At 47.1% G+C, this 144,179-nt stretch overlaps 3 protein-coding genes across 3 annotated transcripts in view; 1 reads left to right on the top strand and 2 right to left on the bottom strand.

The window, feature by feature from the left end:
* Positions 1 to 6,303: 6,303 nt before the first annotated feature.
* POU2F3 (POU class 2 homeobox 3) lies at positions 6,304 to 68,994 on the bottom strand. Its single transcript, XM_050921959.1, has 14 exons — positions 68,883 to 68,994; positions 56,867 to 56,920; positions 56,022 to 56,090; positions 43,993 to 44,027; positions 24,919 to 25,023; positions 23,465 to 23,567; positions 19,712 to 19,794; positions 17,531 to 17,713; positions 16,903 to 17,044; positions 15,385 to 15,521; positions 13,021 to 13,182; positions 8,521 to 8,587; positions 7,368 to 7,500; positions 6,304 to 6,383 (listed from the first exon to the last, which is right to left on the bottom strand). The coding sequence occupies exons 1-14, from the start codon at positions 68,992 to 68,994 to the stop codon at positions 6,344 to 6,346; spliced, it is 1,425 nt and encodes a 474-aa protein (XP_050777916.1). The 3' UTR covers positions 6,304 to 6,343.
* Positions 68,995 to 71,420: 2,426 nt separating this feature from the next.
* Positions 71,421 to 92,587, bottom strand: OAF (out at first homolog). The gene is made up of 4 exons (XM_050921968.1): positions 92,348 to 92,587; positions 74,913 to 75,047; positions 74,095 to 74,275; positions 71,421 to 72,259 (listed from the first exon to the last, which is right to left on the bottom strand). Exons 1-4 carry the CDS (start codon positions 92,585 to 92,587, stop codon positions 71,985 to 71,987), a joined length of 831 nt encoding a protein of 276 aa, XP_050777925.1. The 3' UTR covers positions 71,421 to 71,984.
* A 44,611-nt stretch (positions 92,588 to 137,198) lies between these two features.
* Positions 137,199 to 144,179, top strand: part of TRIM29 (tripartite motif containing 29) — a 24,765-nt gene continuing 17,784 nt past the window's right edge. The window contains exon 1 of the mRNA XM_050921956.1: positions 137,199 to 138,323. Coding sequence (XP_050777913.1) covers positions 137,478 to 138,323 — 846 coding nt within the window. The 5' untranslated portion in view covers positions 137,199 to 137,477. The remainder of the gene's footprint in view (positions 138,324 to 144,179) is intronic.

Consider the following 144,179-nt stretch of genomic DNA (forward strand, 5'->3'; position numbering starts at 1 on the left):
ATTTGTCTGTCTTTATTACTTATTATTGATATTACTTTAGTGCCCAGGAGCCATAGTCATGGATCGGTACCCCATTGTGCTAGATTCTGTACAAACACAGGACAAAAAGATATCTGCCCCAAGGAGCTTCCAATGTGTCTTGTAAGTTCTCTAGGGCAGGGATTGTGTGGGTTTCCATGCTTTAAAGTGCTGAACACCTTGCTGTTATTAGAACTGAGTTTGTGGCTTCATTGTGCTACACATAGTAAGGGACAACTGGTGCCCTGAAGAGCTTGGAATCTGAATAGACAAGACAAACAAAGGGTGAATGAATAGAAGCATTATGGCCTCTGTGTTACAGGTGAGAAATTGAGGGCCCAAGAGATTAAGTGACTTGCCCAAGGTCACCTAGAAAGTGGCAGACCCACAACCTGAACCCAGCTCTCCTGAGCCACGGCCCAATAGTTTAAAGACAAGACCCTTCTTCCTGGCTGGTAGCCTTTAAATTATAACATCACTTTCATAACAGTAGTAACATTTTAAGTCTTTGTTTCTGTTACAGAAAAACACTCAAATCCCATTCCCATGACATAGCTGCTTCCATTGTGAAGTAAAATGAATTTTTAAAGGGCCATGCATCCTACAGTGGGAGGAGTTTATGCAGCTCCCTGTATATCAGCGGAGTGACTAACATCTGGTGCCTTTTTTGATATGATCAGAAAACGATCATCACCTTTGCAGACAGGAAGACTTGTTGGGTCAAGTCACCTCTTTCAAATTACAGAGCAATGTCTAGTCACATTTGCCACATTGTACATGGGCACAACTGCTGCTTGAAATCAATGGCAAACTTGGCCCAGGCCAGAGTGCTGTTGTCTTTACTCAGAGTCAGCAGCATATGCGGTGCAGATGGATGGCTGGAGATCATGTTTAGTTTTGTCATTAAAGAAATTACCTAGATGTTTCTACCTTTTATCATGCATTTGTGAAGAGCCTAAGAATTAAAGGCCATAATTCTTCCCTGTCCTTTGGGTGAGGGGGAGGAACCTTGTTCCCAAGTTCTGACATCCTTTTCATTTCTCCTGATGCAATTCCTCCTCTCCCAGGGCCTGAGCCTGTGAGGTGTGAACTACCTAGCAGGATCAGGCCTCCAGGACATATGGTAGGTGGATCATTGTAGTCACAGATCCATCAGCCCCATCTCTGGTCCTCTACTGGTCCATCACTTCTCTACCTCAGAACTCACCCCCAGACTACAGTGCCAGGAGTCCCGCAGAGCTGTAGTGACATGCAGGGGTGCAAACATTCTATAAATTGTATGGTTTGGTGAAATTTTTCCACTAACTTTCTTCCCTCTCGATGGAAAGCTGGGTTTTTGAACATTTTCATGGAAGGCGTGTGCTTTTAGATTTTCTTTTTAAGTTGACAACTCAAAACCCAAACATTTTTCAGTTTTCAGCCAAAAATTGTTGGCTTTCAAGCTGACCATTAACATTTGTTTGCTTGTCTGTTCTTTTTACGCAGCATCTCAATTTTCTGCTGGAATAAACGCCCATTTTCTGACCAGCTCTAGTGTTGCATCTGCTGGTCCTATCCTCCTAAACTCAGCAGACTCACTCCAGCTCTGCAGTAAGCAGGAATCAGATGAGATTTCCAATATTGCCTCATTCTCTCATTAACAGTGTGCAGCCATCCCATCCTCCCTAACGTTCCATCTCAGACAAGGCGTGTGATGTAAGATTTTTAGGGCTGTCATTTTCTACCTATTTGTACAGTGCCTAATGCAAGAAGCTGCTTGCCTATTAACCTCTAGGCACTACCATAATATAAGCGTTTAATAACTTTTGGATTTGTATTAACTCTCTTCCTCAGGATTGTTTTTGTTTTGAATTTGTACAACACTTAGAGTGGGGTCAAGGTCCATGTCTGGGACTCCTAGGTGCTATGATGATAAAAAAAATAATAATGATAAATAATTCTGCAGCCAAAGCAGCTATCGACTGCCTAGCTTGGATTGACTAAACTATTTATGTGAAGCCAATGGAAATGAATCAGGTTAACCACTTAATTATAATGTTGTATGTAATCTAATTATGTAGGAAAGAAAACAAAGATCCTGTATGTGAACAAAAGCAATGAGCATACTCTGATGGTGTATGTATGCACATTTAAAATTTTTATTAAAGTTAGTGTTTAAAATTAAATATACACAAGTTAAGAGGGAAGGTACTGTACATCTGGGGTCCAGCTTGAGTTAAGAGGGATTACAGGTATCAGTTACAAGGATCACGACATACAGACATATCACATAACCAGCAGAGACCCAGATTGGAGTGCGGGAGTTTTTAAGAGCATCAGTGGATAAGTGGGCTCAGGTACACCACCCATGGAATGTATTAAGAGTCCAAGTCAGTATCGGTGTTGCGAATAAGTACATGGGTGGGGTGCGTCTCTTGGTTCATCAGGGAAGGAAGTGGGTTATTTCCCTGGTTGGTGGTCTCCATTACTCAATGTGGTATTGACCGTGTCCTGTGATGTGTTCCGTATAAATGTGTCTGGACCACCTAATGGTGTCAGACACCATGAGCGGTCTCATGAGCTGGGTGTAGCATCACTCAACTCCACACGCTCTCATATATATATATATATATATATATATATATATATATATATATATATATATATATATCTTCCAAAACTAATCTCAGCTAGAGATTATGCGGACAAAGTCTCCATTGGGGGCAGCATTAGTACAGGATGGGTGTCGGTAAATCCCAGCAGATAAATGTGTATCAAAGAACTTCTGAACCAGGGTTCTAAGCTCCCTGGCACTGAATGGGAAGAGCAGGCACTAAGAATCCAGCAGGATCCAGCTCATAACTTCTGCATTATCTGTCCACGTAAACTTGACTCCTTTCTCAAAGTGGCGCCCCCACCCCAGGGTTGAAGGAGCATTTTAATGCTGGAGGTAAAAATACTCAGCTTTCCAGCTGCTATCTAAATGTACTTGGAGACACATTCAGATTAAAAAACATCTATTATAAGCCCACTAGCTAATCAGCCAGGTTACTAATAGGGTGATCAGACAGCAAATGTGAAAAATCAGAACAGGGGGTGGGGGGTAATAGGAGCCTATATAAGAAAAAGACCCCAAAATCAGGACTGTCCCTACAAAATCGGGAACATTTGGTCACCCGAGTTACTAATAATGCGTTAAAGGTGGAAATTTGAAAAGCGCCTGCATGATTTAGGAGCACAAGTCCCATTGATAAATGTACTCAAGTTGGCTTTTCAAGGTCAGTGCTGTTTGTTACCTTTTGCAGCTCCTTCATCTTGGACAGTGGAACTAGGTTAGTCGATTTCACTTTCACTTCTGGCCAGTTTCACTGTCAGATTCTCCTGAATTAGCAGAAGGCTGCCATATTCAGGTGGCAGATTCTTGCTAAGAGAACTATTTGAATACAAACAAAAAGCTGTTTTCATTGACGTTTTATAATAGACTGAAAGTATTTCTGTTCGTATTAGGTTTGCAATGAAAACAATCAAAATGCTAGGCCTAGAATACCTTAGAGTGTCTCTTTAACAGAGTCCCACATGCACAGCAGAGGGCTCATTTTTAATCAGTCATAGAACCAAGTTCCCCGTATAAAAATATACTGTGGCATTTTAGTTATGGCCTCAAAATACAGGAGTTGACAACAGTGTGTTCTGTAGAATTCTGTAGGATTTTAAATTGTTAGGTGTCACCTTTACAAGTACTTTTTGTCCACATTATAGTCTTAAATCCATAAACACTTATGCACCAATCCTGCACCATCAAGGAGGGCTTGGTGACTGCTGCACCTAGTGAAGGTCATGTGTTTCCACACAGGTGTTCTGTACTGCACACTTGGGGCCTTATGTTTAAGCCTAGAGCACGCTATTGCGAGAAATCCCATTGAAGCTACTGGGACAATTGACAGCAGTAAGGGTAAGGGAGTATTTGCAGGATAATCCTCTGAGGTTGAGCCACACAGGCCACAGCAGGGTTTAAATGCAATTGTTAGAGCATAGTTACAGTGCGGTTTCCTTGACCAGTGTAGAGTTTGTTTTTCCCTAGAGAATCCAGTGGTCAAATAAATGTCCCCTTTGTCTCGCACAGTCCATTTGTCTAGTACAGTTCTGGGGAAAAAAAATCTCTTTCCATACTGGCAAGGGAAACGATAAAAGGACTTGGCTAGCAAGAGCCACTAAGAAAATTCTAGCCATATCATGCAACGGGCCATAAGTAGAAAGTTTTCTGGACATATTGACCCGGATTTCTCTTCTGCCTTTTTATCAGTTGTATATAGGTCACTGAAATGAATGGAGTCATCTAGTTAGAAAGTAGTGGAGAATCAGCCCCAAAGCTTTGGGGCCATATCCCCATCTGATATAAATAAATGTAGCTCCATTCAAGTTAATGGATGAGATCTGGACTTTTATTAATTATTTTTATTATTATTATTATTATTGGAGTTGATTGAAAATTTTCCAGTGAAACTTTTTTGTCCCCTGAAAGAAAATGCCCTTTTGACCAAAATGAACAATTTTGCAAAAAAAAAAAAAAAAAAAAATTTATTTTATTTTTTTTGTTAAAAAATTACAAATAGATATTTTTCAATTTTTTTGAGGGAAAAATTTCATTGGAGGGAAAAAACTCTCCACTCCTTATCCCCTTTTTACTTCAAAATATTTTGTTGAAAAAAAATGAAACCACTCACAGGAAAGTTTGAATGAAACCATTTTTCAATCAGCTGTAGTTATTATTAGAGTTTCTGGTTTCAGGATAAAAACCCCAATGAAGCAGAAAATTACAGGATAAGGTTCTATAAAATATACACAGCTGAAATATACAACGTTTGCAGGATTGAGTTCTATGTGTGGAAGTGACTGAGAAACCCTAAAGATCCATTTATTCATTGTGGGGTACAACCCCAGAATGTAGAGCCTTTTGGGGGGCTTTTAAAAACAAGATTGAATCAAGGAAAACAATTGTTCAAACCACTAATAGAACAGGATTTTTACTCCTAAAAATGTAGCAAGAGTTCGCCTAAAAATAACCATCAGACATCAGAAAAAGAAATAGAATTAACATTGCAAACCAGAATGTCTATTTACACTTTAAGAACCAGCTCTTCACTGGTGTACATCGCTGATGCTCTACTGAAAGTCATTGGAATTATGACAATTGACACCAGCTGAAGATCTTGCTCATGACTTTGTAATATATTTCATGTCTTAATTCTACTCTACAAAATGAAATATCCACTCCTTTCAGATAGACGAGCTGTGAAATAAGCATGATTTCCCTGTTGATACTCTGTGAAAGTTGTTAGATTTTCTATAATTTGGTTTTTAATGAAATTAAACAAATTCACACACAGAAAAATAAAATCCTCAAAATTCACACCTGAGTTATACAAACTGTCCTCCCAGGAATGGAAGAACATACCACAAGGAATGGGAAAGCTATATACACGTTAATAATTCAGCAAGAATGATCGGCACGTACACACACAGACACAAACTTAGGCAGGTCTTCTTGTTTGGTAGCTGATGAAGCCCAATGGATATATAAGAGGGAAGCAAAATCAACACAAGATCAAATCCTTGGGCAAAACTCCTTTTGGCTTCAAAGGAGCCAGAATTTCACCCATGATGTCTAAGAGTGAAAGTCACCCACCCAGGGGTGAGGATTGGAACTGAGCAATGACTGGAGTGGTGTCTTTACAAATAAGGTGCATTTTTTTTAAAAAGAAAAACAAAAAGGTAAAGAGGCACCTGGCTCTAAACATTTAAAGAAAGCAAGAAAAGAGGCGAACCATTGAGTAGGGAATAAAGCACAACAACATTAACCTGGGAAGTCGATAGGATACCAAAGTTCACATCTAGATGCAGTTCTTTGGTGAAATGACCATGGTAACCTGGGTTCAGTTCAGGGGTTTCTGGGATGTGGGTGTGGATGGCACTGCAGACCCTTCTCATGGGAAGCTCTGAAATGAGCTAGGAGGAGGAGGACTGTGATATGGAAATCCTTCCAGATTAGCTATTGCCAGACAATACAGAGCATCGCGGAGATCCGCACGCGTTGGACAGTGTTTGGTGCTGCTATGGCTAAGTGAGGGATTGTTTTGGTTAACACCTGGAAGTGTGTTAAATTTCACTGCTGGAGTTGAGAATCTCCTAGGAGGCTCAGTAACAGCTTGAGTCTCTGAACAGTTCAGCTGTGCTGGGCTCCCATAAGCAAGACCTTCCTTCTGCTGCACTTCGAAGGCACCGTCGCTCCAAACTTTGGTCCATGGCTAGAAGTCAGGGCTCCCTTGTGCATGATGGAGCAATAGCCTCAATGGAGATAAGTGGGTTGATTCCATCGGTACCAAGATCTGGAAAAAAAAAAAAAAAAAAAAAGGAAACAACAAACACAAATGCACCGTTATTTTCCTTTCCCCGGAAATGGGAGCCCATCATTATTTCATCTGAAGCCCTATTTAGCCAGCAACTGATGCTCTAAACCCAACAGAGGGTTAGAGCAAAACTAAGGGTGGGTTGCACTATAACCAAGACAGTCTTCTCTGAATGACCAAGAAGCATCCACCATGCTCAGATTTCACACATGAGGAGGCACAGGGGCAATGTAAGACCAGATCCTGCCTCGTCGCAGGTGTATAGGATCAGAACAAGTTCCTCCATGATTCAGGAAGCACAGCAGCTGCTTCAACACCCAACATGCTCTGGGTTTGCTTTCTGCTAACTTGTCGCCAATGTCATGAGCAATGCTGGTTGGGAGCAGGAGCAGCAGTGGCCAGGGGAGGAGAGGGATGTCAACAGCAGCATTGAACTTAGTAGCGAGGCATGTGATAAGAAACAGCTAGAGGGGCTTCACCTCAGAGCACGGGGAATCTGCTGGGGACAGAAGAGACAGAGGAAATGTATCCCCTGTGCTTCATCTGTGAGTGGACACAGTGGGTCAGTTCCCAGGAGGGCAACTAGGATGCAAAGGAAGGGGTCTAAGTAGGAGCAACAGCAAAATAAATCTTCTCCTCTTCCTCTCTCCTTTCCCCCACTGTGCCTACCACATACAGAAGGAAAGCATCACAGCCCCTGTACCTGCTCACATGCCGAATTTTTGCTAGCAGGAGATTTCAAAGAAACATGGCCTTTTCTATGAGTTTGGAAGCAGAAAACAGCCATTCCCCATGGACCCTCAGAGTGAGCATGAAACCATCACAATGGAATGGCCTCATCTAACTTCATTTTTCTAAAGCCCATCACAATAGTATGCAGTGAGCCCTGAATGTTCTTCTCAAGGGTCCTGTTTGCTCCCCCACGCGCCGGGCATTAGTGCTAGGTGCTCCCCATCTCCTTACCCAGAAGGATTGAAGTTGGATGAGTTCATTGTGGCTTTAGAGTTGCTCTGGGATGCACTGGGACTGCTGGCATGGAGCCCTGTACTGGGGGACGAGGGCCTGCTGGTGTTCCCAGGGGAACATGATGATGTTACTGCACGAGAAGAGAGACAAGAATGAGGCTCACCTCTTCTTTCCTACTGGGGACCAGGTGCATCTGTCCCACTGCTCTCCTTATCCCTTGGCTTGCTGCAATAGCGAATGCATGTTAACCGTGCCCTGGTCTGACAAGCTAGACACCCCTACACAGGAGGTAAGGAGGGATTCTCCTTGCAGCAAAGCATCGCGACTGGAGCACATGGTTCCTCTAGTGTGAGATGTGCCAAGTCTCTGCTGACGAGATGCCAGAATCTTCCTCCAAGGACACACCCCATGGAGTGTGTTCCCAGTCCCAAACCCTCTGTCAGAACTTGGAGGCAGCAGCAAGGCGGGTGGAAGGGAGACAGTTGCTTTTGAGGATAGAATGGAAGGAAAGGATACAGCAAAAGGAAAGGGGAGAGATTGGGAGAGAGCAGGTGAAGGAGTTTAAAAAGATAGATACATTTCAGGCTGGGGAGTTTTGTTCCAAAGCCCTTCACATTAGCACAGATAGACTTCAGCCCCTATTATATTTAGCATCATCATGCCTAGGAGCCCTAGTCTTGGAACAGGACCCCTCTGCGCTAGGTGCTGCACAGACACAGAACAGACACACAGTCCCTGCCCCCAAAAGCTGATAACCTAAGAATAAGACAAGAAATAAATCGATCCAGAGCCAGCTCCTCTCAAAGTTCAGGAGTGTTTGGATCCAGGGTTTTGCTCTTGTCTCTTCCATCCCTAAATATCAGCATTTGCCAGCAGGCGACAGGAAATGTTCTGCCCCGGGGGAATTTCCTCTACTTGGCCAGAGTGAAGATGTGGATTCTACCACCTGCACCCCTCACTGCTGAACGGGTCATGTCAGGCAGCTAATTACAGTCAGTCCAGGAGCCCATCTAGGATGGGCTGCAAATGCCAGAAAGCAAGCAGCCTTTGGATCAAATGTAAGGTCCAAGTACTGATTGGCAGCAGAGCAAGAGGGATTTGCTATCAGTGAAGGAAAAGAGAGAGGCATCAATCTTTGAGCCAGGCTTACCTGTCCCAGGCATGGTGCTGTGGATCGGATTGACTGAGAGAGGGCCCAGGGACCCGGAGGTAGAGACCTGGAAGGGAACAGAAACCAACCATGAATTAGTGACAGACAGTTATTAATAAGAACATAGATCCCAGAGTGCCATTTCCTTAGTAGTACACAGAGTCACATACTAGCCTCCCATTCCCACAGGAATCCCTTAGTCTACTGTGCACACACCCACACAGATTTCTTATCCAGATACAGTTCAGATTCCCACACACGGTTCCATTAGTATTGCGAGAGAGGCACACCATTCCCTCCGGGCAGCATACTGGACTGTGCATGTGTAGACACCAATCCCTTCATCCCAAACACACACAAGCACAGGCTCACTCCAGGGCTTGAGGCTCACTCAAGCTATTTCACAGTGTGGAGCCGATCCTGGAAAAGAGGTTGTCTGACTGACATCTCCTCTCCAATTAGCCATCCCACGGGGTGGCTCCCCACTCACACAATGTTGTGGTGGTACTAGAGCAGTTGCTTGCATGGACATGTTATGTTTGGAAAACGTTTACTTATTTTAAGCCGCCTTTCGTGTGACAGATGTTCTGTTCTTTTCCAAAAGGCCTGAGTCTCCATCATTTACACTGGTGTAACAGCAACGTAGCTCCGTTGGCTTCACTGGAGTTACTCCGGAGTCAAACCCACATAAGTGAGAAGAGAATCGGGCCCACAATCCCCTCTGCTCTTTTGTTTCATCTCCCCCTCCCACTGCTTCTGTTTGTCTCAGCTGGAAACCAGAAAGAGAACCAGCACCATATAACCAGGCAGCTCGCTATGGATCTCTAGCAAGTGATCCTGGGACCCTTCGCCAACCACAGTTTGGGAACCTCTCATCTAAGGGAAAGACAGGCAGAGGGCAGCCTCCTTCACCAAGGGATGACAAGAGAACCCTATCTACTAAGCCACTGCTCTGCAGAATCTACACACACTGCCCCTGTACTAGGATTCCCACTCTCAGTCATAACAAATCAGACCAGAGGGGCATCTAGACTGTCTCCAATAGTGGCCAGCACCAGATGCCTTTGAGGAAGGTGCAAGAAACCCTGCAGTTATGGGATAATCTATCCAGGAAATGTTTTTTCCTAATCCCTAATATTTAAAAATTGGCTTATGCTCTGAAGCATGAGGGTGTTATAAGCTTTGGAATTGGGCTGTTTGCTTGTTTATTTTCAAACAAAAACCAATGTGCACAAATTTTTGCAAACCCTTGTTTTTATTTTATTTTGTTTTGGGCCATTCTCTGACTGGCTCTATAGCTCAGTGGAGAATTTTTTCATCAAAAATATCTTCCAATGAAAAACATTTTCAGGTAAAAATTGCCAACTTTTTTTCATGATTTTTGACCAGCTTTGCTACCCACCTCTCACTGGCAAAGCTAGACCCATTTTTCTGTTTGGGCAAAATCCACCCCAGTGTAGAGGGACTAGAAGTGCTGCTGAGGATTTCAACATGGGGCTTAGGTCTGGTCTACGCTACAGTTAGGCAGACACAAGGCAGCCTACATCAACCTAACTAAGGAAGCGTCTACACTAAAATTTCACTCTCGCCTATGTAACTTGCCCGCTACACCAGCTTAATAACTTCACTTCCATGAGAGGCATAGATTCGATGTAGTTAGGTCAACACAGAGTCAATGTAGACGCTGCATTGCTTACATTGACTGTTGCTGGCTTTCAGAAGCCATCCCACAATGCCCCAAACTGACAACTCAATTGGCGCAAGCGCTCCAGGTGAAGATGCGTGCTGCTGACACAAGGAACAAAGTGGAGACACACACACAAGCAATATAATTACTGCGGCAATTGTACGCAGACATAAGTTAGAACGACTACATTTTGTAGACATGCCCTTATGTTCAAATTCTGTTAATTATCTGTGAAAAGATTTGGAGGTTTACAAACCTAGACCAAGATTTTCAAAAGCACTGAGCACATCCTCTGAAAATCAGAGCCCTTCCAGCTGTCTCAAGTTGGACACAAAATCAGAGGCATCTTTAATCACTAGTCACTTTTGAAAATCGTGGCCTTGTGCTTAACAGCATCACTGAATTTTTTTCTTTTCAGGGAGCTGAGTTTTGTTGCCTGGTCTGCGGCTATCTGCCAATTAAGATTTTTGTGGCTGTAATTAGTTTCTGGGAGGGAGGGGAAATCTACACCTGTTGTTTTTATTTGTATAAATTTAACCAAACAAATATAACAAATTGTTTGGCATGATCAGTGAATAGCTCATGTGATCATACTTCAGCCAACAAGTGCATGGCAAATTTACTCACAAAACTATTGCTTTGAATATTTATTGCTTGCAAGTAGCTTGTCCTGCTTTGCAACTGATGTCCAAAAGTCACACGATATTTTGCTGCTCCCTGACGGGATGACTCCCAAACCCACTGAGATTTCAAGAGGAGACTATCCCTTGTGAATACATAATGACCACGCTACCCCCGTATGAATCCCCAGCAACCTTCAGCACTGCAGAACACAGACTCATTAACTGGTAGCAGTATTGGGCTGTTATCCACAACACCCACTCACTAGCAGATTACAGATATTGAACGAATATTTGTGATGCTCTCTCTTTACACGATAGCCCTTTCCAACAAAAATTCACTCATGAAAACAGTCATGGACAGTGAATAAAAGAGGCCACTAATACCGTCATAGCTAAGTCACTGAATGAGTGTTTGCAGACACTTCAGCATCCGGATTCACGTGATACTGTAACCAGGCCTATTGGACTGTCGACAAGCTACAGACCTGCCTTAATAAGAAACTCTGTGTGCTAAGTCAAAGCCTGCAGTTACTGAGGTGGGCGAAGAAACAGGGAGTGTCTTTTATATGCAGTGCCCCCCATACTTGAGAGCAGCTCGTGCTCTGTAGCGAGGCTACACAGGATTGTGCCACCTCCCCCTGGCACTGCTATGCACTCCGAAAAGCAGAGAGCCCTGTCTGCACTTCAGGCTGGGAGTGGTTATAATTCGGCACTGCCAAGCTTGGCGAGAGGCGAAAGAAGCTGCAGCGATCGATGCCTCCTTCTGGTCTCGGATGCCCTGACTCAGCAGCGCACTTACATACATGCTCAAGTGCCACTCAAGTTAAGCACATGCTTAAATGCTTTGCTGAACTGGTGCCAAAGGGGAGAAACATCACTCTAACCTGGTTCGTCATTTGTGGCTGAAGGCTTCACTTCCTGATTGGATGAGAACAGGTCCTGGAGCAGCTGTGTTAACTAACATGATGTTGAACTGACTTAGTAGGCAGTGTCACATAGGCAGGGATGAGCTTTGTTTAACATCCTGTGAGCCGGTCATGGTTAACCCTGTTTCATAGCTGGGTTTACCCAGTACCAGCGGGTGCCTTGAACAGGACTTGACTCTGTTTAAATTGACTGCAAAGTCACATTTAACATCATGTTGGTTAGCATGACTTCCTCAAGGCTGTGATCTAACACATCCTCATTTTTTCTTCTCTTGTGTCTTGCTTCTAGGTGGCCCCTTCCATTCTCCCATCCCTATAAATTCTCTAGCCGCCACCACCTAAACCCATGGCAGGAGGCGAAAAGGGCTAGACTGGTGGACTTGTACTCCACCCACTGTTCCAGAGCAGTTCAATGTTTCTTCTCCCATGTTGTGCATTGAGATGTAAACCATCATCAGTAGGCTTCAGAGTTAACAGCCCACTGAAATGAATGGAGGCAGTTCTCAACTCTCAGAGCTATTGTTGAAAACTCAGCCTCCACTAACATTTGAAAACTTTTCTTTGCAACTGTAAGGTCTAGAAATATAGGGCCAGATTTTTAGCTGGTGTAAATCAGCCTAGCACTTTACTGACTTAGACCAGCTGGTGATCTGGTCCTTATTTTAAAAAAGAGAACAAACAATTACATTCTAAGGAGAGGGATGAGGCCATCAGACAAGTGCAGCCTGGCATGCTGAATACCAGCTCAATCCTCCCCTGCACAGCAACATCTCCACACCTTTCCCCTGGAGGTGCTGGGGAAGCAGGTGGTGTTAATTCCATGAACAGTGCTCTTCCCACCGAGTCAGTGGTAACCAAAGCCCAGCTAGAGGGAACTGCACTGCAGGAAGTGAAGCTGATGATTCAGAAGATAGTGCTCCTCCCACTGAGTCAGTGCTGAGCCAATGCCCTCTAGGAGCCTCCAGGGCGCTGTTGAAAGTGCCGTATTTTTGGGTGCAACTTAAAACGAAAAAAGTCTTGCCCGCTTGTTGTCAGGGTACTAGCCCCAAAGCATTTGGATAATGGCATTCTGATTACCTAACCCTCTCGCTTTCTGTTTCATCTATAAAGAGTTTGGGGTAAGGCACACTTCCATGCCATACAAATGTACGAGATCATCTGTTGCTGCCTCCTTTTCCTGCAAGCCACGTGTTTCCCTAGTACCCTGCTACACTTGCTACCTTATGGAAAGTAATTGGTACTCCCTTGGTCCACCAGGTCTCACCAGTCTGGAATTGTAGATGGGTGATTTTATGGGGGATGGCACTGGACAGCTGATCCGCTTCTCCTTCTGGCGCCGATTACAAAACCAAACCCGAACCACTTCCTTTTCCATGGAGAGCTGCTCTGCTATCATGGAGATCTCTTCCGAGCTGGGCTTGGGGTTCTGGTAAGAGAGGACATTTGGTGAACAAAGAAAACTCTGCAGAACTTATTTTAAAGCATCAGTGGGCTGTATGATCTCCTGCTGTTTGAGTGGCAAGAGGAGAGGAATCTGGATGTGGCTTTTAACTGAGGAGGGGAGAAGATTTGGGTTTCTCAATGGGAAAGGGTAGAGATCTGATGGAAGGTCCACGTTTTGAGTGACACTAGTGAAAGTCTAGTGGAGTCAGTGAGGATGAACAGGTGTACCCTCTATGCATATAAAGCACTGAGCCTCAGATCAGTTTTTAAGGAGAAGCTGTCACATAAGGAGAAGCTAGGAAGGATAGTCTTGCGGTGAAGGCACTGAACAGGGACTCAAAAGATCTGGGTTCTACTCTTCAGATCTCCCTCAGACTTTCCAAATGCATCTTCCTTTCCACATGCAAAGGGGTGGACATCATACCAAATGGACTGAAGGTGAAAAATCCACTGCTATCTACATACTACACAGACCACAATGAGAGATTATGCCATACTCTGTCAAAGAAACCGAGGAACCACCTGATCAGCATCCTATACAGCAAACAGGAAAACATCAAAAATGAGCTCTCCAACCTGGAGACTCTCATAAATAACCAAACTTCCATAGAAACAGACTTCACTAGAATAAGACAGGAGATCTACATTACACACTTCACCTCTCTACAAAGGAAAAAGGACTGTAAGCTGTCTAAACTCCTACCTGCCACATGGGGCTGCAACAGTGGTACCCCTAACCCACCCAGCAATATCGTCAATCTATCCAACCATACACTCAGCCCAGCAGAAGAGTCTGTCCTATCTCGGGAACTCTCTTTCTGCCCTGCCACCCCCACAAACATGATACAGTTCTGTGGTGATCTGGAAGCCTACTTTTGCCATCTCTGACTCAAAGGATACTTTCAAGATAAAACTGAACAGCGCACTGATAGACAGATACCCTCTCACCAACAGCACAAGAAGAACTCCACAAGGACTCCTCCTGAGGGTCAAAATGACAGCTTGGACCTATACATAGAATGCTTCCATCGATGTGCACAGGCAAAAATTGTGGAAAAACAACATCACTGCATCTAACGAAGTGGGTATTCATCCACGAAAGCTCATGCTCCAATACGTCTGTTAGTCTATAAGGTGCCACAGGACTCTCTGCTGCTTTTACAGATCCAGGCTAACGTGGCTATCCCTCTGATACTCAGACTTTCCATGTGACCTTGGGTGAGTCACTTAATCCCTCTGATCCTCATTTAAAAAACACGGATCATGAAACCTCCTTTCTCTTTCCCCTCCCCCCACTTTGTGGAGGTTAAACACTTTGGTGCAGAGATGCTCTCTATATGTTTGGATAGCACCAAGCAAAAAGGGGCTCCAATCACAATTAGGACCTCTAAATAATAAAGAAAACAAGAGCTTAGGACTAGGATATTGAGAAAGTTTCCCCTTCCTAAGCAGCCCTAGAGCAGAAAACTCCATGCTGGCCAAAATGGGCAAGTTCCTGATAATTTGAGAGAGGCTGTCTATTGTTCTTTAACCAGCCTGGGAAGGAGAAGTTTGATACAATCAGATTTAAGGCTGGATGAGGGTAAAACCTGGAATCCGTTGAAAATTTTCCATCTAAATTGTTTTTTGGGAGGGAAATGGCATTTTTGACTGAATATGTTTGTTGGCAAGAAGTGTCTGCTACCTAGCTGACAAATAAGAGATTTTTTAGTTTGTTGGCAAGTTTAAAAAAGCGGAGAAAAAAATAATTTTGGGTCAAACCAAAACTGAATTTTTTTGAAATTTTTAATGAATCAAAGAAATTGAAACATTTCTTTCGATATGAAATGAAACGTTGCTTTTAGATGTTGAGCCTCTGACATTTTGAATTTTTTAAAATAAAATGAAAGGAAGTTTCTAAACAAAAAGTAATTTCTGATTGAAAAATTGAAAAACTTGGCATTTTAAAAAAAGTCAAAATGAAGCATTTATATTTTTTCATTTTTTTAAAACTCAAACAATCTGCTGAAATTGACATGCATTTGTGAAATATGTTGATGTTCCCAAACCTGCCTTTTTCATCAAGAAAAGTTTCTAAGAAAAAAAATCCTGAAAGAAAAAAGAAAATGGCTCTTAGCTTAAGAACTAGTAGGAATTTCTGGCTGGGAGATAGAGCTCACAACATGTGGTAAGATTTTCCCCTCACATCTTGAAATCTCTTCTCCAGAGTGGAACGAATGTTGGTCTCGATGCTGGTACGTTTCTTTCTCTTCCGCCCAAACATCTCGCTCACTGAAGGGTAGGAATTTGGGGTACTCACGGAGGAGTCCAAGGGAGTGGATTCTGGGGGGAAAGAAGGAACAAAAGGATTCAAGACCATTTGGCAGCAGATCTGTTCATGTTGTGAGATGTTTTTTTTCTGAAGCTGACCACCTGTGACAACCTGCTGTTCTTGAAACGGAAAATGCCAAGAGTTTGTCCATGCCCCTGAGACAAAAATAACTAAAGTCTGCGAAAGGGCTATCCCAGAATCCTGAGTGTTGGAAGCAAATGTACTGAACATACGCTGGATGGTCTTGAGGACCTAACTAGAAATCACTCCACGTGGTGCTAGGTTCCCTTGGGGTTTGCCACAATAGTCATGAAGATTTACTCATGATTTATTGATTAAGTTGTGCTGTTGAAAGCTGGCTGGGAACCACTGCCCCTCCTTAAACATGTAAAAGGTCCTGGCTCAGAATACTGTATAGGAACCCCTCCTTCCCCAGTGGTAACACCTTTAACATTGCCCAAAATAGCTTCAAATCCCAGCTTCGATTAAGGCTGGTCAGAAAAGGTAGAGTCAACGTTTCCCCCAAATATTGTTTTCCATCTTTTTGATGATGTTACCCAACCAGCCACCTTGAGTGCTAAGTTTTCAACTGTCAGAAACTGATGTAATTCCAGTGACTTCAGTGGTACTATGCTGATTGACACCAGCTGGGGATCAGGTTGGGCTTTTCGCCTCATGTTGCGGACACATTCCCTGTTGCAATAAAATCGGCTGAAGGTGTCCAGGTCACCACTGGATGGAATGTCACAGTCGCTCAAGTGTATGTGGCTACAATGCCCCATAGTGGCTTTGCAGTCTATAAAGGATACATACCTTAGGACTGCAGTGCTACAGGTAATAGGGTGTCTCTCGATAATATATATCTAGCTGTCATAATCCTGGTTCATCAGCAGATCTCAGGGCACTTTATAAAGGAGGTAAGTCTCAATATCCCCCATTTAGAGATGGGGAAACTGAAGCATAAAGTAGCAAAGTGACTTGCTCAAGGTTACCCAGCAGAGTAGCCAGGAAAAGAACTGAAAATCTCTTGAGTCTGAGGGCTACACGCGGACCAAAAGAGCGCACTACCTCTCAAGTGGCTGAGGCACGTGTTTCTGGAATAATGGGATGCCCCCTCTCTGTGGCTTAGCTTGCAACACCATGATAACCGGCAAAGGGTTCATGACATTGTCTGTGACCCCGTCCTTCTCCCTGAAAGTGTATCCCATTGGTGAGTGTGTGTTACAAGTCCCCCTCGGTGCCCAATTCCCAGAGGATAGTAGCCTCTGACTGCCCCAGTCTGGGACCTTGAGCTGTAGCAGCTTGGGCTTTTAGCTCTGGAGGTGCCTGGTTCGATTCCCGCTTTGTTGGCTAAGATGGCAGCCTTCACTCAGGCACGGCGCTGTGCCCTACCTGCATCGCTCAGCCACTTCTCCAGCAGGGGCTTGAGCTTGCACATGTTTTTAAAGCTCAGGTTGAGGGCCTCGAAGCGGGAGATGGTGGTCTGGCTGAAATCGTTGCCGTACAGCTTACCCATGGCCAGCCCTACGTCGCCCTGCCGGGGGAATCAGAGTGAAAAGATGAGCTGAGAAAACCCACTCGCAGCTCCCCGCCATGTTGTTAATTCACTCCCAGGTCACTTCTACTGTAACAACAAACCAGCTTCCTCACCCAGTCTCTTCCACCACTAGGGATAGACTCCCAGAGCTTTCCTGAGTCCTTCCTACACCCCAGTACGCACCAAAGAGGCCGACGGTAATTGTTACGCTTGGCTTGAAGTTTCAGGTAATGCATCTTTGGGAGGGGTTAGGTTCATCCGTTGTTCATCTGTGATTTCAAGGTGGTGTTCCCATAAAGCGCACATCTGTACAACTCCCCTCCCCTCAATGCCCACATCTGCATCAAGCCCTCCCTTCCATACCCACATCTGCACCAAACCCTGCCCCGCCTCTCCATGCCCACATCCATACCCAATCCCCCCCCCACCTTGTGCATCTCACTATTCAACCACTCATCATGGGACTGCCTTTTTGCCCCTCACCTGGGTGAACCCCAGTTTGATTCGCCTCTGCTTAAAAGTCTTGGCAAACTTCTCCAGCTCCTCCAGGTCGCTGGGTTCATCTGATACGGCTGAAGACGGCATGTGTTTTGCAACTTGCAAGTGCTGTGGCACCTCCAGATGGGGCTCTAAAGATGGCCCAGGGAGCCCTGAACGTCCCACTGCCTGTTAAAAACAAAACCAGAGTCACAACAACAGAAAAGCCACAGGATTTTCTGCACTGTCCTACCATAACAAATGTTGCTTAGTGTGGCTGTGTGCAGTTAAACAGCTCCCACATTCCACTGCTGAGGAGGTTGCATGTCAATGATGGGCAAAATGATCCTTCCAGAAAAGTGTGGGATGAGAAGGGTAAGTTGTTTTAGGGGAGGTAGGATCAAAGTTCAGGATGTAGGTTGGGCTGCTATAATACAAAACTTAGGTCAGTAATGGGGAGCTGGCATTCATTGGGGTAACGGCTATAAAATAACAGCAAATACCTGGAGAGAAGGGTGGGTATTTAAAAATGAAAGAATGGACCCTTGACTCATCTGATCAGCTGCAAAAATCAAGGGAGCAGCTGTTTCAGTTACTAAGAAGGGCAAAGCCTTGTGGGTTGGGTTGTGACTTTCCAAACCCTGGCTGGGCTGACTTTGCGTCCCATCCGAGCCCCCCTGGCAAGCCTGGCGTGGCCTGGGAAAAAGAAAGATAAAAAGGTTTCTATGTCAGGGTTCTGCTTGATGCCTGTGGGACGCAGGCCTGGGGAGTATTCGATTTGCTGGATGAACAGAGGAAGGTTTTTGGCACCCCACGTAGAGTCACCCATGGCATTCCATTGCCCGCATAGAGAAGTGACCAACCAGAACCCGCACCTCATCGTGAGCACTGCCTTGGCATGATCCCACGGAAGGCTACAGGGACTTGAAGGATCTGAAAGAGCAGCTGGGAGGGGCAAATAACTCTCTCCAAATGGTGCCAGAAACTCAGGGCACAGGTGCCAAGAGCCCACAAGCGGGAATGAACAGAGGGCACCGCAAAGGCAAACAAGTCATCAAAAGCAGATGCAGACCAGACCGGAAAGGCTTCAGAGGTTACGACTATTGTTTACATAGCATTTGCATCAGGCCAGGTGCTTTACGAGGCTGTAAAAGACACTGGCCTTGCCCTGAGAAGCTTTATGATCTAAGCAGGAAGCAAACACATGCAGGGGCAAAGAAGGGAGGCAACCTGATGCACTGGGAAGGAGCGATGAAGTGCCCTGAAGCTGGAATTGTGATTGTACGGGGGCGTTACAAGCGGTGTGGTTTGGGGGTGGGGAATAGGAACTTGTTGGCTTCTTTGAAGAATGACATCTCACTGAGGCAAAGGCAAGCCAAGGCCTTCTCGGCCTAGGGAGCGGTTTGGAAGGGATCGGAGAAGGAGATGGAAAGACGGGATGCTTGGGTGGAGAAATATGTCCCCAATCAGAAACCAGCACCCACCAAGTGGCATGGATCGCCCACCTTGCTAGCAGCCTCAGCCAAGGCTGGAATGAGCTATGGAGATGGAATCCCCCTCTCGCCTCTCCTCTCTCGCAGGGTGCGGGGGTGGGGGGAGGCAGGGCCAGTGCTACCATTAAGACAAAGTAGGCGGTTGCCTAGGGTGCCAAGATTTGGGGGGGACAAAAAGCAGTGCCCCCAATTTTTTTTTTACAGCATTCCTGGGCTGGGCTGCCGGAGGCACGCTGACATGTGCAGCTCAGACTCCCTCTCTCAGTGCAGTGGCCGCTCCACTTCTCCCACCTCCCAGGCTTGCAGTGCCAATCAGCTGTTTGGTGCCACAAGCCTGGGAGGGGAGGAGAATTAGAGTGGGGGTGGCGTGCTCGCGGAAGAGGAGGAGCAGAGGTGAGCTGGGGTGGGGAGCTGCCACGGGGGGGAGGGGCGCCTCAGGGAGGAGGGGGGACAGGGAGCGGCCGCAGGCCTGGGGGGCCGGGGTGCAAGGTGGAAGTTTCGTGCCCTAGGCGAAACTTCCTTTCACCAGCCCTGCAGGGAGGGGGATGTTCACAGATGAGTGTGAATCCCCACAGCCTGGGCTGCAATCCACTTCCCTGGCGCAAATCGGCAGCAGATCCCGGCTAGCTGTTAACGTGATGCCCATAATCAGTTTGATCCCGCTTCCAGCTGAGGCAGCCAGAAGGTAGTTTACCTGTGATGCTAGGCTGGGTCCGGGCTGCGAGAGGATGAGGCTGCTCTGTTGCTGGGGAAAGGAGAGAATATTTGGCTGCAAAGCTGATGAGAGAGGGAGAGAGAGATTCGATTAGGCTGGCCTCTCCTTAAATATCTAGACACCTCTGTATCACACAGCACTGTCTCCATAGAGCTCAAAGGTAAACATCATCTTCTCCATTTTACAGATGGGAGACCTGCATAGCATCATAGGTGTGCATAGCTTTTTGGTACCTGTGCTTAGGTACTATGGGGATGGGAAATCTAGTACTGTTAGTTCGTAGATTTCTGTGCTTTGGTGCTGAAAGTCCTTGCATTCAAATCTTGGGGTATGTGCTGGGGGGTTGTTACATGAGCATACCACAGTTGAATCATTGCTAGATCTTGGTACTTTAACCTACCAGGCCCATCTCCCTCCTGTTAATTATTCTGACTCATCACATCACATCTAAAATCTGACCGAGCTCTGCTGTAGTTATTGTGCCTAAATATTTACCCTAACTGTAAGTTCAATTGTAAAAAGTTTACAAGGTGTCACAATAACTTATCATTTTTCACCTACTTGGGAATTAACCATGGAAAGTAGGTCAAGAAAGATTGTTTTGAACAGGTGCAAGGAAACCAGACACAGAGACTGAATTAGTCCAGACAGAAACAGGTCTACTGATAAGATTCAAGGTTGAGGTTGGACTTAATAAACAAGATGACGTGGGTCTCGAAATCAATGGATCAAAATTGGAGTGGCAGACATTAGGCCTAATAGGTGGACACAGTAATGAGCAGATGAATTATGCCTCCCACTTTCCCCACTTTTGGGGGTTCTTCAAAGGAGACTTTGGAAATTTGTTTTTGTCCCAACACATCTTCACTTCCTAGCTCACATCTCGCCCGGGCGCATTTTAACTCATCTCATGTGCCCCAATCACAACACAGAGGGAGTGGACCAGTCAGATGGATTTTCTCCCTGAGAGGAAGACCATCAGGCCTTGATCTTGTTCAAACAACCTTGTTTTTCACCTGAGAGTCCTGAAAGCCATTGCATCATCATGACACCCAGTCCTCAGACAGTCAGTGGGGATATATAATTGCCAGTGCCACAGAGGTACATAAGATCCTGTTCTAGCTCCCTTCCCTTTTGCATTACTCTCTGTCCCACTATTTCTTTTCTCCTATCCTATCTAGGGTTGCTAATTTTGGCTAGATGGATTCCTGGAGGATTCATCACATGACAGAATCTTTAAGATTAATTTTTAATTCCTGGGGGGCTGGCAACTCTAATCCTCTCTCTCATTTTCTTGGCTTTTCATTGAATACAGAAATCAACTGTACTGCATCAGCGCAGTGAGATAAGATGGCTGCAACCCTGCTCTGTCTAAGGGGAAAGGACCCAATTAGATGACTTCCCTGACTGGAATGTGAACCAGAGTCTAAGCAACAGGTGTCCTGGTCAACCTGCCAGCCAAAGCATCTCTTAGTAATTGAGCAACTGTCCAGTGCTCCAAAAACTTCAACCAAAGCCTTAGTTCCCTCATCTTTTCTATCCTCTTTCTTCTCCACCTTGTGTCAGCCTGTCTGCTACAAAGAGGAGATGTGAATACCCTTCACACAACAGGACGGAGAGCAAAATTAACCCTTTCTTTTTCATCAAAGGTCGTTAATAAAAATGAGAGACACTGCCTCCCAAAGCACAGCGACAAGCACGATTTGATTAAGTTTGTTTCAAATAATGACTTAATTTCAATGTCAGTATAAATGTTTGTTTTGATTTCCTGTTCTTTCTTGTGTTTAGTCAATAAACTTTCAAAAGAATCTTTCAGGAGGAAAGCTTTTGGGTGCTTGCCAAGAGATGAAGTAAACCAGGGTCTCTGTAGAAAATCCCCCGAACCTTTGTATCAATCTTTTAAATGTCTGACAGTGAAAGAGTTTAGGACACTTAATTCTTTTGACCCTTGAGATTAATACAATAGCTCCTTTGGAAAGAGACCTGGTCCTTTTCCTTGACCATTAAAGCACCTTGCTCATTTTGGCCTCTGCATAAATCATAATACTGTCTTGCAGAAATCAGATGATGAGGATAGCAGTACTTAGCTCTTTTACCATGCTTATTACCTCCATGGTGCTTTAACAACCTTAACTAATTCATAAGACAAAGCTCCATGGCTTCCGGAAACTGGAGAAGACTCATTGTATTGACTGTCTTCCTGGAATTTAAATCAGGTGCTTAACATTTAGATTTATAAAATGACACCATAGAAAGAATAATCTGTTTGGCTCTGATTGTGCATGTCTCCAGGTTTATTCATGGGTCAAGGTTTATTCACTATTGTTGCAAAAGCAAAACACATCCCTTCCCCCAACAACCTCAGAAAAATAAAAGCTTGTAATGAGGAGGGAAATTGTACCAGAGATGCAGACTTGTCAGGGAGTTAAAGTTACGGCCTTGATTCAGAAATCACTGGGCGAAATCCTCCATCCTGTATTATGGAGGGGGTCCGAATAGATAATCATAATGGCCCCTTCTGGCCTTCAGTTGTATGAACCTATGAGTCCAACATATCATGACCCAAGAAATCTTCCATACTTTTCTCAGATTTACACTCAGTGCTGCTTTCCAGCACGATGCGTTTCCTGTCCCACATGAGTGCGTTGGTACTGAGAGCAATCGGTTCAGTGATAGATTATTCCGATCCTACCCGCTCAGGATAATTAGTTTAGTAGATTATTGTTACATGTACAGCAAGTGGTTTTTTGAGATATTACTCAGTAGCACTTGGCAGCGACAACGGCTTAAGAGCCATCAGCACTAGACAGATTGTCCACTCAGTCTAGGCAAATTGAAATAATTTTCATCCCGAGTTTATACACTGTCACACTCTAGGATCATGTGTTTTAATGTATCTGTGGCTCAAATCCTGCAGTCGGTTCATGTAAGGGGGCCTTTATGATCACTGAAGTCAAAAGTTACTCAGCGTGGGTATGAGGCTCCATCTACGTAGATCAGATCGAAGTCTCGGGACCTATGTTTGTCCTTCCATGACCAACACTGGCCCAAGCCATTGTAATGCACATCAATTTTTGAAAAGCTTACCTCTAAAAAGGAATATATCAAAGTTAGAAGCTAGAGCAGGTTCCCCGTAAAGATGGGGCTCCTGGGTGTTTCCATGTCATCCTGACTGAGACTAACCCAACCAGATGCAGTGCTGAATTTCAATGAAGAGATGCATTTCTCTGAAGCATGCCTGAGATCAGTGCACACAGCCCCTTGGTGGCGCTACTGTTACATGGAAGTGCAGCTGTGGGAGCATCTCCCCAGCTGTGTAGCCGAGAGAGGAGAATTCCATCACCGAGTGGTTTAATATAGTTTGCATTTTGGTTAGAGCAGCTGCCTGGTGTCAGGACTTTGGGGTGACTTCAGGTGCAACAGGGGAGGGAGCTGCCATGCAGGAGAGAGGGCGAAGGGAAAAGCTTTGGCATTACAGAAAGGCATGGTCAGTAACAAAGGGAGCAAGACAGTGAACCAGTTTCCACTCTTGGTCACCATTGCCTAGATCTGGAGTGACTCTCCTGACATCAGTGGATTGATGCCACTGAGAGATCAGTGCCTGGCCCTGGATATCACCAGCCCATCTAGTCAAGGGTTGGGGCAGGGGGGTTGGCTCTTGAATCACTCCTGTGACTCCACCTGTATCAAGAGCACTGTATTAATGATTCTAGTGAGCACTAGGGCTATTACCTTGTTGCCCAGCCTGGGCCTGAGAGAGCAGGAACTGAGGAACTGATTGCATAGGACTGGGAACCAGCACAAGCTGCTGCAGGGTGTGAAGAGAACTCATATCCTAACGAAGAAACAATGCAGATCAGATGCATCTGCCCTGCACACAGCACTCACCCTTTCCCCAGTTCCCTCCCTGCTGTAAGTAGCACTTAAACACCCCCTCTATCCTCCCTAACCCCGTTTCTGCCTTTAACCATGATAGACTGCAACTCAGGCAACCTCCCCCCCACCCGAGCGCCACAGAACTAGAGCTGCTCCCAAATTTTTCACCCAAAGCTTTTCCAACACTGGCTTTTTGCTTAAATGGAATTTTTCCTTTTTTTGTCAAAAAAGCAAACTCCCAAACTGTCAATTTCTCTCTTTTTTGTCTATTGACATTTTTCAATTTAAAAGTGAAACATTTTGGTTTTCAGTTGCCATAAAAAAATAAAACAATTAAAAAAATCATTGAGGCAGAGGGAGTGTTTCATGTTTTTGACAACAACTCAGAAAATGTCAGAAAAAACTTAAGTAAAAACAAACAAACAAAAACTTCAGTTTTGCATGGAAACCAAATCCTCATTTCCCGACTAGCTCTCTAGAGAATCTGGGAATGAGTGAGGCCCAGGACTGTGTTAAGTACGTCCACCTGATCCTAAGAAATGTTCTTGCTTGATGCTGCCTGGCAGGTGAGAACTCCCAGCCCTGCATCCAGGGCTCTGACTGTGGAAAGAGGAGGCAAAAATCTTTGTTGTTCCTACAAACTCCTCAGTTGCAACATTTCCCAATTATACCACCCTGGGTCCCAGCTCTGACTCTTTGTCCGACTTTACAGACAGGAGACTGGACTTCGGGTGGAATTCACAAGGTCTATTCACCAGCTAAGCCCATAGGGTCAGATAACCAAGTCCTTGGCACCCACAGTTGGGGTCAGAATTTCCAGGGAGCTCAGCAGCCAACAAGTACCCAGTGTGATGAGCTCTAAAACCTGGCCTCTGTTTTCAAGCATTGTGGGACCAAAAGTGGTGCCTACACCTTGGGCAAGGGCTCTCCTCAGGGGTGAATTTCACCCTTTCATCTTAGGTGCAAATATAAGGGAAGAGATTTTAAAAGGCACAAATAGCATTTGGGCATCTAACTCCCATTAGAAGTTAATGGGAGTTAGGTGCCTAACTGCTATTTGGGCCTTTGAAAAATCTCCTCCAAGGAATACATTTTGTCTCTGGTGTAACTCGACCAAAGTCAGTTGAGTGACCCTAGGGATGAACCTGACCTTCGCAAAGCAAATTGAATCAGGATTCACAGTGTCTGACTCTGGAAGCCTTCTCCATAGCCATATGAGCACCTCTTTAAAGTGGCTTTCAAGCAATGAGTGCTCCAGAACCAGTGCCACAAAGGACTCCTGGAATTCTTGAGGCTGCTAAGCCACTTACCCCGGTGATTTGGCTTCCAGGCATCATTGATGATCCTTGTCCTAGATGGCCTGATCTGGGCTGTACCGGAGATTGCAAGGAATCACTGAGATCTTCTGTTTTAATCTGCAGGGGAGAGGACAGCAGTTGTATCAGCAGGAAGCCTGCACAGATGACATGGAGTCAGAGGAAGGTGGAAGAGTCAGGAAGTTAGCAAGCTTGGAGTTTGGGGCACCTGGGAAAGATCCTCTCTAGTGTACCTGTGCTTGTCATCAGACCAAGAGTGAAGTCTAGTAATGAGAGTCAGAACTCCTGGGTTCCATCCCTGGCTTTGCAGCAACGTCTGTGCATTTGGACAAGTCACTTCCCCACTCTCCTTCAGTGTCACCACCTGCAAAGTGGGCATAAGTCTACTGACCCACTTCGCCAAGGGGAGGGGTGAGATGTCCTTAATTAAAAGGCCTCTAATTAAAGCATTTAAGTCCTGCTGACTTCAGTGCTGCTTTGAGTCAAGCATGTGCTTAAGTGGTCTGCTGAACCAAGGCCCTGAAACATTTTGTGGCTCTTGGAAGAAAAGCACCAGAAAGCAAAGTATTATAACAACAGGTAATACATAGAAATTGGTGGGCTGGCTAAGTCGCTACTGCCCTTTTTAGAGGCTGCTTCAGCTGCACTCCACTGCATTTCTGGCTATAGAGCATCTTCCTGCAGAGGTGGCCATGAGGGTGCAAGGAATGGAGAAGAGAAGAACAGATTTAAGTACATGAAAGCCAGCATCATTTAGGAGTGGCTCCCAGCCTTGAAAGTTCACCAGTCCCAGCACTAAATCTACTTGCCCATACTTCACCACTGGTGATAATGGGCAAACAAATGCTATTTGACTTGCCTAGTAAAGGAAAATAGTCATTTGCCCAGAGCCAAACAGGTGAGTAGCAGTTTGCACACCGCATTGGAGTCAGCCCTGGAACCACTTGCCCTACTTTAAACTCCAGGCAAGACAAATCCAGATTTCTAAGACAGGAAAAATTCACCAAGGATCAGAACGGGAGCTTGGAGTTTGTTCGTTTCTTTGGTCTCCAAGTTACTGTTTATTCTTTCTGCTCCAAAACAAGGCAAAACCCATTGCTGCTTGTTGCATTGGGTATAATTTGTCACTGGGACCTGGCGTCCCCATGGGATGGACAATAGGATTTTGGAGAACAAAGGAATGCTCACACATCACTGTGACAGTCTGAGTGGAATAGGTGCAACATCAAGTCAGGGCCTTGCTCATCCTCTGGAATGGGAGGACTGTATCCTGCATTTGTAGGGAGCAGAAAGAACTTTTTGGTTCATCAGATAGGTCTTTTCTTGAAATGGATCCAAGTGGCAAAATTCTGAACCAAAGCCAAACCTTCCCCAAGTCTGAGGGTGCTTGGTTCTGGGGTGTGATGGGGCAAGACCATATGGCTACAGTAAAGTAGTGAGGAACAGGAATGTTAGCCCCAGGCTAAACAAATCTCTGGTACCATGGTAACCAAATGGCAGTTGCTTCAGGTTAATCAAGACATCTGGGGCCAATTATGATCTTTCTAGAAGGCAGTGGAGATAGCTAGATTGATTGGGACACCTGAAGCCAATCAAGGGCTGGCTGGAACTAGTAAAAAGCCTCCCAGTTAGTCAGTGAGATGTGCGTGTGAGGAGCTGGGAGCAAGAGGCGCAAGGAGCTGAGAGTGAGAGGCTGTGCTGCTGGAGGACTAAGGGGTACAAGCGTTATCAGACACCGGGAGGAAGGTCCTGTGGTGGGATAAAGACGGTGTTTGGAGGAGGCCATGGGGAAGTAGCCCAGGGAGTTGTAGCTGTCATGCAGCTGTTATAGGAGGCTCTATAGACAGCTGCGATCCACAGGGCACTGGGCTGGAACCCGGAGTACAGGGCAGGCCCGGGTACCCCGCAAACAGGGGCGGCTCCAGGCCCCAGCACGCCAAGCGCGTGCTTGGGGCGGCATGCTGCGGGGGGCGCTCTGCCGGTCACCGGGAGGGCAGCAGGCAGGGTGCCTTCGGCGGCATGCCTGCGGAGGGTCCTCTGGTCCCGCGGCTCCGGTGGACCTCCCGCAGGCGCCCCCCGCAGCATGATGCCGTGCTTGGGGTGGTGAAATGTCTAGAGCCGCCCCTGCTCCCAAACCTCCCAACTCCTGATCAGACACAGGAGGAGATGACCCAGACCATGGGTTCCACCAGAGGGGAAGATCTCAGAGATGAGCAATCCACCAATAAGCGCAGGACCCACCAAGATTGAGGAGGAACTTTGTCATACGTGTTCTAGTTTGGGTCTTTTCAAGCAACAGTCCTGATCCAGGTCTAATTTTTCCCCAATGCCATGAAAACCCTGTGCTTTGGCTCAGGGTTGTGGACTCTCTCTTAGAATCTGGAATGGATCTTGCTACCAGCGGTAGTTAATGACACAATCGAAGATCATTGAAGAAACACAACTTTTTCATTCTCCAGTATCCTGAGATGCTAGTGCAGAGAGTGAGTAATATAGCCTCCTACCAGCAGAGAGAGACAAGCAACGTAGGTTTTCCCACAAACCATGAGCAAAGCATGCATTTTTCAATCGAGATGGCTTTTGTTACAGATTGAGGAAAAATAACTAAGAAAGAACAAATATAAGAGTCTCCATATGAGAGAGAGAGAGAACACAATCTCTCTCTCTCTCTCTCTCTCTCTCTCTCATACACACTGTGAATTGAAGCAGAGAAAGGAAGCTCCCCCACGCCCCCTCCATAAAGATTAATTTACACATTTAAAGATGTAGTACACAAAACCCAGAATGATGTCATCTCTTTTCGGTAACATGCTGTAGCTATATACATTGCATAAAGCTTACTGCGCAATATTAACCCTTCCAAAGAGAGCTGAGAATTCTACACCTCTCAGGAGGGAGTGATCTTCTACTAGACAGATGGTAAAAACTTTTGATCACTACTAATCTGGGCAGTGTTTGAGTTGGTGACCATTACATGAAAGGCCCTATGAATACATTATCTCCTCTCCTCTGAGCCCATCACTCCACTTCAACCCTTTCACCATTTCCAAGTTCTTTCCCTCCTGAAGACAGATTTACCAGAAACCACCACATTTAAGAAAAATATTACCCATACTTGCAATTGTTATAATTAAAGATCCAGCAAATTGCCAAGGGTTCATGTATCTATGGCTCACATGACTCAGGAATCCGAATCCAAACAGCCACCGAGAGAAAAGTGACCATGCTCACACGAAGACCAAGGTGCTTTCTCCTGCCTGATCCTGATCGGAGCTGAGCATTTAAGAACCACAAGCCATTTCCAAACTGAAATCAATTTTTACAGCTGCCAAATGGAATGATTTGGAAGCGTTCCAGGAAGAAAAGGGTGTGTAGCTGCATCCCAAGATCACGTAACGTGAGATAAAGAGGTGGGTTTGGAAACAAAAAACAAAAACAAACCAAAAAAAAAAAACCCAAAAAACAAACCAGCAACTGGTTCCCAATTTAGAAAACAACATTGCCAACACTTGTCCCTCACTTCCTAGAATTCGCCAGCTTTCTCCAGAGAAGATAGGAGGGACCCTGGGGGTAATTAACTAACTCTTCTCTATTGCATCTTATTTTGTTAGTGTTCGACTCAAATTTACTCCAGCCCTCCCCTGCATACTGGCTGCTTCCTATCTGTTTACTACTGTATGTTTGGGATGTAATCAAGTCACAAAGTTCGGGGTGTTTATGCAGATCTTCTATCTTTGGTTCATCCAGAGAAAGCTTTACAGGATTTCTAATCCCAAGCATTCAACAACTGCGAGTCAGGCTGCTATCATGAGATTTTTTTTAAATCATATTTTTTTTCCCTTCTGGTTTCTGAGTGCACCCAGGTCATGTTTTCAAGCCTTTTCACCAGACCAAGAGGGTCAGAATTTTACCTTTTGAAAAAAGAAAGCAGAGATTCTCACATAATCACCTGACTCCAGAAGCTAAGACTTTCTGAAAAACCAGCAACTATAAGGAGACCCGTGATAAAAGTCAGTGTCTCAGCTCTTGTGATTTTAAGCTAGAGAGTAAAATAAAGGTCAGATTGTGCTGAGTTTCTCTGGGGTCTTTGTATGGAGGTCAAGTTAGACTGGGACCAGTAAACAGAAAGGTGGCAGGGAGATGGGAGGTTTCCTCCTCTCCTGTGTAAAATGATGCAATCTGCCTCGGTAAAAATGCAATTTCAGACTGCACAGCAAACTATTAGGAATATACTCACTGTGCCCCGACCCAGGGAGAGACCCCTGTAGGGGAATGAAACAAAATGACATGCCACAAACAACAGCTATTATTGATATATAGATCATTCATACCAGGAGGAGGGACTAGAACTCTAGACCTTCATCTACAAAACCACTGGTATCTACCAATTGAGCTAAAGGGGATTGCCTAAAGCTAGTAAAATGGTAATTATCCTCTTGGTGATCCACTAGAGGGTGACAAATACACCACATGAAGCTACTGCATTAAAGGATTACTAGGGTGCAGGAAAGGAATTGCTCCTGCAAATCTAATCTAGATGTTCTTCCTATCTTGACATAGTTTGTTTTGGGGCCTCTGACCCCAGGTGAAAAACAAATGGAGAGCAAGATGGTTTAAAGCAAGTCCCTTCCCTCACTGGCTGATTGGTCCCTTCACTAGTTGGCTGGTGGGTCTGCTCACTCTGACAGCCCACTGATGGGTTTCTTACTCAATCCTGGTGGACCCCCGCTCACCAAACAAAACAAAAATCTAATTGTGGGTGATGAAAAATGATCAAAGCTGTTCGGCTCACTTGCGTAATCCATTGGTGGAAGATATTACATAAACATTTCACAAGACAGAATTATGGAAAGAACATCTCCCAACCTGCCTGCAATTACTGCACAAACTCTTCCTTACCAGTAGAGGGAAGATTAAAAAAAAAAAAAAAAAAAAAAGAAAGAGAGCACATCTGTTTTGTAACAGATCTATAAACATTTGGCAAAGGCTTACCTCATGAAAACATCCTGGAGACATCCTGCAAGCTGGGAAGTCCAAGCTCACGCAAGGCGGTTAGAAAAAAGTATGCTAGCAGCTCAGATGTTACAGTGATGAAGGCCATGTCAGTAATAGGTAGATGGAGAGATTGCTAGGCAGGCAGACCGGCCCCACATTTGGTCTTATAAACTGCATGTTGCATTTCCATGGGGTGAACTCAACACCCCTTGTCCTCCTCCTTGTAAAACACAAAGTCACCTCCTCTTCCTCAACATTTGGGATGCAACATGATTGCCCTCCCACCCCCCTGTTGGCAATGTGGGTTTATATTTACCAATAGAGAGGAACCCTTTAAGGGGTGGGTTTGACAGAGCACCCTCCTCAATCTGGATGCTTCTTCTAACCACACAGACTAGAGTTTCACCCTAGATTGCATGTGTGTAGCCAATCACACTGCATATTACATACACTGCACATTAGGCAAAATGGTACTCAGGTAGCTGAGAATGTTATGGGAGGATTCACCTCAGGGTGCTGTGAGTGATCACACATTTATTATGTAGCTTAAATTTAGACTGTAAGCTCTCTGAGACACAGACCTCTCCTAGTTATCTAGCCCACAAGGCTGTTGCATCTCAGCAACTCACAATCATTAATAAATTTATCCTCACAACACCCTAGTTGAGGAAAAGTTGCGTTATTATTCCCATTTAACAGATGGTGAACTGAGGCACAAAGAACTGAAGGGGCAGATTTTAATTCCCTCACTCACACTGAGTAGTACCTCCCTCCACAGATGGTCTCACTGAAATCACTCCCAGAGTAAAGTGCTACTGAACCCGAGTAAGGGTATGAGAACCTGACCTTGAGTGAGTTGGCTATGGTCACTCAGGGAGTTTGTTACAGAGATAGGAATCAAACCACACAACGCCCCAGGTGCTGCTTTAACAACAAGACCAACCTTCATGCCTTGTCTGTTATGTGTTTGTCTGTGAAGTACCTACCACCCTTATGGGCACTATGAAGTAAAAATAATATAAATAATAGGAATAATATTAATATTTTTGCAATTACCATATCCCCATATACTATCCTCAATTAACAGATGTCAAGAGTCAGGAACATAACCTACATTCAATGCAAATCCCCCACTCAAACTCTACATGTGGCCATGTTATGGGTTGGTAGGAGGTTTAGGAGCAGGATTTGCAAAGGCTTTCAGCACAACGCACATTCAGAGTTAGGCCATTACTGAATGCTTTGGGAAAATCCATCCTGAAAGTCAGGACGTTTATGAGTTATAGTTTGCTTCTCAACCATAATGCACCCACATTGCACCTCTGCGTTATTTTTGTTTTATTAAACTGGGCCTAATCTAATATTGTTTACAGTGCAAGCTCAAACCTATGCTGTTAATAGTTATGCCTTAATATGTAGCTAGCTTATGGGGCTGTGGGAATCAAAACTTTAAATACACAAAAGTTATATCTTAAAATGTGTTACCCCTAACTTTTCATTAACACACATTTTTGTATGGAATTTCCTTAGTGTTGGTTTGTTTTTGAATAGGGAAAAAAATAAGGAAAAGAAGTAGTCCCCTCAAAGCAATGACTTACACACATCAAACAAACATGTAGCACAGGCCAATACAAATGGGGGAAGAGGGGGAACGAAGGAAAGGAAAAAAACACAAAAAGGAAGAGGAAAAATAAACAAAAAAGAGCAAATGAAAAATGAACAGTTTGAATGACTGTGTTGACTTCAGAAGCTGCTCAGGCAGATGTGTTCTGATAAATTGTAATTGTGCACAATCACTACATTAAAGGGTATTGTGTTTATTTCAATATACCATATCCCCAAACACACAGAGGCTTGTGAGTGCCTTTATCTGGAGATGTGTATTGGAGAGCACAGATTTGGCAAAGGATGAACTGTGCATAGCCAGGATATTTTACATCTTGGCCAATATTGCTTGGAGTTAGCCAAGCTGCTTTCTCCACCAACATCCACAGACATGCTAAGCTAGTGGTTTATAAAATGAGGCCAGTTGAGTTGACTGAGCAGCAGGAGACTCAGATGTGTAGAAAACTGTCCGCTGAAGTATTACATTTTGATTTATACCATTTTCTCCTCATGGAACCCTGGCAACCCATTCCTTCCTGGCTTTCCCCTCTCCCCATTCATTCAAAATCCAGCCACCCATAGCCAAGCTTATCTTCATTTCTTGCCCTGCTGCCTGAGTCTCTTTCCACAACGCAGCAGTGACATCCCGCCTCCACTCCCTGTCCTCTCTCAAATTCAGACTTTCCATCTTCAAAGCTCTCCAAAACTCCACCCCTGCCCACACCTTTGCTTTTCTCTCCTCTGCCCCCTTCCTAAGCAGTGTCCCTGACTCTCTCCTCATGAATTCCTTTGATCTATTTCACCCACTACAGACCTCTTCCATGCTACGCTGCACACTTGAAAGGACTCCTCTGGATCCAATCCTGCTCCCACTGAAGTCAGAGGCAAAACTCCACCATTGTTCTCAATGGGGCCAGGCTTGGTGCTTTAACATTTCCCGAGAGATTCCTCATTCCAGGGACCATTCTGACTGGGATGACCCTCTTCTGTTTGTTCTGTATAATGCCTCCTTGGCCCTAGGGCTGCCAGTCAGGGTAGGGACCATCTAAAGTGTCACCCGCTGTGCAGCACTGATGTTCCCAGATCAATCATCCAGGCCATGGGCAGAACGGCGCCGGCTTGGCATCTATGTAATGAGCTGTGAGAACCAGGTTTAGCCACCTCCACTGCCGCAAGGAGCCTCGCGCCATGTCCCGCATGAGAAGGAGATGATCTTGGCATCAGCAAGAACCTGTGACTGCAGATGGCCTAGTCCCGGTTCGACAGTGTTCCGTGATTGGCTCAGGCTAGTTTTGACATCGCTGGGAGGAATCCTGTCCCAACGCCAGAAGGAATGGGGACATGGGAACAGCAGCCAAAGGGACTGTTTTAAATACATACAAGCAAGATAATTAAAGCAAGATCAGCTCTACTGTACAATGCCATTTCTCTTTGCATTTCAGGGGTGAGGAGTGCAGACTAATGATCAGGGTGAAATCTGATTAGAGGAGGAGGCTTGGAGCCAGTGCTCCTGGGATCTACTTCCAAATTGGCCACTAAATTCGCTTGGCTAAATCACCGTGCAACAAATGTTCCATGGAAGCTTGTTGCTTTCATTGGTTTGGGTGCCCAACAGGAGCCAATCCCTGGGCCTGATTTCCAAAGGTGCCAGACATGTGCAGCTCCCACTGATTTCACAGGGAGTTCCGGCTGCCTGGCACCTCTGAAATATCAGGTCCGTCATCGGGCACCCCAAATTAGAGGCCTTGTATGAAAACTGGCACCTACCCCCTTTGTGCCTCGACTTGCCTTCTGAAAAATGGGTGTAGCACCCCTCCTTTCCAGGGTGCTGAGAGGCCTTTAATTAATTAAACACTTGCCGATGTGTCGAGATCTTCAGATAAAAGTCCCCAGAGAAATGCAAAGCTGTGTTATTACTGGTGACGATTGTTTTAGAAACCAGCAGAGCTATTTCTGTGCATTTTGGTTCATCCAACTAAGAGCCTGGCAATCTAAATAGCCCCTAGACAAGTGTCCTCTGTGCCTCTGAGCTTAGCTTTTACTGTGCAAACAACTGGTATGTCCCCGCAAACGGCTTTCTAAAGCCAGGCCAGCCCACTACAAGCTTGGAAAATATTTACTCAAGGATTACAGGAGTCCACTTGGAGAAAGGAATTTGCATGCACTCTGCAAATCCACCTGCTGGTGAATGGACAGTGATTGGACTCTTGCTTATGTGTTTCTGTGTGTAGCAGTAGCTCCTGAAAAGCTGGGTCCTGCTCAGAGTACCTGGGATAGGAGTGGCCGTATAGAAAATACCCAGACGGAGCCTTCCTTGGGGTAGCCTGAGACTGGAGACTAGGTGCCACTGAATGGGTTTAGATAGAGTAAGAAGTGACTGGAAGCTTTCTGAAGATTCAAGGGTTTGGGATACTGGGTCTTTGGGTAACTGGTTTAGATCCAGCTCAAGTCAAAAAGGACCATAAGTTGTTACCAGCGGTTTTGGTGGGTCTCATTCCAGCCACAAGTGGACAATGTGTCCACGTCCCTCAAACCACTTCCACAGGGAACGTCCTTCTTGGCTGTCTCAGCAGAGGCACCAAGAAGAAAAAGCGGCCACCTAGACCAATATCCTGTCTCACTGTTGGTGGTGATGGGGTCCCCCTAGGACAGGGCTGCATCAAATTAGCAGGTAGCAGTTATGGGGCCAGCAAATGGGGTTGTGGTTGCACTGCCATGGCCTATGCTGCAGCTGCCAACTGAGGCAAAGTCTATACTACAGGTGCCACAGCGACACAGCTATTGTGCCATTATAATGGCTATCCTGGGTCAGACCCATGGGCCATCTAGGCCAGTATCCTGTCTCTGAAAGTGGCCAGTGCCAGGTGCCCCAGAGGGAATGAACAACACCTGATGTTCACCAGCTCTACAGTTCTGCCTCTTACATGCCAATGATGTTATACATTAGATTCAGGTTGCAAAAGAGCATTTGACATTTGCTTTGGCGCCTCTTGTTCTGGCCAAGGGACCAAATCAGAGACTAAGAGTAACTACCATCAGCTTCAGCAGACAGCTTGCACCCTGAAGGCACAGACTTGGTGACTATGCTGGGAACAAGTACAGTGAGAAAAGGCTATTCTCTTGGGAATTCTGGCCAGGCTAAAAACCCTGCACCTATGGCATGAATGGCCCAATTTTGAAGACTTGTTTGTGGCATGGGGAGTTTCAACAACTTAAATTTTAGGGGCTGATACAGCTCATTGGAAGTTCACCATAAAGGACACCTTCTGCACAAGAGGATCAGCACTTTATTCCATCCTGGAGGTTGAGCCTGGGCCAGAATCACTCCTAGGCAAGGATGAGCCATGTGATGACACCTGGTGGCTCGTTCTCCTGCTCTTCCTCCCCAGGCAAAACACCCACAGACGCGTATGGGAGTGGTGGCAAGAAAGAATACGGAAGGAGTGAGCAGTAGGCACCTCATAGACAGCCAGAAGGAGAAGTGAAACCCCCTTGAGGGAGTAAATGGGTTGAGAAAGAAGCATTTCCTCTACCAACATGAAAGACCAACAGTGGTTTGGGAAAGAGGTCCCTCTACACGTGACCTACACCAAACCCTGTCATGTATAGAAATGCAAGAAGACAGTACCTAAAGCCAGATCTTTCTCTGGATCCTTTCCCCAATGGGTTGCATTTTGTAGGAGAACAAGAAAACAGATACAGGTCAGTGCTAGAAGCACAAGTGCAGGGAAAGTTGGGGAAACTTCAAAGGGGAAGGAACAGCCCGGCGTTCAGCTCATATCCTTTCTGTTGATACAGATGTGGAGAGTACAGCTGGTTTCGAGCCAATGAAGTTGTTTTCCAAAGTGGTCTCAAGGGAGGCAATGCAAAACTGAGTCCGGGGGTGACACTTCAGGGCAAGGAGAGAGAAGAGAAAGTGTAATCTGAACCGACACCTGGAGGGAAGAGGGAAGCTGGATGTGAACTGACACCAGATAGGAGGGCAAATCGGGGAGGGGATGGAAATCTCAAGGGCATAGTGAAACCTGAGCTCAGCTGATACCTGCAGGGGAAAGCAAAGGAGGAACTGAAATGGCATGTGGGGAATACATGGTATTGGGTGGTGGAGAGGGAGAGAGATAAAGTGAAATGAAACAAGATGAGAACTGCTTCCTAAGGGAGGGAAGCGCAGGTCTAGCAAAATTATTATTATTAATAATAAAATGTTTAGCACCTTGCTCCTTCAAAGAGATTTATGGGAAGAAGGAGATTAATCTGGTTAAATAGCAGGGCTCTGGGTCACAAGATCTAAGTTCATTACCCAGCTTTGCCACAGACTCTCTGTATAACCTTCGGCCTGATATTCATGCCACTAGTTTCAACAGCACCTCTGGAAAAAAAAAAATCAGTCTCTGTGCCTCAGTTGCCTCATCTGTGAAATGGGGGTAAGACTCCCTTCTATCTCTCAGGAGTGTCCTGGGGCTACACTACCCAGCAAAGTGCTGTCAGGTCTTTGGATGGAAGGTACTATGCAAGGGCAAAGAGTTATTAGTGATTTTTTTTTTAAAAGGCCACCAGGAATTTTAGGTCTCAGGTGGAATTAGTCCAGCCTGCCATGTCAATGTTATTCGCAGTGTTCCTCAGGATATTAGACAGATAAGGTGGGTGAGGTCAGATCTTTTATTGGACCAACTTTTATTAATGAAGTTTTTTGTCTTTTACCAACAGAAGCTGGCCCAATAAAAGACATGATCTCACCCACCTTGAGTATCTAATGTCAATAACAAGGAACATCACATGTTGCAGAACATCAGCTCCGAAATCCTTCCCGTTAGAAAAATCAGTGTCAGACCCACCCGTTTCCCTCAATGGCACCTGATGGGAGACTCACTAAAATCTCTAAAATCTAAGTTCCCCTGACAGGGCTGGTGTGTGAAATGTCCATTCCAGCAACTCTCCCCCACCAAATATGAAGCATCTCTCCCAGATCAAGCTGCCATCTGAAAGACTGGAACTTTGATGCTGGTGAAATTCACCCCTGTGCAGAGAGTTTGCCCTGGTTTGAGGGGTTAAGTAGGATTTAAGTAGCACACAGGCCCTCTGCACAAGGGTCAATTTCACACTAGAGGAGCCTTTGCTTTAGAAACGATAGGAGGGCTTTTCAAAAGCCCTCTGTGCTAGCCTCTCTCTGCTCCAGCAGATGTCATGGGATGTTTTACCATTATCTTCCATTGGGAACTCAGTTAGGCCAATCCTGAGTGTTTTGGAAAATGCAACCCATCATCATAATGGCCTCAGTCAGCCTAGCCTAGTGGACAAGAGGACGGGACTGGGATTTAGGAGACTTGAGATCTATTCTCAGCCCTACCACTGGCCTGCTTGGTGACTTTGGGCAAGTCTCTTCCCTTCCTGTGCCTCAGTTTCCCCATCTGTAAAATAGGGTGACACTGACCTCCTTTTGTAAAATGCTTTGATATCTACTAATGAAAAGTGCTAGGTGTGAGCTAATTATTATTGTTAGATATTATTACCCTTTGGTCACATCTCTTTAGCTGTCAGTGGCTGCTACCCTCCCAATGCTACTGCTCCAAGCTATCCCCTCTCTCCGGGCTCATCCTTCCTCAAATCAGGAGTGTATCATCAGTGCTACAGGGGAGAACATAAACCAACAGCACAGCTCTCAGTTATTCCCAGCCCTGGATTTTCAGTGCATTCTGGTGCCCGCTGCATGTCTGTCATCTACACTGCAATCTCCTTGGGCAGCGATAGTCTTTATATTTGTACAGAGTCAAACCCATCATTAGTGCTAAACATGTGACATCTTATCTGCAGGAATTGCCTACTCAGATGAGAGGAAACCAACATCACACTCCCTGATACTTCTATACCGTCTCCACACTGCTGTATCAATAGACTTTCCAATCCTAGCTCCATTCAGTCTCCTGCCACCCCATCAATAGACCCTAAACTTGCCTTGAAAGATCCCTCGGCTCCCTCTGCTGGGAGAAGGGGGAAACTCAGTCTCCTCTCTGTTCAAGGACCTGTGTGTCACCCCTCTGCCAAGCAGATATTGGGGGCCTGCAGGTCAGCTTCCCAGTGAATGAGAAATCAGTGACATGGAGTCTGGTACATTCCTGGTGTAACATAATATCTACCACGTGTATTACATATTTATATAGCCTAACACTATATACTACATTTACACGATACATACCAGTCCTTGAACAGAGGTGGGTCAAAGTGGCATGCAGGCAATCCCCAGTCTCAGCCCACACCCCCTTGCCACACCCCATAAAGCAATTTTTTCCCAAGAATTGACTATAGGTCAGAAAGATTAAGTCAAAGAGAAAATTCTCTTGCTGTTTGCAACAGCTCCCCCGCAAAGTCTCTATCACAAAATTAACAATACAGCATTTATTTAAAGATTGAATATTGCCCACACTAAGAGCTTGCGAGACTATGCGTAACAGCACTATCTGGGGAATCCCACCACAACATACGCATGGAAAAACTCTCCCAAGGGTTCATGGGGTTTGGCTCAGACCCTTTGCAGGCATATCTGTTTGGCTTTGTGCCAAGCAAATTGAGTCCAAACCCTGTTAATTTGAGAAAGAAGCCTTGTTTGCTGAATCACCCAGTTCCCTCACTGACACAGTTTTGGAGACATCCCACACCCCGGGGAGAAAGTTTATTGTTGCGTGTTTCCCTGGATGTAAACAGGAAGCAACCAGCATTAGACTCTTCAACTAAAATGCCAAGCCAGACAGGCAAAGCAGAGGCTGCCTGTCTCTCTTTCTCTCCTCACACCATATATAAACACACATGAAAAACTATGTTGAAAAGATGTGATTCAGGTTGGGAAGTCAAGGGCTCAAAAGTCAGGAGAGGCCAGAATTAAGGCTGCCCAAGAGAGGAGATCAGAAGTTTTAGATGATGTGAGATTTGTCATCTCCAGAGAAAGACTGGAGCACAACAGCTGCTAAAGTCAGTCCCAAGATGTGTTTAGATCCAGATTTCTTCAGCTCCAATTTGAAATCCTGAACAATGGACTAAGAGCTTAAGTAAAAACAAAATCAAAACCAACTATCCCCCTCCCCCTAAAAAACCACCATCTGATTTTTCATGGATACTGGCAACAGAGACATCATTTTAGAGGCTGATCAAATGCCCATTGAAGTCAATGGAAAGACTCCCACTGACTTCAGCAGCCATTGAGCCATAGAATATCAGGGTTGGAAGGGACCTCAGGAGGTCATCTAGTCCAACCCCCTTCTCAAAGCAAGACCAATTCCCAGACAGATTTTTACCCCAATTCCCTAAATGGCCCCCTCAAGGACTGAACTCACAACTCTGGCTTTAGCAGGCCAATGTTCAAACCACTGAGCTATCCCTCCCCCACACCTAACATCTAGGTGGGACTGGACAAACATGTCACATAACCTTGGCCCTCCATTTCCAAACTGGAGTAAATTATGGATGGAGCCTGAACAGAGAGACTCACAGAAGTTACAGATGAAGCAACAGTTGCCCTTGCTCTCATTGGGTTCGCCTGCACCAGACAGATATTTCAACTGTATATAACAACTGTGGCTATCACAAATCAGCATGTAAAATGCTGTTGGCTGGGCTGTCACTGGGATTGAATTCAGGTTCTAAAAGCACATGTGAGATAAAGGACTTAAAAATTCTGCACATATATAGAGAGCTGGTTGTTACCACATTGGACTCTACCATGTTAGCAGATGTGACTAATGTCAACACCTATCGTAGGTGCTGGAATTAGGGGTACTACCACATCCCCTGGCTTGAAGTGGTTTCCATCATATCCAGGGTTTACAGTTTGGTTCAACAGCTCTCAGCACCCCTACTATCCAAATTGTTCCAGCACCCCTGTTTGCAACTGACTTCTGTTGGGGAAGGACCAAACCTATGTCAGACACTTTGCTGTTGTGGGCTTGTTTCCCACCATATATTATTCTGGCAAGTGTTTGTGCTTCTCTGAGAGATGAAGAAGACAACCAACTATTCCACAATAAAACGGGACAGAGAGATTAATGGAAGCATTGATCATGCATAGCTGTCTGACATTCTGATAAATGTCCATCATATTGGAAGGAGTATATATGGAATGTGATGACTTGATGTTTAATTCCCCCAATCGCAAGTCATTACAAAGAAATCCTGTCTAGATGGCTTGGCCAGCACTGGGAAGTCTATGGGGAAATAGCCCATTGCTGTGTCTGCACTTCTGATGTAAATCATTCAACGCAGTAGGGCCCAATCCTGTGAGGTCCAGAGCAGGCTCTGGGTCTGATCCAAAGTCTGATGAAATCAATGACAGTCTTTCCATTGACTTCAAGTGGCTTTAGATCTGGCACAATGTACTTTCGCTGCTTATTTCTATCTCGATGGAATTTTCCCTTACGACTAGTTCTGAGCCACTCAGATGATCCCTTTGGCTCACGGAATTTCCCTGCTGTCAGTTCTGGAGTCACAAGGCTTTTTGTGGAATGGAAGACAACTGAGCATGTTAAGACACCTTTGGTGGGGAGGGATTGATCCACCCAAGCCCAGATGAGCCAAAGCAAACAAACAGATAAATGGCCCTCTCACACCTTCTCAGATGGAAACCACCAGGGCAAACCCTGAGGGGCAGAGAGTGAAGTGGGAAAGAGGAAGGACCAGAACAGCCTGTCCATCACCAAGGTGATGAATTTTTACATATGCAACATCTGCTCAGATCCCTAATGACAGCCCTGAGATAGCCACAGCCTCTTATGGCTTTCCCCTCCCCAACTCTATGGCTAGAGGCAAGAGCTAACCCACAAATCTGCCACCTCCCACATCTGTCTCTAGGCTTCCTCCTCCTTTGGGCTCTGAGGATCTGATCCAGAGTCCACAGAAGTCAGTGGAGTAGTCTTTCCCATTGACTTCAATGAGCTTTGGAGAAGGCCCTATAGCATTTTAGGAGCTGGGATCTACGGTTTAAGAACTGCTGACTCTACCTGCCTCACCTGAGGGTTTTGACCTGGGACTCAAAATTCCAGGGGATTTCTCAACATCGTCTTCAAAAATCTCCAGACAACCAGAGATGCCATGGCAGCAGATGCTAGGGCTGTCGATTAATCACAGTTAACTCACGTGATTAACTCAAAAAAAGTAATCGTGATTAATCACACTGTTAAACAATAGAATGCCAATTGAAATTTATTTAATATTTTTGATGTTTTTCTACATTTTCAAATATATTGATTTCTATTACAACACAGAATTCAAAGTGTACAGTGCTCACTTTATATTATTTTTTATTGTAAGTATTTGCACTGTAAAAATGATAAACAGAATAGTATTTTTCAATTCACCTCATACAAGTACTGTAATGCAATCTCTTTATCATGAAAGCGTAGCTTACAAATGTAGATGTTTTTGTTACATGACTGCACTCAAAAACAAAACCATGTAAAATTTTAGACTCTAAAGTCCACTCAGTCCTACTTCTTGTTCAGCCAATCGCTAAGACAAACAACTTTGTTTACATTTATGGGAGATACTGCTGTCCGCTTCTTGTTTACAATGTCACCTGAAAGTGAGAACAGGCATTTGCATGGCACTTTTGTAGTTGGCAGTGCAAGGTATTTACGTGCCACACATGCTAAACATTCGTATGCCCCTTCATGCTTCAGCCACCATTCCAGAGGACATGCTTCCATGCTGATGATATTCATTAAAAAAGTAGTGTATTAATCATGGACGGTGGGTGAAGGCCTGGGGGAGGCAAGCACCTTGTCCTGCCTCTTCTGTCCATGGCCCCGCCCATGCTCCATCCCTTCTCCGCCCCAGGCCCTGCCCCTTCCCCCTCCCATTGCTGACTTGCTGCTCACCTCTTCACCCCCCAGTAAAGTCCCCTCTCCACTGACCTCCTCCCCCACCTGCCTGCTGCTCACCCACCTGCTGATCTCCCTCCCCGCCGTGAGACCCTGCCCCCTTTTCACCTTAAAGCACTAACAACATTCCCTAAGGGAACTGAACAGGCAACAGCTACAGATCGATTGCCAGATGGATTCTCCTCTGCATGGCAGGGAGTTTGATTGGTGCATCCTGTATATAGAGAGACATGGCTTTTCACACTACCTGCGCCAAACTGAAGCCTAATCTCTCCTTTTGAAAAAGTCTTTGTCACTGACAGCCTGCATTAGGGCAGTAGTTTAATCACCTTTCTTACACAGAATTCCCTGCCAGACTCCTTTATTTAAACTGGGTTTGAATAAAACGCCTAGCTCAAGAATTTGGGAATGGTTTTTAACCCCAAACAACACATTTTCCGAAAATATAAAAGCCAGCTGAATGTGGCCGAAGGGAAAGGCTTCCCAGCTGTTGGCAAATGCCTGTTAAATGGCTTCATTACCACTTTAATGGCCCTTTAATAGTTTTAGTGATCTGCTACAAGGTCTCTGGAAGGCTTTTTCACCCGTGTAAAAGTTATTCAGGGATCCCATCCCTACGCCTCCTCACTCCCCTGCCTGCCACTTGCATCCTCTCTCTCTCTCTCTCTCTCTCTCTCACACACACACACACACACCCCACCCCCACCATGCCCCACGGGGAGTGGGAGTGAGGAGGAGAGACGCAGCCTGCAGCTGCGAGGACCTCCAAAAGGGGAGTGGGGTAGGGTGGAGGAGGAGGAAGGAAGAAGATTGATCAGGTAGCAGCAGCACTCCCTGGGAGCCTCAGGGAAGGGTCAGAGCAGGGAAGGGAAGAGGTGGGAGGGGGGTCACCACAGCCCTGGTGTCAGGCAGCAAAGACGGCTGCACTAGGAGAGGCATCATCTCCCCTTGCCTATTTTATCAGCCACACATGGCGTTAATTAAATTAGTGACTGAGCTGCTTGGGGGAGAATTCTATGTCCCCTGCTCTGTTTTACCTGCATTCTGCCACATATTTCATGTTATAGCAGTCTCGGATGATGACCCAGCACATATTGTTTGTTTTAAGAGCACTTGCACTGCAGATTTGACAAAATGGAAAGAAAGGACCAATGTGAGATTTCTCAGGATAGCTATGGAACTCAACCCAAGGTTTAAGAATTTGAAGTGCCTTCCAAAATCTGAGAGGGACGAGGTGTGGCGCGTGCTTTCAGAAGTCTTAAAAAGTAACACTCTGATGTGGAAACTATAGAATCCGAACCACCAAAAAAGAAAATCAACCTTCCGCTGACGACATCTGACTCCGATGATGAAAATGAACATGTCAGTCCGCTCTCCTTGGATCGTTATCCAGCAGAAGCCGTCATCAGCTTGGACGCATGTCCTCTGGAATGGTGGTTGGAGCATAAAGGGACATATGATTCTTCAGTGCATCTGACACGGAAATATCTTGTGATGCCAGCTACAACAGCGCCATGTGAAGAACACCTGTTCTCACTTTCAGGTGATATTTGAAACAAGAAGTGGGCAGAATTATCTCCTGCAAATTGTAACCAAACTTATTTGTCTAAATGATTGGCTGAAGTAGGACTAAGTGGACTTGTAGGCTCTAAAGTTTGACATTTTTAGTTTTGAATGCAGTTTTTTGTGTGTACATAATTCTACATTTGTAAGTTCAATTTTCATGAACTACCGTGCTTGTATTAGGTGAATTGAAAAATACTATTTCTTTTGTTTTTTTACAGTGCAAATATTAGTAAAAAAATAAATATAAAGTGAGCACTGTACACTTTGTATTCTGTGTTGTAACTAAAATCTATACATTTGAAAAGGCAGAAAACACCCAAAAATATTTAAATGAATGGTATTTTATTACTAACCGTGTGATTAATCGTGATTAATTTTTTTAATAGCTTGACAGCCCTTGCAGATACCATAACCAGAAACCTAATATTGATTACTACACAGTGGCAGGGAAGAGTCCAGGAGAGTCTGCAAAGGAGACAGTTTGTGAGACCCACTCATATACAGAATAATTCACTTCTATCTGGAAATAGATCTTTTAAAATGTAAGGGCAGTCCATGTTTGTCTGATGTTCCTGTCCCATTATCTTGTAAAGGGATATCTGCAGGAGAATCAGTGGCTTTTCAGCTCCCCATCCCAGGAAAATAATAATGTTGACCCAGGAATCGCCAGAACTCAAACCACCCTCACCATGCCTGTCCCTCACACTTAGGTGCATCAGCCCCGTGCACCCAGACACGTATGCTCTGGGGGGAGGGTGACAATGTCAGACACAATAGAATGTCTGTGGCACCCTGGAGCTGAGGCTGGATTCTCCCCCAATGGAACAAAAATCCCTTTCATAGTGTGATTTAAAAAAAAAAAGAAGTTCATGTGGATTTAAACAAAATCTTAAATCAACAAATGGACTATGGACTAGAATGGCTAGAGAAGCAGCATCGGTCATCCTGACCCACGAGGGACAGTTCCTGGGGACTCAACAAGATCAGCAAATGCAATGACCTGCCTTGCAAAAGGAGAGGAATGTTTGGTAGATCTTACCTGTCTGTTAAAGTCCAGCCCATTTCGTTCATTCCCTACAACAAGAAGAACAAAAATGAATCTTGGTGTTGCTATAGCGCCTAGATCCCCCACCGGGCCTCATTGTGCTCTGCCCTGTACAAACATACATGAAGATCCGCTCCTTTCCCCGACGAGCACACAGTTCAGTGCAGGACAAGATGCACCAAGTGAGCGTGACAAACAAAGGCAGGGAGATGGGGCGGCAGAATGGAGGCAATGAAAATAAGATCAGGCGGTTACAAAGATGGCTGGTGCGCAACTCAATGGTTTCTAAAGGTACCAAATCTTTACTAAAAAAAATAGAACCAGCTCTCCCTGGGTGATGCCCCTACTGTGCTGTCACGGGGAAGCTCAACAGAGCAAGCAGCATCCTCAGAGGTTACCAAGGGAGAGTGTTCCCTAATCCCTGGCTATCCAACAACTAGGAAGCAAGCGCAGAGAAGCTGTGGGAGAGGCTGGCAAACAGGTGATGAGGCTGTTGACCTGTGATTCTTGAGGGAATTTGTGGCTCTGATTACAGGAGATCTGAGGGAATGGGAAGTGTTGTGTGATTGTGCTAAAAAAGGCGACTCCTTCATTCAAAGGCAGCTATGCAAAAGCAAGGGGAATCAGACAGGATCCAACCTGGAGATACAGCACAGGCCTTCTCTAATTTCCCTTGGATGATCAGCATTTTACCTCCTCCCCCTTCATCCCTGAGTTCATTGGAATTTGGACTCCAAACCTGGACGTGAATTTTCAGCCACTCTCTACAGTGGCTTGAGTCAAACCTCCCAGAGTAGAATCCCAAACTTTAGAGAGACTTCAGATCCTGGATCCAAATTTTTCCAATGAAGGCTCATGTCTAATCCATAGGTGCCACCATGCTCAGCTTCCCACCTTCCTCCTTCTGCTCTTCTCCTCCAAACACAGGCAGCTGTGTCTGCCTGACCACTACCTGTCCCTTTCTGTTCTGCTCCTTCAAGGTCTTTACAGGCTCTTAGACTTAGTTATCTCATTATAAAAGACACTAGCTGGGAGGTGTGTGGTTAGGTTTTACAAAACATCTGGGCTGGGATTTTTAAAAGGAGCCTAAGGGGATTAGGCACCCAATGAGAATGCCAATGGGCATTAGGTGCCTAACTCCTTTTGGCTCCTTTGAAAATAAGTTTGAGGTTAGGCAAAAAAAAAAAGTCTTTCCTCCATTTATTTAAGGCAATGATTTCCCAAGAACTAATCATATAACTCCATGTTTCCATCTAGTTTTGATCTATACAGGCTTGCACGATTGTAGTATCCTCTTTAATCTTACGAGAGGAACACACTACACGAGCAATAAAGATCCTTGTTTGAAATCTAGTCTTGCCCAGCATCAGGCAACCAGAAAGAAAAGCACATGAACAAATCAGATCCTCAACTGCTGTCAAACACCCACCACTCCATCAGCTTCAGTGGTGCTCCCCTGGCTTAGATCAGCTCAGAGCCTGGGTCTTGGTTAGGGTGACCAGACAGCAAATGTGAAAAATCAGGACAGGGGTGGGAGTAGGGGGGTAATAGGAGCTTATATAAGAAAAAGCCCCAAATATCAGGATATCTGATTGCCCTACTCTTGGTCCTTTGCCAGATTCTGAAGGAACCTAAACCTCCCAAGCCTGGAGTTCTGCTCTAAAGCTGGAAACCTCCGTTTCTAAGCAAGGTCTGAACTGGCAGAGTGAGACCGGCCCTATTTAATAACGAGGGTGTGTGCCAGGCTGGGAAAGCGCCCAGTACTGAAACGAGGGGCTATCATGCTTTGAGAACATCTCCTCCCAACCTCAGAGTACTTCCCCCAACTCCCACTTTGAGGGTGCTCAGGTTGGAAGGAATAATCATGGTTGGCTATCAGTAACACTTCAGGCAAACAGTCAACTCCTCTCCCTGGTTCACCTGGCAGCCAACAGGTATGTGGCTGCTTTGCATAGTGCTGGCACCAGCTCTGGTGCGAGTTTGCCTGGGGAGGTTTCTCTAGGGATGGGAGGGGAGAGCCGCAGCAGGGTTCCGGACGGATTTTTTGCTAGGAGTGTTTTGTTTACAACCGAAAAGGCAAACAAACAGCGTGGTCAGTTCACAACCAACGCAACCCCTGTTTGAATCCCCGCTGTAACCAGCACAAGCCCCGTTTGGATCCCTGGTGTCACCATCACAACCAGTGCAAAAATATGTAGGAAAGACACAGGAGATTATGCTGGTAGGGGAGTGGCACTGTATGTGAAAGAAAGCACAGAGTCAAATATAGTAAAAATCTTAAATGAATCAAACAGTACCACAGAATCTCTAGGGACAGAAATTTCATGCTTGAATAATAAGAGTGTAGCAGTAGGAATATACAGTGGTGACAGTGACTGTGAAATACTGAAGGAAATGAGAGAGGCTACGAAAACAGAAAACCCAATTATAAGCATGGCACCTCAGGACGTGATAAAGAGATAATATTTCCAGACATCAATAATGGCTGCTTCTTGGAACAGCTTTCCCTGGAACCTGTAAGAGGAGAGGTAATTCTTGATTTAATCCTAAGTGACGCACAGTATCTGATCCAAGAGGTGAATATAGCTGAACTGCTTGGTAATAAGCACCATGATGTAACTAAATTTAACATCTTTGTAGGGGGGAAATACAGAAGAAACCAACCACAGTAGCATTTGACTTATTTTTAATTTACATGGTATTAGCCTCCTCACTTTTGTGTAGTTCAAAAAAAGGGAACAGTAACAAGAGTGAAATGCCTGAAAGCCGTATGGAAACTTAAAAATAATATGATAATACAGACTATACGTACACCCCAAATAGTAATTTTCTTAAAAAAAACTAAGAGGACAAAAAAATGCCACTACGGCTAAACAACAGAGTAAAGGAAGCAGAGACAAAAAGGCATCCCTCAAAACAGCAATTTTGTTAAGTATATCAGAAGCAGGAAGCCTGCCAAACAGTCGGTGAGGCCACTGGACAACTGAGGTGCTGAAGGAGCAGTCAAGGAAGACAAGGTCATTGTGGAGAAGCTAAATGAATTCTTTGCATAGGTCTTTATGGCTGAGGATGTGAGGGAGATTCCCACACCTGAGACATTAGTTTTTGGTAACAAATCTGAGGAACTGTCCCAGACTGAGGTGTCAGTAGAGGAAGTTTTGGAACAAATTGATACATTAAACAGAAATAAGTCATCAGGACCAGATGGTATTCACCCAAGAGTTCTGAAGGAACTCAAATATGAAATTGCAGAATTACCAACTGTGGTAGGTAACCTATTGCTTTAATTAATCTTTGTACCAGATGATTTGTGGATAGCTAATGCGACATCAATTTTTTAAAAAAGGGTTCCAGAGGCAATTCTGAAAATTACAGGATGGTAAGGGTAACTCCAGTACCAGGCAAATTAGTTAAAACTACATTAAAGAACAGAATTTCCAGAACACATAGATACCCTGGGGAAGAATCAGCATGGCTTTTGTAAAGGGAAACCACGCCTCACCAATCTACTAAAATTCTTTGGGGGTGTCAATAAGCATAGGACAAGGGTGAGCCATTGGATATAGTGGCACTGGCCACTGACAGAATACAGGATACTGGGCTTCTCTTGGAGTGGCTGGGTTGCATCCCTTTGCATTTTAGCATCTCATGTGAGGCAGTGGGCTTGCTGGGGGACATTCTGTTGCTATTTCCCTGTTAAAACATAAGACTGATTACTGCTAACTCCTTGGGTTAGTTTGTCTTCTCTTCCTTTTCCCTTCACGATGAACAAGCTGGGTCAGGTCTACGATATGGCTAATGGGCAGAGATGTTTCATTTGCAGAATTTCTCTGTCTCTTAAACTTCCCGTTTGTGACAAATAGAGAAGTACAGGAGGCAACCAGCTCTTGCGGCAATGGAGAGAAAAGAAATCAAGAGTCAAGAAAACACAAGCTATAATTACCTCATGACACAACAATTGGTCTTACAACATCTTCTGAGACCATGCGCTAGCCACCTACAGGGGGCATCAATTTGCCAAGAAAGCAACCTGTTGGCAACATACTGATTACACGACCAGGGTTGTAGACAGAACCCATGCCCCAAAACCTAAATTAATTCACCCTACATTTTGAGTGAGCTGTACAGAATGGAAGGAGATTTGGTCACTAGGAAATTTTGGATTTGGATTGCACACTAATGGCAAGTTAAATCTTTATAAGGAGGGTCTGGGGAATTCACAGGGGGAACAGATTTTCAATGTGCTGCTTTGGAGAATTATATTCTGTGCAGTTGAACAATGAAAGAGGAACAATGTCAAGGAAGGAACAATGCCAGATACACATTAAGTGTACTAGCTGCAATTATTTATACAGTAAAATGTCATTACAGGATCACACGGGGCAGTAGGAAGAAAATTATTGCAATGGGATGATTTATATATTGAAAACAAATTGTTAGGAAATTGGCTTGCTCAAATTAATTGACTGTCTATTGACATGATTGGTGCTCCCATCAGCTCCATCATGTCGACTATCATATGATATTCAATGCTCACTCAGCAGTGGGGAAGGAAAAGCCCGCAGCAACAATCATTAGAGCTATAAATGGCATTTGAGTCAGATGTTATAAAGGAGCAAAACCTCTTAGCTGCACTGAAATGGACTCTTATATTAAGCATCAAGTTAAAAGTAATTGAACAGATAAAATGTTCCTACTAATGGTTACAAATGAATTTGATCGTCAAAATGAAAAGAATGGTAAAAGTCCAATAAGCTCCTGGGTATTTACATTGGTTTGTTTTTGCATCTCACTCAGCTTGGACAATTCATAGAGTTTAAGGCCAGAAGTGACCATCATCTAATCTGAATAGGCAGCAGATTTTACTCGGTGATTCCTGCATCCAGACCATCCACTTGTGGCTGAGCTAATACCATCACCTAGCTGTCACACAGCCTGTTCATCTGTAGATCTCAAAGCACTATACCGTGGAGGACGTCAGCATCATTATCCCTATTTTATAGATAGGATACTGAGGCACCAGGCGGTGACAGGATTTGCCCAGCCAGCAATCCAGTGGCAGGGCTGGGACAGACCCAGATCTGCTGCATTGCAGCCCATTACACTATACATTAAGCCAAATTGCCTCCCCTAGAGCATAGCTCTAAATCAGCAAAGTACTGACACAGTCTCCCAGGTCACTCCCTGCTGCTAGTCATTTTCACTTTCCTGTTCTCATGCATTCGAACAAAGAGGCTATGTTTGAATGGCATATACACAAGGGAATGGCTAATTTAAACAAACAAAAATGCAGGAGAACATTTCTATACATATTCCATTTTTGTAAAAGTTCATTAATTTATGAATAATAAATGAATAATAATCTACATATAGGGCCAAATTTGAGCCAACCATCCCTTGAATATACATGGTAAGCTCACTGGGGAAGACACGACCCATTATTACACCTTTGTACAGTGCCTGGCACAATGGAGCCCAGATCTTGATGTCCGTGGATGACAGCAGTGTCCAAATAAGTAACAGTACTAATAAATGGTTGGAAATGGATGTCATACAGTACAGCTGCATCAGTGATAATGTCAATCAGGAATGTTACATTATTTTATTGTTGTTTATTAGGTGTACTGTGGCAATGCCTAGGGCCCTGGTCCTGGATCAGGAGCCCCTTGTACTAGGTGCTGTACAATCACAGAGCAAAACAATTTACTATTCTGTTGCTAAACATAAAGGAACAGATCCTCAATTGTAAATCACCTTACCTCCAGTTACTTCAATTAATAGCCCAGATTTTCTCCTTCTGTGCTGGCTGCTGTGCACCACCCAGGTATTGCTAAGTGGCAGAACCTGGCCCTAAATGGCCAACAGGGAGCATCCTCAGTGTAGGGGAGAAATCAGCTGGCAGCAAGTGGTATCATTAGCTCCTACACCAACTGTCCCCCACACATCAGGGTGACATGCTGGATGGCGTTTGCCTGTGCTTTACAATTTACAGCTGGCATATGATCCCCTAGAGATCATACCCAGTTGGTGTAAGTTAGAGCAGCGTCTAAGCTGCTATAATTTAAGATGAGGGGTGGGGCTGGAGCAAACGTTCCAGAAAGAGCAGGGAGGCATAAGTTGCTGCCTGACAGCCCCCTTTCAACTCCTGTCTGTGCCAAGCATATCTCTCTGTGCAAAAGACAACCTGGGCCACTGTTTCCAGAGGCAGCAAGATTAGTGGTTGGTGCACAGAGTAGCTAGCTCTCAAAAAGGGCACTACAGTCAGGAAAGAAATACCTCCTCGCTCCTCTCTCCTGCTGTCGGGAACGTGGCTGCCTTGCTGATGAATAATCTTATTGACTGGAGTGTTGGCAGACTGGCACCTGCCACTCCCCATTTATGGTCTGTCTCTTGGAGTGCCTTTAAAGCTTCTTCCTTTACATGTCCAGTCAACCCAATGCAGGGAGATGCGCTCAGGAGCAAGGCCGGAGGGTGGCAAACTGAAGGAGAGACAGATGCTTCCCTCCCACATTATCCAGGCTGAAGGAGTTCCCCAGGGTAGAACGGCAGGGCAGAGGGGTGAGCAGATAGTGGGTACGGATAGGCTATGGGAGAAGAAGAGAAAGAAGACAGTGAGTGAAGTAACAGAAGAGGCAGCATACATCTGAGCAAGGGGAGTGAGACATCAGAGAGAGGTAGGTACATTCGATACTGCAGCCACTACTACAGGGGGGAGGCGGGGCCCATGCTGCGCTTACATCACCGCATCCCTGGTTGCAATCTCCCCCTCTTCAAGGTTAGATTTAAGAAACATTTCTGGGGGCATCCATAGGATTCTTGAGGAAGCTGGGCAGGGCTTCGGATGTCAATTAACAAGTGACCTAAAGGACAAACCTGGGGTCTGGCTGGTCTACATGGAAGAGGTGCTACAGGTGTGAATTCCAATCGATTGATGTAACTGGTGCAACACCCCCCTGGGCTTTTCCCAGGTCTGAGAGTGGCCTGTTTTGGTGGAGCTGAACCCATTTAGGCTAAAAACTGGTTTAAGTTAAACCTGTGCACCTCTCCTGTGTAGAAAAACGCCTTGGAGAACACCTGTCTCCACGTCCCTCTCCTGCCAGATAGACCCACAATCTCCACACGACAGGAGGAGGCAGGGAGATGCGGGGGGGAAGTGACACAGGCAGGTTCCAGGAGGAAACCCCCCAGAGCAGGACTTGTCCCCATGGGCAGTGTTTCGCTTTGCAGGGGTGGGGACAGGGGTCTGGAGGAAGAGGCAAGCAGGCCCTGCCCTTCCAAAACGCACCGAGTACAAGGTGCACTCATCCCCCTCTGATAATGTCCTGATTGGAATAAAAGCAGCCTTTGTCCCCCCTCCTTTTGTCCTCTCCCCTCCTGAGGATGTAAAACCCCCTAATCACCTTCATTTGAATTTCAAATAACTCCCCTCCTATGCCTCTTCCCCACACCCCAACTGCCTCTGAGCAAGGCATATGGAAATTTCTCCTGCCTCAGACCCAGCTGCGCTATGGAAATCAGCAGCCGTATGCAAATCCCGAGCAGGCCCCTGTGCCGTAGCAACCAGCTGTTTCACTGCTGGCTGTGGCTGCTTTTATTATCTGGGCCCCGCCCTGGAGCTGATCCCTCTGCGGTGCAGGGTGGGAGAGGCAGAGGAACTCATTGGGGTGCTGAGGGGAGTTGCACGGGATAGTGGGATGTGCGCCCCTTTGCACTACTCGGTGGACTGAAAACCCACCAACTCACTTCACAGAAGTAGCTGTACTGCCACCTGGGATTAACAGTATGAGAGGACTGTTCCCTGGGCTTGCATTTGAAGCACTGACCTAGAGGTGAAAGACTCCCTACCCCATTGAGTCTTGAGCCAATTAGCTTTACATTATTATGAACAGCAGCACCTTAGGCCCCCAACAGCGATCAGGGCCCCTTTATTCTAAGTGCTGCACAGACCTTAAGGGGGTGCCTGCACTGGGTCTGTATAGACGTACCTTCCCTACCTTTGATTGAGCCAGCTGGGTAAAAATAACAGTGTAGCCATGGCTGTATGGCTGGTTGCCTGAGTACGTACCTAGGGTCAGGGGGCAGGATTGTACGTGGGAAGCTAGCAGGGGATACACTGCTATTTTTAGTGCACCAGCTTGATCAAAGTTAGCACACGTACATCTTCCAGAGCAGGAAATTCCACCTTCAGCTCAAGCGTAGGTGTAGCCATAGGGAGACTCAGAGAGTTTACAATCTAACTAGACAAAAGGAGGGAGAATGGTTTATTGCCCCAGTTTGCAGATGGGAAAACAGAGGTACTGAGAATACGTGCCTTGCCAAAGAGAGTCTGTGGCAGAGCTAGGTACTGAACCAAGCTGCCCTGCGCTCTTTGCAAGATCATCCATCCCCTAAGCACCCAGCAGAGTTAATAGAGATTAATGCATTTAGGACTTCCAAAAGCAATTGACTTTGGACCGTAGAGAAGGGGAGAGCTTTTGGCTTGTGAAGTTTTTGCCTGGTGTGGTGGGTTTGGTAGTAGAGTTTGTTTCCCATCTCAGGAACTGCCTCCAGTCTCTTGAGTCTCCTGCCAGTAAAGTTTGGGCAATAGCCACTCTTTTGGCCAACAGCCTGGAGACCACCTGAGCTGAAGCTCCCTAGCTGACACTGTGACAATTCACATCTTCTGCAGATGGGCACAGAGGAGGACATGTAACCCACACTGAGCAGTGGGAGGATGTTGGTATGAGGCCAGGATAGGATTCAAGAGGGAGAACAGTGGTTCCCAAATCAAGGGAAACAGGCTCCTCATGCTCCCCTGGAGTTGATGTTCAGAGATGTCGGGCACCTGCAATTCATTTGCCTTGGATGCAAGCTGAGGTGCTCAGTTGGCCAGATCTTTGCTTGGGCTCTTCGAAAAGCTTCATGGGGAAAACAGACACACAGGTTAAATAACTCAGCATGTGGTCTAAGTCAAGCCATCAGCAGAGTGAGCCAGAGAAGCCAGGACCCGTCACTCCCAGTCCAGTGTTCTAACCGGGCCACTGTGCTCCCAAAGGCGGGGCCTCTGCATTTCACAAATCTGGACAATTTTTTTTTTCCTGGAACCCAGCTTCAGCACAGCGGCACAAAGCCATCCTGTGAGCCAGGGACTGTCCAGGAGGGCCCTACGGGGTGCACCCGAAGCACTAGCAGCACAGGCAAAGCTGGGCTGCAGAGGGCTCTGCTGCTTTGTCTTCCTTGTCCTCCGATGCCCACCTGTTGTGCTCGCCCTGGTCTCCTGTGAGGCTGTGCAGCTCCCCACTTGCCAGGTGGGGCAGGGTGGGGATGGAAGATGTTCCCAGTGCCTGCAGCCATTCAGTTGCTGACAGTTGTGTTTGAAGTGCTTCCCTGTTGCACGTTTGTTTAAACTTTGGCTTTCCCCACCCCACAATCCCGACTGAACTCCAGTGAAATCAAAGTAGCAGCTCTGTTTGGTGCGACCCGCAGTTCTGATCAGAGCAGATAGTGCACAGCAAAGGCCTGAACAAAGGGAGGAGAGGCTCACCTAGTTGTTTCATTCCACTGTATAGTGGTGGTTTAGACAACCACAGGACAGGGCAGACCTCTGCTTGCTGGCTTGGAGAGCAGGGGCGACGCTGATTAGTGCCGAGCCCCCTCCACTGCCTTTGAAATCAACCCAATATTTGCTGGCATGGCCTGTGTCAATTTCCCCTGTACGAACTGGGCTCAAGACACACCAAGGGGCAGGCAGGAAAAGGAGACAAGAGAGAGAAAGACGCACACAGAAGCTCCACTCCCTCATGCTGTCTTCTTTCTCCCAGAGCAAACACACGCTGTCTCAGCCCAGACAAACAGATCGAGCACACCAGAGGCATCTGTCCCCTAAGCTAACCCCCATCTTTTCGTTTGCAGCTATCTATCCGCCCTGCTCATTTCAGGATTATGATGATCTCACTTAGTATTTCCACAGCCCCACAACGGAGAGCAGTACCTCACAGAAAAAGACAAGGGAAGTCCCCCGCCCCGCCGGGCGATGCTGCGCACGCTGACTCCATTAGAGGCCCCAAAGGAGGGGCTCCGTCGCAGCAGCTGCTGCACAGACACACAGTGAGAGGCAGTCCCAGCCCCGATGAGTTACCATGTAGCACAGCCCTTATCAGCATAGGGCACTCCACTGGAGACAGAGGGATTCCTCCTGGTAGCAAGCGTTGCAGGATTGTCCAGTGGTTAGGGCACTAGCCCAGGTCTTGGAAGCCCCAGGCTTAATTCTTGGCTCCATCACAGACTTCTTGAGTGAGCTCAGGTAAGTCACCGAGGGTACATCTACACTGCAGCTGGAGCTGTAATTTACAGCTCAAGGACACATCAATGTATGACCTTTAGTTGAGGTAGTGCACTGAGGGTAGGTCTGCACTGCAATAAAACCCCCCACTGCTGTCAGGTGCTGAGCACACTCACCTCCTGTTAGCACTAAGGGGAGCTGAAGATGCACCCGAGTGGCTGGGGGGTAATACTGAGCGGATTGAAACTCATCACTATTTTGCTGTTTAAAGTACAGCCAGTTACTAAGCTAAATCAAAATGAACGTACTTTATCTAGTGAGCTCAATTCTGATCTCAGCTATACAAATTTCATATCAATTCAACTCCACTGATTTCAGCAGAAATTACTCTACAATTAACCAAGTGCAACAAAGCAAAATCAGGACCAATCACTGTGTAAAGAACTGATACTAGAAAGAGAGCTTGACTCATGTAATGAGCTAAAATTCCCCGGGCTTAAAACAATTAAAAAGAGATTGCTGCTATCTTCCAGGAAATATAGGGCCAGAATTTCACAAGAGTTCAACACCTATGTAGACACCGTAACAACGGGCCAGATTGGCTGCACATTGTGTGCAGGGCTGTTTTGAATAACTGGCCCACATTGTGAGCACGGAACATTTAAAAATCTGGGGTGAAATCCTGGCATCACTGAAATGAGACTTTTGACATTGACTTCGGTGGAGTGAGGATTCTAACCCTGCCCTTCCATGTAGAAATTTGCACTAACTAAAGGAGGCGTTCCTGGCTAACCCCATAGAACTTTTCCACTTCTGAATAAAGGGCTAGTTCACGTCATATTATAATGCAATTATTTTGTTGTTCGCATTTAAAACTCTGTTTTGTTGTACTGCAGACAGAGATTCTTCACTGCCTTCTGCACAAGAGCCCTGCACATTGGATAGGTGACGTCGTACCGAGATCTTTGGACTATCTGGCTGTGTCACAATGGGTGCGGCTGGGTTCTCAGTGCATTTTGAAATTTCGGTGCACATTTTGATGCCTAAGTGGAAGTGGACCCCTTTTGAAAACCTGGCCCCAGCTGTGAATGCCAACCACTTGTAACTCTGACCTGGAGCTCTTTGGAATCTTTGTCTCAGTCAAAACCCATTATGGTCAATGGGAGCCTACTTGAATATTGTAAAATACGAAAGTAACACATCTGGGTATATTGTACACTCTCCTCCAGTGGGACTGGAGGATTCAGTGCAAATTTGTGCTAAATTTGCATTAAAAAAAAATCAAGCTAAAGGCCCCGTACATCAATAATCCATATTCAGGGAGCACTGGAGTAAAATGACTGCCAGAGTAATCCCTGTTGTAACTTTACTGATTCCAGTGGCATATACACCAAGGAGGAATGTGACCCTGGGAGTTTTGTCTGCGTAAAGACTTCTGAATAGGCCCTGAAATACAATAAAGAGCTATCTGTGCAAAGTTGGGTACTTCAAGACTATATTAAAATTATTAACCCATTCGACTGCCCATTGGATCTTTTTCAGTGCTTAATCATGATGAACATTACTCAGCTTTGAACTGGTTAACAGCTATTAAGAAAAGATCTTTCATTTCCAGTTGGATGTGAGCTCAAATCTACTCCAGTGTGAATTATTGACCAACACACAAGCTGGTTTGAGGAGTCAGATGCAAAGCACAGAATGCATCGTTCATCAATGCATGCCTCCCGCTTCAAGCACCGTATGTCCTGGGATAGTCTCTTACCTGGTTCCACTTGGTCTGATTCGTTCCGGGCTTCTGTGGAGTCTGCCACATCGCCACTCATCTTGAGTGCTGAAAAGAAGGCACAACTGATTTTAATAACAGACTCAGGCACATGTGGCTTCCACTGAACAACACAAATCAATGTATAATTACAATAAGCCATCAGACTTTCAAATTCTTGCTTCCTCAACATAGAATATTCATCAGCTCCGAGGATGCCTTTTCCCTCCTGTTGCTCTCTGCATTTCTCTCATTCCTTTCCCCCTCCTCAATATACCACTGTGCTTCTCACCTTTTGCATCATTCGTTTCTGGCATCAGAGTGGCAATCAGAGTGCGAGATCCCTTTTCCTTATTGGTCTCTCCCCAGAGTTTATTACACCAGTTTCTTGACTGAGCTAACCAAGGAGAAAGGGCGCCACTGTTTCTCCTCAGTTTAGGGCCCAACCACTGACTCTCCTAACCTCTTCCCCCCCCTCTCGTTGTTCATTCAGCAATGACAATGTGTCTGATGCTGTACAAAACATACAGTAAAGATGGTCCCTAAAGAGGCACGCACAGTGATGATGAGATGGTGCAGGAGATGGAATACTTTAGAGGGGAGTCTCTCTTTCTCTTGCCAGTTACCTCCCCAATTCAATTTGCCTTTCTCCGTCCCACCCTCACCTGGTTCACAGCTCCCTCCAACGCTCCCCCGCACCCACCCCATGTTTGTTCTTTAACTTCTAAAAACAGAGCGGGCCACTTCATGTCATAGTGACACCCCAAAGACAATCAGAGCAATCTGCCACCTAACTCCAGCATTTCTGCAGGAGCCCTTTTTATCTCAATAAATCAAACATTTACCCTTAAAGTGACAGCTGCCACCACGCCTGGGGTCAGAACCTTCTTCAGGGACAGCTGAAAGAAAGGGAAGGGGAGAAATGGTCAACTTTGCCCTAACTTGCCGTATAGGTTGTATCCTTATTAAAGAGCTGAAGCACAGAATCAGTTGAAGAAGGAAGAATGCTATAGTCAAATTCACATGGACTCCCCCTTTTCCCAAGAATTTTAACTCTTTCCAACCTAGCTGGACAAATAAAAAAAAAGAACAAACTGATTAATTTGCATAGGCTTCCAGCAGCCAATCCCCATTGAGGAGATAGGCCGATTTGCATGAGGTATTAATACCACCATGTGCAAGCTACATGTGTGCACTAATGATTTGGCCTGGATAAAAGAAGCAGGTGGAAATCTTCCCCTTAAAGAGACATTGCCTGAATCAGGCAAACTTTAAAAAACAAAACAAAACATAAACCGATTATTTTCATGCAGCAAGGAGAGAGAAGAAATTAATACTGTTTTCATATTCACTCCCCTGTGTTACTAATGCTAACACTGCTTGACAATATTCCAATGAAGTTTTTAGTTTCTCAATAGAAAATGCCTTTTTTTGACAAAACTTAAATTTTCTTACTGTATTCAACATTTTTCATGGCCAACAAAAGGTTTCAAAATGGAAAATTAGATTTTATTTTGGTGGTGGAGAAAAGTAACACACACTTTTTAAGCTGTTTTCTACTGGAATAAAGGCTAAAAAGTGGGTGGAAGGGGTTTCTTTTTTTTACCAAAACTCCATTTGGGCCTGGATTTTGGTTGGGGTCTTTAGGGAATCAGAATATAGCCAATTGTACTGCCGTCCTGCCCAGAGTCCCAGGCTGAGATTGAGGTAACAGCTGGTTGAGGTGTTTTTTACTCCCATGTAACTTATTGACAAAAAACAAAACAAATACATTTTTGTTTTGTCAAAAAAAAATTCAAAAGTTTTTGGGGTTTCATCAAAACAAAAATAAAAACAAAAAAGCTCCCAAAACTAAAAATGAGCAAGCAAAAAATGGGTTTTGTAACAACCTCTCCCCATCACCCAAAAAATTAATCCAAAACTAACATGGAAATGTCCATTTGGACAAAAAAACCATTAAAAAAAAGTAGTTTAAAAAACCCTTAAAAATGCCCAGTATTTCTTGAACATCCAGGACAGTGGTTTTCAACCTTTTTGCAGACCCGTAAAAAGTTTCCAGTGGCGATATGGACTCCTTTGGAACTCTTAGACATAGTCTGTGGACCCCCAGGGGTCCGTGGACCACAGGTTGAAAACCACTGGTCTAGGATGTGGATTTGGATTTTGTTTGCAGCAATGTAACTCCATTGGTTTTAGGAGAGTTACTCCCTATTTACACCAGCGGGAGAGAAGATCCAGGCCCTCTTGTAATTTTTTGGGCTAGGATGGTAGGTTCCAGCTGCAGTGCTGCCAACTCTCATGATTTTCTTGCCAGCTTTGTGATATTTGCTGCTTCTGTTAAAGCCCCAGCTCCTGGAGTCAGGTAGTTTTCTGAGACTAAAGTACATTTCTAGCCCTTGTGGTTGAGAAGCAGAAAATGTGACACCCCCCACCCCTTTATAGGCTCAAATAGCAAAAAGCAAATAATCCCCCTCCCCCAAACACTTTTTAAAAATCTTATGATTTTTAAGACAATCTCATGATTGTTGGGGGAAGCTGGCTCCTGATTTTTGGAAATGCTACAGCTGACATCCTCCGAGGATTCCTCAAAAGCTGGTGAGAAATAAACCCAGGTGTAGATGGCTAATGAGATGCCAGTCTGCTCTGTGCAAAAGGAAATACCTATTTATTTACAACTTAAGAGCCCTCCCAATAAACATGTGACATTTAGTCTGCATGATAAAACAGACACATCAATGAACTTGCAGCAAATCAATTCCTCCAGATAAAGTATGCTGCTAGACTAGAAGCCAATTTAAATTCATAATCTTCCTGTGGCTTCGGGTCTCCACTCCAGCTTTCCTAGGTAGGACATTTCACAATGAATAAGCAGGGTAATAAAAATAAATGGGGAAAATAATGATGTGGATCCATTTCAAAGCCCTCAGCTGCTGGGATGTCCTGAGTTAAAGGCAGTCACTGTGGTCTACTCTACTCTAGAAAAGATTTGCTGGTGTAGCAAAATGGATATAGATCTCACAGCAAATCCTCTTAGTGGAAATGCAGCTTGTATGCACAGTGCTTTTGCCAGTATAGTTTATATTAGTTCTACAAATAAAACAAGCTATACTGGCAAACGGTCCTTTTTGCTGGCATGACTGTGTCCACTTGGAACTGCATGCTAATAAAGACCAGCAAGATGTGTAGCTAACAGGAACAAATAAGCCAGGGGGAGAAGTGTCTTTTCTGAGGGTGCACTTCAAAGGTTCACCGGGCTAGAACTAGGGGACAAGCAACCCATTTTGGGATCCAGGCATTGGGGAAACCTCTTGATGGGCCTGGGATGTTCATGAATGCTTGGATCCTGGTGTTGACTGAAAACTAGCAGCTCTTCCAAAGAAGGACTCCCGGGGAGAAAAATCTACTTTATTGTATAGGAAAAGAAACCACTGGTAAGCATAGACCTTGGATTGCAGTTTGCCTGTGCAACTGTTTCTATTTCCACTTATAATCCTTACTCACTAGAACTCTTAAATCTTAACTTTTAGTAATAAATTTATGATTATTTCACTATAAATATATGCCAGTGCTGAGACATTATAAAGGACCTGATCCTGAGTTGTGCCAGTCACGCTGCGTGTACACTGGTCCTTCAGGAACAGCTTACCTGGTAATTTCTGTGAGTGGCCAGTGACAGGGGCTGGCCACTGCAGGGAGGGCTTTGAGCACTCAGGGGATGGGATGCTCCTATCATTAGCCTGTACGGAGAGGGGTTGGCCTGTGGGGATCTGGAAGTGCTTGTGTGGCCAGAGGCTGCTGGCTTCAGGGAGCTTAAGCTACAGTGGGCAAAGATAAGACTGCTTCATGTTAGAGGCAGGTAGTGGTGAGGGGCCGGACAACTCTGGTGCCCCTGGGGAGCATGACAGGTGCTGAGCACCCACAACTTGCTCTAAAATCAATGGGATTTGCATAGGTTCAGTACCACTGAGACTCGGCCCAACCTTATCTAGTGAGGTGCCTATATATGGATTTAAAGCCGCCTTTATACATATCCTCCCCCCCCAAATAGAAAACATTGGCTGTGGATGACAAAACAAATTTTAAAACATTGAACATACTTCCTATCATAAATGGTAAAGACATTTCTCAGCTGGTGGAAGTCTGCTGATTTCAAGGCAGTTACACCAGCAGGGAATTTGGTCCAGACCTCCGTTTGGACAGTGGAACTAGCCTCATCAGTATAACTGGTGGGGAATTTTCTGACAAAACGTTTTGGTGGAAAGGCTCATGTCTGATGAATTTTTCAATTAAATTTTTTTTTTGCAAAGAGTTTTGAAGTTGTCCAAGCATTTGAAATGAAATAAGTCCAGTTTTATGGTTCTTTCCATTTTGAAATTTAAGCTAATCATTTTAATTACTTTTTTTAATGGTTGAAATCAAACCAAAATGTTTTGAAACCTACATTTCAGTTAACTGAAACCAAAACATTTCTCAACATCGGGATTTTTTTGAGATTTCAGCTTTTTTGTCCTGATTCTGGATGGGCAAATTTTTCAAAATCAGAAAAATTGTTGAGAGATGGGAAAGCAGTTTCCTGCCTAGCTCAATTAGTGAGTTTTACTTCTGTATGTAGCCACTTTCACCAGCTGTCTTTCCTGCCTTACATTTCTGCAGAGTTTGTGCTGCAAACCATACCAGGGAAGGCTTCCATACAGACAAAAACAAACAGTTTTCATTGGAATTTAACAAGCCATTGAAACAATATGAACTATAGATCATAAATTAAAAAAAACAACAACACACAAGTCTTACAAAAACCTAACTATATGGCTTAAATGAGACTGGCTGGGGATTGCTTTTAAAATCAATATGATATTTTTAAAAGATCTTTAAATCACCCACAGATTGAGGGTCAGATCGTCAGCAGGTATAAATCAGTGAAGTCACTAAGTAATGCTGATTTACACCAGCTGAGGCTCTGGCCCAGTGTATTTAGCCTGAATGTCAATTCTCTTGTTATTTGGAAAAAATCAGTTCCTCCCTGACTTACTTGCTGACATGTGAGTCTGGATCTGGGCTTTTTAACTGCAACTTTCAAATCGTTCAAGGACCAGTGCAGCATATAAGGACAACAGGGGCCCCTGCTTTATTTCAGGTCCCTGAATCTTCATCAATTGCTCTGGAGAAACAAAGAACCTCAAACTGAGTTCTTGGTAGGTGAAATGTCAGACACTGGCTCAAAGTCCATTGAAACGAATGGGAGTCTTTCTAGTGTCTTAAATGGGCTTTGGGGCAGACCCTTAATTTGCTTTTAACTTCCTTCATCAAGGCTTTTGATCGAGCAGGGCCATCTGAGCAACCAGCAGCATCCACGACACCACAGCACTCCTGAGTCAAAAGCTGAGTGTGATGTAATGGAGTCAGCAGTCCCTTCTACTCCCAGGACTTAGGGAACTCCTAAGAAGTAATGCTAAGCCACTCAGACTTCAGTTAGTTTGTCTGGGAGCCCGAGAGAACCACAGGGTCAGGTCTGCATCCAGCCACCTCAATAAAGAATCCATCTTCTATTGACTGCAACCAAATCCTCCCTGCTCTCTGTGATGAGAGACATGAGCAGTCTCCTGCTACACTCTGAAGGCTGGGGATCCTGACTGGTGAGGGAGAAGGTGCATGCAACATTTCATTACAGTTCTGGCACAGGGCATGTGGGACATTCACAATGTAAAGAAAAATTGCATCTAATCATAGCACAGAGAAGGCACGTGTGTGTGTGTGTGTGTAGAAGGGCCACTGATTTTTGAGGGCCTTCAGTTTTGGGTGTATGTTAAACACCTTGGGCCTGATTTTCAGGGCACTGCTGAGCACATCTGCTCCTACTGACACCAGTCTGGGAAGCCGCTAGTGCTCAGCTCTTTTGAAAATCAGGCCCAACTTGGGAGCCCAAAAATCCCTGGCCACCTTGTAAACATTTGGCCCTGATGACTGGGCAGGGTGCTCAGCCCGACCCCAAGAGCATGAGAGGGTTTGGAGGGGGAGAAGCCTACCCCGATCAAACATATCAGGCCCAATCCAGCCTGGGAGCAACAGCATGGACTTCAATGGAGCTGCTCCCACTTCTACCACGGCAGAATCTGGCCCCTCTGGGCTGAGCTGGTTCACTGAACTCTGTTTCTCTTCTGCTCTCATAAATCCCTGTGTTTAAGATGACACCCCCAGCCCAGAGACTCTCATAGCTGTGTCACAGTGCACAACAGTGGCCTTAGCCATCTCCTGTGATGGAGGGGCCACGTTTACATGCACAGAGATACACACACTGAAGTGCCCCATGCCGATAGCTGCAGAATGGACTGACCCAAAGATGCCTGGGCTCGCATGTAGACACTAGCCTAGGCCCGGATGCACACAACACTCCACATCAGCAAAGAAGTGCACCCCCAGATTATATACGCCGGCACACACATAGCCACGGACATATGCCTGCATGGACTCCAACATGCATATGTCCTGCTCGGTCTCTGGGGGCTTGTCAGGGCTTGTCTTCACTGTAGAGTTAACTTGAGCTTTGCCCCTAACTTGAGTCCTGTTCACACACACAACCCCTAAACTCGAGTACAACGGCGCTTCTAACGTGAGCTGGCTGGCCTGTTGGTGGGGGGAAAGGCTGCAGCTCAAGTGAGCACAATGCCTCAGCTGCTAACAGCCACGCTGTGTGGCTTGAGGGTTATTTCCCAGGTCTACACTGAAAAGTTAAGCTGAGCCAGCTATGGCTGAAAAACACACGCTCCTGAGTGATCCAATCCCTGGCACAGATACAGGGCCAACAAGAGGTGGGGGAAGCTGGTACAAATTACCAGGGCCCAGCGGTCCGTAAGGGAGCCCGGGGCCTGGCTTCCCCGGCCCTGTTTAGTCAGTCCACCTTTGCTGGGGGGTCCGAAATTTTTTTTTCACCAGGGCCTGAACCCACTGTTGGCGGCCCTGTACAGACAGCGTTAACCATGGCAACGGAAGAACCCCTCCTGTCGCCGTAGTGGCTGTCTACACACTGAGGTGCGAGGGTAGCACCGCTGTAGTGTTTCAAGTGTAGACAACCCCTCAGAGCAGCCATCCTCTCTGTAGCTAGGTTAACTGGAGAGGAGCTCTGCAGTGGAGATACGCACGTGAGCCTCAGCACGCCCATCTCAGCCAGTCAGGCTGCTAGTTCCCTGCTAGTTCCTTTCCCCCTCAATGACCCTCGTCATAATTTCCCCCAGCCCCATCCACCCAAACGCCCCCCTCTTCCCCAGTCCCCCACATTCCTTCTGTCTTCTCTGTTCCCTTTTCTCTCTTCAACTCTCAGCAACCAAACCTGAATCTGATGGGCCTCTCATGTATATCCCCTAGGAGCTGCTAACTCATGGCATCCTCAGTGTCACCACCTGCCTCAACATGGCAAGGGACCTGATTCATGGAATCGTGTCCCAGACCCCCTCCACCCCCCCAACTTGACTCCAAAACCTCTGCAGCCTGCTGGGTTACACCGGAGACCATCCTCCCTCCCTCTTACCTGTGTGCACAGACTCCAGATTCACCATCCTGCTGGTGGGACAGAATCCACAGCGCGCCCAGCCTCCTGCAGCCAGCCCCACATTGGCCTGTGGGGCTGCCAGTTTGCCCCCACCTCTGGAGCTGGGCTCAAGGCAGCTCCGAAGCACCTACACCTGCATTGCCCGGCGACACACTGGGCCAGGTGAGCATGCTGTGCACTTGTGGCCACGCCCCCCTCCTCCCTGCTTGGCAGCATGCTGATGTTCTGAGAGCATGGCACGCAGCCCATGCAAAACGCCAGGATTTGCATATTAGTAACTCTGGGACTGTTGAGTCCCTGCAGCACTAAACAGGGGGTGGGGTGCTCGGAAGAAGGAGGCAGCTGTCTCCATATGCTCAGCGCCATGTACACACCTCGGAGCACCTGCCTCCCCTCCCACTGCCAAGCCTGCAAAAGAAGGGGCTTTGCTGAGACTCAGTCATCAGAGAGCCCTAGAGCCCCACAGGAAATGAAGTGGGCTCCCTCATACTTCAGTGCCGACAAGAAAGGCCAAGACACCTGCCTGGGCATGCTGGATGGAAGCCATCAAAGGACCGAGCCAGGATTCTACCTACACTGCTGCTCAGTCCTTAGATAAGGCTTTTAATCTTCTAAGCCCTGAACAGACATTGGTCTCCACTCCCACCATCAGATTCAAGGACGTGCACTCTTGTGCCCCACAGGCATCCATGTGGGTGTAGGGTCTACAGGTGAATCCAGTTGCCAGGCTAGGGTAATTAAATTAACCCCACAGAACCGGGGTAATTAACTCACGAACTCTCATGATATGCATCTGTACAATGGGGAAAAGGGGGACACAGAGAGACAAGGTGACTTTCCCGAAGAGCTGAAGCAGAAGCATGGTGAGAACTCAGGAATTCCTGTCTGTCAGATCTGAGCTCTGTCCACTAGGCCATGCTGCCTCTCTATGAGGCCGTTACCCTTCTTCACACCCCTGCCCATCCACTGAGGTACTTACACCAGGAGAGTGGAAAGATAGAACCACATTTGTTAGGTGACCTCGCAAGGCCCAGATCCTTCTCTCGCTGACACAAGATCCTCGCTGATGTGACACCATTGACTCAATGGGAGTCACTCCACATTTCAGTCGGATAACAGAGAGCTGAATCAGGACCCCGATGGGTGCCAGCCCACACAGAACTGGGCCCATAACACTCACAGAGTTCACACACTCCCCTCAGTGTATGTGAAAAGCCCACAGCAGGCTTAGAGGGTCATCTGCCCAGCTCTCTAATCTGGAATATCAGGGAGCTGGGAGTCCCGCCATGAAGCCATCCTGAACGCCACTTTCGGGCAAGCCTATGCTACAAAATTAAGTCAACCTAAATTAGGTCAATATACAGCCACTGCCATCATTGAATTGGTTTCACATGTCCACACTATGCTCCTTGTGTCGGCAGTGTGTCCTCTCATCAGGAGCGCTCCACAGATTTAACTGCCAGTGCAGGGCATTGTGGGATGGTTTCTAAAAGGCAGCAACAGTTGATGTAAGCAACATAGTGTCTACACGGACACTGCATTGACCTCACCACATTAACCTAAGTACCCTGCCTCTCGCAGAGATGGAGTTATTAAGTCGGTGTAGTGGGCGCGTGACATCGGCGGGAGCGACATTTTAGAGTAGACCCTTACTGAGTTAGGCTGACGTAAAGTGCCGGATGGCGATCTCACTCGGGACTGTAGAGAGCCCTCAGAGCGTATATTTGCTCCCAGAATTGTCTGTGGTCTCCTTTCCTCTCCAGCCCCGTCCGCACCACTCCCTAACCCAGGTCTTCTGATCTAAGTGCTCTCACTCTTTGTAGGTGAATGTCTGAGCTCAGATCTGCCCAGGCCTCTCTGCCGGGAATCCATCCTGAAAAGTGTTTACAAGCTCTCAGGAGCTGCCAGGTGCAAGCTATCACACATCCATTTCTCTCTCCCTAGCCCACATTCTGAGGCACTCAGCTTTCCCACATGCCGCACTTCCTGCTCCCTGGAAATACAGGTTTCTTCTGGGGATAGGCAGGATTGTTTTGCCTAACAGCCAAACCCCCTGGGTTTGAGAGCCTGAGTCAGATTCTGCAGCCAGGAGAGACCAGGGAAAAGATGGGATGGTGCAGGAATCCCCAGCATGGAGGAAACAGCCAAGTGTGTGAACGAACAAAGAGAAAAACGGGGCAGAGAGATGGCAGGTGAAAAGCAGAGGGGATATTGGGGTCGGGGAGGATGGAACAATTCTGAGGAAAGTCTATGAACATTTTTCAAAGCTGGGGGGGCTGAAGGGAGGCTCAGATCCATATTTAGGTACTCATGGGCTGATTTAAAAGGAGGGGAACCCTTCTTGCTCCCATTAGCCCACATCAGAGAGGGCAAGATAGGGCTGCCCAATTGATATCTGTGATGCCAATACAACGTGTGTGACTCACCCCCATATCTCGGCCGACACCAGGGACTTCAGGAACTAAAAGCATCAGTTTCTGCTGCTGGGAGCTGCTCCCAACTTGTATCCTGTGTGGATTGGGCACAGAGGGGGACACTGCACATGCTGACCAACGGAATACACATGCAGCCTTCCCCTGCTAGATACCAAGAGTTTTTGTCAGGAGCTCCCGGCTACTGGACACCCAGCCATCAGCTCCTAGGGGGTGGCCTCAGTTCTGATGCTCTCTTCCTTGATCCTTTGCTCCATAAGCATGCAGCCACCTCTGGGGCTGAACGCAGCACCAGAACACAGTCTAACTCGAGTGTTAACACCACGTGCTTCTAGCTGGACAGAGGGCCTGGCCTGGGTGACAAATCTACTTCTGTGACCCTAGTCTGTATCTCAGGTGCATCTGACTAGCTAGCTCCCTCCTCTCCACCTTTCTGAGCTGCGGCATAGATGCACAGCACTTCCTTATGGTCCATTAGGAGACATTTGATCCTTATTCTGCAAGGGATGAAATAAACGTATTTGAAAGGGATTGGAAATTCCACAATCTGCAAGCTCAATCTTGGAGTTTGTATGCAGCTTTGGAGGTCAGAAAAGACAGGCACTCCTGGCCTTTGGTAGGAGACACCCCACTGGCTCCTCTGATCCACTTGGGAGACATTTTTGGTCAACTGAATTACAGTGAATTGCTCTGACTGGAATACAGGAGGAGGTAACCAGCTTCAACTACTATTCTCACTGACTGAAGAAAAATCCAGTGTTCCTACACTGGCTCAGTATTTAGCTAGATCCAGTCATGGAAATAAATGACTTGCTCAATATGAGACACGTTACAAATCCTCAGATACTGGGACATCCTGCTATTTAGACTGAAGGGAAAAAGCCCTTTTCTACTGAAATTTTTTCCTTACTCCACTTTCATTGTTCATCATTGTCTTGCTTCCATTCCTTCATCTTATCCCTTATGGAAAAACTCCATTTTCTACCAGCAAATGATAACTTTTCTATAGTGTTTCATAGCTATTCTATACCATTAAATGAAGAATTATATCCCTGCTATAGAATTCTACGGGATAATTACAAAAATACTCAGACTAGATGGTCATAATTGTTCCCTCTGACTTTAAAAACATATGATTCTATGAAGAAGAGCATGGATATAATTCTTTTTCCTTATTCAGGCAGTTAGAATGATTTCTAGTTGGTTTCACCCTTAGTGAAGTCCATGGCCAACATTGTCACAAGTAGCCACTGATATTTGGTGCCTCAGTTTCCCAGAGCCCAAACTTGAGGTGCTGGTCTTAAGAGATGCTGAGCACCAGCATTTCTTATTGATTTCTATTGGAGTTGTGATGCGTAGCACTGCTGAAAGTCAAGATGCAAGCTAGGCCCTCAACTCTCTACGCCAGGGACAGCATGTGAGGGCAATAGCCACTTTGGAAAGTCTGGCTGCATAAGTCATTTAAGAACATTCTTGAACTTGTCTGCATGAACATTTAGTTTGTGGTAAGCTAAGTGTAAACCTAACCCACCCTGTGTGGACCCTGCTTTAACCTACTCCTATTTCAATGTGGGATGGGATTAGTTTAACCCATTGCAATCTAACCTTTGCTATGTAATGTGCTTAATAGTTTATAGGATCCGCTCATGACCCTAATAAAAAGCATTCTTTAAAAGAACATGATTGTTGATTTGGGGTAAAACAGGGCAGGGGAAAGCACTGGGTGAATTACATTTGCATTAGATTAAGATCATCTTTCCAGGGTAAGAGGATTTGCTTTCACACTGTCCATTCTGAATTCTAGTGCTGATACTGTTGCCAGAAATCAGTAGCCCTTCTGTGGCCTCTGTGAATGACCTATCCACACTCATCATTGCTTGTGCTTCTTTCTCTTCACCCACCAACATCTATTCCTCCTTTGGATAAACCTCCTGGGATGATGCTTGGTTTACAGAGCATGGCCTTTCACACAGGACCTTAAACCCAAGCCCCAGGTCAGATTTGCATGAGCGTTAAAGATATCCTGATGCTTTTCCAGAGATCATGGATTTATCCTATTATTCTGAGCCATAATGTCCTTCCACAGCTTGCGATGTGACAGTTTGCTCTTGCCAACAGCTGCCTTTCAGTAATGTTGACTGTACAGGTGGATTGTGCAGTACTTTGGAAAGAAAATATTTGTGCCAAATGACATTTATTTCTCTACTGGATGCATTATTCCCATTCTTATGGGGACTGGGAAGTAGCAAGAGATCTTGCAAAGACTGGTGAGTGTCTTTTTAATTTGGAAAGTGAAGGGGGAAAAAGGTCTTTAGTGCATGGGGTTTAGCTTCAGGTTGCACTGATTAAATTCTCTTAACTGGGAAATGTATTGCCACAAACATCCTCCCCAGCTGAAAAAGATTCTTCCTGCACAGATGTTTTCCTAATTCTCAATGCACAAAGCAATTGAAGTGCTGGGGAAATTCAGGCCAGCAGCACACTCTTGTGGAGACTTCCAAAACCACAGTGCAAGCCCCTTGCTCCACTTGTCTAACTAAGGGAGACAGCAAAAACCTTTAGGTAAACCATGGGAGTCAGCTTTCCCAGCTCTGAGGCTAACAGATTTCAGCGGAGCTACGCTAATTTACCAGAGCTGAGGATCTGGCCCCTGCTAGTCTCCGCCCCTGGGAGCATAACAGTGCAGGACCACTTCCAAGCAGCTCTTTTGGAAGATCTAATGATCTCTGGGTACATAGCCCCACCCCAGGGGACAGCCCAAACTTCTGTTAACAGAGGAGATAGCATAGATTCCTGAAACCCCATCGATTCCAGATCAGAACACACTGCAAACAAATATATTGTAGAAACCAAAGTGGTTTAAAGTCAGTTTCCTTCTTCACTTACCTACCAAGCCCCAGCACTGGGTTTCCTCTGCTGCAGGTAATGGAATCTCGAAAGCCCACCACAAGGTGGTGAAAGCAGCTGTCTCCCTTGCTGCAGGAATTGAGAATGTCATTAACTGTTGCACTGCAGCCGGAGGGTCTGAACCCCAGCCTCAGGCCGCTACAGGCTTTCAGAAGGCAGAGTGGATGAGGTGTCCCTGTTTTTGGTCAGGGAGCTGTGATCTCACACAGTTATAGGGGAAGAGCTCACCTGCAAGTGTAGCCCACTGATCTCTCACATTCAATCAGTAGCACAGCTTGGCGCTTTGCAGCTCTGGATCATCAGTCTAAACCTGGGCCACTGGTCTGGAGAGGGAAAGACTGAGCAGCACAGGGGTCTCCAACAGGTTGGAGAATTTCCTTTCAGCAAGATCAGAGAGTGAGCCCATTAGCCAATGACAGCCAGGCAGCACCTCCCTCCCCCCGCCCCCGATGGGCATTACCCTCCAGGGCAATGAGGGGCAAGATGGTGGGAGAGATTGCAGCAGAGGGGCCACAATGCCCCCATGAGGAAATGTTTGCTTAGATACCTCTGGTGATAGGTCTTCTAGGGACACCTGAGAGAAACAACCTCAGTGCTGCAGAGCGGTATGGTGCCCACTGATGGGAAGGTAGTGCCCAGGAGGGGCATAACTGCAGAGACTGTGCCAGTGCCCCTGTGCAGCATGGCTCTATAGAAGCATGGCTGAAAATCCACCGGTGTCCCCGTGGGATGGAACAGCAGAGCCATGTAGGTTTCCTGGCCCAATCATGGTAGGTGAGGAACTGGCAGCCCCAGCCAAGGGCATGGTTTAAACTCCCTTCAGAATGGAGGGAGGCAATCCTTGGATGACCCCTTAGAACAAAGGGCAGGAGTCAGGAAGCAGAGAATGGAAGCCCAAAGGTGGAAGAGGGACAGGGCCATTCAGATGGTCTGTGGCAGAAGACAAGGGACAGGGGCAGACACACCGAGTGATTTGCCCTGAGGCCTCAGATGCCAGGCAGCTGAGCTATCGTGCAGCCTCTCTGAGAAGATAAAGGATTGTTCTTAGCCTGCCTTCCTCCAGAGGGAAGCAGCAGCCCAAACTTCTCCCTGCACCAGTCTTGGGATAGTGGTGCTTTGAGATGGGAAAAGCCTATTAAGCCAGAACTTTCACCCCACACTGGGCACATCAACAATAGACAGGACTCAGCTGTAATGAATATAAAGGATTCTTTATTGAGGCTGCTGGACCCAGGCAGACCCTGGGGTTCCTCTCTAGCACCCAGACAGCTGCCTAGCGTCATCACAGCAGGTCTCCCTGAATCCTGGCCTGGATTTAGCAATCATGGAAGGGACTGCTGACTGCACTGATGGAAAGAGGCTCTAATTCCACCTCTGATACCACTGGAGTTTCACCATAAGGAAGCAGCCCTAAATCCAATGGAACCAGACAACAGAAAGAGGCTGAGAGTAAGTTGTGGAGATGGTTGATGCTACACTTACATCTAAAAATCCATTTCTCTATCTTACAAACGATAAATAATTTGCTTTAAGAATCTTTTCAAGTTTTCTCTTTTGTCTTTTTTTTTGGTTTTAATTCATGTGGCAATATTTTTTTTTAAAAAAACCTTTCCCATTAAGAGATTGATACAAAAATAGTTCTATGAGCAAATTAAAAAGAAAAAAAAATCTCAAAATAGCTTTTTTTTTTTTGGTCTGAAATGCCTGGATTATAGGCAAAAAGGCACATGGTGGAGGGTGCAGAGCAGGAGGGGTTAGGGTTAAAAACTGCAGCTGCTCTAAAGTACGTGCAAACCCTATGACTATTTCCCCCTCATGCTCCAGCCCTAGGGAAGGCAGAATACAGTACAAATACTTAGCGAGCAGGGAGTGCCTTTCACCTGAAGATCTCCAAGCACATTACATAGGAGCCAGTCTCATCATCCTCCCCACTCTTACAGCGAGGGGAACAAAGGCAGTGCTGTGGCGTGACTCACCCCAAGCTCACACAGTGGTTGCGCAGCAGAGGTGGGAACAGAATCCAAGAGTCTCTCCATCCCCAGAGATAAACGCCTCCCGCAAAGTGAGGGAGCAAACCCAGCCAGGGATCTTCTCTCCCCGTCACAATCCCAGTCTTGCAGGGGTGGGTAGAAATGTGTGGATGGGTCTCTCTTAATAGGAAGCAAGTGGGACTCAGGAACCTAATCCCCAGCAGGGATGGGTCATGAAAACAAGCCAAACCAGAGACCACTAAGAACCCTTCTATTTTTAGGGGCTGAGGTGGGATTTACAGCAACTCCTGCTCCATACGATTCCCTCCTCCATCCAGGGGGTGGAGGAAACATCCAATGTGACACTAGGACTAACCACAGCAGGGCTCCTGATTTGTGGGCCTCGGACCGTCCCTTGCTTGGGAAAGCAGCAAAGAATCCTGTGGCACCTTATAGACTAACAGACGTCTGTTAGTCTATAAGGTGCCACAGGATTCTTTGCTGCTTTTACAGATCCAGACTAACACGGCTACCCTCTGATCCTTGCTTGGGAGTGACCCCACAAACCATCTGGCCCCACTTTGGTGGCCAACACTGCTCTGGTTTAGCTGGAAGGTCCAAGAGGCAGGGAAGAGGTCAGAGCTCCACCTCGTCTAGTGGCTTTAAGACAAAGCACCAGGGTCACATTTTGGTGGTGGAGAGGCTACAGTTAAAATGGGTCCCCCCTTGAAGAGGCTCTATCCTGGCACCGACACCTCAGCTCATCCGTCTCTTCCCCAGAGCTGGGCAAACCTGCTAGATCAAAACGAACCCCTTCCACCCCATGAAAACTCCTCCCCCAACCTCCTTCCGGTCCCAGATTGCCATAGGTGAGTGATGCCCATAGGAGGTGGGCAGGGCACTCTTAATACATGGCAAGCTGAGCCAGTTTTCACAATGTGAGGCAGCATTAGGGCGCCCAGGGGAGTGGGAAGGAAAGAGGCATACACAAATCCTTCATGGCACAAGGCATCTCCACGGCCCATCTCCCCCTCCAGGCAGCCAGCTCCACCCAGAGCGTCACAGCGGGAGGCAGAAGAGATGCCGCTTGGAAAGGCCTGGCCAGGGCCTGCTAGGTCTCCTCGTCCCATAGGCACAGCTGCTTCTGTGGCACGTAATAATCAAAACTGTAGCCCTTTTGGCAGCTGCGGATGCCGCACTTGTAAGAGGAGACCTTGCCACTGGCATCACGGCTCTTGCAGTACTTGAGCATGCACGGGTACCACTCGATGCTCAGCGAGTAGCTGCAGATGCAGGGCTTCCAGTGGTCCAAGCACAGCTTGCAGCGCTGCAAGTCGGGCAGGTCGGCCGACTGCGGCAAGACCTCGAACATGGAGCCATCCACCCCTGTGGGAGGAAAGGGAGAGACAGACGCATGACTTAGGATGCTGCCTCCTGCAGGCTAGGTTGCGCAGGGGGCTGGGCGATAGGACTTCTCCCCTCTAAGGCACCAATTCAAATCTGGCCCAGATTATAGGTAGTGACGGAAAGTGACAGGCACCAGACGGCTGTTCAGTAAGCCCCTCTATGAAATGAGGTTTGTGGGGACTCAACCCAGTTCCCATTGGATAGGTGTCCACATCACAGAAGCCACCACTTTAATTAGCACTAATTGCCTTCCCTGCACTTGGCTTACGGCCTTGGCATAAGTCACCAAATGTTCTTCTCATGCCCAGGGGACAGGATCTGGTAATTGTGCCTAGGCAGGTCTAGGATGTGGAACTAGGTGGGGTTGTGGGAGGAGCAGGGTCTCACCCTAGGGAGATGTGGCCCCAGAAAATAACATGCTCAGCTTGGATTCATTAGAAGAGCAGCATGTGAAACACAGATGTGTAGCAAGTTAACCACTAGTCCACCCCCAGGCAGTGTGCAAGGGACCTGTGTGCACCCACCTATCCACCGGCGTGCAAAGGATCTGCGTGCACCAATACTCCAGCTGCACATGCAAGAGACTGACGTGAACCAGATTATAGACTCATAGACTCCAGGACTGGAAGGGACCTCGAGAGGTCATCGAGTCCAGTCCCCTGCCCTCATGGCAGGACCAAATATTGTCTAGACCATCCCTGATAGCCATTTATCTAACCTACTCTTAAATATCTCCAGAGATGGAGATTCCACAACTTCCCTAGGCAATCTATTCCAGTGTTTAACTACCCTGACAGTTAGGAACTTTTTCCTGATGTCCAACCTAAATCTCCCTTGCTGCAGTTTAAGCCCATTGCTTCTTGTTCTATCATTGGAGGCTAAGGTGAACAAGTTTTCTCCCTCCTCCTGATGACACCCTTTTAGATACCTGAAAACTGCTATCATATCCCCTCTCAGTCTTCTCTTTTCCAAACTAAACAAACACAATTCCTTCAGCCTTCCTTCATAGGTCATGTTCTCAAGACCTTTAATCATTCTTGTTGCTCTTCTCTGGACCCTCTCCAATTTCTCCACATCTTTCTTGAAATGCAGTGCCCAGAACTGGACACAATACTCCAGCTGAGGCCTAACCAGCGCAGAGTAAAGCGGAAGAATGACTTCTCGTGTCGTTTACAACACACCTGTTAATGCATCCCAGAATCACGTTTGCTTTTTTTGCAACAGTATCACACTGTTGACTCATATTAAGCTTGTGGTCTACTATGACCCCTAGATCTCTTTCTGCCATACTCCTTCCTAGACTGTCTCTTCCCATTCTGTATGTGTGAAACTGATTGTTCCTTCCTAAGTGGAGCACTTTGCATTTATCTTTATTGAACTTCATCCTGTTTACTTCAGACCATTTCTCCAATTTGTCCAGATCATTTTGAATTTTGACCCTGTCCTCCAAAGCAGTTGCAATCCCTCCCAGTTTGGTATCGTCCGCAAATTTAATAAGCGTACTTTCTATGCCAACATCTAAATCGTTGATGAAGATATTGAACAGAACCGGTCCCAAAACAGACCCCTGCGGAACCCCACTTGTTATACCTTTCCAGCAGGATTGGGAGCCATTAACAACTACTCTGAGTACGGTTATCCAGCCAGTTATGCACCCATCTTATAGTAGCCCCATCTAAATTGTACTTTCCTAGTTTATCTATAAGAATTTTTTTTTTTTATCTCCCAACAATGCAGAGGAGGAGATTGTAGTGGCTTGCTGACTGGGTCGCACTTTTTGCGCTAGAGAGCCCAGTGCGGAAGGAGATTCTTACCTTTCTCCAGCCAAAATTTAACGTCTTCTTCTCGGGTGTAAATAGCCTCTTTGGCCTCTGAGCAGACGTTGTGAATGTGGGGGCTCAGCTGGGCCCCTTTGCTGAAGTTGACCGCTACGTCCATGTTGAGATGTTCCAGCCCACGCACCTCCTCCGCCTGCCGTACCGTCTTGGGGTTTTTCTGGTGAGGAGAAAGTTACATTGACTCTAACTCCTGCTGCATTATGGGTAACAAGTATGGTCAGCGTCTTCCTCCCCTCCTCCCAAATTAGCTCTTTTGGGACATCAGTATTTTATGCAAACCTAAGAAATAAGCATGTAGCTGGCCTGTCTTGTGCTGGGATTCTCAGCTGACCTCCAAGCTACGCCAGAGCTGAGCCTGCCCGGCACTTGAATGAGACTCCAGAGAAATTCCAGGGACTGCTGGACATGCTGGCAATTCAGTAGGTGGCACTCTTCTCCATGAGATGGCATTGAATAGACACCTCAGTAAGGAGTGCGGTGGGTGCTGCCTATTTAGAGGAGGGGCAAAGGAGGTCTTGGCCACTCCTGGCCACGGTTGCTATCCTCCTCCCCGTGGATGGAATGGGGGCTGCGCTAGCCTAGGGTTAAGGGAAGCCATTGCTGGTTAGAGCATGCACTGGAAAGTGGTGGCCATTGGCTGGGCCAGTGATCTGAGGCTACTAAATTGGGATCGGTACCTGAAAAGGTTAGGGGTTCTGACTGACTTTTATCCCTACTGGAAAGCACATAGCCCCAAGAGACCAGGGATCACATGTGGGGGAGGCACCAGGCCATCTGGTGGGGCTGCCCCTCACCTGCCGCAGCTTTGCCATGGACTCGCTGGGGATGATCTCGTTGCGGTGAAGCCGTGTGACAAAGCAGAGCGCCTGGAACTGGCTTTGGCCCCTCTCCAGCTCCCCCAGGATCAGAGCATGGAAAATCTTCACCTCCTGACAAAAAAAACAAAAACAAACCACAAGGGTTTACCAGCGTCCCCCAGCCCGAATCCTCAGGAGCTGGCAGCGGGAGTTCAAAGCTCCAGCAGGGTAGAAGGGGCATAATGGTGCTTCACTAGGGGAGAGACATGCATGCCCAAACCATCCTGTTCCTTTTCCTCCTTCCATTGCACATCTGTGAGAACATCCCTGGTGCTACACAAAGAAGGAGCAGAGAGAAATGGGCTTCCTTCCCTGAACCACTCAACCACCCGCAATCCATTCAGTGGGAACCTGTCCCCCTTTAGCAGTGGTGGAGCCACAGATAGAGGTCGACAAGCATGTTGCAGCCCTGAGTAATAGCGCTGGCTCTTTTTGCATTAGAGGCTCATGCCTTTAGCTCCAGAGGTCACAGGTTCAATCCCACTACCGACAACCCACCCAGCAATGCAGGGAATTGAACTGGGTTAAAAAAAAACTTTCAGCCAAGGCGGTAGCGGGTTTATCAACCGCTATCTATGTCCCAGCCACCATTAGAGGCAGACAGAGCCCCTAGTCAAGCGTGTTACACATACATCTATCTCATAGTATGCCTTTTGCATATCAGGGAGTGACACCCACTCTCTAGAGATTGCCAATTTCTCCTATGAATCAATGATCCTCAGCTTCCCCCACCCATAGGGGGTGCAAGTGCCCTATTCTTTCCTGTTCCGTTTGGGCCCAGAATGCTGTGTTTTGGCCCTTAGATAGGGGAAGCTCTCCCTGTGGATTCATCTCCTTCCAGGAGGGGGTGCTGTCCTGAAGAGTACCCAACCCTAGTGCTGTGTGCAGCAGCACGGCTTTGACTCGGAGAAGCAGCAGTGGTCTGGAAGGGAAGGAGAGGGTTAAAGACAAGACACGGCTCCCCAGAGGGGGTAAATGCCAGCAGCTGCTTCTCCTTCCACTGCCTGTAAAGAAAATGTCAGTGAGGTGGCAAGAGATTACAGATTCCCTTCTCCCCTCCCACCCTTCCCTTCTCCATTGAGACAGAGTTATTGATGGCCTTAACAGCAGGTTTCATACTTCCTCCTGTTAGTGACACGCAGCCGGTCCTGGCAGCAGCCAGTGAAGTGTGACCAGAAGGAAGTGAGTAAGACACTACAGCGAAATGAAGGGGGAGTGAGAGAGAGAAAAGACAAGGAGTGAAAGGAAGAGAGACAATGGGGATTATATACACCCCACTATTGTATAGAGGGCATCCCACACCTGCACCTATGGGGATGGGATGCCTCATTCCTCCCCATCTCTTCCAGAAACAGACACCTCACTGGTACACCCCAGATCTGCACCATGTGGGAGAACACCCTATTTCCCACCCATCACTGCTCATGTTGCACCTCAATATCCCATAGATTATATCCCACTCCTGCACCCCCAAATTCCCCACCCATATCTACTAGGAAAGGACGCCCTCACTTCCTACTGTCCAGATAAGTAGATCCTCCACCTGCATCCCATCGCAGAAGAGAGCAAGGAGAGCGGGCTGTGGGAAAACCTATGGATAGCAGCAGGGGGCGACACAGGTTCCCTCTGGAGAGCAGCGAGCAAGTGGGTGTGGAGGGAGGTGGGTCCTGAGTCATCCAGAGGAAACTGGAAAGCAGAACTGCTGGATGCACGTCCAGTGGAATCGATGTTGCTAGGGTAGAAACGGCTCACAGGAAAGCATCCGGCTCAGTGTCCCTTGGGACATCACCAGAGAACCATGAGAGGGATGAGTCACCTGGTCACGTCTCAGCAGCATCAGCGAAGGGGAAACATTTATACAGATTCCATGACCTTCTAAATCTGCTATTCCAGCAGCATCCATTAGTTACAGCAATAGACACGAACCTCTGCTGGGCATCAAAGATTATTTGTTCGATGGATGGAGCAAAGGCACAAAGGTGGGAAAAATCTCCTTGCTAGGAAGGACCAAACTAAAAAGTCATATTTCACTCTCGTGATGCAAATCATGTCCCAGCCAGGGAAATGGGATTCTTAAAGTGTTACAAAAACAAAAATAAAGAAGCCAGCCAACCCAACGCCAGTGTCCAGGCTGAGAGATGTTTCCAATGTCATCACTTTAACTTAATACAAAACTCAAAGAATTTACAACACTCATCCAATAGGATTACAGTATGCAAATTAAACCGGCTTTGCTAGATGGTATCAAGCCTGTAGGTCACAAATCATCCTTGTCAGCTAAACCATTCAGGAGTGGTCATAGGGATAGAAACTGGGGTATCTGCCCCAGGCTCTCAGGCATAGAACACAAGCTGAAGGAAAATCTTCATTAGTTGGCAGGGCAAATCAAAGATAGCTCCACAAGTTTGCTACTCTGGCCGACTAGGAGAGCAATGCTCACACATTCATGGAGCAGCCAACTGATCTCTGGAGTCACCACCTCACTGTTTTGCAATGAGGGCTCAGATTGCTTTGCAGCATTGTCCACAGCCCCTCCACCCCCCAAACCTGACGAGATCTTTTCCCAGACCTGTGGAAGGGGCAGAGAGCAGGTGGGCTGCGGAAGGACTTTTTGGGCACATGGTCCATCTTCTGGACCTTTATGAATCCTTGGGGCTTTCCCTGGGGGCAGCTACAGCCAGGGGAAGACTAATGGCAGTGTAGCTCAAGCAGAGTTGTGCTACTGAGGAACACTGGAGATGTGGGGAGTTTGCCACTTAGTCTCCCAGTGAGTTTTGAGCATCCAGAATCTTCACCCCTCTGAGCTGGATGGCACATTGAATTAGGACTGGAAAATGTGATCCCTGCAGTAAAGGCCTGATCCAAAGGTCAGGAAAATCAATTGAAAGATTCCTTCCCCCCTGCTCCCCCAGCCGTCCATTGGTTTCAAAGAGCAGCCATTTCTTGCAGAAGGGACAAAACACCTGACACCACATCCCGCTTCTTCACACTATGTACAAACTGAGAGGTACAATTTTCCTCCAAGCTGCTATCTTTGAATTGTAATAGCAGCCCTGTGAGGGCAGCTGGTCACAGCTCCCAGCCATCAACAACTAAAAATACCATGGGCCCTCTTTGCAGCATAAGTCCTCACCTCATCAGCAAGCTGCTAAACAAGGTAAATCCCCCTCCCTCTCGGCTCTCGGTGCACAAGAAAAACTTTTGACACACTCTTCCCAGCATGACAGAGCCACACTCTATCTACCATGGATTCAACTATCTGGGTGCTACTCAGGCTCCTCCCCACCCACTCCTTCGCTATCAGCATCAGGGCTTGTGGGGCTATAGACCTAGGGTGACCAGATCCTGATTTTATAGGGATAGTCCTGATTTTTGGGTTTTTTTCTTATATGGGCTCCTATTACCCCCTACCCCCGTCCTGATTTTTCACACTTGCTGTCTGGTCACCCTATATGGGCCAGCTAACAGGAGGCTCATCTCTGGACCCAACGAATGGCAGAGGAGAGACAAAATTCATAGATTTTAAGGCTAGAAAATTCATAGATTTTAAGGCATAAGACCCATTATGACAAATCTCATCTGACCTCCCTCATAGTCCAGGCCAGAGAATTCCAGCCCGTGATTCCTGCAGCTAGGGCCTGCATCTGGTTAAGAAGTCATCTGTGTGTCAAAGTTCAGCTCAGGACACCGGCACTTAGCTACTTCTCCGAGGACTCACAAAAGTTTTGTTCTATAAGAAAAAGCTCTCCAGGCCAGAGCCACATCTGGTGTAAGTCAGAACAGGCTCCATTGACTTTATGAAGCTATGCCAATTTATGCCATAGGAGGAGCTGGCTCTTTGCTTTGAGGGCATTCAAATCCTTGGCAGGAGGGAAAGGTAAAGGGGACTCATTCCTTTGGAACATGACTGGTAAGAAAGTACTGGATGGAGACAGAAAAACACCAGCTCCTGAGAAGCAGGAGGAAAGAGGCAGGATACTCTCCATAACAAAGGCTCTTTTTCATGTTTTGGCATCACAGGGAGATTGGTAATGGGAGAAGCAGGAGCATTTCACTGCAGGAGCAGCCGCATAAATCCAGCTCAGGCTGATAGAGACCACCTGACAATTGTTTGGTGGCCTGTGTGAAATGATCGCAGTCCAGTTCCTAGGGGACGGATGTCTGTATCACAAAAAACCCTGTCACACTGGAAACTAAATTAACACCCACGCTGGGCACTTCAGCAGTGAGGCCAAGGACTGAATGGATCATGGATACTGAATTCTCTTCCATAGAGGAGGCTTTCCCAGGTCAAGAAGGAGGTACATTAACAGGCCAGTGTGTGGGTGGGCTGAGGTGGAAAGCTTGTTTTCTTTGCTCTATCTGTTCTATGGACAGAGATTCTGTGTGTCCTGGCTGTTAATCTGGCACCATTCTCCAGAGCTAAATTCACTTACAAAATGAATTATGTCACAGCGGCAGCATTTCCCTAGCAGAGGAGCGGAACACTGTTCACTTCCTTTGGAATCCACCGAAGAACATGGTGGTTAAGATCAACCTCCATGGGAGTGTGGGAAGAAGCCACATTAACCAGGAAGAGGGACGCCAAGTGCTGAGAAGACCTTTCCCCCTTAGGAGCTCTGGGGCGTTCCTGTTACCTGGCTCACAAGGTTTGAGAGGAGACCTCCTTTTATCCAGAGCAGGAATCAAAGCTCTGAGCAATGTCCTGTCTGGGGCTACCGTCTGGGCTAGTTCATACATTCCTCAACTTACTCACTGTCTCCTCTCCCATGTACAGAAAACAAAAGGATGTGGAATTCCGGGCACATCTGGACAGCTGAAAGACCAGCTGCAGATTGAGATGTGGCTCCCTTCCAATGGCCAGAACAGGGATTTTTGCTTGGTGTATTTATTAAATGGATACTGAACAAGAGAAGCAGGAAATAGAAAGAATTTAAAAGAAAAAAAAAATCCAATTAGTCCACAAACTTGATCTTTTTTTAATCACTGCCTCCAGTCCTCGGGCTTGACTGGCAACCCGCCATGCACAGGGAATACCCCTGAAATGACTCACAGTAGCTTTAAAGGCATCACTCAGAGCTAGAGGCTGCTGTGGTCTTTTGGGTCTTCAAGAGCAAGATTTGAAAGTATCTTTTCCAAAATAAAAGTCAGAGCGCGATGATCTTTCCTGAGATCTGGAATTACAAGCCTAAGGCAATGGATGAAGCAGCAAAAAAGCGGGGCGGAGAGTGGGGAGGGAAAAAAGGGGAGAGGGAAATGGCCAACATTTCCAATTTTAACCCAGAAAAAAAAAAGGATGAAATTTGCACAAAAATGTTTGTAGGGGAAAAAAATTCATCCCATTTTTCAATTACTCTAATGGGAAGGGTCTTGTCTAAACCTGGCCCCAGTGGTGCAGCCTAGATTCACTGCAGAGTCTTCTAAATTTAGGCCAAGTCGTTTTGATTTGAGCTCTTCCTCTTTGATCTCCCACAACATGCAAGGCTGAGCGAGGCTCCAGCAAATAAAAATGAAAAACCCAACAGTCCCAAATAGAATGATATTTCATTTTAATTTATTTGAGAAAAATGAGACCCAAGGCTGACAGCAAGCCAGGCACATTTTTTTTCGCCAGACAATGAAATCTGAAAATTTAGCTGCCCATGGGCAAAGGATTAGAAAAAAATTATATCTCCAGGTTGAAGGTGAGCTTTGCAGACTGAAATGGAGATCTCGCAGAACTGCAGAATTCTTTTTGATCTACCTACCCAAAGGTGCGTGTGCCTCAATAACTGGGTCTTTGTCTCTCTAATGGCTGGTCCATGAGTCTACTGCTGCTTCTAATAGCTGTAAGCCATTAGCAGAAGTGGATGAAGCTCATGATTTTAACACCGATGGTCCCAGGTTCAAACCCTGCCATTAAACCAAAGCAGGAGAAGTTACACAAATGCACCTGGCAATCTGTGCACCTGGGTGAGATGGAGCTGGTAGAAGCAGGCACAACGTCACCCGACCCAGTGATATAGGGTTAAGGTCAGTAGCATGAGCCTGTTTACACCTCAGACAAATTTAGCCCTGATGCCCAGGAAGGAAAATGTGAGATTATGCTTTAATACGTAGGACTGGATTCTGAATAAATCTACCCGCCTGTGATGCCAGGAGTTTTAACGGGATTGCATGGGGGGTAAATCAGTGCAGCTGGAATGCCAGGTACAGTTGCAGGAGAGTGGGGGCCACAAATAAACAAAGCCCCTGTCTCATCCTGCCTTGCCAGCATCATCCTCAGACACACACTCCCGGGTCCTCTCCCATTGCTATTTGGCCTTTTTGTGTGCATCTTCAATCTATTTCCCCTCCTCCTTCCCCTGCGAGCTTGTTCTCATCACACCAGAGAGCCTGTGACCCAGCCCCGCCGCCAGAGCCAACCTAAATATTTATCTACTCGGCTGTGTGCGCTCAGTGATTTATAGACCGTGGTCTCCATATGGCCAGAGCCAAGGGAACTGGAGGGCCTCTTGTCTGGATTGCTGCAAGCATCTTCGTTAAAGGGGCTCACAGGGGGACAAAAGGCTAGAGACAAAGCAGAGAAATAGAAAAGTGGGGGCAGAGAGAAAGAAAATACAGGAGGGCCAGGGAGATCCTGCAGCAGAAAAAGGAGGAAGAAAAGGGATAGAGCAGTAGGGAGTAACAGGGCAGGGAAATGGGGCAGAGAGGGATTGGGAGGGGAAAGCAGTGGGAAAGGAGATCACACAAGAGGGGAAGCAGATGCAGGCAGGATATCAGAACGGGTCTTCACAGATTAACTGCCCCTTCCATTGTACTGTCCATGAGAAAACAGCACTGCCCCCGCCCCCCCGACCTGGATTATTTCCCTTCCAGAGTTCTCCCTGTCAAGTCTACATGCCAGGCTCGGCGAGAGCCCTGTGCTCCTCTGCCAGCCCTTCCCTCTCCCAACACTCCATCAGTGGAATCAGAAAGGTGTTAGCCTGGCCACCTGAGATGGATCTAAATAAACCACATCCCACCCACCGCCCCCGGCTTCACTGTGTCAGAGACAACAGGATGTCGGCCCTGCATGCCCTCACCTGCCACCATCCAACTCCCATCCCGGAAGTCTCAGGGTCTAGAACGAGGATCCTTGCGCTGCACTGGTGACCAATTTTCTCAGAGCTGTGGCTGCCTCCCACTGGGCTCAGGCCTCTCGGCTATAGTTGCCAAGTCTTCACAGTGAGCCAGCAGGGAGAGCCGCGCAGAATCCAGGGCAGACAGGTGGTTAGAGGATTAATGCTCCGAGGGTCTGTCTACACTGCAGCTGGAGGCAAGCCTCTCAGCCTGCGTAGACAGACTCACGATAGCTGGACTCAATCTTGAGCATGAAAAATAGCAGCGTGGATGTCGTGGCTCTAGTGGACACTCAGGCTAGCCACCTGAGCTCAGACCGAGGGGGTTGGGTGGGCCCAAGTTGCAATGTTTGCACTGCCAGTCTTCGTGCACTAGCTAGAGCCCTCCTCATGCCTGTCCATCTACGTGGGTTGGGAGGCTTGACCCCAGCTGCAGTGTAGGCAGACCCCATGAGAGCAGACTCTAGGTCCTAAGCGCAGCCAGGGTCACTGCCTCGGACCTCCCTTCTCAGAGCAACGCCACAGACCATGTGTTCAGCCTAGCAGAGAAACCACAGCTGACCTGCGAGGTCACACCGATGGCGACCACGCCGGCTTTTTGCCCATGGCAGCCATGGTGAAACAGCTCATATGGGTTCTGGGCTTCATGATTTGCTGAGCAGGGATGGGTCACATGCTGGGTGGTCCTCTAAAAACAGTGGTTGCCAGAATCTCATCACTCTTCCTCAAGGGATGCCAATCGCCGCAATGAGACCCAATTGATAAAAGGCGGCAGAGCCCTGGGTGCAAATATACCCCAGTAAGAGTTACTGGGAAACATTACTGTAGTATTACAGAAGTGCAGAGAGTGGTGATGGTAATTGCTCCTCCTTCTGACTGCAACCCCAGCCCCCTCACTGCCGGTCCTGCCAGAAGAGTGAGGTGACTCAGTGCTGAGTGAGTTCCTGGCCAAGTCAACGGAGGGCACAGTACGGTTACCAGCCGGGGATTTCTGTAAAACTTCCCAGCATGGGAACAAGTTCCAACAGGACACCTGAACCTCCCCAGATACGTTCCCTGAAGGACTCTTCACGTTAACCCTTTCAGGAGGTTCTGGCAACCCCTGACCCGTGTGTCTGAACCTAGGTGTGGTTAGTACAGTTACTACCATTGTTTAGATTCTGGCTTCACACTGCTTGGTGGAGCTAAAGAACAGGCAGCCCAAGAGCTCCTCCTAACTGCTATACCTCAGCCACATCCTTGCCCTGGGGGGAAGCCCTTTTACCCAATGAGAAAGGTATAGCAGGTCCCCCAGGCCCAGCTTGGTGGGGCATGTAGACCACCAGGCCAAGAATGGGTTAATGTGGGCCTGTGAGGCCAGTTATGCCACCTGGCGGGACAGCCATGCTCAGCTGACCATGAAATCCAGCTGGGCAAGGGCAGGCTGGTTCTGATAAAGAAGGAAGTTTGTCTCAGAAGCGGGCTCCAGGGAGGGAGTCTGCAGTCACTCTCTGGGAGCAGAGACGTTGGGAGGAGGAAACCCAGGGGGAGAATAAGCTCAGGGATCCTAGCCCTGAAAGAAAATTGCACAGAAGTTGCAGGGAAGAAAGCCTGAGAAGGCTGGGTAGAAAGAAGCCCAGGGAAACTGCAGGAAGGGGAGAAATGTGCAGACTTTGGCTGTTGGTTACAGGATTACTGGGCTGGAACCTAGAGCAGAGGGAGGGCCTGGGTTCCTCTACCAGCCCCTGGGAAGATGGTATAAAGCCCCCTGACATAAGGAAATATGGATAATTCAGAGCCTGGAGGATTGCGGTGATCACTGGGCCCAGAGACAGGGGCTGCAGACCTGATATAAGGTTTAGGAATCTTTTGGGGGACTTGTGTTTGTTACCCCAAAATGGGTGGACGTTAATATGGTGACAAAGCCAGAGAGCCAAGTTACAGAAGAGACCATCCCAGTGATGGACAGCATGGGGCACCAGAGGGAAAGAGAGCTGCCACACCTGGCCACGAGGTGCTCCTGCAGTGACCGAACCCTGTTACACTCCACTAGAGGACTTCCAGTTTTGAGAAGCCCACTTGTCCTCCATTTATTCTTTCCTCATTGCATCTCCTTGCTCCTCAAACCTGGCCTCATTCCTCTCCTACAAGGACCCATCTTCTGGGATGAGAGGGCAATTCAGGCTGCTTTTAGGCCTTTCCCTACAGGGACTAAGGGCCAAGCATGGCTAGATCTGAGCTGAGTTTAGGGTGACCAGACAGCAAGTGTGAAAAATCAGGACAGGGGTCTGTGTGTGTGTGTGGAGGGGGGGTGGTAATAGGTGCCTATATAAGAAAAAGCCCCCAAAATCGGGACTGTCCCTATAAAATGGGGACATCTGGTCACCCTATCTCAGTTCCACGTTGAGTGGAGCAAACCAGTCCTCAAGAAACAAAAGCTTTTAGGACAGTGATTCACATGCTTGACTCCTACTGAGCACAAAGGGGGACTGTGTACATCCATACAGAGGAAGGAAGGTGATTAGGGTGCTATGCAGGGACATGGGACACCTGAGTTCAATCCCTGCTCTAACTTGTTTGACCATGGGCAAGGGACCTAGCCTCTCTGTGTCTCAGTTGCCCATCTGCAACGTGGAGATAACAGCACTGCTCTGCCTCACAGCAGAGTTATGAGGATAAATATACCAAGGGTTGTGAGATGCTGAGATACCAAGGTAACAGGTTCCAGGTAAGGACCTAAGACAGACAGATGCAAAAGCAGAATTTGGCTGGTGTAGTGATAGTGGGTGTTACTCTTCTATCACATTCTCCAAATAAAAACAGTCTAACTGGGTTGTGTGGGTAAAACTCAAAGCAACCAGAGTCCCTTGTTTGTGATGGAAAGTTGGATCAGTTACTGCAAAACTGAAATAAATAACGCTCAGCACGTGCACAGTGCTTTAGGTTTCCAAAACACTTCACAAGCATTAATCCATGTGAGGTACTCTAGATAAGAACAATGCTTTACAAATAGAGACTTTGTGGTTGAGAGGTTAAGGCCACCTTTGCAAGTGTGGTAATTTCAGATACCTCCATTTCTGGTACCCAATAATGGGTCTGATCTGGTAAGTAGTGACCAGCTGGAACTCCAAGTGAAGTCAATGGGAGCTGTGGGGGCTCAGCACCTCTCTCTCTCTCAAAAAAAACAAGCTCTAAACAGCTCATGCTAGACACCTAAAAAATGAGAAATTCACAAATCAGGGGCCCATGGCCAGGCAGTCAATCATTGGCAAAAGCGGAACTAGAACTCAGGAGTTGTGGCCTTCCAGTCCTGTGCTCAGCTTATCAGACCAATATACAGTATCAGATAAAAGAGAAAGATTCTTGCTGTTCAAACGATCAGCTTGATTATAATACAGTGTTTTCAGACTGCAGCACTACCCCCCAGGATAACCACCAACTCAGAATCCGAGTGAACTGCCCCCCCTCCAATACCAAATCCCTAGAAAATCCATATTTTAATAATGCAACATTAAACTCTTTAATGTTTAACGTCACAGAGGGAGACCTGTGGAGAGCTTGAATCGTTGTTTCTAGTCTGCCTGATTACAACTCCTAAATTGCTCCATCCCTCCTATGGAGAGAGTTAAAAAGCGTCCTATTATCTCACAGTAGCTTGCAGGGAATTGGTCTCATCTGTTCTTTGATGGAGTCCCAGGGCACCGTTAGGAAGCCTTTGAAAAGTGCACCCCGGAACAGCACTGTTCTGCATCTTGGGTTCTGCTGATGAAAATCTTGCCTCTGAAGGTTTCGACTGCAGAGATTCTAGCAACCCAAGAGCAGGATTTATAACACTGCTATGGTTTCTCCCTCTCCAAATGGAATTAGGGAGGCTCAGGGTAAGGCAGTGCCCCTTGGCTTGAAGTAATAATAGAAAACCAAACGCATGGCTTCCATCATATGCAGGGTCTATGGTTTTGTTCAATGGCTTTCAGCAGCCTCACTATAAAAATCGTTCCAGCACCCTGCCTATGCCTGCTGGTCACAGTGTACACACACAAGCAAGGAAGTGAGCACACCCCAAAGTAACCAACAGCCTCCTGCCCCAATCCTTAGCTGTTTGAACATCTTATATCCCCCAAATTCAACACCTGACTACAGGTGACAAATTTCCTAGGGGAATACAGGAATCACCAGGCTGGATCAGACCCAAGGACCATCCAAGGCCAGTCTTCTGTCAGTGGGCAGCGCCAGCCGCTTCAGAGGCAGGTGCAACAACCCTGCAGTAGCAGATGTAGGATGAACTGCCCCCCACACCCCTCCACATAAGGTCTTATCCTCATCTCTAAAGTCAGAGGCTAGCTTAAGCCCTGAAGCAAGAGGTTTAATATCCCTTCCACGATTTTATCAGTATTAATTAGGATATTCCTGATATCCAGGGGGGAGGAAATTCGGGAAGAGCGAGTTTCCCAAACTGAATGCATAAACGTTTTGGGGCAGAGGCTGTCGTCTACTCCATGTTTGTACAGAACCTGGTACAATGGAGCCCGAATGCGGAAGCGGCCTTAAGCACAGACAACAACAGTAGAGTCAATCTTCTCGTCTCATGTAACAAGAGGCAATTCAGCATTTCCACTGTCTGTCTAATGCCACATTTCTTGCTCCGGTGTTGTCTGCTTCCATGACAGCAGGATCTTTCTCAATGGGCTTTTTCCTTAGGTCATCTGTTGTCCTTCTCTTTTCCGTCTTCCACCACCTGGTATCAAGGCAAGGGCTTGTCTAGGAATATGGTTTTTTCCTGACATCTGTACAGCATGCCCACACCACTTCAGCCTCCTTTCTCAAACCATTGCTTCTACTGTTTGTTGGCCACTCCTCTGTAATACAGCAGCATTAATTACCTTATCCCATTAGACAACACCAAGTGTTCTCTGCAAGCATCGCTGATGGAATGCGTTAAATTTCCTGCTGTAGACTCCTAGCATTTGCCACGTGTCAGAAGCATATAAATATAGGTACCATTCTGACACCGCATAATTTTTGTCTTGGTTCTTGTGTTAATCTTATTATTTTTATCAAATTATTACTCATTTTGAATACAACAGCAGCAGCCTGTTGGCAACCTGAAGTTCCTGGAATCGCAAGGGTTAAAATCTCCTGCCCTCTCCACATGCAGCTCCATGCACTAATTTATGAGTCATTATAAGGAGAAAGAATTACCTGCATCCTTGTGCTGACTCCACCGTAAGCCACCCACCCCATTCCCAGGCTGCAGTGTGAAAACCCAAACACTTTTGCAAAGATGCTGCCAGGTTGCTGGTTTTTTTAAATAACCATTAGCCATAAAATAGAAACAGAAATGCTTCATTCCTTCAAAAATGCAATGAAATGAGGCATTTATTGTTACTTCAGCAATTCCCCTGCAGTGCTAAAAACCCAGACATCTCAGGCACTGGTGCCTGGTAATAAATACCAATACACACTTAGGATTTACAGCACTTTTCACCCATCGCTCTCAAAGCAGTTGATAAAGGTGGGTAACACATTATTGTCCTCATTTTACAGAAAGGGAAACAGAGAGGAGAAGTGACTTGCTCAAGGTCACCCAGCAGCTCAGTGGCAGAGCCGGGATCAGAATCCATGTGTCCAGAGTTGCAGTCTAATGCCTTATCAACCAGAGCCCACCTCCTTGGAGAACCAGAACATGAAATTAATCACACTCAGAAAGTCTGCTTTAATGCCGTGTATTTATCTCCCAGATTCTGTGCTGCTCTAATGGCCAGTAAATTCCTGAGCAGCCCCAGGGCTTCTCTAACTCACTGCTGCCTAAAGACTGCTCCACAGGACAGAATTGCTTGAGCCCAGAGCATTGCAGCTACTATCCTTCCAATCCCTGATATGCCTCTCAGTGGGGGTGGGCAGCAAGGTAGCACTGGGTGCTACTGTGGCAAAGAGTCACAGTGGGTGGGAATCGGATCATGGGTTTCATTTGGCAGGATAAATGAAGTGCAAGAAGTAAACTGAAGTTGCAAAAAGTCAACTGGATTTATAAAATACTTTCAGTTTCAATCCTGTATGGGAGAAAAATTCCCCGCATGCAGAGGCTGTCGGCAAGCACCACTGAAGGTCCATGTCCGGCCTCAGGACAGGGCATAAATGCAATTAAGTACTGCATAAGCCTTGAACATCTCTGCATCAGGGTGAACATCACGCAATTAACACAGAGAAAGAGATGGCTGAACAAATTGTTTTCATGTTGATAGTCATATCACAGCAGATACCAACAGATTAGATTGTGCAATAACTTCCCCGGGGACAGCACAGGCTTGTTCCCGCCAATACAATGCACAGGTCCAGTCTAGTTTTGAAAGTCCCAAGGGATCACGCTCACACTGTATCCCTAAGGAGATTATTCTAGATATGGTGCTTAAGGACTTATATGGCTTCTCATTAGCACGGTATCCATGTGTCTTGCAATCTTTATCAGGAAGTATCTCCATTTTACAGATGAGGAACTGGGACACACAGAGTCAGTGGCAGAACCAGGTCCCCCAAATCCCAGGTTGGCACCCTAACCAGTGGCCATCCTTCCTCTTGATTTCACAATCTACCATTTTCCATCAACAGATGGGTGGAGAGAAGGGAAGCAGGATTCTTCCCCCGCACAAGACAGGGAACTGGAAAAATCATTTGTGTGAAAAGCCAGCATTTTGGCCGCATTGTAACCACAAAACTAGACTGAGAAACCCAGATCAACACCCTATCTGCATTTCCAGAGGAGAACAACGCAAGGGCTTCTCACTGGCAAAGGGAAGTTGTGAAACACCATGGAGCAGGGCACCAGAGCAGAACAGAGTTAAATGTGGTAATGGCTGTGAGAGACCAGGAGAACAGGTCTGGATGGGATCCCCAGCAGGCAGGCAGCTCTCGTGGTTACTCACGGTATTTTAAATTCTATTTCTCAGGTCGTTACATCTGGCTGTTCCTTGCCCCTCCTTTAACCATTTTCTAGCGAAGCCATTGGAAAAAAAAATACATTCCAGCTCTGAGCTGATGTCAGATTAAGAACTGTCCCCTGAGTGCTTTGAGTATGGGGAGAGGTTTTCTTGCAGGTTTCAGATTTGCAGACAAGTCTCATGTGCAAATCTTCAGGAGAGACGAAGGGGTGGGGAGGGATGCCGGAATGAACAGCAGCATCAGCACTTCACCATGTGGCATCCAAAGCTCCCATGGGGGTATCCACAGCCCCCGTATTCTGTCTAGAGGATCTGGAAAGTGCATGACACACAATTTGGACTGATTATGGATTTTAATTTCAGTCTCTGAGCTTCCCAGGGCATCCCATCTTCTACGTCTCTTTTACAGTATAAGTTCCTCGGGGCAGGGGCTGTTTACTTCTGTGTGTTGTACAGCACCCAGGACACTGATACTTAAATAAGTGAAATTTATTAGTGCTGAAGAAAGGTGCTGGCTTGGCAGCATTGCTGAGTGAAGATCTTTCCCCATAGCATGAACAGCAAACTTCCCTCCTACCACCATCCCCTGCCCATTTGACTTATCCCTGCTATGGAGAAACCATTGTTAGAATAGGATGTGATTTCAGATTCCCCCGTCCATTTAGTCCTTGCAGAGAAGAAGGTTTAACTTGTAACAACTGAGGAAGGAGGTGGGTTGAGATACAGACATGTGCTCCAAGGAACTGGGCTGAGACCCTCCAACTCTCGAGCTGGGAACATTTGATAGTCTGGGAAAGAGGCTAAGAAGGGACTTGTGACCAAATGTCGTATTGGGGATGGGTGTGTGTGTGAGAAAATCATATACATCGCTGAGCATGGAGGTTTGGGGGTCATGCAGCTATCTATATGGGCAGTCAAGGCTTCAAGGCTCTCAGCAGATCTGGGCATGATACCCATTACAGTTTAGATTTTTGTTTCCTTTCACTTGAAACCAGAGGAAACAGTCCTGAAATAAGGGCTGGGAAAAACAAAACACTAACCACCCCAACTGATCACTACACAAAGCAGTCAAGAGAATGCCGTTTCCGGTGCACCAGTTAGTGGAACGGAAAATCCATAACATCTGCTCATGCTTGACACAGACTCCAGAGAAGTCCATCTAGCACAGACACTCCCTTCTGCTGCAATGAGCTATGGGCTCTCACTCATCTCAGAGAGAATGGCAGCTCCTCTGCATAGACTCCCTCTCATACCAAGATGGAGGGGGGTAGGGGGGCAGGGGAAAGTCACCCTTTCCTTCAACCAATGTCAGAGTATGTCCCCTCACCCTCACTGCCGCTGCAATCCTGGTGAGCACTCCTCTGCCCCCAGCTCACTGGCCAGTCCTCCAACACACCCCAATGATCCACCCCATGCAGAGACAGAAATTGCTCATCCAATTCCACAGAAGGATGGAAACACCCCAAAGTGCTGTTCTACCCAGAGACGTCCCAACCTATAAAGGCTACCCGACAAAATATAAGGAAGGGTGTATCCTACTGAGATAGAACCACCACCACCCTCCAAAAGATAGAAGGGATCCCATCTCACGGACTGAAATACCCCCAGCTCCTTAACGCAGGGGAGATTCCATCACTCCTAATCACAGATAAACACACCTGCCAGCTGAGCTATCAAAAGGACAGATTCAGGGAAAGACAGGGCATTGACCTAGGTTCCATCCCTGGCCCTGCTGCTGTCCTGCCTCAGTGTCAAGTTCCTTCCCTGCTCTGTGCCTCAGTTTCCCCCACGATAAAGTGAGGGAATGACATTCATCTGCCTTTAAAAAGAGCATTCCAATTTACAAATGAGAACCACACTGGGACCTACCCTGGCACAGAACTTGTTACAGAGCAGGCAGGCCTTTCCACACAAACACTACCCCACTCCACCTCCCCCAGCTAAAGCAGACTCCTGACTTCCTGAGAGTCTCTCTAAACACAGAACTGCTCAGCCCACTCCACTGATCTCCCATGAGAAGTCGTGTCCAGCGTTCCCAGGCTGTAGCCCTTTGATCTGCTCCACCCCAGCGGGGAGGCCAGATAAACAAAATATACTCTGGATTATCCCATAGCTCCTCTCCACAGGGATGGTGGAAGAGGCAAAGGGGGAGGACCATTAGCAGCATGTTCTCCCACGCTGATGGGATGGGGGCAGTGTCCCCTGCAGGAGATCTGGCCTCCATCCCTTCCTCCACGGTGCTAGGGAAGGAGGAAGGGTCAAGTCCATGGGTCAGATCCTCAAGAGCTTAGGATCTCCATCTTTCATACTGGTGACCCCTTTCACATATCAAGCCTCTGAGTGTGGCCCCCCTCCTTATAAATAAAAAACATTTTAACATATTTAATACCATTATAAATGCTGGAGCGGGCCCGGTTTGGGGTGGAGGGTGACAGCTCGTGACCCCTCATGTAATAACCTTGCGACTTGCTGAGGGGTCCCGCCCCCCAGTTTGAGAACCCCTGCCCAAGAGGTAATGCAGATCTGGTGGTACCAGAAGGGAAGAGGACAGTTTGTCAGCAGTGAGACCCTTACCCAGCTCAATTCCCTACTGGGCTAGTGGAAAGGAAGGGATGCAGCCTCAGCAGGGGGCTTTCTCCCCAAGCCCTTGGAAGGGAACAAAACTCTGCACCTCTATCCCTGGTTTGGTAACGGGGACAGGACCAGCTCCTCAGCCCTACAGAGGAAAAAGGTCCATGCACGCCCCCCCCCTCCCAGCGCCAAACTCCCATCCCTCTACTACAACTACTGAGGGCTCCAAAGGCAGCCCAGCCCCATGTGGGGCTCAGCTCAGATTCCCCAGCCAAGGAGGATTCCCGCTGGGGGGTGGGAGAAAGCTCAGAGGTCACCAAATCCCTTCCCATTGGGACACGCCCTGGGGAGTTTAAGACCCACTCCAGCTTCCTGATCCATCATTTTCCGGGAGCAGGGAGAGGCTGAACCCCCCCATCTCGGGTCCTGTCCCCCAGTGTATGGTCCAACCCCCCCAATTCTGGGGTCCTGCCCCCCTCTGTGGGGTCCGAGCCCCCCGCCCCCCCATGCCGGGTCCTGCCCCCCTCTGTGGGGTCCGAGCCCCCCGCCCCCCATGCCGGGTCCTGCCCCCCTCTGTGGGGTCCGAGCCCCCCGCCCCCCCATGCCGGGTCCTGCCCCCCTCTGTGGGGTCCGAGCCCCCCGCCCCCCATGCCGGGTCCTGCCCCCTTCTGTGGGGTCCGAGCCCCCCGCCCCCCCATGCCGGGTCCTGCCCCCCTCTGTGGGGTCCGAGCCCCCCGCCCCCCATGCCGGGTCCTGCCCCCCTCTGTGGGGTCCGAGCCCCCCGCACCTGTCGGAAGTCAGCGGTGAGGGTGATGAGGGTCCCGTCCCCTTTGCGCAGCTCCAGGCTGATGCAGTCGGCGCCGCTGTCCGCCTGCAGACTCTCCTCCGTCACCTGCCCATCGGGCAGCCGCACCCGGACCCGCAGCTCGGACAACGCTCCGGGGCCAGCCCGGCCGGGCAGCGGCCCCGGGAGCAGCCGCAGCAGCAGCAGCAACAGCGCAGAGAGCCCACAGCCCTGAGAGCGCATCCCCGGCAGCAGGAGCCAGAGAGGGCGATGGCTAAGCGCCCCCTGCCCCAGCCCCCCGCTTCGTCCCCTATACTTCCCCCACCGACCCCCCCCAATCCGCCTGAGCTCCTCCAGCCAGGCACCCCCTCACCTCGAGCTCACCCCCGCCCCCCGCAAGCGGCTCCCGAGATAACACTCCCCAAGAAGTTTCCAAACTTTGCCTGAAAGTTTGGCGGAGCTAAGACAGCCCCCGAATCTGGGAGCTCCCCGCGGGTCACCCTCTGCCTTCTCCTCCTCCTCCTCCTCCACTCCCTAGAGCCCTCTCCGCCTCTCTCCCTGGACTCTGGACAGCACATGGGCTGCTGCTTGCCCTTTACACCTCCCAGTGCACCGGTGGAGTGGCTGGCTGGTGCCCAGATCCTTGGCAACCACCTCTCCTCCTCGTGCCCTGCTACCCCACCATGTCCAGCCTGTCTTTTCCCTCTCCCCCCAGCAGCCCTGCCTCAGCTCCCTCTGTCCCTTACTTGGGACTCTTTGATTCTGTTTTTCTCTTTTCATTCAATCTCCCCCCGTCACTTCCTTCACCGAACACAACCCACAAGAGACCTGGCTTAAAGAGACAGTGCACCTCCGCCTTTAAAGGGCCAGTGCAAGCCCACAGCTGCTCCCCAGCTGGGATCCCAAGCTGCTCATGCAGCCAAAGTGGGGCGGGGGGGAGGTTGGAAGGGAAAGAGAATAAAACAGCTTTGTGGAACATTTCTTTCCTAATTACTATCTCCTCCAAACACCCCCACTCACCCTGTCATCTGGTTTCATGCTGGTGTCATGATGATTTACACTGACTGGGAAAATTTCCCCTTGTTCTCAAGTCAGGGTCCATCCTGCAAGTTTCTTTTCTTTCCTGCAGCCAGAAATTGGTTCCCCCTTTAATTCTGAAATGAATGCTATTGAGAAGCTGCAGTTAAAAACAAATCCAGCAGAGAAACCGAGAAAAAAAAAGTTATTTCTAAATGTGCAGTTGTCAATTGACAAAATTACTATGATGTACTGAACACGCTAACCCTTACTGTAGACAAGGTGCCAAATTCAGAGGTCTGTGCTGATACAAATTTCATATATTCTGGCCCCTGCAGTGTGCATCTTATACCAATATAGATTTTCTCTAGAGTCCCTTTCTTACATTCACTCCCACTTACCAGAATGTGTAACCCACAAGCCTGCACATTGCTTTTGAATCTCCCATGGATTCATGCCCTAAATTGGTTACAGTGTAAGCCTCCAATTTGGTACTTGGTTACACTCAGTTTTTCAATCGATTCCAGATGGGCAGACTTTTGAGCCCATGCACAGCCCCATTGATTTTCAGGAGGATCTGACTGCAGGATCAGGGCCTAAACTCAGATGAACAACATTCCAAACAGAAGGCAGGGAGCTACAGCTAGAAATGGGAGGTTTAAATGTCAAACCAGAACAAAACTCCAGGGTAAAGATCCTGTTTTGCCTTACTGTGGCCTCCTTGCAGTCAATGAGACAAAGATTGCCCTCAGAGGATGACAGCCTACTACTGCTACCATTTACTCTGTTAGTTCAAGTGGTAGATGTCTTCAACATGGATCTAATGGCCCAAACCTTGCTGACAACTAAAAGTGGGGGTTAGTAATGACAGAATTTCTGAAAAGGTAGCATGTGATCATGTAATGTAAGGGTGCATTATTATGTATATACACAAGGGATCTGTATTAAGGGTGCACAGGCAACCTTAAGTCTGGCATTTCCTGACTTTTGAACACTTGACTTCCCAACCTTAATTTCCTAACATTAGATTTGTAAAAATATATAGGTCTTAAACTGTATTCCAGTAGCATGCAGGAACCCAATGAGGGATCATGGCCCCATTGTCCTGGGTGCTGTACAAACACAAAAAAATTGTGGCCCTACCTTGAAGAGCTTAAATAGACGAGACAAACACAAATAGAGGCCCAAGAAATAAGCAATCGAGCAGTGCAGAGCTTGTAAGTTACGGTTCCTCTCCCATTCTCAAGCTGCCACAGCCAGTCTTTTACCCAATCCATGCTCCAAATGGTGCCCTTTCCCCCACAGGAAAACAGGAGTTTCTCTGATTTACGCTGGTTTATGAGAGATCAGAATCAGGCCTTTTCGCTCTTTTTTAATCTCATCTTGAAGTAAGCGATCAATCAATATTCCAGAAACCACTGGAGTCTGACGTTTATCCCATCCATCGATAGAAGGGATAGCCATCACTTCCTATTCACGCACAGTAAGACACGATGGTTTCCCACAGTGATCATAAAACCAAAGTCTTTTCAAAGACAGAGGTAACCACAAACTAGGCAACCGTCAGAGTGAGGCTCTTTGTGGTGACTGAGTTGCTTATTCTAAGAAAAGGTTCCTGTGAAGATTCCTGCTCTGTGGAAGGCTATCAAAGAGCTGGGTAGTGCAGAAAAGTTTTCTGCTGCCTACTTCAGAAGTCACAAACTAAAGCCAACTTTGCTCCCGAGCGAGCGTGTCCAGATGGGGATTTTATGCACTTGAATTTATAGACATTAATTTCACACCTTAAATTGATTAATCTTAACTTTCCTAAGGCAAGGTAGACAAGCCCTTTAACAGTCCTAGCCAGCCACTCTCATTTGCGTAACAGTCCGTATCTCTCATTATCGTAACTGCAAGGAGTGGTTCACTGCAGCAACTCGGCTGCAGATAGGCAACTAGAAAATGAGCTGGTCCTGTGTGAATGGGCTCCTAGTGCTGCAGGGGGTTTGCTCCACGCCTCTCTTTCATGGCCAGGCTGCCATCTTTCATGCACTTGCCGTCCCTTGCCTTTACAGCGATCAGCTTATTTGCCTCCGAAATGCTCGATCACACCACTCAGGGTTATGAGAAAATGCTACTTAGGTCCAAGAAATGATCTCCCAGCATTTTAAGTCTATTATGTCCTTCATTGAGGGGTCTGGTCCCCATTTTGGGCCTTAGCAGACAGTTAAATATCCATCTCTGAATCACTTCTTTCTTTTAGTGGCTGCATAGCTCTATGTATATTCTCCCCCCTTCCCCATGAGTTAAATAAACAAACAACAAGAAATAACGACACCTAGCTCTTCTATAGAGCTCTTCAGAGATTTCAAAGCACTTTACAAAGGCAGTCAGAATCATCATCCCCATTTGATGATGGGGACGCTCAAGCACAGAGAGCATAAGTGACATGCCCAAGGTTACCCAGGAGGTCTGTGGCAAAGCTAAGAAAAGAATCCAGGTCTTCTGAGTCCCAATCCAGAGTGCTATCCACTAGTCCAGTAGCATGAGTCATGTGGATTGGGAATTGCATGCAGCAGCAATACAGCAGCTAGGAAGCCTAGAGTGTCTAGATAAAAGTCGCTCCCGTGCAGATAGCCAGCCTCAGGTCTATGCGACAATGAAGTCTCATTCAAAACAGAGCTTGAGTGTGCACACTTCTCATGCTGGCCCTCTGCAGAAGGGTGATTTCCTTCCCTTACTAAGGAGGGACTAACTGGCATAGATCACACCTGTCCCTGGTTCTACACCTTCTCCAACTTCCAAACATAATCTGAAATAGTGGCTGACCTTTGGAATTGGGTGTGAACAGAGGCATCTGCCAATGCCACTGCACTTCTTTACTTCTGCTCTCAGTCCTGGTCACACCCATGCAATCACACTGAGTGCTGGGGAACCATTGACCTGTGAATCTTGGCCTGGATCTCCAGGGAGGCTCCATTTGAAGCCAGGCTTTCGGTTGTACCCAGGTTACCAGGTTCATCACTACCCCGAACTGAAGTTAAAGAGCAATGAAAAGAGCCCAGTTCCATGTCACTAGACAACAACAGGGGGCGTCTTCCTTTCCAATCATTGTTCTGGAGAGCAGGGAAACAGCACATTTCAAGGCAAGGAGGTTATAATGAGGGCACTGATAAGAACTGCTCTCCCAGGAGACACAAGGCACAAATACCAACAGCTTTTGCTTTATTCTCTAGATTTGATTTACTGGTCTTCACATGCTCCAATACACACCAGTAACCTAGCCTTTGCTCCGAGGGAGAAAAGAAGCATAAGCAGCTGCATATGGTTGTTTCCTAGCACCTATCAGCTAGTGACACAGTGTACGAGGCTTAGGCTGAGATGGTCTATAAATAAACAGGAAGACATGAAGACTGGAGGAGTGGACTGTGGACAGTGGTGCTAGACTCCTCCTAAGGAGAGGAGTGGGAAAAGAGCAGGGTCATGATCCCACTCGCCTTCATGCTGGCTAGCTGAGCTGGGCCACCATTGAGGGGTGTGACTGCATCATGTGCCCCTGGAGAGGGCACCGTGGGGGCTGCTCAGGCATGGACTTCCTCAGGGCCCTTGTGGGTATTGTCTCTGCTTCAGGTCTAATAGCTTGGGAGCAGCCTCTGCTGTGCATCCCTTGCTCCTATGCCCCCCTCATCCAATGGAGGCAGCATCTAAAAGCCATTTAATCTCTGAGGTACAAGAGCTCATCAGACACAGGGGAGACATCCTATCATGCAGTCCTTGTGTCCTGCCCTGATTGCTCATCCATTTAGCTGATATTTCTAACCACCCACTTCCTCCTCCTTCACTGGGCACCTTGCCCTTAGTTGACTAAGCACTTTCCTCTTCTGCTCTGGGCTCATTGGGTTTATTTCTTCCGCACCATTTGAGGAGAATTCAGCGAGTGGCCACACAAGGACACCCGGACTTTGGGATCACTTTTTCCTCTGGAACTTTCCCTAAATAGCTGCACTGAGGTGCAGTAGATTTAGGGCAGGAGGACACAGATGAGGGGAAGGGAACCCAGGATTCTACTCTGCTGGAGAACTGCCGTGCCCGGTTCCTCCACTGAGCATGTGCTTTGGGTTGCTGAAAGCTGCTGGCTAGGCAGCCCTGGAGGCTCAAAGGCCTTGGTACATCCAGAAAATGAAGGGGTGAGGAGGGAACTCTCTATAGAACCCAAGTCAAGGGTCCATTCTCTTGGACGTATGCCTGGGAGCAGAAGGCCACCAAATTCAGTTCATATTGGTCACCAAACACTAATGACCTGGACTGGAGTTGAACCAGAGACTGGAAGGTGAAGAATTCTCTATTTTAGTAGTATTGCCCTGAAGCATCTACTCCATCATCCCCAATGCTTAATTTGTATTGAAAGATGTGCTGGGCTCAAGTAATTTTTTTACTTTCCTAACTGACATGGCAAGCCCAGAGGTGCCGGGGCTGTGAACTGCCAAGCCTAGCGGTGCCAGAGCTCAGCCTTGGCAAACCCTGGCATAAATTAAGCACTGCTTATCCTGTAGCATCCACTTTACAAAGTTACCTGTATGGTCTATGTAAAAAAGCAAAAGTTAACCGTCTTATTCCACTAGCGCACTCAGGGCCACGTTCTGACCTCATACACTGGTGTGAATCCAAACTTACACAAATGTGTGACTGAACAGAATGTCGTCCCCTCCATATGTCTGAGTCACATCTGCAGACAAATCCAGCAGGTTCTTGCTATGGTTAGCAGCACTGCGGAGCCGACAGAGCGACGGGAGGGCTAGCTGGCTTCTCTCTGACTTTGGGTCACTTCAAGCGAAGTCCTAGTTATTACTGGTGATGGTGGCAGAGGTGACACGAACACAGTTTGATTTGCAGATCCCACGTAGAGTGTGCAGATCTGGCAGTCAGTTCAAATCCTGTTATGGAAGGAAGCAGAGTTCAAGTTACTTTTCATTAATAAAAATAAATTCACTGTTCCTTTAGCATCTTTTTTCCCCACCTCCAATTTGCTTAAACATCACTTACAAGATACCCTGAATGGTATTTTCAAAACGTTTTCCTGGCTCAAAGCAGTGCCCAGTTCTTTGCATCTCTGACCTTTCTACCAACCTACTCTGTGTACCAGGGAATCAAAAAGTTGAGAGGCATAATAGAGCAGAAGCAATTCAACGAATACTAACAGGGTTAGAAGACAAGGTGGGTGCTTAAGCTTCTGTAGCCAGAGGTCTCAGGTACAGAGTCTCTGACAGTGATTCTGAGGTTCTGACTAAACACAGGTTAATTGAGACATTGAGCTAAGCTTATGCAAAAGTTGTTTGTTTTCAGAAGCTGCAGTCTCACACGTTGGACAGGACAAAATTGTTCCAGGGCATAATCCTGATCCCATTGCAGTCAGATCTGCGGCTGGAGTAAGTTGGTGTAGTGCCATTCAAGTCAATGAAGCCCTGCTGATTTACACTGGCTAATGATCTGAGACACGCTCTGGAATTTAACTGCTACTGAGTTTGACTTGTTTAAGCTCTGGCCATTTTAAGGTCCAGCCCTGCAACCCTTGCTGATGCGAGAATTACTAATAGCTGGTTCATCCCCACCAGTGTGATCAAAATTCGGAGTCCTGTTTTTGCTGTGCTGCGGGGTGTGATGCACCAAGGAGAAAGGGCGTGCTCTGAACAAGATTGCACAGTGTATGGCTGAGAACCCCAGGGGCCCCTCTAGACTAGGGCTCCCAGTGCTGCTAACACTAGTGCAGCTGAACTGGGCTTAGCAACAGTGGGAAATGTTTGCAAAATTCCCCTAGGTCTATGGAGACCATTCCCATGAGTCAGGACGCCTGGTGTGCGTAAGGGCTGCTTTTGAAAGGAAGCGTAGTGAATAAGCATTTCAACCTTGGCCATAGCTCCTGCCTCCTCTTTGGAAGTCTTCAACCACTTCAGGCCAAACTACACTCATCAATTTCAAGTGACCTTGCACAGGTGTGTCACTGAGAAATGGATATGTTCCTTTTCCTGCACAGAACAGAAAACAAGAGCATGTTCCTTTCCTTTTGCTCACGATGAGAACTTAGCCCTAGACACTTTTCTGGTGTAACTTCCATTTTTTGGGAGGGGACTGAACGTAACTTGCCCCTTAGTGGGACAAATTCAGATCAGTTACACCTGGGCAATTCTACTGGCTTCAGTGGTTCTGCACTGGTTTAAACAGGAGATTCAGACTCTCTCTCTCTCCCCCTCCCCCAGTCTGCTTCTGTTCCACTCAGGCAACTCACTCCTCCTTTCACATCTGGATCTGACTATCAAACAACGGTCTTTCTGTGAGAGTGGAACTGCCGCCCGCCCACCTCCCCCATGGCTGCATGCTTCAAAGACCTGGTGAGGGGTGTGCAGGGGTGGGAAGGGTAAAGTGTGTGGGGAGAGGGTCAGAAGTCTAGGCAGGTGAAATCTGTCTCTCTCCCTCCTTAGCTCAAATGTGGGTGTCTGTTGGTTTGATGGCAAATACTCCCACGCTCCAAACAAACACTCAGTTACCTTGGAAAAAACAGCCCCGTTCAAAACACACATGCTTATGTCCTCAGAAACAGGACAGTCTTCCTAAAAGATATACCACTCCTCTGAGTCTACAGCAATGGCGCTGGTGCCAAGCAGAGCAGAAACCTTAGGGCTGCCTGTGATGTTGGGACTGTGAGATTATTTGTTTAAACATCCTGCATTCTCATAACAGTATTTGCAGTTTACAGGCAATGCAAGTCTTGTTGACACTGGAGGTTTGCTTCAGTTTCAGGTTTGGTGCAGCTGCAGGGGTGCGAATCCCTAATGTAAACATGATATGCCACAAATTGTAGTGGTGCAGCTTATCCCAGTTTCAAGCAGGAGCAAGAAGCCTTGGTGTGAACTGTGGCTTTTAGCATGTCTACAACAGGGCTCTGAACAGGGGCATCTAACCCAGCAGCTGGGTGCTGATGGCTGAAATTCACTGTGTACAGAAAGTCTTGGAGGAAATGTAACTCCATATGATGCAAATCTCACAGGAGCTAGAAATAAAACTGGATGTCACTGAAAAGGTCTAGGAACAGCTGTTCCAGATCAGACCAATGAGTCTCCAACAGTGACTGACACCAGAGGCTTCAGAAGAAGGTACAAGATATCCTGTAGTGAATGTATGAAATAACAGCTCTTAGAGGAAGTTTCCTGCTGACCTTTGTCAGTCAGAGGTTCCCGTATACCCTGAAGCATGAGGATTTTGTATCCCTTCTGTTTTATTTCTTTGTCTCACTTAACTGTGGAGAGACAGGATATGTAAAGCCAGGTCTTCAGCTGGTGTTAACTGATGTAGCTCTGATGACTTCAATGAAGCTATACGTCTGCTATTTACGTCTGCTGAGCTTCCAGCCTGAAGCATCACCTGAGATAAAGTTCATTTTATGCACTGCCCAGCACGTACCTTTAGATCTAAACACAACACAAAATGGGGACATAAAAACTTTGGGAAAGTCTCAGGAAGTCTAATAGTATTGCACTCATCACCATGGTATCGGAGCACCCAGTGGGAGACCTTGTGCCTGGAAGATCTGGCCCTATTCTCATTGATGCTGGTGTAAATCTGGAATGACTCTGCTGAAATCAGTAGAGTTATGCTGGAGGAACTTCTCTGGAGATCAGTGGAAAACCAGGCCTGGGTATTTGCTGGAATGGGCCTAGAAGTCTCTAATTGGAAATGACCAACTTAACTTAAGCAATATACATTTAACAAAAATGGACATAAATCTATTCCAAGCAAGAAAAGCCAGTAGAAGGGCTACTATAAATCGAAGTGAAGCAATGTGGAGTCAGAAGGGATATAAATCTAATTACAAGGTATAAATCTAACAAAAAGTAATATACTGTATATCTAGCCAAAATGATATCCATCTAAGGAAAGCAATGCAAATACAACTCAAGGACCATAAATATAATGAAAGCAATATATAGGTATAATGGAAGCAATCTAAAACATAACTTGAGTGGTATAAATATAACAGAGAGCAACATAAACCTAATCAAAGTGATTTATAAAATGGACATTTTGAAAGAAATCATGGCCAGCAAAGGATTTGGATAGCTGGAAAGGCACTGGATAGGTTTACTAGCAATAAAAACATCTGCAGCTATGGAGGATAAAATAAGGTTAATCATCTGTCGTACTACAGGGCATTAGCCAACTGCAGTAGGGGGCAGGAAAGAGTCACACCCCGCTGTATAACAGTGTCTAATTCAGGCTCTGTTCTGTTTTGTCTAAGATGGGTGGCACAATGGGGTGCAGAGGAGATGAGCATAATGGAAAGGGATAACAACAAATGACTTCAATGCTTGTCCCCTGAAGATCTGAAAAATCTCCACAGCCACTAATAAATTTAGCCTTTCGGGAGATGCCTGATTAAATGGGTGTGTACGAGAAAGAAGCCAACCCAAAGTGTATGTGTGGATTTTATTAATCCTAATACATTCATCTTGGAAGTGGAGGGTTCAGTGTGTGTTTACTGCTGACTCTTGCAACATTTGCACATGTAATTTGAATTCACTTGAACCTAGAGTGAAAGGACAGGCACATATCTCAAAATCCAAAATAACAGACAGACATTTCTGTAGAGTAGGTATGGTGGCTGCCATCAGAAAATCAACATTGCCAACAGTTAGCCTGCAGGGGAGGCAGTGTGGTCTAGTGGCCAGGGAGTCAGGACTCCTGGGTTCTATTCTCACTCTGCTACGGTCCAGCTATATGACGGTGGGCAAGTCAGTTCCTCTCTCTATGCCTCAGTTTCTCCATCTGCAAAGTAGGGAGAATGATACTTACTTTCATTAGTAAAGTACTTTAAGATCTACAGAAGAAAAGTGCTATGGAAGAGTTATTTATTGAGGGATATGTGATACCCTGCAGTTTCCTCCTGTGATAGCTTCCTGCTGTCCATTACCAGATGCTGACATCTCATGGTGATCACTACTTTCACCTTAGTTTTATGGATATGGAAACAAAATAAGAGGGCCCAATTCACCAATACCCTGGATCTTTCTGTTCTTTTACTACGCCTGTCATTAAGATATCCAAGTAGCTACATTCCAAGCCATTATTTATGCCTTTGCAAAATAAGACCAAAAACTACCAGCACTGAATGGTAGCATTTCACACTCACTGTGCACAGGTATTAATGATGTTATTGACTCCATGATGAGGAGCAAAGAAGGGGAGAAAAGTCAGGCCCAGAGAGATTAAGAAATGTGCCCAGGAACTCAACTTTACCCGGTGGACCAGCCTATACTCTACCCTAGTCCCGAGGCCCGCTGGGGATATCAGTTGGCGGCTCCTTCATGGGGCTGTGAGCATGGGCATGTATTTGGTGCGGTTTACCCCTACCCCAGACACCTGCCCCTTCTGCGGCATGAGGGAGACCCTGGCGCACGTTTACTTGGAGTGCGCCAGGTTGCAGCCCCTATACCAGTTCCTCACCAATATACTGTTACATTTCTGGCTGCACTTTTCCCCTCACCTCCTTCTCTATGCACTCCCTATCAATGGCCCCACAAAGTCATGGGACCTCCTGGTCAACCTCCTCCTTGCCCTGGCTAAAATGGCCATCTACGCAACCAGGGAGAGGAGGTCGGCCAATGGAGACTCCTGTGACTGTGGGGCTTGTTTCCGATCCTCTGTCCATTCACACATCCAGGCAGAGTTCCTCTGGGCGGCAACCACTGGCTCCCTTATCGCCTTTGAGGAGCAGTGGGCACTGTCTGGGGTTCCCTGCTCGGTGTCCCCATCAGGTTCCCTTCTTATGTCCCTTTGACCGCATTCCTGTCCCTGTTCTTTTATTAGTTGTCCCCTGAAATCAGTTGGGTTTTTGAGGTCCTGTAGATCCTCCCCTTAGGCTGGAGGGGGATCCTTTAGCATTGGGCGGGCTTCCGCCCGCCCAGTTCCCAGAAACCCAATAGGAACTCAACCTCAGAGCCACTAATAGATCCCAGATCCCCTGACTTCCCAGCCAATGCTTTCAGTCCTAGACTCTTCAGAGGATTATTAGCATATTTTCACACCCCTCCAAATTAGCTTTAATTTTTAAAAGACAACAATGTTACGGAAGCATTAACATTGTACACGTCATGGGGGTTAACGGACCAGATCTTTGCACCTGTGTTGGTAGCATTGCACATTTGCATTTGCAAGCCTAACAAAAGTAACCTAAGGGAAAGCAATACAAAGTGATCTCTCTTTTAGAGCTCCCTTTCATTGAATCACCACAATAACCCCCTACAGGGTGTGTATTTAGATCCTGCAATCACACAGCTTAGGCTGTTGAAGGCATTTAGCTTTCAGCCTCCTGCCCTATAACGCACCCAAGGCATATAATTCTAGGGCAACAGGATCCCCCCTGCCATGTTTCATTGCTATACAATGGCAGTATAAGTGTCCATATTGCAATAGCAATCTCATGAATGGGCTATCCATCTGTTATTCAGTACTGCATTTGGATTGACATTCTGGGGTCTTCCTTTATTTCTCATCGCATCCCTCTTCTGTAAGGTCACATGGTTATCTCCTTCCATCTCCCCAGAATCTATGGTCACATGGTATAGTTCTCCAGGATTGTATTGTTCTCTTCTGCAATCTGTTGTGACTTTAACACAGTTGGGCAAAATATTTTTATCAAGTTTTTTACTCTAGCAAAAAATTACTTTTTAATTAACAGAATTTTTATGAAAAAATGTCCATTTTAGTTGGAAAAAAATCAGGTTTTCATTGAAAAAACAAAAAAAAAATTCTGAACATTTTCCAGTTTTCAGTAAGTAACACTTTTCGGTTTTAAAAAAACAAAACCTTCTAGTTTTCAGTGTCAATCAATTGATCGATAGATAGAGAGAAAATTGGGCATCTCCTTTTTAACAGAAACCTGACAAATCCAGATAAAAATCTTTCACTTTTGTCAACATTTTTCATGGGAAAAAAATAAATGCTCAGCCAGACTTTCCCCTCAATTAACTGCACTTCTAGGCATTTAACTCTAGCCAAAAGGCCCTGGCTGGGATGGTTTCTGAAGTGCAGAGAGGAGAATATAGTGAGTTCTTGTGTCAGGGATTTTATAAGGCTTTGTCTGAACTGAAAGAAGAGGGTATTTTACTATGGGAGAACTGAACTATGTGAAAACTACTTGTCATCAGCCAGGCCCACACTACAAAGTTTTCTCAGCATAGTTTTGTCAGTCAGGGGCATGATAAAACCACCCCCATAAGCACAGCCAGACCCACAGAAGAGTGCTTCTGTAAGTACAGTTACTATGTTGTTGGAAAATCCTCTGTCAGCATACGTTGCACCCACAAAGAGGGGCCGGGCTGGTTTAGCTGTCCCAGCAAGGACAAAGCCTTCATTACAACAGTTAGCTTGGGTTCATACACTCAAGTTACTCAACTCACACTAGCTCAACTGAGCGTGGAATGCCGGGGATTGTCTACACCAGGGAACGTGACAGTGGCATCGCTATGTAGTGTAGATATTATGGGTGAGTCATGACAGTGACGGAAAGGGTTCTTCCATCACTAGTGACTCCACCTCCCTGTGTGCCGATAGCCAGGTCAACAGAAGAATGCTTCTATTGACCTTGCTCCGTCTATACTGGGGTTTAGGATGGTGACAACACTCGAGGCTGTGGAATTTTTGCAGCTTTGAGTGTCATTACTATGTCAACCTATGTTTTACATGTAGCCCAGGCTGGAAAGTGACCACACTGTGAAACACCACGAGCAACAGAGCGGTTGGATTAGCAGAATGATTGCATAAGCCGCTGAAGAGTTGTAACTCGAGCTGCAGCATCCCCACTGCATTACTAGTTCCAGCATCAGCACCACTTAACTCAAGCCAGAGATTGCGTGTGTGGACGGATGCCAAGTTAGGGGCAAAACTTGAGTTCTAGCTTGAGTTAACACTGCAATAATGACTAGCCCAATCAATCTTCACTAGGATTTGTATCTGAGTTACTAACACTTTTGTTCTTGTTGTTTGCAGTGAAGACCAGATTTAAGACTGTACGTTCTTTGAGGCAGAAGCTGCTTTTTTGTGCTGTTTGTACAACTCTCAGCACAATGGGGGTCTATGATGGGTTCTTTGGTGCTACCACAATACAAATATAATGAATAATAATACCAAATAGCTTTGCTGATTTTCATCAGAAAATTGAATTTCAGAATTTTTCAACCAGCTTTGTTCTAAACTCTCTGAAAAATGAGGTTTTCACATCTTATTTTGAATGCTCAAAAATGGTCCCATTTGGTCATGTTTAACTTGAAAATCTGACCTTTTCACTCCAGGAAACTATCTTGCTGTCAAGCAAAAAAGTGCCACATATTTGTGTTATTTCAAACATTATTTGTGCCTGAAAAAAAAAAATCAGTGCTCATTGGAAAACCTGCAACAGTTTTAATTTAATTTTTCCCAAAATGCCCATTTCGTGGGACCTTTTTAAAAACAACACCAAACATCTAGATTGTCAAAGATCCTGGAAAGAAATAATTTTCCACGCAAAATGTGGTGCAAATGTGTGCAGCACCTCCATGGAACTCTAGTGCAAAATGAGGTAATCTGTTAAATTTGATGTCTCCTCAAAGATACTTTTTAAAGACAGGGAAGCAGGAAATCTTATTCACGTTATCTTCAGACTCACACATTTTATTTTGTGTGCCGGTATTCTACATGGTTTTAAAGTGCTTTATAACTATTCCTTAACTAAATTTTACACCAGAAACCATGTGACAATTGTAACTATTGCTCCATTTTAAAGATGGGGAAACTGAGGTGCACCGAGGTTTAATTAAGCGAACATGTTCAGAAGAGTTCACACTAAGCCTCAATTTTGACAGATCTCAGGCCTAATTATCAAAAGGTGCTGGGCACTTCAAATTACAACTGAAATCAAGATGACCTGTGGGCATTCAGCACCTCTGAAAGTTAGGCACAGGTTGTCGTGAAGTCGGGGAGCCAAGATACAAGTGAAAAGATGGCTGTTAGTTACTTGACCAAAGAGTGTCACAGCAAATCAGTGTTAAAACCAGGATCACACCCCACGAGATCTGATTCCCAGCTGCCTATTCTGTTCACTAGACAATGCTTCCTTCTTTCCTAGCTGACAGTTGTAACGAACCACCCCAAGCACTGAAAAGATGGCGAAGAGGCTCAGTTGCACTCTCTGTTGCAGTGGTGTTAATCACGGAAGTCAGCAGAGGTATCACTATGGATCACATTCTGATACCTTTACTAAATAGTATCTCACGCCACAATTAGTCTCATGGATGATATCAGTGAGCAAGACTGTCAGTATCCACTCTATGGATTTACACCAGTGCAAATGAGAGCTGAATTTGGCCCATTCTCTTTTGCAAAGATTGACTGCCAAAGTTGTTTCTCATCCAGCATTCGCTGGGGGCATTGCATACGGAATTAAGCAGAGGTGCCGAAATAGTCATCGGGATATAATCAGCAAATGAAAGCCCAGAAGCACCCAACGTTATACCTTCGTTAAAACTTTTCCACTAGACTACTTGAGGATTAGGGGTCTCTAGGGACTGTGCTCTCTGTTATTCCACATGCTCAGTTATAAAGTCTTGTGCAATCTACTCACTGGCAGTTACAAAGCCATAGCCAGGTCTACTTCCTCACGGACAGTCCCAGACCTGTGCTGGGCAGTAAAGCTCACTCTGCTTAGTTATAAACCCCTGAAATATGCAGTGACTTAAATATTTTTAATAGTTTCCTCTGGAAAAATTCTGGGAGGTCTGTTGAGGGCCCTGGAATAGAAAGAGCACATCTGTCAGCCTAGGACCAGAGCAGAGCTAAACCAAGGAGCCAGAGATGCTGAGGATCTGGAGTCTCTCTCACACACAGACACAAAATCATACACGAATGCACACTGCAAGACTCAGGCCCCCACCCATGCAAGTACACAGATACTCACTGAGGCCTTGTCTACACCACAAAGTTGCAGCGCTGGTGAGGGGGTTACAGCGCTGCAACTTAGGAGGTGTACACATCTGCAGGGCATTACCAGCGCTGCAACTCCCTGTTTGCAGCGCTGGCCGTACACTCGGTCGAACCTCGGGTGTAGAGGATTCAGCGCTGATGATCCAGCGCTGGTCATCAGGTGTAGACACTCACCAGCGTTTTTTCTTGACCTCCGTGGAATAAGCAGGTATCCCAGCATACCTGAGGAAGCCTCTCTGGTAATCAAGCAGGTCTCCTTCCCCGCGGTTTGCTCTCGCGTTCCCCGAACCCTCCCGCAAGCAGGTCTCCTTCCCCGCGGTGTGCTCTCGCGTTCCCCGAACCCCCCCGCAAGCAGGTCTCCTTCCCCGCGGTTTGCTCTTGCATTCCCCGAACCCCCCTGCAAGCTGCCCAACAGCACTGCAGTGTGGCCACATCTAACACCACTTGCAGCGCTGGTTGCTGTAAGTGTGGCCACTCTGCAGCGCTGGCCCTATACAGCTGTACTAATACAGCTGTAACAACCGGCACTGCAAAATTGTAGATGTAGACATACCCTGAGTCTCCCACATGCAGTGCACCAAGACACATACGCTGCACAAGGAGACACACAAACAGACATGCTCCAAGACACATCTGCTGCACCCTGAGCTATTCACGCCACACTGAGATGTACCCACCGACGAGACACACAATATGCACACAGCCTTCTCCTCTGTATAGCAGCCATTCACTCAGCCGCCATTATGAAAACATGCCATTCGCTTTTGTATTGCCATTCACTTTGTCAATCCCAGCCCACAACCCAGGTAATGGCCCAGGCCCTATGCCAGGGCCCTCTCCTCAAGTTAAGCACTGGTGCTCCCAGAATGGGGATGGCCCACCATATCTTATCTCCCAGGGAGTGGCATATGCCTGCCTCTTTTCCCAAATAATCTAGGTATTGCTGAGAATAGTTCCTCTGCAAACCCCAGGGAAAAAAAAATACCCAGCTCTACCCACTCATCTCCCAGTTGGGGTCAGCTCCCAGGAGATGCATCTCCTCTGCAAAGGCACGGGCAATTCAGATGTGAGGCAGCATCCTTGTCCAGGCACAGAGTCATTGTTTCTAAGCCGGCGGTAACGAGAATTCATCCCGGGAGGCCTGGCTACCTGCAAAGTGGCAATAGCCTGGCAGTGCCAGCTGCAGGTCCATGCTGCCTGGATCTTATTGTGCTTAGAGGCTGGGAGCGGGAATGGTGGCGCTGGAGTATTAGTGCGTGTGGCTCAGACTTGAGAGCTTGAATCCCAGCATTTGGAGGTGGTCCTGGGAGTGGAAGAAATTGGGAAACTCTGGTTGGGGAGCAGAAGGGAGGGAGACTGGGGAAATGAGGACACTGCCAAGGAGAAGGGCACGCTGGCTACACCTTAGCTTTATGTGGCTGATGTTCCGCGAGTGGGAGCCGCTGTGTGCTTCGTACAAGGACACTATGGGCTTGGCACAAAAACATGAGGTCTTTGGGGCAGGTTCTTGCTGTTCTGTGTTTGTCCAGCACATAGCATGGTGGGGTCTTGGGCCAGGACTGGGGTTTCTTGGTACTCCTGCAGGCCAAACAGAATGACCAGGGTCTGGAGAGAGATTTAATGAACTATGATTAAACATCTGTAGCCTGGCACGGTGACTGCCAGTGAGGACAATGACCAAGGAGGGACTTGATAGGTGTACCTGAAGATGACAGTACCAAGGGTCCAATCCGGCACCCCTGCCTCACCTGAGGGCTCCCAGTGACCTCAGTGGGGACTGCTCCCATAGATGAGAGATGAAGGATTGCATACCCAGGGAAGGGACTGGTTCGAGTGGATCCACATAATTAGGAGGAACAGGATGCAATGGAGAAAGGGGACTGTCAGAGCCCAGGATGTGGGCGGTCATGCCCAGTGGTTAGAGCAGGAGTCGGTGGTCAGGAATAGAAGCCCAGGGTCAGAGTCAGAAGCCAGATGCCCAACCAAGGGTCAGAATTGGAGTCAGAGGCCAGCTGCCAGAGCCAAGGATTGGAGCCAGAGTCAAAATTGAGGAATTGGAGCTGAGGCCCAGAGCTGGGTTACCTGGAGTAAGGCAGGGCTGGATCAGAGGCAGGAGCTAGCACAGCCATGGGCAAATGCTTCAAGTGGCCACCAAATTGCTACTGCTGGGCTTAAAAGCTGGTCTGCTGATTCCTCCTGGCAATCAGGCAGGGTAGTCAATGAGACAGCTTACTACAGGCCAGCTGTGCTAGTCAGGTTGTCTGGAGACTGGTTTTGCTGCTGGCTCTGATTCCTGACAGGAGCATTTTGGGCTTGGCGACACGCATGGGAAAATTAACCGAGAATTTTTCAACAAAACTTTTCTAGGATTCAACAAAAACCAAACCCAAATCCAAACCAAAATCAACTTGTCATGGAAACATACAGATGTCAATGACATTTTTTGTTGAGAAGATTTCTCAGATCCAAGATGGAATTTCTGGTAAAAATTTATATAAGAGACACGCTGCCCCAAGACAGCCAAGAGTCCAGTGATTAGGACACTCTTGCAGGATGTGGAAAACCCAGGCTCAAATCCCTGTGCTGCTAGATTCAGAGTCCATGTCCCAAGTGAGTACACTAATCACTAGGTGATTGGTTGTTCTGTGGTGGGTCTCCCCTGCTGACTGAAAAAATTCAAACGGTCTAGTCTCATTTCGAAGCAGAATGAAAACAACTGTCAAAACCTGGAAATTTTTTGCAAAATAGAATTCTTGTTTTCCGGCCAGCCTTGTGAAATAGCTATTGTGGAATAGCGCCACGTGTGGACACTATGTTCTGGAATAAAAGTCACTTCATTGCAAAATAACCAAGGCGCTTTCAAGGTGTAGTAATTACTCTGGAATAAATTCACTTTTATTTCAGAAGTTTCCACACTGGGAGCTATTTTGGAACAGCAATTCCAGTCCATTGCCCCATCTCTCAGCAGAATATCAGATAAACCTCCTGACAGCGAAACACCAGAGACTGGAAATTTCTCCACAGAAGACTGAGTGGGAGCATTTAGAACTAGACAGGACAAAGCAATAGGATCTATGTTGTAAGAACAATCTAGCCCTGGGCTCAGTTTTCTGTGCATGCACGATGGGACCAAAGCTTTAAGAAAATATTTGTTGAAACTTCACCCCTTCTCCCACAATACAAATAGCTTTTACAGTAGATGGGAGTTTTTGTGAAAACATTTCTGGTTTTGTAGACAATTTGGGGGTTTTCATTAACACACACACACACACACACACACACACTCTCTCTCTCTCTCTCTGTCTTCCCCCCCTCACCCCCCCCAGGCCAAAAACTGAGATTATTGTTATTTTTTATATTGTTTTGCAACCCTCCTCCCCAAAAAACAACAACAAAACTTTAAAGGAAAACACTGATGAAAACAGAAACATTTCTACAAAACCCAAAATGTTCACAGGGGAAAACAAAACACAACAAACAATCCCTGACCTGCTCTAGATCCCATGCAGCTGTGCTTTCCCCTGCCTCGGTGAACCTGCAGACCTGATCCTCACTTCTGCAAAAGCCCCTTCACCGCTATAGCACATCAAAAGGCCCTTTAAGTGGGTGAAAACAGCCCTAAGAGAATAACCTCTGTACGGCAGCCTGCCCTGCCAGTGTGGAGTTGGTATAAGGAAGGGCTCTACACCAACCCAGTTGCAGCCCAAGGTTTAAGGGGCAGGTCAGGAAAGGAGAGAGGCATGGCTGGAGCACACTGCGCGACAGCTCTTCTCTACTTCTCAGGGTATATTTAGACTGAAACCACCGGAGCTAGCCATAATCTAGGTTGCTCGGGTCCGAGAGCAGCAAAGCCGCATCAGCACAAGTTTCAGCTTGAGCTAACCCCGTGAATAATTACACAGCATTCAGGGAGGGTCCGTACAGCCAGTGCTGAGGCTCACACTCTTCTGGGACCCAAAGCTAACTCAGCGATGTCTACTTGAGCTGCAGTCACACCCTGTGACTGCAGTATAGACATCCCTTCAGAGACCGTGCAGGGTCTTGTCACAAGGGTATAAGCTAGTGCAGCCTCGGGGTTGCTCCAGCTTACACTGGGGGCTGCACAGCCCCAGAATATTGGGAGCCCATACATGGGTTCAAGTCACCTTCACTCCACTCACCCAGCGGAGCAATGAGGATTGGGGACCATTGACTGTAGTGGAGGTACAGCTGATTTACACAGGAGTCAGTGAGAGGAGAACCAGGATCGCAAGTCCTTTAGATAGAGGAGGGGAGCTCATGCTGAAATAGGCCATAGCTCAGATGCTGTAGGATTAATCAAAGGCATGGGAGGGGCATAGTTGGGTCAGTTCCAGACCTGGGTGCTTGCTTAAAAGATTGATCGCAGCTCTGGCCCAATTTTTGTTATAAACTTTCATGGATGCTGCCAACAATCCAGCCAGCTGGAGACTATAGAAAGAAATTGCCTCCAGGCTGGGTCTGTGCAGTCAGGCACCCCTCTCCCTGCCCCTGTCTGTTCCAAAGACCTGCCACTCTGGCTGCAGCTCCCAAGTCCCTGAGTCCACGTGTCTCACATGCCCCAGCTCATCTCTCTCTCCCTCCATGCTCAAGGTCCCACCCCCATCCTTGTGCAAAGGAAGCTGGAGACTGAACAAGAGACAGTCTGTTCCTCATTGAGGTCATCCTGCAGCTCCAAGCTTGTTGCTGATGTGGCAATTTTGGAGCCTGAGCGAAAAATCCCTTCATCACCATTCAGCTGGCCTTGATGCCAATACTCCTGGGAAACTGAAAGTGAGAGATGCACAAGGCCAGCAAAGGAAACCTAATGCTGCCAGGTCCCCTTCTCCCTGAACTCCCACACCATACTTTGGCAAGCAGCCAGCGAGGAGCTGGGCCAGAGTTTCAGAAGAGTGTTTTCCTTCTCTCTAGTCACTTACTAAGGATCCCCCATTTTTTTTTAGCATCCCCAACCCTTTTCCCCCTTCCCCCAATTATTTCAAGCTCAGGGGCTTCCCTGAAAGCTCTTGTCCTGCCTCCTTCATTTGTGATCTCATGCTCCTTGTGATTCAGCAAGACTCCCCTACTGCCAGGGTGTCTCTAACAGCCCTGCTTTATTAAGAGCAGCTGTTGAGTGTGGGTCAGTTTCACAGATTGCAGTAAAAACTCACAGCTGGCTGAGAACTCCCTGTTGCTTTCCCTTCCCCTCCCCCACAACTCTCTATCAAGGGGCAGGGGTGTAGGGAAGGAAAGACCAAGGGCCTTCTATAAACTCTGTCGCAGTCTGGTCTATGCTTCAGAGCGCCAAAGGCAATGCTTTGCCTTCAGCCTCCTCGCTGCAGAGAAGAGAAGAGTGGCCCCATGGAACAGTTAGCTAAGCAGCAATCTTGTCCCTGATTCCAGGCGAAGACTCTCTCTGCTAGGGCAGGAGGCACTCTTCCCACACTGGGCTGAAGCCATTCAAAGTTCAGATCTGGATTCTCCAGATCCGGATGTCCAACACCCTACAGTTTGAAGAGGTTCAGATAAAGAAGCAGTGCGGTTTGGGGCCTACCTTTTTGTTGGACCAACACCTTTTACACAGACTATGATGCATAACATGACTCTTCATGTGTCTGACCCCAGTGAAGGATGAGCGCCTGAGAGGAGCACAAAACAGGAATGAGAGACTGAAGGAGCTACTACTGGGAGGAAACCATTGTCCCCACTAGCCTTCCAAGGACGCTGGCAGAGCAGCTCACGTTGCAGGCAGCCACAGGACACTGCTGAGAGGAAGCTCACAGCACCAGAGTCCTGTCGGCTGTACTTGGCACTTATTGTTTTCTATAAGCACCTTATCCTGTTCTGAGGGGTAGCCGTGTTAGTCTGGATCTGTAAAAGCAGCTGCAGGATGGCCACCTTAAGTTCTGCCTGTAGCACCTTATAGACTAACAGACATTTTGGAGCATGAGCTTTCGTGGGTGAATACCCACTTCGTCAGATGCATGTAGTGGAAATTTCCAGAGAAGATTTCCACTCCATACGGCTAAATGCAGTGCCTTGGCACTACACTATGCAAGGCACTGCATTTAGCTGTATGGAGTGGAAAACTCCCCTGGAAATTTCCACTACATGCATCTGACGAAGTGGGTATTCACCCACGAAAGCTCATGCTCCAAAATGTCTGTTAGTCTATAAGGTGCTACAGGCAGACCTTAAGGTGGCCATCCTGCAGCTGCTTGTCCTGTTCTGTGTTTGTTCATCCCTGGGTGCAGTGGGTGTGGGTTGTGGGTCAACGGCCCTGATTCTGTATTGCACAGGTAGAAAGGGCCACACGAGGGGCAGAGGTCCTGGCTGACTGTTAACTAAGGAAACACGTATCCACAAGAGGACCAGAGTGGCTCCTCTCAGTTTGGTGACTTGGAAGAAGGAGCTGGAATGGATTCTTGTGCCCACCTAGAGCTGGGGATGCCAAGGTGGAGTATGGACCGGATTACTCTGCCCACTAGGCTTGAATTCAGCTTGAACCTGGGGGAGGGAAATGTCAGCATAGATTCTTAGCCCAGCTAGGGTGGGTTGTGGGCTCCAGTCCCTGGAGGCTGGATTTCTGGGCTCACTGGAAATGGGTTTTCACAACCCAGCTGAAAAGATCAGACACTACAGGCCTGACTGGTGGGGAGCTGGGCACCTCCAGCTCCACTGACGAAGTGGGTTCTCCTGGCTCTGTACTTCTGTATATCAGGCCCTATTTGTCAAGAACAATTCCCTTTTTCTGCCCCAGTAACTGGTCCCAGCGATTAGCCCAGGAGATTGGCCATAGCAGAGCAGCGAGAGAGGCTGAGACTCATGTGATGATGCTTCCAGACCCTACGTCCAGTCTGCGAAAGTCTCCTGAAAAGCAGGTGTTCACCATCTTTTCTACCACACAATTCCCTTTTCCATACTGGGACCCTGTCCCACTTACTGATATGAGAAAGGCCAGGTGGTCGCATGCCCCTGACTCCTGTTTGCGACCCCCAAGCTTAGTACCCCTGCCTTAAACCATAGCTCCGATCCAGCTGTTGGGATGGCTGGATCTGTACCAATATCTGGGGGACTGTCCTGAAGCACCAGGATGCCATCTGGCCAGTTTATATCAATGATGGGGCCCCAAGCTGCTGGTGGGGGTCGTGAGACAGAATGTATATGCATATGGATCTACACATGCATGCACACATGGAAATCCAACCCCTGCATTCTACAGCCACAGAAGATGGGAAGGGTGGGGCCAGACTGAGTTGCTGGGTCAATGCCGGCTCTGTAAGGGGAGGTCAGAGTAAGCTCTGGATCCCTGAGCACTTGGCCATAGGCTGGTGTCTAAGGCTGGCCGTTCTTGCCATGGATTCTCCCCCCCAGCGCCCATGTACATGCATGAGAAGAGCTAGCTTTTGCCCTCTCTCCCTCTGCGAGCAGCCCGAGCTGAAGCCCTTCCCTGCAGTCACATGGGGAACATGGCTCCGTTTCAAGGGACAAAGTGCAGGAGTTTCTCATTAACAGAGAGTGAAAACTGCCTGCCTGATCCAGCTGCAGTGGGAGGCTGAGGAGGAAACCCAACAGACAGGACTGCCTCGAAATCTGAGCGCCCAGGGCTCTCCTTCCCCTACCAACCACCCACATGGGCAAAGCTAAGTCCAGGCCTGAGGTTGGGCTCTCCTAACTTCCCAAGGCCCCAAGACTATGCCCTTGTCTTCCCTACCCCACATTCCCTCAGGCTATGAGCTAACGTCCAGCTGCTCCTGCGCCCCCCCCCCCATCTTGTTCTGGACACCAACATCCCAAAAAGAAAGCGAGTTTTGATTCCCCCGAGATAGCTCTCGAAGAAGTTACCCACCATGCAAAGCAAAGGCCTCCTCTTCCCCACCTACAGGCTTGGCTACAAAGAGCTCCTACTCAGTCAGTCAGAAAGAAAACCCCATGTTGTTTCTGAGACTGAAATAATCCCAAAGTGGATGACCCACGTGGGCCTGAGCAGGGAGTGGGGGCGAGACAGAGAGGGAATGAAGGAGCCCTTTATCCCGTGTCCTAGATTCCTCCGGGGTCAGCACATTGTTAGCATAGTTATAAAGGTCACGTTGCATAATGAACAGAAAGTGGGGGGCTCTTTTTGGGGAGCAGGGAGAGGAAGAGGAGAGGATTGTGGGAGACACATTGGATTTGGTGAGTCTCAGTCCTTTTTCCACTGGAATGGGGGCCCCACCTGAGAGGCCACGAATGGGTCATGGGAGTGGACTCTCCCTCTCACCTCCTAGATGTTATCCCTGAAGGGCAAGGCAGAGAATTTGGGCTCTTCTCTCACTTACTCCAGTTTTGCACCAGTCACTCCATCGACTTGAGTGAAGTTAATCTTGATTTACACAGCTGGAAGAGGCAAATCAGACCCCAGAGTGGAGGTGTGGTTTGGGGGAAAGGGGACAAGCTGCCCATGCTAAGTCTGATTGGTGACTAGATGGAGGGGTCTGCTCTCCAGGGGCTGTACAGACAGGACAGTTCTTGGCACCAAAATCACAAATGGTGTTTTTTAAAATGTGAGGATCTTGCTAAAAGAGAAAGGAAAATAAAAGATGGAGGAAGAAATGTGGAGATAAGGAAGGAAGTGACAGACTGGGGAGACAGATGGAATACTCTGGTCATGTCAACTCAGTGCACCGCTGGGAGGCGCTCAGAAACCACGGTGATGGGCGTGGTACAATGCCCTGAGCAGACGAGAGCACTAGAATGGAGACGGTGGGATGGGGGATGGAGGGGAAGAAGACAGAGGTGGAGTTGGGGGGCGGCGATGGTGAAGGAGAGACAAAGGAAGCAGATGGAAGTTTAGGAAAATGGCTGAAGTGGGAGATGGGATAGGGCAGCTGTGAGCTCTGCCTTCCTCCTGCACTGCTGGCTTACTGCCTGGGACTCCTGCTCCAGGAAAGCCTTTGCCATTTGTTTCCTATGATTATTCACAGTCTAGTAAAACAAAACCCCTTTACGCCACCCCCAAACCTCCACAGCAACATCGACCAGACCTGGGAAGGAGCTCCCCGACCCTGGACATCCTTCCTAATCCTGTTGCGGCCTCACACCACAACCCCCCCCCCACCCCCGGAGAGGTGAACGGGGGCAGAGCCTTCACACGGGTCGCCCTCCCCAGAGCGGGGAAATGCAGTTCCAGGTTTTCTCCCCTAGGAGGTGGTGGATTTGGCCAGGGTGGCATCTATTCCCTTTCCACCCCCAAAAACTCTAGTTGAGGGTGAAGGGCAGGTCAGGAGAGACAAAGCCCTGATCCCATTGCCATGGAGATGTTAATTCAAGCCGAGTTCAAAGGAAATTGTTCCAGCTAAAGCTAACAAGCCTTGCCTGGCAGGAAAGAGGCGCTGTCAGATGAAAGAAGCCAGCCTCTCGTAATAGGGGAAAGGGGGGCTGGGTCAGAGAGAAGGGACTTGTCTTAAACACACACGCAGCCTTGCTCGGGAAGTTCCAAACGAGCCTGGCTTCTTCCCCAGCTTTCCAGCAAAACCCTCCCCTTTCCCCCTTCCAACACCACCAGAACACACCAGCCAAGCACACAAAGCACCGTCTCTTCTGTGCAAAACGGCAGTGGGAACAGCTAGGGAGGCAGTGTGGTCTGCTGGTGATTGTGAGAGAGAGTGGGAGTTAGGACTGCTGGGCTCTAATTCCAGCTGTGCCCCGGACTTCTTCAGTGTCCTTAGTTGAATGGCTTTGCCCTTTTGTGCCTCAGTTTCCCCCGTAAATGAGGATGATGACATTGACCCCCACACAGGGGAACTGTGAGGCTGATGATTATTATTGTTACATTTGTAGCATCTCCAGACCTCCACCAGGATCAGCCCCATTGTGCCAGGCACCATACAAATACACCCGGTAGAATCCTAACTCCATGGAATTTAACTCCCATTGACTTGAACAGGGCCAGGGTTTCACCCCGGGTGCTGATCTATGGGTGAAGGTCACACGGGAAGTCAGTGGTACCCACAGAATTAGCATTCAGGCTTAGCAGGGGAAGAGAAGGCTGCTAGCTGGAAAGAAGTGGAAAATCTATGAGTCACGGCAGGCTGTTCCCGATGCCGGAGGCTGCAGAGCAGAAGGGTCTCACCCCAGCAGTGGTGAAGGGACTAGTGGGGGGGGGGGAAGAGAGATAGGCTGGAGAAAGTCCCCAGAGTGCTGTATAAACAGAGGGGACAATTTTGAACCATGTCGTGAAATGAAGAGAAACGGTCCATCCTCCCATAAGATCACCCACCCACCTCCCTGCACCAGTGGAGTGCTTAGAAATCACTTATCCCCATCTTGATCGGGACTGAGCTCGCTTACTCAGGCATGGTGGCAGTGGCTGTGTGCTGTGTCAGAGCATTGGGCAAATTCTTTGGCAGTGCCAGGTATTAATTGGGGGAAAGACAGCCAACCCCTCCATCTAAGCGAGAATCTTTTCCTCCCCCCTGCTTCTCTGCCACCAGTCTCCAGCTCCTCTCCGCTGGCCAGATGCTTCAGGATGTATTGTTCTAAGGCTCCATCAGCCAAGCTTTAAGAGAGCAGTGTTATGGCAAACAAGGGCTCTCAGGGAATCTCCAGGCCTCTGGGCACCAAGGTTCCTACAAAACTCCTGAGAAACTTCTGGTAGGTAATGTCACCTCCCACACCTGCAGGGAACAGAGCTCTCTCTCTACCTCCCATTCCCATCTTCCATCATTATCTCTTTCCTCCTTTTCCTCACTCTCTCCTCCCCAGCTTCCCCAAACTCTAACCCACTGCAGGGCCATGGCAGAGGGCACAAGAAATCGCTGACAGCCAGTTCTGTGGGTTTCACATCTGGCTTTCCTAGCGAGAGTTAGCTTCTCTCCCCAACCCTCCCCTTCCCTTTTATCTTCCCCTCCTTCCAGGTGTGGGCCCCTAGGCTCCGCCAGAAAAAACTACTGATCAAAAGAGAACTCCCATCCCACCCACTCAGGGAAGGGAAAATTCTCTCTCTCTTCTCTATCTCTTTCTCCTCTCACTCCACCCCACGCCTTCCACATGGTTGGAAAGAAGGGATGTGTCAGAATGTGCGAATGCCAACTCATGGCCCCACAGAGTAGAATGCCTGAGTGATGGGAGGGAACTCAGGGCACAGGAGAAGGACAGAGTTAGTTTAACTCTAAATTTGTAACGCTGTTTTCAATACACCACATCCAGGAGTCTTGACTCCCAGTCCTATTCTCTATTCACTAAACACCACTTCCTCCCTCTTCATTTAACTCCGCAATTGTAGTGTTTATGTCTGTATGTCTCCAATCAGCCAGCCACACTCCTGTCCAAAAATGTGAGAGCACCCCCTCCAGACTCTCCTACCCAATGCATCACTGTGAATAAAATGCACCCTTTACTTCCTGCTCTGATTTACAACTGGCACAAATCCACTGGCTCCAATGAAGTGAGCCAGTGCTTTAACCAATGCATGGAAGAATCAACGAGCAGTGAGAGCTGGGAATGAGTGCAGTTAAATATCGAGGAGATGAACCTACCTGGCCACAGCTGAGAACTTGGTAAGCTACAGGACAGGATCAGCAGGGTTGGCACTCATTTCTGTAAGCCTTATCATCACTAACATGCTATGAAATAGCAGCTTGGTGGCAGAGCCAAGATCAGAATCCATGAGTCAGAGCCCCCCATCCGTTGTTCAGTCCCCTAGAACATGCTCTCTCCCTTTTGCATAGGAGCAAGGGAACGGTGCATTCTGATTAGCGCTGATTGGTCCCAAACACTCAGATGAAAGGACTGGAATGATGTGTCAAGCACTTTAGGATGATGTTGTGATACTTGGGGTGGTGTCTTCCCTGTATGCCTGAGGAAGTTCCCCTTTGTCTTAGGTCTTGTCTAGACCGGAGATTCCCAGCCACCGATGGCCCATCCCCAGGTCCATCTGCACCACTGCAAACCCCTAGCATAGATGAGTGAAACTTGTACGGGTGCAATTTGAAATCCAGGATGAACTGTAAATCCTGGCTTATACTGCTTTGCACATGCTACAGTATGGGTTTGCACTGGAGGTAGCTTTGCCAATCACTGGAATCAGGGCAAATACACAGTGTAGATAAAGTTGTATTTTGTCTCTCTGCTCCTGACTCCTCTCTTGACCTGACATCTAGAACCGAGCCTCTGTGGCATGTGGGTACCAGCCGAAAATGAAGGTTCTATGTTTAACTGTAAAGAATCTTACTATTGAGTATTGCTTTTCACTGTTGGTAAGGGTTTGTCTAGACTAGGCAAAGTTATAGAGGTGCAGATGCAATTACCTGTACAAAATGGGGCTTGCAGTAGCAATTTATCAGGGTAAATCATACTGGTGCAAGCACCTTCTTACACCACTGCATCAGCATAGCTTCCTCAAGGCAAAACTCCCCCAGCGCAGAGTCTACAGTGGACATTTCCCCCCTCCCCACTGAATTTGAAGCCCCCTTTTAACACCCCTCCTCCCCACATCTTTAAAGCATTATTCCTTCAGCTTGCTGAAGTGGGAGCAGCGCCAGATTCCTGAGTGATACTGTTTGCTTAGTTTAGCTTTGGCTCGCAGCAGGAGGCGTTCTGCTGGCAGAATGCACCACTTGTGGCCATATGTGGCATTATTTCTACCGACTTGGAAAAAATATATGTAAAATACAAATCGAGAGCAAGAGAGAGACGCACAGCCAGAGATGGGTGGTAACAAACCCATCTGAGAAAGCAATCTAGCGTGGGCTGTGAAATAAATTATCGCTGCACCAAGTTAGATGGACGCCATTCTTAAACCAGGCTGCAAAGGCTCTCAGCAAAGCTTGTAACCAGAGAAGAAATTGGACTGGCTTTTGGAATTGGTGCATGGAAGCTTAGCCACCAGCTGGGAGGCTAATTTAAGTTATGGGTTTTTATCCTCCTCCCCTTCACTCCTGCCTTTGGCAAAGCAGACAAGCTACCTAGGACTCTGATCCTGCCAGATTGCATAGGCAAAGAAAGGTCAGGCTGGGTCACTATGTGGATGAGGAAAGACCAAAGAAAACGGAGGGCCCTGTCTTACGCTGTGATTGAGAAGCCCCTGGCACAATGGTTGCGAAGAGTACTAACACCACCTGAAGCTCTTTTTATGATTCCCAGATCATGGGCTATTCGTGTCCTGATCGGGTCCCCCAGCAGTCTGAAGACTGCTGTAAATTATACCACCAATCCCCATGAGTGGATATGGCAGCCAGGGGTCAGTGCTGTTGAGAACCTACATGGTGAGATTTTTGGGTTATTGTTTGTCTGTACAGCACCTAACACTATGGAGTCATGCTCCTTGACTGGTGCCCCTAGACATCACTGCAATACTATATGTGCTTTTCCTTCTCAGCCAGCGCCCCAGCATGGTGCCAGGGGGGTACTGCATGACTGAAAGTGCCATCTTCTGATTAAGGCAAATCCATTGTCTGATAAGCTGGGCAATAAAAGTTCCCCTGGAACTTTCCGCAAAGGCAGGAGGGTTAACCCTGGTGTCTCAGCCAGATTCAAGTGAAGAATGTGAACAAACCAGCTGCGATGTGCTCCCATGGTTTCAAGGAGAGAGTCCCACAAACATTCTCCCACCTCAGCCTGTGGTAAGGCTAAGTACTTGGTAGGTAGGTAGGGGTGTGTGCATGTGCTTTCACAAACAGGGGATGGTATTGATTCCTTTTGCTCTGCAAACACCAACAAAAAGAACTACTCTCTCTTAACCAGAACTCCGAAAGCAGGTGACTCAACTTGGCAAACACACTGCTACTGGGAACAGTTTGTTGGAAATGTTTACATTGTGTTCCTGAAAAATATGAGAATACTGTATTGATAAGACAGCACAGTATCCAGCTGGTGTCAGTGTGCAGCGAGAGAGTGAATGGGTGGGTAGGGAGGCTAGCAGTAATCTCTTCCAAGGAATTTTGGAAATATCCAAAGCCTGATGGAATCTGGTATGGTGCATAGGCAAGATTTGCTCTTCCGCTTCATTTTTTTTTTTTGAGCTGCAGGGAGAAAGTTTCTCTGGCAGAGATGGTTTAACAGGATCAAGAGGCGGGTTGAACTTCTGCTATCAGCAGCAGGGTAAACATCCTCACCTCCCCTGACAATGGGCTACTAGGTGCTCCCTCAGGCCCATCACTGTGCTGGAGATGGAATGAAGGCCTCAAACATCTGAGGAACCCCATGCAATCATAGGTACTTAATCATGGGGGATCTACGAAAGGATCTCTGCTCAGAGCTCCAGGGGAAGGGACCCCATCCCCACAAAAAACATCTCCAGGTCCCTAACAATATGGCCCAGGGAAAAAATACCCCACTCCAGTTTTGACTACTTATGTTTGCACTAAAATAACGAGGAGTACTTGTGGCACCTTAGAGACGAACAAATTTATTTGAGCATAAGCTTTCGTGGGCTAAAGCCCACCTCATCAGATGAATGCAGTGGAAAATACAGTAGGAATATTTATATATACAGAGAAAGAACGTGAAAAAGAAGTATATTTTATATATATGCCCAATTTTTCACGTTCTCTCTCTCTGTGTATATATAATCTTCCTACTGTATTTTCCACTGCATTCATCTGATGAGGTGGGCTTTAGCCCACGAAAGCTTATGCTCAAATAAATTTGTTAGTCTCTAAGGTGCCACAAGTACTCCTGTTCTTTTTGCAGATACAGACTAACACAGCTACCACTCTGAAACCTGTCACTATGTTTGCACTGTAACTTCAGCAAGATACCAGACTTGTCTTCACTTCCTGCCCTAAGCTGCTTCTTATGGGCACCATCAAACAGCATTGGTGTTCCACCCTGGAGCTGGCTGAAACATCAATGGAGGTGTATATATTTTATAAACGCACATGCACAAATTTACTTACATCTGTCATGTGCTCTGAGATCCTTCAGGATGGAAGGTGGTATAGAAATCTAAAGGCACTACATGGCTAGTAGCAGTAAAGTAGAAATGCATTATATATACTGAACCCTCTATGTGTGTGTGAGAATCACAGTGCACATGGGACCAGGGCAGTGTATAACGAATCTCTGCTGGGATTTGATCCTAGCTCTCAGCTATTGTTTACATGAGAAAAGCCAATGTAAAGAGCCACAACATTTTATCAGCCAACTAACCCCCTGACCGACCTGTGAGTCTCTGGGGCCCATGTGGTCAGATTTAATTGATCTTTCCCGTGCTGGGTTGGTTTCTGAGCAGAGGCTGAGAGGCCCTCAGAGGGAGGCTGCCTGTCAGACCTACCAGATGGGACCACTTGTTGGTTTCTGCATGTGCTAGATCTGGTGGGTGGGGAAATTGACCAGACCATAGCATTAAAGCATCTAGATTTTGCAAATGGCCAAACAGCCTATGGATGGATCCCCTGCCACCACAGATGGACAAAGAGCCCTGTCTCCAAGTCTTGTTGGGAGCACTCCCCAGATAGGGCTTTTACCTTTAAACAGGGCCCTGGCCCTACAAGACCCAGATGATGTTCTAGTGGCTGAAGCACAGACCCAGGGTCTGTCTCCAACACTGTCTCTGAGTTGCCTTAGGACCTGGGGCAAGCCATGTCCCCTCTGTATATTGCAGGGTTCTCCACCAATCAGAGCAGGAGGTGTGGTGCAAGGCTGAATTTATTTACATCTGCACCCTGCTGCAAGAGCCTGGGTTAGTAGGCACTAGAGAAGGGCAAACGCCACACAGAAAGCCAGCTTCTGGAGGTGGCACTTGGGTGAACAGACAGCAAATGTGAAAAATCGGGATGGAGGGGGGTAATAGGAGCCTATATAAGAAAAAGACCCCAAAATTGGGACTGTTCCTATAAAATCAGGACATCTGGTCACTCTAGGTGGCAGTGTGCACAGCCTGCCAAGCATTCACCATCGAGGCCATGAAACCCAGTAATACCCCATGAGCCATACCACAACAAGCCTGAAATTATCTAATGCCCTTTGTGCTGTGCTTTTCGACCAGCCCTAACTCCTCCAGGATTTCCTCTTTGCTGGCATCATGGAGGAAGTCTGCCCAAACAACAGAATAAACCAGCAATCTGCACCCTCGACTCTCCAAACACTTTCCCCCACCAATCCAGCATTTTGCAGAACTCTCCTATTTTATTAACAGCTGTGTCGCTCTTTCTGTGGTCTGCTGGCGACACCTAGTGGCTACTCAGGTGAATCCCAGTGTGTATATCCCCTAGAGTTCAGAGTAGCAGCTGTGTTAGTCTGTGTCCGCAAAAAGAACAGGAGTACTTGTGGCACCTTACAGACTAACAAATTTAGTCAGTCTGCAAGGTGCCACAAGTACTCCTATTCTTATTCCCTAGGGATGGCCTAGGCTCAGTGCTCTGTTGAAAGGACAATGAAGTACAGTGGTTGGTTAGGCTAATCTTGGGACTGTGCTCCTTGGAGCTAGCCCTAGGCATATGCCTCAGGTCATTCCTGGGGTGGAGTGGGTGAAGAGTTGAGCCCAAGGGATGGTGCACTAGCCCTGTGTAGTAAAAGCAGAGACTCTGCCGTAGGGTTCTGGGGATGGACTTGATGGGAATTTGTCAGTTCCTTCTCCTTTCTCAGGGACCTGGGAACACTGGACTCTCCCGTGCTCCTTAAGTCCTGCCCCACACACACAGACAAACCAAGATGGTGCAGTGTTCGCCCCTTCCTCCACATTACATTTAATCTTAGCAAGGTTAGCCAGCGTTCATGGTTTCCCAGGCACTTGTGCACACTAGGGACATAGAGAGACATCCCACAGTCCTGTTGTGGGTCACACCTATTTCACTTCACAGAACAAGACCCGCCCCCCCATGCAGCCCCTTCCAGAATTCCCCCAGAAGCTGCAGCTAATGCAGATCATGGCCAACGTCCCTACTTGCTTTGCAGACAGTGTATTAAACCCATTCTCCAAAGGCTGCACTCATTCCTTGTGTGCAGCTGACTGCAATTCAAGGCCTTGGCTTTGGACTATAAAGACAAAGATGACTCAGATCTTACCATCTGGGAGACACCCTGCATCCTTATGCCTCACTGAGATCAGCTGAGACCCTTTGGCTGCTAGCCCCTAGATCTGGGGGCTGGAGGTCTTGGTGTGGAAGGGGCCTCATCCTTGGAATTCATTTCCCCCATTGGTCACTGCTTGAGCTTGGGAACATTCAGGGCAGTACGATATGTTCCAGTTGTTTACTCAGGTCAAGTAGAGAGCAGAACCAATGTGGTTCCACCGCAGAGCGGGGGACGAGTGTGCAGGGAATCCACGCAGGGCGCCTGGTCCCTTCAGGTTCCACAGCACCATGGGGGTCTCCTGGGGCTTCAGGGAAGAGTGTGGGTGTGTCCAGTGCCTTGGCAGCTCCACGGATCCACTGGCCAAGCCAGAGCATCGCTCCTGAGAAGGCTTGTGCAGTCCTGTGGGTGTGGTGTTAGCTACAGTGCACTGGGGTGAAGAGTGTGTGAAGAGCACGGAAGGCAGGCTGGGCCTGGGGAGAGGACCTGGCCTTCAAGCTTTTCCCCTAGTGGATGGAGTGGGACAGGAGGTTGAGGGGGGCTATTTGTTTGTACATTTAGCACAGTTGCTTCTGGGAGCACAAAGGGCCCTGCTTTATAAACAAACCATTGCACAGGTGGGTGCATCTGGGGGATAGCTCTGCATTTCCTGCAGCATTCTCACCCACAGCTGGCAGAGGGAGCAATGAACATGACTTGAAATGAGAATTGATGGCCAAAGCCCTTCAGGCAAGAGCCACAGGAATCCCCATCCCAACCCCATCTGCTTCTTAAACTTGCTGCTCTGCCACCTGACCCTCTCCTCACTTGCTGCCCAGGAGCTACCCCTGGGATGTTCTCTACCTCGACAAGACTGTGCAAGTGCTCCTCTTCTCACACACACACACACACACACACACACACACACACACACACTGCCTCTCTCCTGTCGCTTGACAGCACCCCAACCCCATGCAAGAAGTAGGAAGAAGGGTACTGGGATAGACTCTATTGATCTCACAGGAGGGGTAGTAAACTGTGGGTGGAGATGCGTCCCCATGTTGCCCATCCATGTGTCTTTCCCCTGGTGGCAGAAGTTACATCCAGGTGGGAACATCATCCTGTGGCTGACAGGTCATCCACCAACAGTTCAACCCAAACCTCTCTTCTCTGCCCACAGCTTCTGCCTCACCTGGGTGGCACCCTCTTCACTGTGCAGGAATGGGCACTGGGAGGTAACAAGGGGACTTGCTTGGCAGCAGCAAGCAGTGGGTGGAGGAATGCATGCCCAACCTTGTTTTCATCTAAGGAATCAGCACACCTGCGGCCAATCCTGCTTGTGCTCCCTCCTGGGCGTCAGCCAGTCCCATGATGCTATGCTGGGCTGAGTTCAGACTTGACAAAGCCTCTAAGTTAATTGCAATTAATTTAATAAATGACATCAGCTAGTGCGCACTCACAGCCAGCTGTGAGATCCCCACTGGGACAAGGGAGATGACACTGTCAAGCATTGCAATGCCCATCTAGCCAGGTGTTCTTTGCACCTACATGGCACCCAGTGCTGCTTTCCCCTCCCCTTAAAGTTCACATTCCCCTGGAGCTGCAGTGGCTGCCAGCATGCCTGAGATCCCTGTGGCGATCACACTCAGCTTCCAGGCAGCAGCAGCAGTGCTCTTCTTATCCGCAGTGAGCTAAGAAGTTTTGGCCAGAGCTGGTTAAATAAACTAAGGTCCAGTCGGCAGGAAATACTGAGATTTCAAAATTGTGTGTTGCCTGAATTGGGACAAATAGTGGAAATCTCAAGTTTTCCACAAAATGAAATATTCTGAAATATTTGGTTTTGACTGTATCCTTTTGACATATATTTAATGGAATATATATTATAATACTAGTCTAAATGTTTCAATAATGACAAAACATAGAAGTCAAAACGATAAAGGAGAAATGAAACACAGATAATTTCCCATCAAAAATTTCAACACATTCCTGCAAAACTTTTCAGTATTTTGCAGTGGAAAACTGTTCTAGCAGAACATTTCTGAGCACCTCTAGCTGGGACCTCTTCTGGTGTGGACCTTGCCAAAATCCTCTACGTCTTTGAAACCTCCATTCTGGGATGCGGTTATTCTTGCAGACCCCAGGGATAGATGAGCTGGCATAGAATGCAGCAGCTTGAGAGGAACATACTTACCCCTGTGCTCAAGTTTCTCCATCTGCTTCTCTGGACAAGCAATTCAAGGTGTTGCTATTAAGCTCAGGTTCTACGGGGTTTGGGACCTGGCTAGCTCAGACACCCCACCTCTTTCTGTGCACTGTTGCATTAACTGGGATATGCGGAGACATTTTTACTGTTGATTCCTGGATGAGCGCTCCAGGCCATCAAATATAATAAATAATAATAAGCGATAATACCTAGCACTTATATAGCACTTTTCACAGGTAGATTTCAAAGCACTTTACAAAACGAGGTAAAGTATCATTATCCTGTTGGGGAAACTGAGGCACAGAGAGGTGAACTGACTTGACTAAGGTCACCCAACGCCAGTGGAAGAGGTGAGAATAGATCCCAGTGTCTCCTGAGTCTCAGTCCAGTAATCTATTGTCTGATTTTGTAAGCAAGTAGTTCTAAAGTGAGGTGAAACTTGGGGTACACAAGACAAATCAGATCCCTAAAAGGGGTATAGTCATCTGGAAGGGTTGAGAGCCACTGCCCTAGGCTACATTGCCTGCACCACGGGGGTGGGAGGGGACAGATTTCCAAAGCAGATTTGGACACCCCTTCCCCATTCGTTTTAATGGGAACTGGACGTCCTAGTCCCATAGGCAGCTTTCAGAAATCTCAGCCTACACTGATTAGCTTTCTGAGCCTTGTGCAAGGGGCATTTTTCAGCCAGGCCTTTCCTCTCACAAGCATTCCAAGCAAGATATGAAGAATGCTTTGCTCCCTTTTAGAGTACCTTCCATTTGAGGCTTGGAAGCTCAATAGAAACATTCAGGAATAAATCCTCTCAAAGATAGGAAGGAATTCTCATCCTGCCCACCCCATGGTGGAGGTGGGGAAATCAAGGCACGGAGCGGGAAAGGGGTTTGACAGTCAGCCAGCGCATCTGTGTCAGAGCTGGAAATAGAACCCAAGGGTCCAGATTCACAGATGTTCAGAAGAGGAGGAATCTTTATCATCACCTAGTCTGACCTTCTGTATAACACAGACCAGAAAATTTAAGCCAGCGATTCTGAGAGCAGAAAGAATGATTCTTCCCTATAATCACTCAATGGGTATGTAGAGACCAGAGACACAATTGTACTAGCCACCTGGTGGCCTGACATTGGAGCCAATCTCTCCAGTTAGGAGAAAGTGATCATGCCTCTAGGCCCTTGAAATGAATGGGTGCTCAAGGTCTGGGAGCACAGCACGCTTCTCCTCTTTTAGATGCAGCCATGCTGTGAGAGGCGCCATATCCCGGCCAGCCCTGGCAAGCTGTGCCTTCTCCATTCCAGGCCCAATGCCAGGGAAACCTGTTGCTGGGTTCTGCCAGATTCCCCCACAAAGCCGGTCCCCTGTTCATGGCCACCACAATAAGGGGCCACCCCAAGAAGAGCAGGAGATCCATACAGACAGCCGTGTTAGGGACCCCTGAAGAGCCATTTGAAATTTGACCTATGAGACTGAAGAAAAGTTGAGCTTCATTGTACTGCAGCCTGGGGAAGACCAACTTCCGCTTCGTTTCCCGCACAGCCTGCTGCTGCACACTGGAGACAAACTGGCTCCCCAGAGAAATTTCACAGGCACTTGTCACAACCAGCTAAACACTCATAAAAACCTAGGGTGAAACTCGGCCATGGAGGAAAAATGCTGATCAAAGGCAAGCCAGCAAGCAAGCCTGGGCAAAGCATCTAAATGCAAAGCAGGGTCTCGCTCACTCTCAGACACGCACAAGGCTGGATTTGGATCTTGGTTTTACTTTGGTGTAACATCACTGACTTTAGTTAAGTTACTCCTGATTTACACCTAGTAAATGAGAGAAGGATCAGGCCCCCAAGATCTACTCTTTTGCCTCATCTGCTTTTTGCCTTTCTCCCCTCCCATCCCCATCTTCCCCTCATTTTTCCTCAGGCTTTTCTCTTTCTTTTCCTCTCCCTTGGTCTTTCTCTCTCTCCCTTCACCCCTCTCTCCAGCTGTCTAATTTTTCCTGCATTTACAATTTTTTAGGCAACAGAGGGGGAAGGGAGAATAGACTCTGAATGTTTGTCTTGCCCAGCCACAGAGCGAATAAGCATCCCTGTTTCAACACGTTTTCCTCATTTAACTTCCCGGGGGCTTTTCAGCCTGAAAAATCCTCTGAACAATGAGACGCAATAACTGAGCTCACAGCCCTTTACTGTTTACGTTGGACTCATTCCTCACGGCTCCTCTCGCCAAGGGCGTTGCACACAGATTTCCAGTAACCCAACCATATAGAAATCAAGATCCCCCCAGCCTCACTGACACCCCTTGCAGCAGCCTCAGAGCAGGGCAGCATATTAAGTCCAGGATGTGGTTGTGGTATTACACTGTGGATTTATAATGACATCACAGGACGGCAGCCCTAGCTCAGACAAAGCCTGGAGTTTGATCTCTATCAACCTACAGGGCCCACGGGCCATTCAGCTACCTGCCCCATGCTGCTCTGCCTTACTGACAAGCTGGGTCCAGTCCCAGGAGGCTAAAGGAGGGCGAGCAGGATGTGCAGAACAGCAGAGGAAGTTAGGAGGATGGCAGATGGCGGCTCCTAGAGGAGAAGGGACGGTGGACCACCAGAAGGTGCCAGCCATAAGCGTAATGATGGGGCCAGGGAAAGGAACCTGACTCCACAAGCAGGAGAGGCTCATCGCTCCCCCCCCCCCAAACACTGAATCAGTGCAAAGCACTTGCCACCCCACTGCACGTGGCCCTGGAGCACAAACAGCAGATGCCTCACTAGGATTTCCCCCTCTTCCCAAAGCTGTGGAGATGGAGTGTCACAGCTCTACCGCCTGCCATGCGACTGGAGACTTGCCAGCGGTGCCTCTCCCAGGCCTGACTGCCGCCCCCACCCCGTGCTGTTCTGCTCAGGCCCAGACAGCTCAGGGAGGAGACGGCCACACTCTGGTAACACCAAAAACAGGGCTTCCAAGGAAATGGTTGCCAAGTGCTTGGCTGCCTCTGCAACTCAGCACTGCCCTCATCAAGTAGGGCCAGATTAATGCTGGGGCTTCAGGGGCTGCAACCCAGGGCCTTGGGCTAAGGGGGGCCCTGCAAGCCCATGAGCTGGATGCAGCCTGCTGCTTCTTTTTATCCAGCCTGCGGTAAGTCTCCGTTGAGGGCTGGACCCTGGTCCCCGAGCCTCGGCCCTCCTCCAGGGCGGGAACCGTAAGTGCCAGCTCACCACGGCCCCTAGGCAAGGGCGTTCAGGGAATCTCTGCGCGCTGCCCCTGCCCCCAGTGCTGGCTCCGCAGCTCCCATTGGCCGGGAGCCACGGCCAATGGGAGCTGCGGGGGCAGTGCTTGTGGGCACGGTTAGTGTGCACCATGCAGACAGCCTGGTTCCTCTGCCTGGGGGCTGGACATGCCGTCACCTTGTGGAGCAGAGCAGCATGGAGCCAGGGCAGGCAGCCTTAGCTCCACTGCGCTGTTGACCAGGGGCCGCCAGAGGTAAGCGCCTGTTGCCCAGAACCTGCACTCCAATCCCTTAGCCCAGCCCAGGTCCTCCTCCTGTGCCCAAACTCCCTCCCAGACCCCACACCCCCACCTGCACCCTAACACCAAGTCCCAGCCCTGGGTCCCTTCCCACACCGCAACCCCCTGTCCCATCCCAGGCTGCAACCCCTCCTGCATCCCAATCCCCTGCCCCAGCCCTGAGCACACTCCCACACTCCAACCCCCCTGCGGCCCTACAGAATCCAATAACCCCAGGCCCACAGCAGAGGTAATCCAGCCCTGTCACCAAGCACCAAATATCTCCGGGAAGGAAACCAGCCAGCTGCTAGATGGACACAGAAAAATACAGGTGGCCTCAGTGCACTGGAGACTCTCTCCCCTCTCTAATCTCTCTCTTGCTCTCCTCCTCCCTCTATCCTGCTTTTGTCCTCCCCTTTCTCTCCACCTTTACTCCTCCTCCTCCCTCATTCCCCCTCTTTACAGCCTGCCTCTCCTGGTCTGACTCCCTCCATCCTCACTTCGCCTTCCCATCCCTGACTCCTTGAAGCATGCATCATGTCCTGTGCCACCAGCTTCGCTTGTCTTCACTCCCCAACATAGGTAGAGACTGGAGGTGTCAAGCAATTAGCAGGAGGCTGTAGAGAATGGCGATCCCCTCACATCAGTCTAGGGAGGGCAGAGTGTAAGGGGGTTTGCTGTTACCTCCCTTACTGCATGTTCTATTATCAAACTCAGAAGCTCCTTTCTCCAGCTCCATTGGAAAGAGAGGGACAGTTTGTGTTGTGCTTGATGGATCCTTCTTCTATCAGATGCGATGATGCATCGCAAAAAGAAGGGCCTGGGGGACCAGGGATGTCCAGAGTTCTGTTCCTGGCTCTGTGACCCCTGGTAAGTCACTTCACCTCAGAGCAATTCAGTTTCCCCATCTGTAAAACAGGGAAAATATTTCCCTTCCTTGCAGGGTTGTCATGAGGTTTATTTAATTAGCTAATGTTCCTGAAGTGCTTTGAAGATGTGAACCACTCTCTAAATGCTAGGGAGCAAACTCGGCCTAGGCTCACATCCTGGACGCCAGGCTCATCCTGCAAACTGTTGCAGAATGAGACCTTGAGGGGCAATTTCTGCTCTTGGTTACATGCTACAAATTCCACGCACTGCAGAGAGAGGAGCCACCACGTAACTGAGCACAGAGTTCAATCTCAAGTGATACCGTTATCGATCCTGAGCTCAGCTCAGAGATGATATAAAATAGGGAGCCAGATGATTAGTTGGTCTAAATGCTGCAGCTTCCTTGGTTTCCATACTGTAAATTCAGTGTAGCCATTTCTTGCATCAGGTGTCCGGATATTTATTGTTTTTCTTACAATCCCAGCTCCTGGAGTCATATGATTATGGGAAACTGTCATCTGGCATTTTAATAAATAATACCACCACCACCTAGCTCGTAATCCATAGATCTCAAAGCACTTTACCAAGGTGGTCAGTATCATCATCCCCATTTTACCCCATAGCTACCCAGCAGGTCAACAGCAGAGGCAGGAATAGAATGAGGTCTCCTGATTCCCAGTCCTGTGCTCTTGCTGCTAGGTCATACAAACAGAGTTGCAGAGAAAAGCTTCCAAACCTCACCAGACTGCACCCTCCAGGCTCAGAGCCCAACATTAACGAAGTGCAACATTTATTATTTTTAAGCCAATTTCATGATTTGGGGCAGGGGCTAATGCTTGGAGCTGGCAATGGTATGAATTACATGAGTGTAAATTGCACAGAAAAGGAGTTTAAGTTTCTGTAAGCTGTAAAGGGGCCTGAATCCACCCCCACCCCTCAGTTACAAGGGTGTAAATCAGGAGTCACTTCACTGAAATAAATGGGTGTTGCATTAGTACAAGATGGTCTTTTTGTTTTATGTTTGCACTACACCTAGCAGAAGGGGGTTGTGGCACATGACTGGGCCACTCCAGTGCTACCACAATATAACAAATGACTAATGGGAATGAAGGCCAGTAAGTGTAACTTGCACTGGACCAGAACCGAATTCTGCTCTCAGGGACCTCTTGGTTCCATTGAAATCAATGAAAAGATTCCCAATGACTTTAATGGAACCCAGATTTGGCCTTCAGTTTCATCAGCATAAGTTAGTCAATGTCAAATAGAGTTACTCTGGTATAACTGAGATCAGAATTGGATACTTGGCCTTCAGTGAGTGTGAAAATCAAGTGTAACTAATATAAGCATTCTCATCCCCCTTTTAGTGACTCTTCCTACCACCCACACTCATCCCCTCAATGTCAGACTTGTTTTGCACACCCACAGACCAAAGTTGCACTAGTTAACCATTTACACCTACCTTGTAACTCACACAACTAATTTAATCCTGCGTCCCTTTGGCTTAGCTGCCTCTCCCAAGAAGGTACAATTGACTTTAACAGGGATATATTTGGTCCATTGCTTGTTATAGATTTCTGAGGTCAGGTTTAAAACTAACCCCACCCTCCCCATCGCAGCTCACATTTTAAACAAGCCTAACACTTGAGTCTTCTCTCATGCAAGTTTTCTGCTAGTGTAACTCCACCGGCATCAGTGGCTTTACTCCTGATTTACACTGATGTGAACTAAAGTGGAATGAGGCCTCTGAACTGGTTTTACTTGCTGTAGTTTGAAAATAGGCACCATACAATGGCTCTAGGAAAAGCACTCTTATGGTCTTGGATCATTACTATCGATGTTTTTTGTTGGATTGATTTATACAGACCCTGTTTGCAATATGGATTATTTATATCTTTGTTCACCACTGAGATGGGGGCTTCTCTTATGAAAGTGCATTGGTGTATCCTAAGTAAGAGACAGGTGTGTAAAGAGAGGGCACATCGTCCAGTGGTTAAAACACAGGGCAGGCAGGCAAGTGGTTTCTGTTCCTAGCATTGAGCCGCTGGGAGAGTCAGCGCAAGGGAGTAAAACCAAAACTGAAAATCAAACATAAGAAATGGGGAGAAAGAAACTGATGAATAAAAATCCTAACAAAAATATGCTGAAAAAACCCAAGATGCTCCATTTCTTGGCAGTCATGTCCATCAAAACATTTAAAACAATTAAAAAAAATCCAAATGGTTTTCACAAAACTTTTTAAAAAATAAGCAGCTTTGATGCCATTTTTTCAATTGAAAATTTTTAAACACCGTTGTTGCCTGTGCCTCAGTTTCCTTCAGTTGTACACCTGGTTAGTAACACTGACCTACTTTGCAAGGGTGTTGTGAAGCTGAGTGTATTCATGTACATAAAGGGCTTGGAGTTCCTCACATGAAAGATGCTGAAGGGTGATTAAAAGCTCTAAACATGGGTGTAGCCTGTGAGTCAGGGATTGTGCCCTGCCTTATATGTGAGAGAAATGGGTATACATTGTCCCTAATGCATGAGGCATAGATGCACCGTGCAAGAAATATTGGGGTGCCTTGGACAAAACACACATGCACCCTAGACAAATATTAACACATCCTACAGAAATGGGCATGTCTTTATGTAAAAAAAAAGGTGTGCTAACTCAGGTTAACTAACCCACATTAACTAACTCAGGCTAAAATAGCAGTGAGGACATGGCAGCTCAGTTTTAAACCCAGGTTAGCATCTCAAATGAAAAACTAGGGAAGCAAGAGATTAAACTCAAGCTGTTAACTTGAGTTGAAAAATGGTTTGCCATCTTCACTTCTACCTTAATCAGAGTTGGCTAATCTGGGTTAAGAATTTACTTATTTGCAGTGATGAGCTAGTGTGTTCATGCTAAAAATAGCAGAGTGGACACTGTAGCAGGGGTGGCAGGGTGGGCTATCCGCCCCAGTCCAAGCCCGCCTGACCGCTTAGGTCTGAGCGTGGGTGGCTAGCCCGAGCTGCCATGCATGCTGCAATGACCACACAGCTATTTTTAGCAGGCTAGTTGGAGCAGAGCTAGCAGGGGTCTGTCTCCTTGGGCTGGGATGACCCCAAGACACAGATACAGCCTGTAGTAACCATAAGTCTATCCTATGAAAAAGACAGCTGCGGCCCTGTGGAGCAGTATTGGTGCACTGGCCTGACTTGACTGAACTACTGATGGGAGCTATAGTCCCCCAACTGGGAGTCGAGACACAGCCTACCCCAAAAGCTGCCAGCCGGGGACGGTTATTTATCCTCAGAATCCCCCACCACCTTCCCAGGCATGGGCACCACTTGCCATCAAGCCGCTACAGTGGCACTTAACAAGATCAGAAAGACTGTGCCGGGCTCATGTTTCAGACAGGTGAGAACAGGATCCATCCACAGCAGAGGCCAAAGGTAACAAATGGGAGGTGGGTCACGTGTCGGCGAGGAATTTTCTGACTGTCATTCAACGAAAGTGAGGTGCACAAATTGAAAAGCAATGCAGGCAGCTTTTTCTTTTAACCCTTTCAGCCATGTCCACTGTGAAACGGCAGCCCTCCAGAAGCAGCGTGGCCAGGAAGCAGGGCAGCATGGGAAGTGAATTTAGCCCTCACTCACTGGGCACCATACAGCTATGGTGACCAAATCAGGAGCACCCTAAAGGCTGACAAGGACAGAATGGGATTCTGCAACAAGCAGTTGTTACCCAGAACTAATGTACAACAGCCAGGCAAAGCTCGTGATGCTTTTGGCTCAAAACAAAGAGGGCACTACCCACTCTGCTGGCTCAAGGCAAGCACAACCCAGCATGCAGGAAGCTACAAGCAGATAATATGCAGGTCTGTCTGCTTTAGACTACTGTCCATTTGCTATGATCAGAATCGTTCCCCCTCTTTGCATAGATAGAAGTTACAGGCACGGCATGATTCTGCAGGAGCACAGAGTGTACGTGCAAGTGCATGAGAGCCACTATCTTGCCTGACACCAGGGTGTCAACTGGGGACCTCAGAGATGAAGAGTATGAGTTGCTATCGCTTGGGCTAAAGAGCAATTGCTCCCTGGCTGGGGCTGTAACAAACTCATCTCCCCTGTGCTCATCAGACATACCCCCTTAGCCACAGCAGGCTTTTCCACCCCTTAAAACCTCCCCAACTTTGTGACTACTGGTGCAGCTCCTATTGTGGTGGAATTAGTGTATACAAGGTCATAGCATTCAACACTCCCTTCTCATTGCCCGGTGCTGCCAACCCCAAATATTCAAAAATCAGGAGCCAGGCCCCCTCATAATATAAGACTGCCTTTAAAATCAAGCAGTTTTATAAGATGACACAGAGAGTTACTTTGCATTTACATCAGCGGAATGGAGATCAGAATCTAGTCCTTAACCCTTTGCACTCCGTAACCAGACCCAGAGTGGCAGAAACCAAATTGCCTCTCTCTGAGCTGGGTTACTGCACACTATTGTCTTCATTCTTGAACTTTACTGCCAGTTTGAAAAGCTCTGCATATTTTCTCAGTACATGTGAGAACAGACTATACCACCCTGGAAGGTTCCTTAATCATTTTCAGTTCTGCAGGGCTGTTGCTGAGATCCTTTCAGCTCATAGGCTACCAGTATGTTGCTTTTAAGCTTTTTATCTTTGTCTCTCTCTGCATTGACAAAATCCTTAATTAAAAAAAATAATAATTGAGGACTGAGCTCTTTTTGGAATCCAGATCCAAAGTGTAGACTGTTCAGATTCAGGGTTTTGATTCTACCCACTATGGACCAGCTGCAAAGCATGGACCTTGACTTAACTTCCTTCAGAGTGTGGAGTACTTAGATTTGGGGTTCTGGTATGAAGCTTCTCTAATAAAAAGTATTATGGGGGAAAATGACACTCCCATCCCAAAATAATAACCCCATTTTAGTGTTGAAACTGAAACTAAGCACAGACCACAGGCCCGCTGAACGCCCTTACTAGGTGTAAATCCAGAGTAACTTCACTGATGTTAGTAGAGCGAAATCAGTATTAAATCGATGCGAGGGGAGAATCGGCTCCATCTCTGGAATTCTCTGAAGGTATACCTCATCCTGCCTTGGTGCAGGAGATGGACTGGCTGACTCTGGAGGTCCCTCCCAGCCCTACTTGTCTATGATACAAAGCACAGTGGCCTTTGCCTTTGGATCATTCCACGTCTACAGTTTGTCGACATTTTATCATCAAAAAGCTGGAAGGGGTGTGTGCGTGTGTGTGCGGGGGGAGATGAAATGGGCATATCGAATAGTATGACCCTTTCACGGAAAATTTTGGTATTTCTCAAAATATTTCATCCAAACGAAATGAAAACATTCAATGTAATCTCAATCAAAATGAAAAGTTGTAGGGTCTCCTCTCAATTCTTCTCCTTCCCTGCCCCCCCTTGCCCTTTTCCAAGGGGGAAAAAAAGGAGATAAAGAGAAGAAAACAAAACCCAAACCGCTCAAATTCTTTCATTTCATTTGGACAAAAAGGTCAAAGGTTCTATGGGAAAAACTCAATTTTTTTTCTCATCCTTTACAGAAAATGTTCACAGAACACACTATGTTTGGCCACCCCAGCTCTGCCAAGCAAGCTCTGAAATAGTCACTCATTCAGCTTTGAGACCCGCTGCTGGTAGGGCCTAGGCAGATGAGAGTTTGATTCCTGTCCAGTGTGAAAGAGTGTTGGGGTGCAAAGGGGGTTAAAGTTGTACTGGTCACATGACTGGTGGTCACATGATATGTGGTAAGCTGAGGAAAAAGTTAGCTTTTTGAGCTTCTGATTGATTTTTCCTTTTTATCTCCCACATTCTTCTCTTTTTTAAATGCATGGCAGAGCTACCTAAAGCTCTAGATGCATGCCCCATGACATGGAGTTTATGAGAGATCAAAATCTAAATAGATAAAGATACAGGGATCATTTATACCTAGTATGATCCATTAATTTTCTCCCCTACTTGTACTCATCACCTTAAATCCTAGGGAGATCCCATCTTATATACAACACATTTTATTCACCATATTCATTTTAATTTCAACTATATTTTGTGTACAAGTATTTCATGCAAGTGTGTGAGAGAAACTCAGTGAAACTGAAGTCATTGACCTCACACTCTCTAGCCCTGCCCACATCTGAAAGGAGGTAAAACTCAGCTCCTGATGGCAAGAAAGTCATTATTTTCAAAACAAGCTGCAGAACCGGTTGCTGCATCTTGATCAAAATTATTATTATTATTATTTTTTAAAAAAGGATGTAAACAACCCTTCCTTCCAAAACCTGGTTAGGCAAGAATGTTCTGGGTGTGGGCTGCCTTGTATAATTAATCGCACAGCTGCAGCTTCTGATCCCTTTTTAACATCTCTCTCTCTCTGGCTCTACCCAGCATAGTTCTGGTGTTCTCCACCTCCCAGCAGCTCAAGGTGTGTCATTTAGGCAGAGGCTTTCCTGCATTCCGCCTCCACTCGTTGCTGACCCAACCACCAGCAAGGTTGCCTGATCTACAGAGAAGAGCAGTTGGACAGAAGATCTACCCCCTGCCAAGAGGGCTGAGAAAGGAGCAAGGGTACAGAAAGGACAAATCCTCCCTCTGCACAATGGAAACAGGGTGTGCTGCAAGGACCAATGGTGTGGCTGGGAACCAAGATGATGTGACTTGTCCTTCCCCGCCTAAGAAAGAGGGACAGGAGCTGAAGAAGTCCACCAGTCCCAGTGGGGGCGAGAAGGAAGGTGCCCAAAGCACCGGCAGTCCTTCTCTTGAGACGGGGAAACTGAAGAGCTCCATCTACTCGGGGACTGACTGGAAGAGGCCGATCATCCAGTTTGTGGAGTCGGACGAGAAGAAGTCAACCTACTTCAGCATGGATTCAGGGGACGGGAAGAAGCCATCATACCCTGGGGTGCAGCTTGGGGATGTGAGTCGCCCCCCCATCTCCTTTGTAGACAAAGGGGACTTAAGGAAACCACTCTTCTTTGCAGAGTCAAAAAAGACCTTCTCCAGTGAAGGAGAGGGAAGGAGGTCATTGTACTCAGGTGGGCAGATAGGGGACCTGAAGAAGCCCTCACTCCCTCTGGTGGAGACAGGGGACCTGAAGAGACCTAGCTACAACAGAGTGCCTGGGTCGAGACCCCGGGTGAAGCTGGAAGAGGTCCTGTGCGACTCCTGCATCGATAACAAGCAGAAGGCAGTGAAGTCCTGCCTGGTGTGCCAGGCTTCCTTCTGCGAGCTGCACCTCAAGCCCCATCTGGAGGGGGCTGCTTTCCGGGATCACCAGCTGCTGGATCCCATCAAGGACTTTGAAGCCAGGAAGTGCCCGCTGCATGGCAAGACCATGGAGCTGTTCTGCCAGACAGACCAGATGTGCATCTGCTACCTCTGCATGTTCCAGGAGCACAAGAACCACACCACAGTGACGGTGGAGGTTGAGAAATCGGGGAAAGAGGTAACGCTCCCCACTGCCTGTTCCCATCTTTCTTTCCACTCATCCAAATAGTGGATAGCTCCCATTCTGTTCCCACCCTGCAACTCCCCCCACCCCAAAGAATGTCTCGGTATAATGTTACTTACTTTGGGGGTGGAGCACTGGAATGGACGTTGCTGGTGCACTGGATGATATTAGTAAGGGGCTGATCTTGGGGATAGATGTGGGGCAAGCTAGGTTCTAGTCCCTGCTGTGCCCCTAGCTCACTGTGTGACCTTGAGCAAATCATTCAGGACCCAATTTTTTAAGAGCAACCTCAAATTTTGAATGCCTCAGTTTTTCGGTTCACAAACCTAGGCAGGTAGGACCTAATTCAGCTTCAAAGTATCTCCAGTTGGGGACCCAAAAGTGGTGGTCCTCAAAAAAATAAAAATCAGTGGCCACTTTTGAAAAGGTTGGGCTGAACCTCTCCGGGGTTGTTTTTTCCCCCGTGGAGATGACAATACTGCTGGCACGCTCTTTGTTGGGACAAAAGCTGCCTAGTAAATGCAAAGTGCTATCATCACTGAGCTGTTCACGTGTACAGAAGCTTGTAGGACTGGAATCCTATTGGAGAGGAAGTCTGCAAGAGAATGTAGTTGCCTCACTAAAATAAGGGCTAAAGAAAGACCTTCCCACCTTTATTTGGTTTATTTACTGAGTGGATGCAGTACGGTTACTACAGAGGTATGGGATTGAGGTCAGGGCCCCATTGTGCTAGGTGCTGTATTGGTTAGTCCTTGCCCAGAGACCTTCCAATTGAAATAGATAGGACAGAAAAAGGCCCATTATCCCCATTTTACACATGGGGACTTGAGGTACACAAAGATCAAGTGACTTGCCCAAGGTCACACAGGAAAGTGTCAGGAAATGGACCCAGATCTCATTCCTGTGCTTTAAGCACAAACCCATCCTTCCTTTGAGGATTGGGAAGCCACTCAGATACCATGGTGAACAGGAAAATACAAATGCCAATATGGACAGAGCGGCTGGGAATTCTTCAGTAACACTAAAAACAGAGAACTGGTTTAACTCTTTCCAAGACCGAGCAGAAGGAAACAGCCCACCCTTTTCAGTTAAGTGCATGCAAGAGGGATTTCCAGGGAATCTAGAATGATCAGATGTGTTAATGTTTAAGAAGGGCAGCAGGAAAGTCTGTCTAATCTCCATCCTCTCCTACACTGTTTGCAGTCTTGCTTGTAACATTGTCCTCATCTAGCTGCTTTTTAAAACCAGCCTAAATGACGGTTTGCTCATATCTCAGCAACTCTCTATATAAAGAAATCCCATCTAAATCCGTGAAGGTCTTTCACAGTCTGCAGGTTAATTTCATGCCTCGTTGTTACATTTGATGCCTTGTAGCATCTGCATCGCCTCTGTTCCCTTTAACATCATGTCTAATCTCAGGGAGGTCCCTGCTTAATCTCTGTTCTCTGCCTTAAAACACTGTCTGCCATGTTCTCTCTAGTTCTTCTGATTAACTCAGGTCTCCCAGCAGCCCTGCATCCTCGCTGTTGCTTGATGAACCTAGAATATCCTGACTGTAAGCAAGTGACCGCAACTGCGCAGCACAAAGATAGCCTCCTCCCGCCCCCAGGACTTAAGTGATGTTATCTGATTTCTCATATCTGTCTTTGTCTATTTATTTGGCTCTCATTAGTGCCACGACTGAGCCCCTGGGGAACTCAAGCAGGACTTCAAATACATCCCTGAACTGTGTTATTTCCACTGCTTGCTAAGCCTAAAGGATTTAGGGGTTTATCCGTATGAATCACACACATGCACAAGGGTTTTCCAGACTACAGGTTTTGGCCATGTTGTAACTGGAATTAATTGGAAATCAATTAGTTTAACTGTAGTTGCTCATTTGTTTCTGGTGCTGGTTAATGCATTCTAGGCTGACCCATAATGAGGAAGGAACATGGGAGAGTATCTACATTAGCATTTATAATGGCTTGTGAGTGGTGGAAGCTAATTAACGAATTAAAAGGCCACCACAAACTGGAGTCAGAAACTTCCCACAAACAATCAGGTCCTTCTGCTGCTCATCATCTGACAACAAGGGAAATCTGTAGGGATTCTCCTTCCTTGGAATCCATTGAGATTTAGCCCAAATACATGGGATTCTTGCAGCAACGTTATTTTTCTTTCTTGTTATACTTGATTCTATTGATTGCTTTGAATGCCTGAGAACACGGTAAGATGCACCAACCTGTCACATACCCAACTATGTTCTCCTTATCGTAGATACTTATACAATCCCCTGACGATAGGGTCTGAGCACCTCACAATCTTTATAATACATTTACCCTCACATCGCCCCTGCAAGGTAGGGCAATGTTATTATTCCCATTTTACAGATGGGAAACTGCGGCAGACAGACAAAGTGACTTACCCAAAAATCACACAGGCAAGTCTGTGGTGGAGCAGGGAATTGAACGCTGGTCTCCTGGATAGCATTCCACCCACCGAACCATCCTGCCTCTCCCTGTCTTTCCCTCTGCTACACTGCAGAGTATCCACTTAAATCCTCCCCAAGGCACCCTTCCTAGTTAGTTTCCTGCTACAGATTTAAACTAACAGTAACACATCCTCAGGGCCAGGCTGTTGAAAAAGCAACAAATCATAAAGCTAAGATAGCAGTACAAAATGTCGGCAAATGGTGGCTGCTGATAGCAAATGCACACACACAAAACTGATTGGCCAAGAGAATTCTGCAGCACAGATGACTCCCGGCATTTTAAAAAGAGACTCAGTTCACAAACAGTTTTGCAGGCCTGTTTTCAAACGAGAAAGTATCGGAAATACCCAACCACCACAGATCTGTAAATAACACTGCATTACCGTCCATCCCTAGCCTTCATACTCTGCATGTCAGATCAGATCTAGTGGAGAGTGCTTTGATTTTTTTTTTCTTTTCCCTTTAAGGAAAAGTTTACATTGTACAGCAGGTTTAATGAAGTGGTTGAGAACTGACATTCAAGTGACGGGAACTGGGCGTTGCTCATTTCAACAAAGTGGCTTTAAATGGAGCGAACAAGGCTTTGAAGTTGACTATTCATTCCGATGGTCTGGGGTGCTTCGACTCAGTGCCCTTTCTGTATTGTTACAGGCTGTCTGCTACAGAGCAAACAGTCACTGATATACACAGTGGAGGCACTTTTTTCCCCTCCCCCATTGATGTAAGGCGATGTTTTGGTTTGGCTTGTCTATGAGACCTTGTGTACACTGGAGGTTTCAGCCACTGGAGAAGTTTTGCTGCTGTTGTAGATGTGATCCTAATGCAGACACTCTCTTCGAGGGCAGCACATCTTGCAGTGATGTAGTTATTGACAACCTGAAGGCTGGGTAAGCTGCACTACTGCAAATCACTGCTTAGAGCAACTTTGCTTCTCCATTAAGATTTTGTGCTGGTGCAGTTATAGTCACAGGGCCAAATTCACCAAAGTAGATGAGGCCTGGAGTAACCTGAGCAGGGGTTCTCCAACCTTTGCATTCCACAGACCATTATGGGAGGGAAAGCTTGACCCAATCCCTCCACTGTTTGGTTCTTAAACTATTGGAAAAAATTGAGCAGTATGAGAGCAAAGCCAATAGATCTGGACCTTGGGGAAGCCTCCCATCACAGGGGAATTTTCCCTAAGTAGCGTGGAGCTGCACAATGTCTCTGTGAGACCCTAAAAATCCCTCCTGTAAGGCTGTCCCTATGCATTGGTGTGGGGGTGGCTGAAACATCACTGTGCTCTGGCTATTCCCAGTTGCCAAAATAGCCTCTTTGGGCCACAAGCAGCTGGGTGGAATTTAGGCCAGCTCTGAGTGCTTTAATCTGCACTGGATGCTAAACCGGCCTCCTAGGTAGCCCCAGGATAAAGGCACCCAAAAGGCACCTTTGCCCAAACCCTCTGGATATATTCAGACCCATAACTGGATTCGAAAAAGAATTGGATGAGCTCATGGAGAATAGATTCAACAATGGCATTAGCCAAGATGGCGAGGGACTCAACCCCATGCTCTGGGTGTTCCTACACCTCTGATTGCCAGAAGCTGGTAGTGGACGACAGAGGATGGATCACTCGATAAATTGTCCAGATCTGGTCATTCCCTCTGAAGCACCTGTCATTAGCCACTGTCGGAGGACAGGACACTGGGCTAGAAGGACAATTGTCTGACCTAGTGTGGCCACTCTGATGTACTTACCCAATAATGAATTGGGACTTTTGTCTTCAGATCTTTTAATTCTCTTGTCATGAGTTCTGCTGCATTCAAATTTCCTTCTCTTTCCATTCTACCTCCCAGCTTACTTTTAGATTATTTTCCCTGTTCTTTTCTGTGAACAGTTTTTGCATCTTCCATCCTTTTTATAAATTACCTCTCCACAGAGTACTCTAATTTGCTTCAGTTACCAACCCCCCGCCACCAATCCACTTGATTTAATCTGCATCTTTCTTGTCTTTTGCTGGTGTCTTCATAAACTTTCCCATCTGCCCTTGGCCCTGGTGCCATATCAGGTGTGGATAAGTACAATATTTAGATTCTGGCTACCTGAATTGCCTCTATGATTTAGATCAAAAATGGCATTCTTGCACTAAATCATAGAGAAGTAGGGTGACCAGACAGCAAGTGTGAAAGATCGGAGTGAGGGTGGTGGGGGGTAATAGAAGCCTATATAAGAAAAAGACCCAAAAATCAGGACTATCCCTATAAAACCGGGACATCTGGTCACCCTCTAGAGAAGTATTTCTTGTTAAAACACCTGCCTCATTCCACCCTAGAGGCAGCTGCATTTCAGTGCTGGAGGCAGGGATAATTATAAAACTTATACAGTGAGCTAGTAATAATTGGGGGAATCTTATAGGGATCCATTTTCACAAAAAGTACTATCAAAATTCAGGATCATCATCACCTCCATCCATCAGCTTCAGTTCTCTTGACAGTGCTCTCTATCCAGTCCTCCTCCCTCCAGAAAGAGTCCATCCATTCCAAAGAAAGCCACAATGCCCTGCAGACCTAAACCCCTCCGCACTGTCACTTGCTTTCCAGCCACACCACCAAGATCTTGTTCCTGAAAATGATACCAATAACCCTTACGAGAAAACCACCTTCGTAATCCAACTCTTCCCTTGATTAACCATTCAGTGCCCCCAGAAGGTAACCCCACAGGCCTGGCTGTCTGTGAAAAAACCCCTTGCTGTTCAGTCTCATTTCTGAATTTGAGCTGGCTATTAGAGGATAATGGGGGCTTGGATCCAAAGGGTTCGCATCCCATGGCGTTCCACCTCTGCACTGATGGTTGACTGTGCCCTCTATATGACATTGCACAGCATGAAGGAGAGAAAGAGAGCCTTCAGGAAGACTGCTACATGGTCAGGGACTGTTCCAGAATAGGCTGCTCCAGGTAACCTATTCCCTAAAGACAAATCAAGGAATTAAGTCTCATCCCTTCACCTTCCAGCTCTGAGGTCCAGCAAAATCTCCTCTATCTTAGATATATCAGTATTCCGCACCCCCATTGTCATAGTATCTTTTCCTGAGGCCAATCCACCTTCCCTCTTCCTCTCATTGTACGTTAGCTGGAGCTAATCAGTGAAGAAGCCCCAGACACATCCTTTCCCACAGCCAATCTCTGTACACCTGGAACACTGGGATATGGCTCTATATTGGTAGTCACAGTCCAACAGCCCAAAGGGGCCTTCCCAGACCTAGGAACCGTAAAATGGTTTAGAGGATCACAGATACCAACTTGCAAAGATTGTTCTGAGCGAGATTTCATGGGAGAAACAGGGATGCAACTTTTAACTTCGCTGAGCTATACTGGAGTGGCTGCATTTTTATTTGTTT

The sequence above is a fragment of the Gopherus flavomarginatus genome, chromosome 13, assembly GCF_025201925.1.
Source record: "Gopherus flavomarginatus isolate rGopFla2 chromosome 13, rGopFla2.mat.asm, whole genome shotgun sequence".
NCBI classification, from domain to species: domain Eukaryota; kingdom Metazoa; phylum Chordata; order Testudines; family Testudinidae; genus Gopherus; species Gopherus flavomarginatus.

Excerpts from the sequence above, each read along its gene's own strand:
- OAF (XM_050921968.1), bottom strand. The coding sequence starts at position 92,587 with ATGCGCTCTCAGGGCTGTGGGCTCTCTGCGCTGTTGCTGCTGCTGCTG. Across the intron at positions 75,048-92,347 it reads TCACCGCTGACTTCCGACAG|GAGGTGAAGATTTTCCATGC; the intron begins GTGCGGGGGGCT and ends TTTTTTTGTCAG. Across the intron at positions 74,276-74,912 it reads CCATGGCAAAGCTGCGGCAG|AAAAACCCCAAGACGGTACG; the intron begins GTGAGGGGCAGC and ends TCTCCTCACCAG.
- POU2F3 (XM_050921959.1), bottom strand. The coding sequence starts at position 68,994 with ATGACATTCTCAATTCCTGCAGCAAGGGAGACAGCTGCTTTCACCACC. Across the intron at positions 44,028-56,021 it reads ATCAGACCAAGTGGAACCAG|GGAATGAACGAAATGGGCTG; the intron begins GTAAGAGACTAT and ends TTCTTGTTGTAG. Across the intron at positions 8,588-13,020 it reads CCATCTACAATTCCAGACTG|GTCTCTACCTCCGGGTCCCT; the intron begins GTGAGACCTGGT and ends GTTCCCTTCCAG.